The sequence below is a fragment of the Salmo trutta genome, chromosome 2 (assembly GCF_901001165.1).
Source record: "Salmo trutta chromosome 2, fSalTru1.1, whole genome shotgun sequence".
In the NCBI taxonomy this organism is placed as follows: domain Eukaryota; kingdom Metazoa; phylum Chordata; class Actinopteri; order Salmoniformes; family Salmonidae; genus Salmo; species Salmo trutta.
In genome coordinates, this window is record NC_042958.1 from 24558998 (window position 1) to 24703176 (window position 144179).

At 41.8% G+C, this 144179-nt stretch overlaps 5 protein-coding genes across 19 annotated transcripts in view; 2 read left to right on the top strand and 3 right to left on the bottom strand.

Annotated features, from left to right (window-relative positions):
* Positions 1–9689: 9689 nt before the first annotated feature.
* On the bottom strand, positions 9690–11621 carry gjd4 (gap junction protein delta 4). Its single transcript, XM_029691236.1, has 2 exons — positions 11558–11621; positions 9690–10906 (listed from the first exon to the last, which is right to left on the bottom strand). Exons 1-2 carry the CDS (start codon positions 11619–11621, stop codon positions 9690–9692), a joined length of 1281 nt encoding a protein of 426 aa, XP_029547096.1.
* Positions 11622–16150: 4529 nt separating this feature from the next.
* On the bottom strand, positions 16151–88939 carry ccny (cyclin Y). Of its 4 annotated transcripts, XM_029699230.1 has the most exons (12): positions 88276–88939; positions 38382–38456; positions 37500–37520; positions 36080–36114; positions 35776–35799; positions 33250–33350; positions 33051–33086; positions 28993–29050; positions 28680–28799; positions 24513–24679; positions 18646–18808; positions 16151–17786 (listed from the first exon to the last, which is right to left on the bottom strand). In XM_029699230.1, the coding sequence occupies exons 1-12, from the start codon at positions 88427–88429 to the stop codon at positions 17670–17672; spliced, it is 1071 nt and encodes a 356-aa protein (XP_029555090.1). In that variant the 5' UTR covers positions 88430–88939; the 3' UTR covers positions 16151–17669. The 4 variants fall into 4 exon arrangements, with proteins under 4 accessions (XP_029555090.1, XP_029555108.1, XP_029555098.1 ...); XM_029699248.1 differs by lacking the exon at positions 35776–35799 and having other exon boundaries at positions 88276–88938; XM_029699238.1 differs by lacking the exon at positions 37500–37520 and having other exon boundaries at positions 88276–88937.
* Positions 88940–94454: 5515 nt separating this feature from the next.
* Positions 94455–110020, bottom strand: LOC115153640 (cAMP-responsive element modulator-like). 9 transcript variants are annotated; one of them, XR_003867723.1, is made up of 8 exons: positions 109807–110020; positions 107029–107104; positions 106780–106880; positions 106573–106697; positions 102776–102964; positions 97066–97222; positions 95643–95843; positions 95350–95431 (listed from the first exon to the last, which is right to left on the bottom strand). XR_003867723.1 is itself a non-coding variant. In XM_029699277.1 (7 exons), exons 1-7 carry the CDS (start codon positions 109881–109883, stop codon positions 95284–95286), a joined length of 873 nt encoding a protein of 290 aa, XP_029555137.1. In that variant the 5' UTR covers positions 109884–110020; the 3' UTR covers positions 94455–95283. The 9 variants fall into 9 exon arrangements, 8 of the variants coding, with proteins under 8 accessions (XP_029555137.1, XP_029555141.1, XP_029555146.1 ...); XM_029699277.1 differs by lacking the exon at positions 95643–95843 and having other exon boundaries at positions 94455–95431; XM_029699281.1 differs by having other exon boundaries at positions 94455–95843.
* A 131-nt stretch (positions 110021–110151) lies between these two features.
* On the top strand, positions 110152–130353 carry LOC115153626 (cullin-2). Of its 2 annotated transcripts, none has more exons than XM_029699267.1 (22): positions 110152–110243; positions 111460–111598; positions 111870–111972; positions 112175–112269; positions 113330–113435; positions 113569–113651; positions 114025–114121; positions 114402–114512; positions 116005–116191; positions 119848–119972; positions 121340–121447; positions 121717–121776; positions 121976–122104; positions 122317–122403; positions 123293–123445; positions 124119–124196; positions 124341–124407; positions 125774–125868; positions 125962–126138; positions 126241–126342; positions 126459–126575; positions 128871–130353. In XM_029699267.1, the coding sequence occupies exons 2-22, from the start codon at positions 111480–111482 to the stop codon at positions 129000–129002; spliced, it is 2331 nt and encodes a 776-aa protein (XP_029555127.1). In that variant the 5' UTR covers positions 110152–110243; positions 111460–111479; the 3' UTR covers positions 129003–130353. The 2 variants fall into 2 exon arrangements, with proteins under 2 accessions (XP_029555127.1, XP_029555132.1); XM_029699272.1 differs by having other exon boundaries at positions 116005–116167; positions 128871–129214.
* A 2100-nt stretch (positions 130354–132453) lies between these two features.
* The window catches only part of LOC115153707 (partitioning defective 3 homolog), a 555114-nt gene continuing 543388 nt past the window's right edge, over positions 132454–144179 (top strand). For all 3 annotated transcript variants that reach the window (XM_029699308.1, XM_029699315.1, XM_029699317.1), the window contains exon 1: positions 132454–132938. In XM_029699308.1, the coding sequence (XP_029555168.1) occupies positions 132819–132938 (120 nt within the window). In that variant the 5' untranslated portion in view covers positions 132454–132818. The remainder of the gene's footprint in view (positions 132939–144179) is intronic.

Here is a 144179-nt window from a genome sequence, read left to right on the forward strand (position 1 = left end):
TAGCCAGAAATCAAAACTGGTCTCTTGGCTATAATCAGCCTATATGTCACCAACCCCAATCAACACGTTGTGGTGTGCGAAAATCACAAAAGAGTAAAGGGACACAAATGTAATTAGGCATGGGATTAATATTTCCACACAGTGATCTGTGACTATACCACAGCTTTGTTGAATACTTATTTGGATATTTTTTTTCATTATTATATTTTTGGGGTCATTTAGCAAACACTCTTATCCTGAGTGACTTACAGTAGCAATTAAGGTTAAGCGCCTTGCTCAAGGGCACAGACAGATATTTCACGTAGTCGGTTCAGGGATTCGAACCAGCAACCTTTCGGTTACTGGCTCACTGCTCTTAACCGCTAGGCTACCTGCCGCCCTGTCCCTTCCATTTACAGTGAAGACGACAACATTTACAACATAATAAAAAGACCCCACAGCTGTGTATCCGAGTGTATGACTACATCTACTGTATGAGATAGAGCATGCCCTGACCCTAGTGCTCTGTGACTTGCTCATATAGAATGGGAGGGTTCATGACCCCAGACTGGTTTTATGCTCATATTCCCAACAGGCCTGTTTAAAACGCAGATGTTGAGAAATAAAGAGCTCAGCGACATCTGTGTTCTCTCCGATTTTGGAGTTACACCACGAGGGATATAAACGTCACAGAAACTGTTACAGTTGGGCTTGGGATTAAAGTTGCTTTATGATTTTGAAAAAGACTAGAAGACAGGCTTCCCCCACCCCTGACTCTACCACCTGCCACACCCAGTTGTTTTTCCCAAATGGGAAATTCTATCATTGTGACATAATTTCTTCAAAGTATCCTCTGATCCAATTAAGCCATTTAAACTTCAAAGACCACTTGACAAGTGGTCCGACTGTCCGCCAGTCCAATTAAGAAGTTTGTCTTTACAGTACCTCTAACTTAAGGACAGGTGTCAGCAGAGCCAGAACTGTTATTGTGTGTGACAAAGATGTCATGTTAGCATGACAACAATGACCATGCAGAGGAAGAATGGTCTGTACAACATCCTGCCTCTCAAGAGTTCCCATGCAACCCCCTTGTCCCCACACGGCAAGGAGGAACACAGTGCTCCTTTCCCTCGGGCCCCCTGTGGCTGACACACACACAAAAGGAAAAGTTCTCCTTTTATCTAAAGGACTGAGCTATTTCCCAGACATTCTTCCACAATGGACAGTTTATAGTCGGACCACTATGATATTCAGGAGGGGAGACATGCTACATGGAGAATACATCTCATACCATCTTGCAGGGGAATGCCTAACTGTGAACAGACCGTATGGCCAAGTGTTCATATATACAGTACCAATCAAAAGTTTGGACACACCTACTCATTCAAGGGTTTTTCTACATTTTTTACTACTTTCTACATTGTAGAATAATAGTGAAGACATCAGAACTATGAAATAACACATATGGAATCCAATAGTAACCAAAAAAGTAGATAGTCCTATTTGGTAAGATACCAAGTCCATATTATGGCAAGAGCAGCTCAAATAAGCAAAGTACCTACAATATAAAGACTACAGGTTAGGACAATACCTGCAGTATAAAGATTACCGGTTAGGACAGTACCTACAGTATAAAGACTATCGCTAAGCACAGTACCTACAGTATAAAGACTACTGGTTAGGACAGTACCTACAGTATAAAGACTACATGTTAGGACAGTACCTACAGTATAAAGACTATCGCTAAGGGCAGTACCTACAGTATAAAGACTACTGGTTAGGACAGTACCTACAGTATAAAAATACTACATGTTAGGACAGTACCTACAGTATAAAGACTACATGTTAGGACAGTACCTGCAGTATAAAGACTACAGGTTAGGACAGTACCTACAGTATAAAGACTACATGTTAGGACAGTACCTACAGTATAAAGACTACCGCTAAGGACAGTACCTACAGTATAAAGACTACTGGTTAGGACAGTACCTGCAGTATAAAGACTACAGGTTAGGACAGTACCTTCAGTATAAAGACTACAGGTTAGGACAGTACGTACAGTATAAAGACTACAGGTTAGGACAGTACCTTCAGTATTAAGACTACTGCTTAGGACAGTACATACAGTATAAAGACTACCGGTTAGGACAGTACCTACAGTATAAAGACTATCGGTTAGGACAGCACGTACAGTATAAAGACTATCGGTTAGGACAGTACCTACAGTATAAAGACTACAGGTTAGGACAGTACCTTCAGTATAAAGACTACCGGTTAGGACAGTACCTTCAGTATAAAGACTACAGGTTAGGACAGTACCTACAGTATAAAGACTACTGGTTAGGACAGTACGTACAGTATAAAGACTACCGGTTAGGACAGTACCTACAGTATAAAATCCACATGTGGAGACAAGACACTCCTTCGTGGCTGGAGGATGAGCGGTGCTCGATGTAACCTTCCTTTTCTCTCATCCTTTCTCCTAATAGGTTATTCTCTTTTCTCCCACCCCATCCTCCCCTCCTCTCTCCCACCAAAAAAACTACCACATCATTTGTATTTGTATTTATTATGGAACCCCATTAGTTGCTGCCAAAGCAGCAGCTACTCTTCCTGGACAGTTTATACAATTTTAAAAACATTACAATCCATTCACAACACACTGTGTGCCCTCAGGCCCTACTCCACTACTACCACATATCTACAGCACTAAATCCATGTGTATGTATAGTGCGTATGTTATCGTGTGTGTGTGTGTGTGTGTGTGTGTGTGTGTGTGTGTGTGTGTGCATGTGTCAATGTTTGTGTTGCTTCACAGTACCCGCTGTTCCATAAGGTGTTTTTTTAATCTGTTTTTTAAATCTAATTTTACTGCTGGCATTAGTTACTTGATGTGTAATTGTGTTCCATCTAGTCATAGCTCTATGTAGTACTGTGTGCCTCCCATAGTCTGTTCTGGACTTGGGGACTGTGAAGAGACCTATTGTGGCAGCTGTGCTGCCCTATTCTGAGACAATTGCAATTTTCCTAAGTCCTTTTTTTGGCACCTGACCACACGACTGAACAGTAGTCAAGGTGCGACAAAACTAGGGCCTGTGGGACCTGCCTTGTTGATAGTGTTGTTAAGAAGGTAGAACATCGCTTTATTATAGACAGACTTCTCCCCATCTTAGCTACTACTGCATCAATATGTTTTGACCATGACAATTTACAACCTAGGGTTACTCCAAGCAGTTTAGTCATCTCAACTTGCTCAATTTCCACATTATTTATTATAAGATTTAGTTGAGATTTAGGGTTTAGTGAGTGTTTTGTTCCAAATACAATGCTTTTAGTTTTAGAAATATTTAGGGCTAACTTATTCCTTGCCACCCACTCTGAAACTAATTGCAGCTCTTTGTTGAGTGTTGTAGTCATTTCAGTCGCTGTAGTAGCTGACATGTATAGTGTTGAGTCATCCGCATACATAGACACTGGCTTTACTCAAAGTTAGTGGCATGTCATTAGTAAAAATAGAAAAAAACAAGGGGCCTAAACAGCTACCCTGGGGAATTCCTTATTCTAACTGGATTATATTTGAGAGGCTTCCATTAAAGAACACACTCTGTGTTCTGTTAGACAAGTAACACTTTATCCACATTATAGCATGGGGTGTAAAGCCATAACACATGTGTTTTTCCAGCAGCAGACTATGATCGACAGTCAAAAGCTGCACTGAAGTCTAACAAGACACCCCCCACAATTATTTTATCATCAATTTCTCTCAGCCAATCATCAGTCACTTGCATAAGTGCTGTGCTTGTTGAGTGTCCTTCCCTATAAGCATGCTGAAATTCTGTTGTCAATTTGTTTACTGTGAAATAGCATTGTATCTGGTCAAACACCATTTTTTCCAAAAGTTTACAAAGGGTTGGTAAGACATGAAGGTCAGTCAACCCGGATAATTTCAAGAACTTTGAAAGTTTCTTCAAGTGCAGAAGCAAAAAACATCAAGCGCTATGATGAAACTGGCTCTCAAGAGGACCACCACAGGAAAAGAAGACCCAGAGTAACCTCTTCTGAAAAGGATTAGTTCATTAGAATTAACTGCACATCAGATTGCAGCCCAACTGTATACACTACATGAGATACCTCAACTATGGGTTATGCATGAGTCAAGCCTTCATGGTCCAATTGCTGCAAAGAAACCCCTACTAAAGGATACCAATAAGAAGAACAGACTTGCTTGTTCCAAGAAACACAAGCAATGGACATTAGAACAGTGGAAATCTGTCCTTTGAGATTTTTGGTTTCAACCGTCGTGTCTTTGTGAGATGCCGAGTAGGTGAACGGATGATCAACGCATGTGTGGTTCCCACAGTGAAGTATGGAGGAGGTGTGATGGTGCTTTTCTGGTGACAATGTCAGGGATTTATTTAAAATTCAAGGCACAGTTAACTAGCATGGCTACCACAGTAGAAAATAGTAAAAATAAATAAAAACCCTTGAATTAGTAGGTGTGTCCAAACTTTTGACGCGTACTGTATATATATATATATACACTGCTCAAAAAAATAAAGGGAACACTTAAACAACACATTGTAACTCCAAATCAATCACACTTCTGTGAAATCAAACTGTCCACTCAGGAAGCAACACTGATTGACAATAAATTCCACATGCTGTTGTGCAAATGGAATAGACAACAGGTGGAAATTATAGGCAATTAGCAAGACACCCCCAATAAAGGAGTGGTTCTGCAGGTGGTGACCACAGACCACTTCTCAGTTCCTATGCTTCCTGACTGATGTTTTGGTCCCTTTTGAATGCTGGCGGTGCTTTCACTCTAGTGGTAGCATGAGACGGAGTCTACAACCCACACAAGTGGCTCAGGTAGTGCAGCTCATCCAGGATGGCACATCAATGCGAGTTGTGGCAAGAAGGTTTGCTGTGTCTGTCAGCGTAGTGTCCAGAGCATGGAGGCGCTACCAGGAGACAGGCCAGTGCATCAGGAGACGTGGAGGAGGCCGTAGGAGGGCAACAACCCAGCAGCAGGACCGCTACCTCTGCCTTTGTGCAAGGAGGAGCAGGAGGAGCACTGCCAGAGCCCTGCAAAATGACCTCCAGCAGGCCACAAATGTGCATGTGTCTGCTCAAACGGTCAGAAACAGACTCCATGAGGGTGGTATGAGGGCCCGACGTCCACAGGTGGGGGTTGTGCTTACAGCCCAACACCGTGCAGGACGTTTGGAATTTGCCAGAGAACACCAAGATTGGCAAATTCGCCACTGGCGCCCTGTGCTCTTCACAGATGAAAGCAGGTTCACACTGAGCACATGTGACAGACGTGACAGAGTCTGGAGACGCCGTGGAGAACGTTCTGCTGCCTGCAACATCCTCCAGCATGACCGGTTTGGCGGTGGGTCAGTCATGGTGTGGGGTGGCATTTCTTTGGGGGGCTGCACAGCCCTCCATGTGCTCGCCAGAGGTAGCCTGACTGCCATTAGGTACTGAGATGAGATCCTCAGACCCCTTGTGAGACCATATGCTGGTGCGGTTGGCCCTGGGTTCCTCCTAATGCAAGACAATGCTAGACCTCATGTGGCTGGAGTGTGTCAGCAGTTCCTGCAAGAGGAAGGCATTGATGCTATGGACTGGCCCGCCCGTTCCCCAGACCTGAATCCAATTGAGCACATCTGGGACATCATGTCTCGCTCCATCCACCAACGCCACGTTGCACCACAGACTGTCCAGGAGTTGGCGGATGCTTTAGTCCAGGTCTGGGAGGAGATCCCTCAGGAGACCATCCGCCACCTCATCAGGAGCATTCCCAGGCGTTGTAGGGAGGTCATACAGGTACCTGGAGGCCACACACACTACTGAGCCTCATTTTGACTTGTTTGAAGGAAATTACATCAAAGTTGGATCAGCCTGTAGTGTGGTTTTCCACTTTAATTTTGAGTGTGACTCCAAATCCAGACCTCCATGGGTTGATAAATTGGATTTCCATTGATTATTTTTGTGTGATTTTGTTGTCAACACATTAAACTATGTAAAGAAAAAAGTATTTAATAAGATTATTTCATTCATTCAGATCTAGGATGTGTTATTTTAGTGTTTATTTTTTTGAGCAGTGTATATATATATATATATATATACACATTACCAGTCAAAAGTTTGGACACACCTACTCATTCATTCTACTCATATATATATATGAATCTGAATCTGAAAGCTGAGGAAGAAAGGCTTTGATCGTCAATCAACGCGTCTATCTCAATGTCTAACATTCACTCAGACTGAATGAACTGAACACATAGAGTTCATGAAATATACATTTATATAAACATTGATATTTATCATCATAAAGAAAGTATTATGAGGTGGTGCGATACCAAATTGGTATGATTTTAAATGAAAAAAATCATTTTAGGTTCATACCACTGGGGGGCACTGGGGTTTCAAGAAAACATCCAAACAAATTCTATATGTTGTCAAAAAAACAAACATTATTCCATTCTATCACAGACCTTGTTTCAGTAAAGGATACCTCATGATTTGATATTTCTAAGAAACTTTTGTCAGCTGACTTTCAGTGTAAACACTATAAGATACAAATACTAGGCCAGGGCATAGCTCTTCAGTTGACCATGGCAAACAGATAATAAAACAAATATTATGAAATCAATGTGAAAGAATGTGGCTGGACAATAAAGTAGTTATAACACAGTAATAAATAGTCATCTGTAGAGACCCAAAATCACCTGCAGTAGTCACTTCAGTCTCTTTTGATTCCATTGAATGGCCTCGAAACCCATTTCACCCAACCAATCACAACACCAATGAAACAGAGGGGATTGAATGTCTGTTTTCTTGCTAATACAAACAAATAAAACGATTTAAAAAAATCTAGCATCATATTTCAAAGAAGTTGATCAGATACCTGCAATAAGTAGATGAAGACAGAAGGAATTGAATGCCTGTTTCTTATATAATACAAACAAATAAAACACTTTTTAAATTTTGCATCCTATTTCACAGAACTCATTTATCTGCAACAAGTACACTAGATGAAGACAGATCATATGACATCAAGCATCTCACCAGAGAGGAGTTGAGCCTATTGCCCTATGGCACTGAGCTCAGTTCACTCACATTACAGTGTTGTTAGAGACTCCGTGAGGTAGGAGCAAGCTTTGTTGTCACCTTCAAAGGGACCATAGGAGGAGACATAATGGCAAATCAAGATCAAGAGCTATCCCTTTACACAGAGGTTCTCCCCATGGCCAAATCAGATTGTACCCCAATCTATGGGGATGATTTATAACTGGGCGGTGGTATACAGTGCAATCCTTTGTTGGTTAGTCACTGGTTAAATATATGTTTAGAAATGTTTAGAAATACGTATAAAGTGCTTATGACCTGTATCTGACAGTCACAATGATGATGACTGTATTCTTTGCCCTAGAAACGAAATCATTGTATAACAAAACAATGAAATATAACCTTTGAAGAAAAAAATGTATTACATCTCAACAAAAACTATTTTAAACCAAAAGGACATGTCAGCTAAGGTAAAGGCTAATAAAACATTAAACAGTAATGCTCTGACAGGGTTCTACAATGTGTAAAAGGAATCAAATGCTTCTTTCATGACATACTACGATTGACAGTCAGCTACTAGTACTGGCACACTGCACTGTGCACACACCGACTCTCACCAATTCATCTGACCATTGAGGTGAAACAAATGCTACAATGACATACTGAAGAGCAAACAGCTAGGTAGGCCACATCAAGTTTACATCCCAAATGGAACCCTATTCTCTATTTAGTGCACTACTTTTGACCTACCCCATAGTGCACTATATAGGGCTCCCAAGTGGCGCAGCGGTCTAAGGCACTGCATCTCAGTGCTAGAGGTGTCACTACAGACCCTGGTTTGATCCCGGGCCGTATCACAACCGGCCATGATCGGGAGTCCCATAGGGCGGCGCACAATTGGCCCAGCGCCGTCTGGGTTAGGGGAGGGTTTGGCCGAGGTAGGCCATCGTTGAAAATAATATTTTTTTCTTAACTGACTTGCCTAGTTAAATAAAGGTTAAATAAAAACATTCTAAGTATAGGGAGTAGGGTTCCATTTGGGATGCAGCTCTATTAGTGTCCAGTTGAGTTACACCCTGCACCACCTCACTCTATTTCCAGACTCTGTATATGTCTGAAGCCCTCAGAGGCCTTGAAATAGAGTGACAATCTATCTCCATAAATACAGATTCCAATTGTGTCAGATTCCAACTGTGGATGGGCCAAAGCCCATACTTCATATCTGAGGGGAAGTATATCCTCCAGACCTGGGTTCAAATTCTATTCTAAATCAAATTTTGAATAGCCTGCCTGAAATGCCAGAGGGACAAGGTTTGAAGTTTTGGGACTATTCTGTTGGTTCCATTAAGCCAGGCAAGCTCAATAAAGCACAGAAAGTATTTGAAATTATTTTGAATATTATTTGATGCCAGGTCTGGTATATCATTCCCTACTGAAGAACCTGGCCTGGAGGAGTAGCACCTTACAGGGTCATTGTCTTTTAACTCGACCTGACCACCTGACCTTGTGTCCATCCAAATACAACTCCATCCGCAGGCTGTATGCACATGTCCACCTTGACCCCAGAGCTAAGAGCTAGGCTCTACAGTAATCTTTGACCTTTGACCTAGCTGGGGGCAGGGCCAGGACAGGTCAAGGCCTGTCTTTGTTTACTGACAGTGATAGGGGATCTAACGTAGACAGCGAGAACAGGTGGGCAGAACAGTTGTAGCTTTTTACGAAAGGTTTTACTGAAGGACACTCGGCTATAATGATAGGCACTAAGGCAGTGAGTCCCTGGCAGTAAGACAGTATCCACGACTGGATTATCTTGTCTCTGCGTCATCCTTAAAGAATATACATTATACAGTTTATGCCAACGCACTGATGGTATAATAACACCATAACTATGTGCATTTATCACATGGTCAGATAGAAATGACAGATACGTATTTCATGTAATTATCGTGGCGTGAAAGCGTAGTCTGAATGTCAGAATGAACTTCAGTCTTACAGCACACTGTGGGCCTATAGGATTTCATTTCTCCAACAGTTGCTGCTGTATTAGCCACATAAGAATCTGTCACCACATCCCACAGAGGCAGGTGGTTTTGATCCTGACATTCTCACCAGCGTTTGGGAGTAGTGAACTACATCTAGTTCAACTAGTAATGTAACTACCTTTTGCAGTAGCTTGGTGGTAGTTGAACTACATTCACATCTTGGCAGTGTTTTATTGTGTTACATTTTAGCCATGTAGGGGTGTAGCTAACTATTGAAGTAGGCAAACATTTCCTTTCTTTTTGGCATCAGACCTTTCTAGTTCTCACTTGAAACATCGTTTTTGTGTTTAATAGGCAAAAATTAAACATTCTGTTAACATCTGACTTCATATTTAGATATGATTTATCATGAAGTAGTTTGGATGTAGTGAACTACTTTTTCACGGTAACTTTAGTTAAGTTAATTCTATTTTTAAGGGTCGCTTTAGTGTAGCATAATGAAGTTATTTCAGTGTGAAGTAATTGTTAACTTCGTAAACTATATTTTCAGAGTAGCTTCCCCAACACTGGTTCTCAAGTCTCCATCATGGAAATAAATAAAACCACTCTCCTCAGAGCTGCAGCTCTCTCATCATCTCAGTCCAATCAAACCCACTCAGACCTCTTCTCCTGGCCCTCGCTGGTGTTGGACTGCAAGTCCGAGGCTGTCATCTCTACCAGGGTGTACTGACCCACTCTCCTGGTGCACACAGCTGTTCCTGGAGGGACGCCCGCAGCGGTTGCCGTTGGGGGGCACAGGTCCCGTCGTGGGGGCGGGGGCGGTTTGAGGCGGCTGCGTTTGCTAACCCTGATGGACCTGGGTGTCCCGATGGGCTCTACAGGGCACAGAGCCACCTCGCTCCCCTCTGCCTCGGGGCCCTCCTCCTGGGCTGCAGGGTAGAGGTTGTTCCCATTGGTGTTGGCGTCTGGATGCCCCAAGGAGAAACTAGAGCCACAGCGAGGGGCAGAGGCGTCCTCAGCCTCCCCCAGATGGGGATAGGCTCCCTGGTCAGCGGTGCTGGACTTACTGGCCCCTCTCTTCCGGAAGGTTATAGGTTCCACCACCAGGTTCTGGGGAAGTGGAGGGATGTTAGCCTCCACACCTCTGCTCCCCCCGCTGGACGGGAGATAGTACTGCTCCTCCTCGTACATCTTCTCCACCAACATCTTCCTCTTGGTCTTCTGCCTTACCGAGCGCTTGATGGCGCAGATGAGATCAGCCACGTTGAGTAATAACGACAGGGCTCCGGCCCCCTGCATGAAGTTAAGCATGACGGTCTTCTCCGTGGGCCTGGAGATGTAGCAGTCTACCTGAGTGGTGCAGGGAGTCTGCTGGCACAGGAACCTCCTGGGGATATAGAACCCAAACAGGTAGTAGTGGGCCACCCCGAACCCGGCCTCCAGCAGTATCCTGAACAGAAGATGGAGGGTATATGCTCCTGTGAAGCACTGACTCCTGCCATGCTGCGCCTGGAGAGCTGTCTTGGTCAGGGCCGTCTTCCTGAATGACTCCTGCTGGATCCGGTAGAGCGGTTCAGCTCTAACTCTATCTGAGGGGTCAGTAGTGTCGATGGTGAGGCGTGATGTGACTTTATGGATGACGTAGATAACGAAGATGACGTACGGGAGACAGAGAATGAGCAGCTGAACAAGCCAGAAGCGGAACAGAGAGATAGGAGCGAAGATGTCGTAGCAGACGTTAGCACAGCCGGGCTGGATGGTGTTACACACAAAGCGTTCCTGTTCATCTTGGTAGAGGGGGTATCCTGCAAAGAGCAGGACCAGGATTCTCAGTAAAATCATCAGGATCAACCATATCTTCCCTGGAAGACAGTGAAGGTGAAGTAAAGAATGTCAGAGTTTATCACAACCACTCACACTTGCTATTTATTTTGCAATAAATACTACAGATATGTTGAAATCACGTAGTTTAATTTAATTTCATATTGCAGGACTGGTAAAGTCTTAAATTATTTTTTAACTGCTAATAAATGTGTTTATAAGTTTACCAAGAAAATATATCTTGCCTGTACATTTTCATCAAAATTGTTAGGTATTTTGGGGAATATCAATATATTCTAAATGGAAAAAATCCCTAAACATAAAACTTTAAAACTGAATTTTGTCTGACAGGGAGTTGAGTAAGTTGCACTTATTTTACCTATATGGGCCAAACATTTTTCAATCATTCATACCTAACAGATAGGGGAAAGTTCTCCCCTTGTGTTTGAGCTTAGACAGACTGACAGACAAAGGCCTTCCGATGATCTATTCTATGAGCCCTTGTCAGATGTCAAATCAAACCAAACCAATGGAAGGATATAACTTCCAGAACTGACAGAACTGCATTAAACATACATAATCGTATATGCAAAGCAAACTGACGTTCTCTCTGATATTTTCTGACTGACAATCTCTTACAATGAAAAATCCAGTCTGCATTCCGCTCAGTGAAAGATCCTAAAGATACTCACCTACAAGCGTTACGTTGTGGTTTAGACAGATGAAGACCACCTCGGAAGCGCTCTGTCTGCCCATGTTAGCAGATGATGATGAGGAAGGCCCTCTGAAGCCACGCTGTCCCCCTCCAGGCCTGTCTGAGCCTCTTCTCCTCCTAGATCACCAGGACACTGTCCACCCTAACCCGCCTCCAAACCAGGGCAAAAATCGTTCCACAGGGGCCAGTGACCTCCAGGTGAGCAGATTAACTAGACACGAGAGTCCAGTTCTAACAGATGAATCTCTCTTCTAGAATCTACATCAGCCAGACAGCTCCAGGTGATCAGATAGAACTGGTGGATAGTTTCTCCTAACACAACTGATACAAATCTGAACATCTTCCCAAATTCTTGAGTCTCCAGAGTCCGTACACCTCCAGAGTCCGTAGAGTCGACCGTGCCTGACGTCAGACCAACGTCAGTCCTGTCTTACTGCTGGTCTCTTCCCAACGTCTGCCCTGTCCCAGCGACCGCTGTCCTCAGACAACAGAACAGGAGATGGGAGTGAGCCCCATTGTAAGGGTTATTCTTACCCACCCGTTAAGAGAGGCATGTCCACCATCCTGGCATTGCTGAGATATTTTGGTGGCTGGCTGGGTGTCCTTCCAGGAGAATAACAAGCTACAGGATTACTCATTAAATTGCTGTATTAAGTTCTCAAGCACAATGGAAAGCATTTCAAAGCTAGTCTCAATGTATATCCTTGCCAAGGACATAGAGGGTCCATGTGGCATCTTCTTCACATTGTCATGTTGGCTGGATACCATGGTGAATGATGACTTGTGTTGAATAGGGATAATTCATGGCAAGTTTTAAAATGGCTTTTGTGCGAGACTTGTAAAAAAATATATATAATATAATAAACAAAATGATAGACGAAAAGCAAGGATGAAAGCTTTAACTGTTGCCATGGGAAAGAAGGCCCACATTGGTATTCCCCTGTATTGTGGCCTTGCTGTCATAAATCCTTTCATCCTCTCAGAGAAGGACATCTTTACTGGACACATGGCATGGGGTACAGACTAGGCTTGTCCCATTAATGACTGGAGATTTATGCTGATTAGTATTGGCAGATGCCAGGCAATAAGCAGTCATAAAGTGTTCTAGTTATTATCATGTACTTGTGTGGAAAAGTGTTCCATGTTTGGAGGATGCTTTGTGGGGATTAAGTTACGGGCTGTGGTGAACACCCAGGGGTATTTAGGTTGAGCGTGGGGGGCCATTGCATGTGTGTCTGTATGTGTGTTTGAGGACTGCAGTGGATTTGCTGTAAATGTCTATAAAACATGGCTAATTACTTATTTTAAAAGGTTGGGAAACAGGTTAGCACGTTGCTATTTGAATAGTTCCATTCAATCAACAAACATGCACGTTAGGGATACACAATGGTCATACTAAAAGAAATGGACCAAAGGAATAAATTGACTTTGAGGTGGGCATTACCAGTCAGTTGAACAGACTGTATTGCTTTGGTCTTTGTTCAACCTCATTGGCTTGTTATAAATGTAGGATTTCTAACTGATTATCATCTCTCCCTCAGCTTTGTAAACATATTAATATCATACCCACACATCACTTGAACCAATATTTCATCAAATGAAGCTTTTCCCTGTGTAACATATTAGTACTCCTGGCTCGTTGTGCACAGAGATGGTCCTGCAGGTGTGTGTTTATAAGAGATGTGGCAGCATGTTATTCATTAGCCTACAGCTCTCCTTCAGTAAATGTCACGGAAGAGAATCAATTGACTAGCGCAGCAATTACCACTCAGTATTTGACATGTAAATCTGGGCTAATATGGAGGATTATACACGGTCCTTAGTGACAATATGGCTGTGCGAGTGTAAACAGTGAGCTTTTCTGGCTTTTAAATCTTTGTTTCTTAGGGAGAAAAAAAAACCTGCATACTGATCACAACATAGGCTACATTAGCAGAATAATAGAAACAACTTACTTTTCTTTTGAAAAACGACCTTGATTTTGGTCTGAAGTCATGTGTAGAAAAGTGGTGATCTTTAGAAATAGGCCCTGCTTGAAATCCAGATACTTAACGTTGTGAGGGACCATCTTTGAATGGCATAATAGGGCAAAACATTGACGGAGGATTGTCTAGCAGCTAACTAATTCAATTGTACATTCTTATTTCTCATTCAAACAGTCTCTCTTTCACTGACACTGACCCAGTCCTTTACATTGGGACGACATGACAATCGTTGCCTCTCCTCCAGGAGTGCTCAATCAGAGACACCGATAGATGTGCTAAGTAGACCTGACCACTACAGAACCAAAGCAAGGTTCATATTCAAATGAGTGACACTGTAGTATACACTTGACTTGGAGACGCGTACAGCATAAACAGGAGTACACCCATTGAAAATGTAATTGATACCGTTCAGGTACAGCAAAAAACAACGACATAATTTATTTATAAAAGACGATAAACACAGGGACTGACATATGCATATAAAGACTTTATGAATGCTACATTATCACACCCAAGTAAAGTGACACCATGGTATTTTTATTGCAAGGTTTAAACGTTTATTTATTGTGCAGGTTTCTAAACATTGCTTCTGAACTGGGCACATCAGTTAAACTAAAATCATAGTTAGAACAGTCCATACAGGAAGAGAGACCGCGGCTTATTCAGACTCCAGTCCCTTAGGGTTGTTGGTCCTGGGATCACTTCTTAGAATGTAGGCTACAATTAACTAAGAGATTAGTACTCAAAAAGATACAGATTAACCACATTGGGCAAACTGAGAACAGGAACAAACAACATAAACAGCAATAAAATCCTGGAAATAAACTATAAAACAAAACATATAAACAGAGTTCACACAAATACAGCAGTTCCTTTCATTAGCACAGGAAATCATTGACAACTGAGAGTTGCATTGGTAAATCCTAACATTGTCATAGAAGAGATAGAAAGAGAAAAGGTAGAAGAAGTAAAAACTCTATGCAGAGGTAGAGTCTAGTGCACACGACTATCACCCCAGTCACTAGCCTAGGTTATACCACAGGCTCGGGCCCATAGAGCATGATGAGTTCATTTTCATTTCTAGAAATCAACATCAGACTGTATGCACACACACACATACAATAAATAAGATATACAATCTTAAAAATACCTCTGTCTCCTCACGACAACACCTGTTTCTTTTCGCCCCAAGACATTTGCACTTCAGTCGCTCACAGTCACAGCTCCATAGAACGCAACAGTTCCGTTTCAGAGTCCCCACATCATTCCAACAGTTCCGTTTCAGAGTCCCCACATCATTCCAACAGTTCCGTTTCAGAGTCCCCACATCATTCCAACTGTTCCGTTTCAGAGTCCCCACATCATTCCAGCAGTTCCGTTTCAGAGTCCCCACATCATTCCAACAGTTCCGTTTCAGAGTCCCCACATCATTCCAACAGTTCCGTTTCAGAGTCCCCACATCATTCCAACAGTTCCGTTTCAGAGTCCCCACATCATTCCAACAGTTCCGTTTCAGAGTCCCCACATCATTCCAACTGTTCCGTTTCAGAGTCCCCACATCATTCCAACAGTTCCGTTTCAGAGTCCCCACATCATTCCAACAGTTCCGTTTCAGAGTCCCCACATCATTCCAACAGTTCCGTTTCAGAGTCCCCACATCATTCCAACTGTTCCGTTTCAGAGTCCCCACATCATTCCAACAGTTCCGTTTCAGAGTCCCCACATCATTCCAACAGTTCCGTTTCAGAGTCCCCACATCATTCCAACAGTTCTGTTTCAGAGTCCCCACATCATTCCAACTGTTCCGTTTCCAAGGCCATACCATTCCAACAGTTCCACTTCAGAGTCCTTATACCATTCCGATCACGTGCAAAGGGGATCTATTATATCACAGCAATACATATTCAAAGGCTAATCCTTCATTGTCTGATACTTTGGTACAACTCCATCCCTTTTTACATATGAAAGTGAAACATCTGGCAGATAGTTGGTCCTGATGAATGGTTTGAATGAATGCTGATTGATATTCACGGAATGCTATCAAATAAAAGTATGAAAAAACCAACTGTAGAGACCCTTGATAAGGAATTGCTTTTATCTTTTCAATAGTTAAGATTGCTTAAGAGTGGGGAAACACCGTGAACTCAACAACTTTAAAATAAAACAGCATCAAGAACAAGAGGAATGTTTCACTTACATACCTGGTTTTGCAACAGGGATATCATAAAACCATGTAACACTGAAAACATAATTCATATGGTCACAGAAAATGTATGCATGATAAGATGAGAGAGTCTAACAGAACGGTCTCAATTCAATGTTTGAGTGTGAAAAACTCATGAACCCATGAAAAACTAGATCCTGACAAAGATTCAAATTCCTTCCAAAGGTTTTACTATCTAGATTCTAGATGAAATAATACCAGCTTCCATATATCCCATAGTTCTAAACTCTCCTCATATCTGGTATAATAAGACATTGCAATTTTTTTATATGTAAATACTGATCAGATATTTATAAATATTTCACCCCAATTCTCCATGTTTGAAAGTTAATGTGCTCTTTGTTTTTACATTTCCAATATATTGAAGAATCATCATGCAAATTCATTTTCTGAAATTATGTTTAGCTGTTTCTTTAGGAGTTGGAAGATCAGTCATTTAAAAATGAAACATTCAAGAAAAAAACTCTACCCTCGTTGCACTTTAAAAATGAAAAAGGAAGGTCGCCATGTTACACTAGCATGCTTCACTAGCATGTTTCACTAGCATGTTTCACTAGCATGTTTCACTAGCATGTTTCACTAGCATGTTACAGGCACCACAGGTCAGAATCCACTATATGGATTTTCAAACTCACCATCTTGTCTTAGTTATTTCCTGTTCTTGGAAGATGTTTTTCTCATTTCTATTCGAGTGCTTGTCATTCAAACTCATCCCTGTACGTCATTCGAGACCTAGCATGAAACAAAGTAGTACATGAATACTGCTTGGGGTGAGCGGAATGTTCACTGGAATGTTTCACTGTGGTAGTATCCCAAATGGCACCCTATGGGCCCTGGTCAAAAGTAGTGCACTATATAGTGAAAAAGGTGCCATTTGGGGACGCAGCCTGTATCATTTTGGCCATGAGGAAGAGCGAGATAGAACTAATGTGTGAAATAGTTTTAGATAATCATCACTCAGTGGCAAATTGGTATAGCTAGAGATAGAACGGAATGCAATTAAAGATAAAGATAATTTTGTTCACCTTCAACTGAACTTCATTTATCAGTCTTATCGCCCTAATTAAGTTATTCTTCAAATGTCTGTCTTCCTCTACTGTATACCTCTCACTTCACTTTCCCGTTCTTGGTGTCTTTATGTAAATACAAAACAGTTGCCATTTTAAACTCAAACACAGGTTCAGTTTGTTGAACGTTACAGAGAAAGAAACCCTTGAGGTTTTGGCAGTTTGATTTCATTGCAACCAAACACAGTAAGAATAACACTTGATGAGCTCTTGACTGCCTCCGAGGAAAGTAGAGACATTTCTATATTTCAGGAATGTGTACAAATTAGGTTTGCCTGTTACCTGGGAAAAAAACATTGTGCTTTAGAGAGGAATTTGCTGAAATCCTTGAAAATCATAGGAATGTACAGTATACCCGAGCGATTTCTCCTCTATACAAGACAGTCAACCTTTTAAAATGGCTATTGGAATGCTGTTGTTTGCGTTTAAGGGTTATTATTCTAGGATTTTTCAAATCTTTCCACTGTCTCTTGATCTTTCCAATGTTCTTTTAATCTTTTCCCATCTGGCCACTGCTCTTCTGCCATTGGTCACCAAGTCACCTGTAGGACTCAAGTTCAACTTCAGACAACCAGAGGGACATCTTGTATGTACAGTATACAAGTGGACCATCAGAGCAACAATAACACTTATTATCCACAAAAGTGCCAGCAGGTCGTTTCTGTGTGAAACAAACCACACAGACGCAACTGGACAACTGAGTTCTGAGTCTATGTTCTCCTGCCCTAACCCTTGACCTCCCAGGCCAGGCAGCCATGTCATGTCTCCGTCATGGTGGATGCGCTGTCCTCCTCCTGGTGGTGAAGGACGCTGTTAGGATATGATGGCCGGATTCCACCTCACCACCGTCAGATTGTCTGCACTCACAGACCTCTTCTTAGCCGCTTTCCTCAAGTCTTTATACTTGTCATCACACAACCTGGAGATGGCCTGAGACACGGACAAATGCACAATAAGACATAGAATAATATGATACATAATTAACTTTATGTTTATGTACACAGAGCTACATAAACTACACTGGAAGCCTAATAACAAAAATGTAGGGATATTCCAAATTTTGCTCTCAAACAGAGCAATATCATTACCTTCGGTGGCATTTCTTTAACAAGTTAGACCAATAGTGAATACTATCCGAAACTCTGCCTGTTTCCCTGTCCAGTGATCAGTGTACCAGCAGACAAGCAGTACTATTACAGCTCCACTGACAAGAGAACAGAGAACGACACGACGCCTCAACCAGCATCAATACCACAAGGGCTCATTTCAGACCTTAATTGCCCAGCGGAGAGGCAGGGGGACGAGGGGAAGAGGGGACGGGGAGGAAGGAGGTATGAGGAGGAAGAGAAGGGGTCGCTGGTGCCACTGGGGAGATAATTACATGGCAACGAATGCCGCCTCACGTCCTCCGTCACAGACACAAAACGAACGCAGAGAACACACCACCACCTCTGTCAAATGCACACTGTGCTCACTGCCCACTAATTAGCAGGCTATATCTAGCCATTGTGTTTGTGCATCCTCCAGCCATGTTTTACAGAGTTAATATCTTGATGAAAGGGGAAGGAGAAAAGCTCCCTCTGAATGATAAGAAAGAAATTGCGCATGCTGTTTTCAAAGAGGCTACAATTAGTTGGTGATGGCAGTAGTAGCAGTGGTAGTAGTGTCTATAAACAAGTAGCAATGTGTAGGTCCTTTGAATGCTGGATGTCAACGAAAATAAGATCACCATCCTCGCAGCTGATGGGATTGTGGAGAAGCAGCGACTGTAGGCGTCACTGCTACTCACCTCTAGTTTCTGAGCCTTGTCCCTGCTCAGTGGCTCCAGCGGGAAGCTGAGGTTGTTGGCCTCGGCCATGGAGCGCAGGTCAAAGTAGTACTTAGCGTAAACACTCGACGGAACGTTGATGTTGAACTGCAGCAGCTCCAGAAACTGACGCTCCAGCTCATTCCTTCATAGGGAGAGAGAGACAGAGAGAGACAGAGAGAGACAGAGAGAGACAGAGAGAGACAGAGAGAGACAGAGAGAGACAGAGAGAGACAGAGAGAGACAGAGAGAGACAGAGAGAGACAGAAAAAAAAGAGAAAGAGAAATGATCACCAGTCAGTGTCTTGAGCTGATCTTTAAGAAGAACTAAACAACTGAAAAAGAGACGTCACCAACTATCTTATGTGCTAAGCTTTTAGAATTATACAAAATGACAGACTCCATGGTATCCAGCCAATTAACTGTGGTTGCAGCTTAGCTTTGATTCGTTTCAGTTGACTGTTTCCCCTGACCGACTGTTTCTCTGACATTCTTTAGACAGCCTAATTGGTCGGTCTGTGTCTCTGTAGCAAAGCCCCGGTCTTTGATTCACAAGGTTAAAGACGTCTGCTACACCAAGCATCAGACTTTTCTCACCACCTACATAGATATTCTAATTCATGCAGCAACAGACGAGCTAAATTTAGCCAGCCGTAGAGCGGTGGAGGCTCTGCCTAATAAAACTCCTCTCCTCCTCCTACACCTCAGAGAGAGAGAGAGAGACAAAGAGAAAGAATTTCATGCATTGGTTTTTGGTTCAGGGCTATGTTCTATGAGCCCACTGAGAGGGGTCATGACAACAAGCAGTCTTAAAACTAAGTGTGCTCAGGATGGGTCAGGAGGTTTACTGGTGGCTACACATTCAAGGTGTCAGATAACGTCTCTAAATAATCCACATCAATTCTCCTTGTCTCTTTGTGATTCATTTTGGGTAAGGAGGTCGAAGCCCCAGTGGCCTATGGCCTTAGTTAACTATTGTCTAACAGGCTATGAGACTTCAGACTGTACCCATGCCGCAGATACCGCCTGTCTGAAAACACCCCAGCCCCAACCATAGCTCAAGACCCCAGTCCCTGGCCCAGCCCCAGACTCTGCCCCAGCCCTAACCTCAGCTCAAGACCCAGCTCAAGCTCTAGCCTCTACCCTAACCCCAGCCTCAGCTCCAGCCCTAGCCCTAGTCTCAGGTCCAGCCCCTGTCGCAGCCCTATACACAAGCCCCAGCCCTGGGCACCAGACTGGGGGAAGCAGACGTGATTCCAAAACACCGGACTGTCACAACACCGACTAAACCACCACTGACCCCATATCAAGGTTATTCTGAGTTCACAACGCAAAATGTTCCCAACTGTTCCCAGCACTGAGTGGTTGGCAGTAGGGCATGAGATTAGGGATGTGTATTTGCCATTTTTCCTGGTCGCATGATTATTTCGCATGATTATAAAATACATCTGAAAGTATTCATACCCCTTGACTTACTCCACATGTTGTGTGTGTGTGTGTGTGTGTGTGTGTGTGTGTGTGTGTGTGTGTGTGTGTGTGTGTGTGTGTGTGTGTGTGTGTGTGTGTGTGTGTGTGTGTATAGATATATACACACACAGTTGAAGTCGGAAGTTTACATACACTTAGGTTGGAGTCATCAAAACTAATTTTCCAACCACTCCACAAATTTCTTGTTAACAAACTATAGTTTTGGCAAGTCGGTTAGGACATCTACTTTATGCATGACACAAGTAATTTTTCCAACCATTGTTAACAGACAGATTATTTCACTTATAATTCACTGTATCACAATTCCAGTGGGTTAGAAGTTTACATACACTAGTTGACTGTGCCTTTAAACAGATTGGATAATTCCAGAAAATTATGTCATGGCTTTAGAAGCTTTGGATAGGCTAATTGACAAACTTTGAGTCAATTGGTGGTGTACCTGTGGATTAATTTCATGGCCTACCTTCAAACTCAGTGCCTCTTTGCTTGACATCATGGGACAATCAAAAGAAATCAGCCATCAGAAAAAAAATTATAGACCTCAAGTCTGGTTCATCCTTGGGAGCAAATTCCAAAACGCCTGAAGGTACCACGTTCATCTGTACAAACAATAGTACGCAAGTATAAACACCATGGGACCACGCAGCCAGCATACCGCTCAGGAAGGAGACGCATTCTGTCTCCTAGAGATGAACGTACTTTGGTGCGAAAAGTGCAAATCAATCCCAGAACAACAGCAAAGGACCTTGTGAAGAGGGAGAAAACAGGTACAAAAGTATCTATATCCACAGTAAAATGAGTCCTATATCGACATAACCTGCAAATCCGCTCAGCAAGGAAGAAGCCACTGCTCCAAAACCGCCATAGAAAAGCCAGACTACGGTTTGCAACTGCACATGGGGACAAAGATTGTAATTTTTGGAGAAATGTCCTCTGGTCTGATGAAACAAAAATAGAACTGTTTGGTCATAATGACCATCGTTATGTTTGGAGGAAAAAGGGGGAGGCTTGCGAGCCGAAGAATACCATCCCAACCTTGAAGCACGGGGGTGGCAGCATCATGTTGTGGGGGTGCTTTGTTGCAGGAGGGACTGGTGCACTTCACAAAATAGATGGCATCATGAGGAAGGAAAATTATGTGGATATATTGAAGCAACATCTCAAGGCATCAGTCAGGAAGTTAAAGCTTGGTCACAAATGGGTCTTCCAAATGGACAATGACCCCAAGCATACTTCCAAAGTTGTGGCAAAATGGCTTAAGGACAACAAAGTCAAGGTATTGGAGTGGCCATCACAAAGCCCTGACCTCAATCTTATAGAAAATTTGTGGGCAGAACTGAAAAAGCGTGTGCGAGCAAGGAGGCCTACAAACCTGACTCCGTTACACCAGCTCTGTCAGGAGGAATGGGCCAAAATTTACCCAACTTATTGTGGGAAGCTTGTGGAAGGCTACCCAAAACGTTTGACCCAAGTTAAACAATTTAAAGGCAATGCTACCAAATACTAACTGAGTGTATGTAAACTTCTGACCCACTGGGAATGTGATGAAAGAAATAAAAGCTGAACTAAATAATTCTCTCTGCTATTATTCTGACAGTTCACATTCTTAAAATAAAGTGGGGATCCTAACTGACCTAAGACAGGGAATTTTTCCTAGGATTAAATGTCAGGAATTGTGAAAAACTGAGTTTAAATGTATTTGGCTAAAGTGTATGTAAACTTCTGACTTCAACTGTATATATAAGTCAATAAAAAAGCAAGTGCCATTTAAGATTCATTTATTGAAACTGTAATTTCAACTGGTTATATTATATCGTGGAACACAATCTTCAAAAAGGCAGGAACATCAGCAGTGGCGCTTGCTTGTAGAAGCCTACGGCTGTGCAATGGCATAGCCTTGTTTTGTTAATTTAGCAGACAAGATGCCCTTATTTCCTGAGCCTTTATCACAGTCAAAAAGCACATATTTTATAGTAAAAAAACAATATGTAATATGACAGAATAAAATATAACAGAATATTTTTACAAACGAAAAAGGTTGCCAGTGCGAAGTGATGGGCTCCATTTGGTGAGCTCAAAGACAAAAAAAACAAAAAAAAACATTGGTATTATTTTTGATATACAGACATTTGATTTATGCTGAAAAAATAAACACTAGATTTCAAAAGTTTGGAGTCACTTAGAAATGTCCTTGTTTTTGAAAGAAAAGCACATTTTCTGTCCATTAAAATAACATCAAATTGATCAGAAATACAGTGTAGACATTGTTAATGTTGTAAATGACTATTGTAGCTGGAAACGGCAGATTTGTTATGGAATATCTACATAGCCGTACAGAGGCCCATTATCAGCAACCATCCCTCCTGTGTCCCAATGGCACGTTGTGTTAGCTTATCCAAGTTTATCATTTTAAAAGGCTAACTTGATCATTAGAAAACACTTTTTGGAATTTTGTAAATGGATTAACAATTTCACATTGAACACTGTACGGTGAGGAATTACGGCTACAACATCTGTTTGGTGAGTAGGCATATACTTAATGATTCTGATGAAAATACGCTCTGTCTTTACCAAACTAATGTTTTGGCGTATTTTCAGTGTAGAACCAGTCTATGTTTAGGGGGGTTATTGCCTAGGCTAAACAATTCTAAATGGCTCTAGCAGTTCACAAAGTAGCTTAAGTAGAAAATAGACGGACACAATTATTCCAAAACTGCAGCTCGTTGTTGGAACACATATTTTCATACTTCGATCAACCAGTACATTTTGAATTGGTGATAAAACTGTCGTCCTTTGGCAAGGAATTTAGCTTGTGTATCCCATCAGTTAGATGTGTTGTACACATTTATTTCTGTAGGCCTAACGGGAGCTTGTGTATCCCATCAGTTAGATGTGTTGTACACATTTATTTCTGTAGGCCTAACGGGAGCTTGTGTATCCCATCAGTTAGATGTGTTGTTGTACACATTTATTTCTGTAGGCCTAACGGGAGCTTGTGTATCACATAAGTTAGATGTGTTGTTATACACATTTATTTCTGTAGGCCTAATGGGAGCTTGTGTATCACATCAGTTAGATGTGTTGTTGTACACATTTATTTCTGTAGGCCTAACGGGAGCTTGTGTATCACATCAGTTAGATGTGTTGTTGTAGGAATTTATTTCTGTAGGCCTAACGGGAGCTTGTGTATCACATAAGTTAGATGTGTTGTACACATTTATTTCTGTAGGCCTAACGGGAGCTTGTGTATCACATCAGTTAGATGTGTTGTTGTAGGAATTTATTTCTGTAGGCCTAACGGGAGCTTGTGTATCCCATCAGTTAGATGTGTTGTACACATTTATTTCTGTAGGCCTAACGGGAGCTTGTGTATCCCATCAGTTAGATGTGTTGTTGTACACATTTATTTCTGTTTACCTAATGGGAGCTTGTGTATCACATCAGTTAGATGTGTTGTACACATTTATTTCTGTAGGCCTAATGGGAGCTTGTGTATCACATCAGTTAGATGTGTTGTACACATTTATTTCTGTAGGCCAAATGGGAGCTTGTGTATCACATCAGTTAGATGTGTTGTTGTACACATTTATTTCTGTAGGCCTAACGGGAGCTTGTGTATCACATCAGTTAGATGTGTTGTTGTACACATTTATTTCTGTAGGCCTAACGGGAGCTTGTGTATCACATCAGTTAGATGTGTTGTTGTACACATTTATTTCTGTAGGCCTAACGGGAGCTTGTGTATCACATCAGTTAGATGTGTTGTTATACACATTTATTTCTGTAGGCCTAACGGGAGCTTGTGTATCACATCAGTTAGATGTGTTGTTATACACATTTATTTCTGTAGGCCTAACGGGAGCGTGTGTGCTCACTCAGCACACCTGTGTAAGGAGAGGGTGGAACGCAACTGAGTGAATGAGACACGGAGTGGAAAGGGAATTTAGGGAGAAGAACAGTGTGATGCTTGGCTTGGTTTCTTTTTAGTTGTGCCCTGCAAATGCACATGTACAAATGGAAAACTAGAGTCAAGGCAAATGAACGAGCATTCCACCAAATAGTTTTACACTATCTCTGGTTACAGATCGAGCTTTGATGTCCGTTTGAGTACTCGATTACTCATGCCTATCCCTACATGAGATAATGTATAGTGCTATTATGCATGCATGCATGTATCCTACAATAGATGGTCTATACCCTGTCTAATTGCATAAAGACAATTGAAAGTCTGTTGTAAAAAGGAGACACAGTGCAGATTTAACCTGTAGCTTCTGCTGAAAACTGTTAGATGGACAAGCTGGCTGCTGGTTGATCTGGGTTAGTGTGCTTAACGGACTGGGGTCAAACTGTTCCAGACTCACATGTCCTCCACGGTGATGTCTTTGAGGATCTGGCAGTAGTCTACGTTCCACACAGCCTGATCGTCCCACACCTTGGACGCCAGCAGGATGGCTCCCAGGACGATACGCTTCCAGTTGACTGGGCAGATGTCTATCTCTGCATAAGTTAACAGGCGCTCCAGGTACACCTGGGAGAGAAAAAGATAGATGGAAGAAATAAAGAAATAGATGTCAAAGACAGTCCTCCTTTTAAAGATGTCTGACGTCAAAGACATTCCTCAACTATCCTCTGGTCTGGTGTGTGAGAAACTCCAATAGACTCAATTCAATACATAATTGGAGCAAAAACAAGAATCATGTTGAATTGTGAATAATTCAAATAACAAATTGACATTTCCCAGATGATGTATGAACAACAATATACAGTACAGTTCTTCCTCATCTAAGATAATTACTTCAGATCCAGATAATTTCCCTCTTCTCTGTGTGCCTGAATTGATTCTGGAATTAATGTTCCATTCCAAACTCCTGTGGCATTCCGTCTCCACAAAGCCAAAATAACAGACCATGTCAAAACCTGACGTAATGCAGTTTCTCTGGGCTTTCTCATAAAATAGACATGTCAATCAAAAAACCTTTCCGTTATCGCAGCCACAGTCTCTATTCAGTACGTCAGTGAAAAAAAAAAATGCACTGAACTTTTAGGCACAATATATTGGGAGTAGTCTAATTTACAGCAATTTTGTTTATATTCTCTCCATGTATCAAAATGTAATCATTTCCTTGGGGAAATGTGTTTGGTCTGTCTTAAGACAGTCCATGCTATGTGGTAGGTGGGTGGTGAATCTAGAGGCCTGTACTGTATGTGTCTGACTTGTTAATAGAACACACACTTCCATTATTCCATCCAGCAGTCTCCAAGGACTGTGCTCCGTTTCTCTATTGTCCACAGAATTAATTTCTCGCCTACAGCTTCAAATTCAGCATAGCCATGGATGGCATGGCTATTTAACTGTACATCTAGATTCACCTAAGCCTAGATACACAGCTAGACTTCTACACAAAACAACTTGTTGGAAATGTGTGTGTAGAATTACATACAGCGGAGGTGGCAAAGTATGTGACGCCACATTTTTGGAGCGTTTGCCTTGTGATGCACAGCGGCATCACTGTCATGGCTTCACACAGTGAAGACGGAAACTGTCCAACATGGAAACATTGTGTTGTTAACCACTGGCAGTATGTAAAGTAAAACACCAGTCCACCCACCCACCCACACCCCTCCAGTGCCCGTATTCATATAGTGTCTCAGAGAATGAATGCTGATTTAGGATCAGTTTTGCATTTTGAACCGTTATGAATAGACAAGCTGGGCCTGATCCTAGATCAGCACTCAGACACTAAAACACAGGACAACCTCCCCATTTTCTCGAGCTGAAACTGGTCCTGTTCCTCAATCAATTACTGTCGGCATCCATCCCCATTTTCCCTCTAGGGTGTGGGGCCAATGGGAGAGTCAATGGGACAGTCTGTAATCCCAAGTGACAGAGATGACAGGCCGTGAAGTCATAACCAGACAATGGAGTGTCAGAACACCACAGGAAGACCACACATCTCAGGGCCAGAGAGCCCAGCTCCATCAGACTCGGGCTGCATACCAAATGGCAACCTACTCCTTATGTAGTTCACTGCTTTCAACAAGGGCCTCTCAGCAGTAAACTAAAACAACAGCAGGTGTTATTGAGATGGATGGAGGATGTTTCCAAGCAGAGTGGAGAGGTGTTCTGCTCTACAATGGTTTACAGGGAGTACACAAAACATTAATAGCACCTCCATGACATACTGTACAGAGCCTTTGGAAAGAATTCAGACCCTTTGACTTTTTCAAAATGTTATTATGTTACAGCCTTATTATAAAATGGATTAAATAAATAAAAATCCTCAGCAATCTACACACAATACCCATATAACGACAAAGCGAAAACAGATAATTTTTTTCCAAATTTGTTACATATAAAAAAACAGAAATACCTTAGATACATACGTTTTCAGACCCTTTGCTATGAGACTCAACATTTTGCTCAGGTGCATCCGGTTTCCACTGATCATCCTTGAGATGTTTCTACAACTGTGGTAAAATCAATTGATTGGACATGATTTGGAAAGGTCAGAGCAAAAACCAAGTCATGAGGTTGAAGGAATTGTCCGTAGAGCTCTGAGACAGGATCATATCGAGACACAGATCTGGGGAAGGGTACCAAAAGATTTCTGTAGCATTGAAGGTCCCCAAGAACACATTGGCCTCCATCATTCTTAAATGGAAGAAGTTTGGGACCAACAAGACTCTTCCTAGTGCCGGCCGCCCAGCCAAACTGAGCAATCAGGGGAGAAGGGTCTTGGTCATGAAGGTGACCAAGAAGCCGATAGTCACTCTGACAGAGCTCTAGAGTTCCTCTGTAGAAATGGGAGAACCTTCCAGAAGGACAACCATCTCTGCAGCACTCCACCAATCAGGCCTTTATGGTAGAGTGACCAGACGGAAGTCACTCCTCAGTAAAAGGCACATGACAGTCCGCTTGGAGTTTGCCAAAAGGCACCTTAAGACTCTCAGACCATGAGAAACAAGATTCTGGTGTTATGAAACCAAGATTGAACTCTTTGGCCTGAATGCGAAGTGTCATGTCTAGAGGAAACCTGGCACCATCCCTATGGTGAAGCATGGTGGTGGTAGCATCATGCTGTGGGGATGTTTTTCAGCGGCAGGGACTGGGAGACTAGTCAGGATTGAACGGAAGAAATTACAGAGAGATCCTTGATGAAAACCTGCTCCAGAGTGCTCACGACCTCAGACTTGGGCGAAGGTTTACATTCCAACAGGACCAGGACCCTAAGCACACAGCCAAGACAACGCAGGAGTGGCTTCGGAACAATTCTCTGAATGTCTCTGAATCCGTTAAGACACCCAGCCAAAGCCCGGACTTAAACCTGTAAATAGCTGTGCAGTAACGCTCCCCATCCAACCTGACAGAGCTTGAGAGGATCTGCAGAGAAGAATGGGAGAAACTCCCCAAATGCAAGTGTGCCAAGCTTGTAGCGTCATACCCAGAAGACTCGAGGCTGTAATCGCTGCCAAAGGTGCTTCAACAAACTACTGAGTAAAGGGTCTGAATACTTATGTAAATGTAATATTTTTGTATATTTTTTTTTAGAAACTAGCAAAAATACCTAAAAACCAGTTTTTGCTTCATCATTATGGGGCATTGTGTGTAGATTGTTTTCTTCATCAATCTATTTAATCAATTTTAGAATAAGGCATAACCTAACCTATCAAAATGTGGAAAAAGTCAAGCGGTCTGAATACTTTCCGTAGCCACGGACACGTTATTAATGGTTTGTGTACTTCGTGTAAACCATTGTAGAGCAGAACACCTCTCCACTCTGCTCGAAAACATCTTCCATCCATCTCAATTTTTACTTGTAGTTTTTTTTATTTAACTAGGCAAGTCAGTTAAAACAAATTCTTATTATTTTCAATGACGGCCTGGGAACAGTGGGTTAACTGCCTTGTTCAGGGGCAGAACGACAGATTTTTACCTTGTCAGCTCGGGGATTCGATCTAGCAACCTTTCAGTTACTGGCCCAATGTTCTAACCACTAGGCTACCCTCCACCCCAATAACACCTGCTGTTTTCTGGGGGTTTACTGCTGAGAGGCCCTGGTTGAAAGCAGTGAACTACATAAGAAATAGGTTGCCATTTGGTAGATTTTGGACAAATCCGTTAAGACACCAAACATGATAAAGGGTTAAACATAGGTTTTTAATCAACTCGTGAATTTATTGAATATAGCTATGATCCCCCGGCCATATACTGTATCTTGACATTAACATTTTATGCAGATTATTATAAATAAGTTATAACAAGTCGTCCAGTGTAGGAAATCCTCACTGGTACCATAGTGTTTAGAAAGACCCATGTACTTTAACTTCACCTGAACAGGGACAAGTAGGCCCAAAATGACAGTGATGTACCTCAATTTGCACCCTATTCCATATATAGCCATATGGGCCCAGGTCAAAAGTAGTGTACTATATAGGGAATATGGTGCCATTTAGTTAAGATGTCATTAAATGGGAGCAACACTCCCTCCTAGTGTTGTGTGGCAGGGTGTGATGACGAAGTCACTCACTAGTGTGACGATAGCACACTCTGCAGTGAGCTGTGCTGCACTGAACAGCGTCCGGACAAAGCGATAGATCTGTTTCTGCTCTGGGTCGTGCTTTTCATAGTCCGCAGGAATCTCAGATTTCTGTAATCAACAGAGGAGCAAAGAGATGGATAATATACTAATGAAACATGGGAACAGCCCAATTGTGACCCAATTCTGAATTGGTCTAAAGACCATTTAGTGTCAAAATAATCAGAATTGGGCTGCCTGTGTAAATGCAGCCTAATACACACGCATATCCATAATGTATTATATATAACTACAAGAGTCTTACCGTAAGTGGATGAAGCTTTTCATCAAAAATATCTAATACCATTCTCCCATCGATCTCTCTGGAATGACAAAAAAGACCACGCAGGTCAGTTGCTGAATGACAAGTGATGACAGTAACCAGTCACGAGACCCAAGTGTGAAGGCTCGTTCACAAACACACTGTGGCTTTGACTGTTTTGACTGAGGAGAGGAGAGGGACGCTGTTTCGATCCTCTACAAAGTCAGTCAGGCTGTAGACCAATAGGGGAACACAGCCTCAGTGACCTCTCCACTCTGTTTGAAAGGCACATTGATCCATCTTGCCACGGAACACTCAGAATGTGTCCCACATGGCGCCCTATTCCCTACGTAGTGCACTACTTTTGACAACAGCCCTATGGGCCTTGGTCAAATATAGTACGCTATAAAGGGAAAAGGGTGTAATTTCGGACACACACTCATAGTACCTAAAGTGCTGGACATCTAAAGACTGGAATTTTGGAACCATGCCAGGGGGGCTACGGGGGCCTGTTCGTGTTATCAAAGGCTGACTTTTATGTGTGACCCTCCCTCACCCATTATTGATGCTGGATGTCCAAATAGAATGTTCTTTCAACACATAGGACTACAGTATAACATGGGCTGGCTCTGCACTAGTACTAGGAGGAGCTGATGCTATTAGCTGAATGTGACAGAACATTCTTTCTTTTACTTTTCAGGGGGGGGGGGGGGGGGGGGGGGTTCAGCTTTAATATTGCCGAAAGATTGTGGCTTCCAGCTATGGAATTGTCTACATCATTTCCAATCCCCCACATATTATTTTGTAAATACAGTTGAGGACGGAAGTTTACATACACCTTAGCCAAATACATTTAAACTCAGTTTTTTTCACAATTCCTGACATTTAATCCTAGTAAAAATTCCCTGTCTTAGGTCAGTTAGGATCACCACTTTATTTTAAGAATGTGAAATGTCAGAATAATAGTAGAGAGAATGATTTACTTCAGCTTTTATTTCTTTCATCACATTCCCAGTGGGTCAGAAGTTTACATACACTCAATTAGTATTTGGTAGCATTGCCTTTAAATTGTTTAACTTGGGTCAAACATTTTGGGTAGCCTTCCACAAGATTCCCACAATAAGTTGGGTGAATTTTGGCCCATTCCTCCTGACAGAGCTGGTGTAACAGTCAGGTTTGTAGGCCTCCTTGCTCGCACACACCTTTTCAGTTCTGCCCACAAATTTTCTATAGGATTGAGGTCATAGCCACTCCAATACCTTGACTTTGTTGTCCTTAAGCCATTTTGCCACAACTTTGGAAGTATGCCTGGGGTCATTGTCCATTTGGAAGACCCATTTGCGACCAAGCTTTAACTTCCTGACTGATGTCTTGAGATGTTGCTTCAATATATCCACACAATTTTCCTTCCCCAGAATGCCATCTATTTTGTGAAGTGCACCAGTCCCTCCTGCAGCAAAGCACCCCCACAACAGTTGGGATGGTGTTCTTTGGCGTGCAAGCCTCCCCCTTTTTCCTCCTAACATAACAATGGTCATTATAGCCAAACAGTTATATTTTTGTTTCATCAGACCAGAGGACATTTCTCCAAAAAGTACAATCTTTGTCCCCATGTGCAGTTGCAAACCGTAGTCTGGCTTTTTTATGGTGGTTTTGGACCAGTGGCTTCTTCCTTGCTGAGTGGCCTTTCAGGTTATGTCGATATAGGACTCGTTTTACTGTGGATATAGATACATTTGTACCTGTTCCCTTCAGCATCTTCACAAGGTCCTTTGCTGTTGTTCTGGGATTGATTTGCACTTTTAGATTTTCACTTTTCATCTCTAGGAGACAGAACGCGTCTCCTTCCTGAGCAGTATGACGGCTACGTGGTCCCATGTTGTTTATACTTGCGTACTGTTGTTTGTACAGATGAACGTGGTACCTTCAGGCATTTGGAAATTGCTCCCAAGGATGAACCAGACTTCTGGAGGTCTACAATTGTTTTTCTGAGATCTTTTTCTGAGAGCTGATTTCTTTTGATTTTCCCATGATGTCAAGCAAAGAGACACTGAGATTGAAGGTAGGCCATGAAATACATCCACATGTACACCTCCAATTGACTCAAATGATGAATTCAGAAACTTCTAAAGTAGGTGTCCTAACCGACTTGCCAAAACTATAGTTTGTTAACAAGAAATGTGTGGAGTGGTTGAAAAACAAGTTTTAATGACTCCAACCTAAGTGTATGTAAACTTCTGACTTCAACTATATGTATGTATGTATGTATGTATGTATGTATGTATGTATGTATGTATGTATGTATGTATGTATGTATGTATGTATGTATGTATGTATGTATGTATGTATGTATGCATGCATGTATGCACAGTGGGGAGAACAAGTATTTGATACACTGCCGATTCTGCAGGTTTTCCTACTTACAAAGCATGTAGAGGTCTGTAAAATTCCAGAAAATCACATTGTATCATTTTTAAGTAATTGATTTGCATTTTATTGCATGACATAAGTATTTGATCACCTACCAACCAGTAAGAATTCTGGCTCTCACAGACCTGTTAGTTTTTCTTTAAGAAGCCCTCCTGTTCTCCACTCATTAACTGTATTAACTGCACCTGTTTGAACTCGTTACCTTTATAAAAGACACCTGTTCACACACTCAATCAAACAGACTCCAACCTCTCCACAATGGCCAAGACCAGAGAGCTGTGTAAGGACATCAGGGATAAAATTGTAGACCTGCACAAGGCTGGGATGGGCTACAGGACAATAGGCAAGCAGCTTGGTGAGAAGGCAACAACTGTTGGCACAATTATTAGAAAATGGAAGAAGTTCAAGATGACGGTCAATCACCCTCGGTCTGGGGCTCCATGCAAGATCTCACCTTGTGGGGCATCAATGATCATGAGGAAGGTGAGGGATCAGACCAGAACTACACGGCAGGACCTGGTCAATGACCTGAAGAGAGCTGAGACCACAGTCTCAAAGAAAACCATTAGTAACACACTACGCCGTCATGGATTAAAATCCTGCAGCGCACGCAAGGTCCCCCTGCTCAAGCCAGCGCATGTCCAGGCCCGTCTGAAGTTTGCCAATGACCATCTGGATGATCCAGAGGAGGAATGGGAGAATCTTCATGTGGTCTGATGAGACAAAAATATAGAGCTTTTTGGTCTAAACTCCACTCGCCGTGTTTAGAGGAAGAAGAAGGATGAGTACAACCCCAAGAATACCATCCCAACCGTGAAGCATGGTGGTGGAAACATAATTCTTTGGGGATGCTTTTCTGCAAAGGGGACAGGACGACTGCACCGTATTGAGGGGAGGATGGATGGGGCCATGTATCACGAGATCTTGGCCAACAACCTCCTTCCCTCAGTAAGAGCATTGAAGATGGGTCGTGGCTGGGTCTTCCAGCATGACAACGACTCAAAACACACAGCCAGGGCAACTAAGGAGTGGCTCCGTAAGAAGCATCTCAAGGTCCTGGAGTGGCCTAGCCAGTCTCCAGACCTGAACCCAATAGAAAATCTTTGGAGGGAGCTGAAAGTCCGTATTGCCCAGCGACAGCCCCGAAACCTGAAGGATCTGGAGAAGGTCTGTATGGAGGAGTGGGCCAAAATCCCTGCTGTGCAAACCTGGCCAAGAACCACAGGAAACATATGATCTCTGTAATTGCAATCAAAGGTTTGTGTACAAAATATTAAGTTCTGCTTTTCTGATGTATCAAATACTTATGTCATGCAATAAAATGCAAATTAATTACTTAAAAATCATACAATGTGATTTTCTGGATTCTGCAAAATCGGCAGTGTATCAAATACTTGTTCTCCCCACTGTATATATTATTATAAAAAAAATAAAAATACATTTTTCTTTATTATTTTCCCCTACTCCTAACCCTACCATCCCTTCCCTAATTGGAGTAAACTAATGGACAATAACTCTTCGACTTCTACTTCCAGCTTATACATACTATATCCAGCACACTTTACAGACATAGTATATTTTACAATAGTCTTTTGTTTGTTTTTAGCCCCATCCTGACAGGTCATTCTTACCGGTTCTTTATGTGGTAGTATATCGCCAGGGCTACACTGTAAAGACAAATCATTACAATGAAGTTACAATTCAATTTGCAATTTAGTCTTTCACAATGATAACTACATACAGAATTCTTACATACATAACACACATGACAAAGATTAGCATCATAAGTACATTCTGATGGATTCATTGATTGATTGGTGATTAACCTACCACTTGATGGTGTATTTGAGGTTAGGCTGACTGACGGTGCTGTCATCTAGGAAAATGGTGGAACAGGAGCTGTACTTCCGTCTGACTGGAGCAGCATGGTGCTGCAACACACACACACACACATCACACTCTGTTACTGTTATGTCCACAGTCCACACACACACACACACAGGCAGGCTAGAACGCATGCACACATGCATCCACACACAAAACATACAGGCATGCTTACACTCACAGCAGGACCTGTAAAAAGCCTTGAAACTAGAAACAACTGCTGTAGACCAGCTAATACCCCTGCTTTGTGGTTTTATCTGAGAGTGACATACTGTACATACAGACGGAATGGGTTTCACTAAAAACACTAGCTTCTATTTTAATCCATCAGTCTAGTGCACATTGAGATGGTTTATATCGGCCAATCACCAACCCTTGCACTCTATTAATCTCATCAACCTAGTACAGCATGTCATGTACAACCAGCGTGATACAGATAGACAGACATACAGGTAACTGCCAAAGTAAAGGAAACACTTGAGTAAATGAGGGATACAAAGTATATTCAAAGCAGGTGCTTCCACACAGGTGTGGTTCCTGAGTTATTTAAGCAATTAACATTCCATCATTCTTGTATAAAAATGCTGGGCAGGCTATTATTTTGGCTACCATGGCTATGCCCCCATAGGATGACAATTCCCCCATCTACAGGGCGCGAGTGGTCACTGAATGGTTTGACGAGCATGAAAACGATGAAAGCCAAACGCCAAGGCGGTCTCAGTCACCAGATGTCAACCCAATTGAACACTTATGGTAGATTCTGGAGCGGCGCCTGAGACAGGTTTTTTCCACCACCATCAACAAAACACCAAATGATGTAATTTCTCTTGGAACAATGGTGTCACATCCCTTCAATAGAGTTCCAGACACTGTAGAATATAAACTCAAAATAAGAAACATCCGTTTCTCAGGACCCTGTCTTCCAAAGATCATTCGTAAAACTCCAAATAACTTCACAGATCTTCATTGTAAAGGGTTTAAACACTGTTTCCCATGCTTGTTCAATGAACAATAAACAATTAATGAACATGCACCTGTGGAACGGTCGTTAAGACACTAACAGCTTACAGACGGTAGGCAATTAAGGTCACAGTTATGAGAATTTAGGACACTAAAGAGGCCTTCCTACTGACTCTGAAAAACAGCAAAAGAAAGATGCCCAGGGCCCCTGCTCATCTGCGTGAACGTGCCTTAGGCATGCTGCAAGGAGGCATGAGGACTGCAGATGTGGCCAGGGCAATAAATTGCAATGTCCGTACTGTGAGACACCTAAGACAGCGCTACAGGGAGACAGGACGGACTGCTGATCATCCTCGCAGTGGCAGACCACGTGTAAAAACACCTGCACAGGATCGGTACATTCGAACATCACACCTGCAGGACAGGTACAGGATGGCAACAACAACTGTCCGAGTTACACCAGGAACGCCCAATTCCTCCATCAGTGCTCAGACTGTCCGCAATAGGCTGAGAGAGGCTGGACTGAGGGCTTGCAGGCCTGTTGTAAGGCAGGTCCTCACCAGACATCACCAGCAACAACGTCGCCTATGAGCACAAACCAACCGTCACTGGACCAGACAGGACTGGCAAAAAGTGCTCTTCACTGACGAGTCACGGTATTGTCTCACCAGGGGTGATGGTCGGATTCGCGTTTATCGTCAAAGGAATGAGCGTTACACCGAGGCCTGTACTCTGGAGCGGGATCGATTTGGAGGTGGGGGGTCCATCATGGTCTGGGGCGGTGTGTCACAGCATCATCGAACTGAGCTTGTTGTCATTGCTGGCAATCTCAACACTGTGCGTTACAGGGAAGACATCCTCCTCCCTCATGTGGTACCCTTCCTGCAGGCTCATCCTGACATGACCCTCCAGCATGACAATGCCACCAGCCATACTGCTCATTCTGTGTGTGATTTCCTGCAAGACAGGAATGTCAGTGTTCTGCCATGGCCAGCGAAGAGTCCGAATGTCTCAGTTGTTGAATCTTGTTATGTTCACACAAATATTTACACATGTTAAGTTCGCTGAAAATAAACGCAGTTGACAGTGAGAGGACATTTCTCTTTTTGCCGAGTTTATGTCAAGGTGCACAAGGTAGCCTAGTGGTTAGAGCGTTGGGCCAGTAATTGAAAGGTTGCTGGATTGAATCCCGAGCTGACAAGGTAAAAATCTGTCGTTTTGCCCCTGAACAAGGCTGTTCCCCGGTAGGCCGTCATTGTAAATAAGTATTTGTTCTTAACTGACTTGCCTAGTTAAATAAAGGTTACATTAAAAAAAGCTGTTCTGGCTCGTGGTTAAGACACTATGTTGGTGTTTCCTTTATTTTGGCATCTACCTGTACATACATACTGTACATACATACACTTTGCTTCTGTATTCAGATGACAAAAGAGACAGGAGTGGATATAACAGGCACACCTAGATTAAATCTGTATCTAAACACACAAATGCCAGGGATACATAATACTTTACCTTGTTCTCCGAAATGTGTGTTAACTTGCAAAATAATAAAGTTGATTAAAATCTTCATAAACAAAATCACAGGAACAATCATGTGCTCAAAGAAATAATGCAGTCTTACAAATGACAGAGGAACACTGCTAACCAAATATTCTGTATTCAGTAGGGCGTACATCAATGACCTGATTAAATCAATGAAAAAGCATAGCATATTACCATGCAAATGCCAGAAAACACAATTTCATCAGCATCATCATCATCTATGCAAATACAGCATTATATTCAATATGGCGTCCAATCTGAGGTTGATACTCACATGATTGATGTAGATGCTCTTCCGTTTTTCTCTCACTGCAAATTGAGAGCGAGAGAGATGAAATCAGTGACAGCATGGTAACAGTCAATGATTAGGCACACAAGATAGAGCAGAGTTCATCCCCTGGAGTTGAAACACACGCTGATAGGGGTCAAGGCAGGTTGCAGTACACAGCCATTACTGACAGGGGGCAGTCAATCCCAAGGCTGTCCTGCACCATACAGAGCTGGGAGTGCAGTATGGTCAAAGGCACATTAAGGAAGAGTGACTATATGGATTGGCCATTTTTCAATATCAGCTTTGTGGGAACTTAATAAAACATATTGCTCAAAGTGCTGTTCAAGCAAACAATCGCTACAACTTAACATTTCCTTCAAATTACACTTCTACTAATTGCTGACATAGATGAATGGCTGTGGGATAATACAAATGCTTTTCATTCCTCAAAGGCCTTAAATTAACATCATGTTTAGCACTCTGAACTGTGTGAAAGCAGAAAGCAAAGCAATTGAGTTAATTGCTTAATTAATCCTTTCATGCGTTTGCCCCTAAAACAATCTCTTGGGATTACATCAAATCTAAACGCTTCATTCACACAAATATTGTCACGTCTATAACTATAGCTCCACTTCGCTATCTGGCTTTATTTCAATCATGTCATTGTATTCATGTGGTGAATACAGGGCATTCGTACTGTTTATCAGTAGTCTAATGATTCCTCATTGGGCCTTGCTGCGATGGATGGGTTCACTCCAAGTATGGAAGCCGCTCTGATTGGGTGACGGAGATCCAGTGTGTGTGTGCGCGCGTTTGTGTGTGTGAGTGACGTAGCGACATAGAAGGAGCGCTGCATGGCCAAGCAGCAGGGCAGGATGAGATATACAACGCTGACATAGTGAAGCTCTGGCACCTTGCTACACAATCAGCACACACACACACACACACACACACACACACACACACACACCTAAAACCTGTGAGGAATCATGGCTGTGCACATTGTAAAATAAAGCGTGGAAGCGAGCATTTACATCATAAGGCTTCACACATTTTTACATGTTCAAATATTGATCTAGCTGGGAGAAAGAACTCTGACTGTTCTTCTTAAAGGCACAGAGGGCTGGGTGTGTGCATGTGTGCGAGAGTGTCTCATCAGTACATACCAGTTTGAGCAGAAGTGGCTAGGTTTGTACAGATAACACGCATCATGCAGGAGGTAAAGCTTACATCTGAGCACAGCTTACAATAATCCACAAAATATGAACACATATACTGTATATACACACACAGAAATCTGCTGCAAAGACAGATGGCGGTGTTCCGTCAGAAGCACACAGCTTGAGACTACAGAGCAGGGCTATAACCCAAAACACAAGCCAAACACACACCCATCACACCAGCCTATACCAAACCTACTTACCTTTCTTATTGAGAACAGGAACTGAAAAAGACAAAGTTGAAGAGGTCTCTACATATATCTATCTAGGGACAAGTAACAAATACAGTTGGATTCCTGTCTTTTATCTTTCTCATATTGCATCAATGAGCCTGCATCCCAAACTGCACCCCATTTCCTACATAGTGTACAGTTAAAGGAATAGGAACCCATTTGGGACACAGCCATCGATAACTAGGACGGCAGAGCGTTACATAACTAAGAAAGCGCCTCACAAACGGATAATTATCTACAGCGCTTAAAGCAATACTTAATTACAACATCCACCTGCGGTCGGCTACACGTGAGCTGTGTGCTAAATCATCCATGCTGCAAGGCATGAGATTAGAAATGAGAAATTCATTTGATTAAACCATTATTATATAGTTTGAACACTATCTGCATCTGTGGCTTCAATTCATTCCTGCAGACGTTGTCTTCACACACTGTAAAATTGATTCGCTTAGAAAATAAGTGTTTTTATGAAAAAGGCTTCATAGTGCCACAGATGACATCCACGACTCAGCGTAGTGGAGAAGTTAGTGGAGAGAGAGAGAGAGAGAGAGAGAGAGAGAGAGAGAGAGAGAGAGAGAGAGAGAGAGAGACAGAGAGACAGAGAGACAGAGAGACAGAGAGACAGAGAGACAGAGAGACAGAGAGAGAGAGAGAGAGAGAGAGAGAGAGAGAGAGAGAGAGAGAGAAAAGGAGGGCGAGAGAGAGAGAGAAAAGGAGGGCGAGAGAGAAATGAAAAGAGAGCCAGAGATTGAAAAGGAGAGAGCGGTGAGAGAGAGAGAGAGAGAGAGAGTGCAATGTACTAGAGAGAGAGGAGAGATTGAAAATGAAAGAGTGAGAGGAGGGGACACTCACCATCTGTCTGGGATTTGCTGAGGAATATGGTGCTGGCTCTGGGATGGTCTGAAGGGTTGTACTCCATGTTCAGATCTGAAGGAAACAGAAACAGCCATCAGCTCCGGAGCATACTGCTCAATGTACTGTATACTCTGCTGGTTGTATATGGATTCAGAGTTAGAACACAATGAACCCAGCCAGGTATAGACCTGTTTTATAGAGCTGGATGACTGAACAACACACATGCTGATGAGAAAGAGGCGTCGCACACGGATAGCCATTTGTTGAACAGATGAGAAAAATGTGATCACGCGTACAGAAGGACTGCCTTGAATACAAGTATTGAATACTGACTGTCTGGGGATACCAGTACTGTAGGATTTGTCCCAAATGGGACCCTATTCCCTATATAATGTACTACTTTTGACCAGAGCCCTATGGGCCCTGATGAAAGAATAGGGTGCCAAATGGGACGCAAATACATTCTGTCTGAAAGGTCCATTTCAGGGGAGCATGCAGTTAAACATAGCAACCACCAAGTGGCGTAACGCTGAGGAACAGTGGTTTGGCTGGAGATTGAGGCAGACTGGTACGGCAATGAAAACGTCTTATTTGATCAATTGCCTGTTTTTATGTGATGCTTTTTACACACTGGGTGATAACAGGTCCATCAGCATAAATGACGGAATATTGTGGAAGTTACCATGGCGCCAGGCAATAAAAATTAACATATTAGTTAAACTGCAAAAATATGTTGATGTTACCTAGATATCTCTTACCATAAGAATGCATTGATTTGATATCTTACCAAGACACATTATCTTAGTGCACTGGCAGATAATTGTATTACTTTAACTGTCTCGGGCTTGACATCCACTACCCAGCCCCCCTGTCTCTGGCTCTGGGCCAGGATCCCACCCAGGGGACCGCTGTCAGTCCTGACATCCACTACCCAGCCCCCCTGTCTCTGGCCCTAGTCCAGGCCCTGGGTCCTGACCCTGTCAGCAGCCACAGGGATCCAAGCATAATGTCATCCTGGCAGGAAAGGCCAGATAGGGGCTACACCCAGCCATACCACCAGCTGCAGCAGAGAGGAGAGGAGAGCCACTGCCCGAAGAACAGCTCCTCAACAGAGGTGATAGATGAGAGGAGAGAGTGAGTGGGAAAGAGGAGTGGAAGACAGGGTTCAAGCGCCCGCCTACAGACCCAAAGCCTTAGAAATATGAGTCATCGTAGGTTGAGATGTCCTGCTTTCTTTCTTCAGCCCTGGTATAATACTACTGTCTTACCAGAGCACACATACATCAGATGGCGCTCTATGCCGGTCTTAACAGAGTGGGAGTTGTGACTTGATATGGATATGAGCTATTGCTACAAATTAACTGACGGAACACATGATAGTGTTATGAGACCTAGTTTAGCTGGGGAAAATAACGACTCCTATATGAGGTCATCTGAGTGGAGCAGCTACCATTATGCTCCAACTCTTTTGAACTGCAGTCTTTTGTGTGTGAGAGGCACTTAAAGCTCAAAGGAGATACAGCTAGCTCCCTCCACACACTCCAGTGACCTACGTACGGCGCAGGCAGCACTTCAAGGAGGAGGAGAACTAGGTGATGAATAAAAGATGGGTTAGTTTATCAACGGTATGGGAAGGAGCCAGAAGACGCGAGAGACGAAAACAAGGCTTATTAGTCCAATGTGTACTGTAACAGTCTGATCGGTATTTCAGAACTCTACTCAATGAAAAGTTAGTGTTAAATACAGGCACACACGAATGAGCAGGCACACACACACACAATATGGTTGTCTCGGTACCCTTTGATTTAGGGTTTTCTTTGGAGTGGCCCTCTTCCTCTCAGCCTGTACAGTGGTGCACGTGCACACACACACACACACAGTCCACCCTTCTAACTTCCTGTGTTTCAGGAAACTGGTCAGGAAGTCACACCGGGGTCTGCTACACAAAACTAACCAGCTCTATTGTTTTAGAGTTATGACAAAAGGGGGAGTTGTCTTGCACTACCGAAATGAGGTAAATCAATGAGTATGTTTACATGCACACTAATAATTCGATATTAAACTGATTATGGCAGTAGGCCGAGTATGGCATTAGTCATGCAAACACCTTACTCTGCTGATCTTAATTGGTACGGTCATAATCGAAGTAAGCATACGGCGATTAAAAAACTGCATCTTTCAAATGATTAGGACATGTAAAGACCTTAATCGGAGTTCCAGCAGTGTATTTGATCTGTGCATGTACTAACACCAGCCAAGCAAGCCTCCCTCTTTAGCACCAGCGAAGTGAGTTCGGAACAACTGAAAGTATGCATCTTTGAAGATATTTTCACATAAAAACTTTATATACAGTGCATCCGGAAAGCATTCAGACTCCTTAAATTTTTTCACGTTTTGTTACATTACAGCCTTATTCTAAAATGTATAAAATATTTTTTTATCAATCTACACACAATACCCCATAATGATGAAGCAAAAGTTTTTTTAACATTTATTTGCAAATTTTATAAATATTTTTTTAAATCCCATTTATATATTCAGACCCTTTACTCAGTACTTTGTTGAAGCACCTTTGGCAGCGATTACAGCCTCGAGTCTTCTTGGATTTGATGCTACAAGCTTGGCGCACCTGTATTTGGGGAGTTTCTCCCATTCTTCTCTGCAGATCCTCTCAAGCTCTGTCAGGTTGGACGGGGAGTGTCGCTGCACAGCTATATTCAGGTCTCTCTAGAGATGTTCCATCAGGTTCAAGTCCAGGCTCTGACTGGACCACTCAAGGACATTCAGAGACTTGTCCTGAAGCCACTCCTGTGTTGTCTTGGCTGTGTGCTTAAGATTGTTGTTCTGTAGGAAGGTTAACCGTCGCCCCCGTCTAAGATCCTGAGCGCTCTGGAGCAGGTTTTCATCAAAGATCTCTCTGTACTTTGCTCCGTTCATCTTTCCCTCAATCCTGACTAGTCTCCCAGTCCCAGCCCTGAAAAATCCCCACAGCATGATGCTGCCACCACCATACTTCACCGTAGAGATGGTGCCATATTTCCTCCAGATGTGACACTTGGCATTCAGGCCAAAGAGTTAAATCTTTGGTTCATCAGACCAGAGAATTTTTTTCTCATGGTCTGAGCCCTTTAGCTTCCTTTTGGCAAACTCCAAGCGGGCTGTCATGTGCCTTTTACTGAGGAGTGGCATCAGTCTGGCCTCTCTAACACAAAGGCCTGATTGGTGGAGTGCTGTAGAGATGGTTGTCCTTCTGGAAGGTTCTCCCATCTCCACAGTGGAACTGGAGCTCTGTCAGAGTGCCCATTGGGTTCTTGGTCACCTCCGTGACCAAGGCCCTTCTCCCCCGATTGCTCAGTTTGGCCGGGCGGCAAGCTATAGGAAGAGTCTTGGTGGTTCCAAACTTCTTCCTTTTAAGAATAATGGAGGCCACTGTGTTCTTGAGGACCTTCAATGCTGCAGAAATATTTTGCTACCCTTCCCCAGATCTTTGCCTTGACGCAATCCTGTCTCGGAGCTCTACAGACAATTGGTTCAACCTCATGGCTTGGTTTTTCTCTGACATGCACTGTCAACTGTGGGACCTTATATAGACAGGTGTGTGCCTTTCCAAATAATGTCCAATCAATTGAATTTACCACAATCAAGTTGTAGAAACATCAAGGATTATCAATGATAACAAGATGCACCTGAGCTCAATTTCAAGTCTCATAGCAAAGGGTTTGAATACTTATGTAAATAAGATATTTTGGTTTTTAATTTGTTATAAATTTGCAAACATTTCTAAAAACCTGTTTTTGCTTTGTCATTATGGGGTATTGTGTGTAGATTGATGAGGATTTTGTTTTATTTAATCCATTTTAAAATAAGGCAGTAATGTAACAAAATGTGGAAAAAGTCAAGGGGTCGAAATACTTTCCGAATGCACTGTATGTCTGAACTCGGAATCAAATAGGCTTCCCAAAAATAACATGGTCGCAGTGGTAGAACTCTTATTTTGATTTGAGATTTTCTGCATTTATCAAAGTCCCATCGGGTAGCCCGATTTCAGATGTGGACATGTAAACAGGATTATTATAGAAATCGTTCTTCTTTCAAAGCATGAAAGGTCTTAATCAAATTATCATATTAAATCTGTCTATCCACAATAATTGTATTTTGTATGCAAATAATCATACTCAGTGAGACTGTATTGTACACGCACACACCCTGTATTCCCATAATCCTACCGTCAGTCCTACTTCTGTGCAGCTCAACTTCCATCCACTTCCGCTGCCAACAAACGTTTGTTCAAATGAATCAAGCATCCATAAAACACATTGGATTTACGGGCCATTTCTCAGTGAGCCAAGGGTCTTATTGGGCACCGGTGTTGAGAGAATGACAACATCAAAACGCCACTTAATACTCTCTCACAACGATCACAGGGTGCTTGGCCAAGCTGATAAATCAATGAGGTACATCAGTGTCCCTGCTGCTGCTCCTTGTCTGAGCCGTCCTATACATTACGCCCAACAGATGCAGACTTACATGGACAGTGGCCACAGCTCCTGTTCGCTGTCCCTCCATCATCACCGAGGGCAGTGTGGGTTGGCAGGCTACCTGGCAGGCTGCCTGGCAGGCTGCCTGGCAGGCTGGTCCTGTCCTGGCACTGTAGCACATTGGACCAGCTAGGCCCAGGTCTGGCAGTCCGTCATTACAAGTCACCAGACAGACAGTACAAAGAGCAGAGAACCCAATGATTCATCCAGAACTTACTACAGAGACACCAGCCAGGAGAGACCAGATGGCTGCGCCACCTCCATGGCATCTCTGACTGACTGACTGTGTGTCAGAGATCCTGTTATTCACAAATGATAGGATCTCTGTTATCTTGGTAGAGAGCGTAGTCTTCTTTCATGTAACACTTGGTCCTGAGCTTGACTAACCCTATACTCATGCCTCCTTTCCTTAGTTAGCAAATGAAACTAGTCTTTATAATCTGCAATCTGGAAGGAAAGGAGACAAGGAGAGGGCACAAGGAGAGCAGTACACAAATCAAGATAGATGTAATGTGAGCTTGCTTTTGTATGTATGCTACTGCACATGTTGTATATGCTTCTGTGTATGGTGTGTTTTACAGTAAACTTTATGTGACGTGTATGTTTTTATTGATTCCATGGAACGCAGGACTCCCTGGAACACAGTGGTAATTCTTACGGAGTGGACTATCCTATCTAAATAAAGATAATTCAATTACATGAATGTTATCCAGGATTAGCATGACGCCACCTTTCAGTGTGGAGAGACAGGCACAAAGACAAGGACATAGAGTCACAAGGTTGACTCCACTCAACCCGATAATTCGAACGGATCCCTTCAAGCATGTCTTCCTCATAGCTGCAGGACGTGCCTGACAACGTGCCTGACAAGGTGTACCAGAGCATTACAGATGACCAGGGTCACAAATGGCATATGTCCTGTTCAAAAGAAGTGCATTTTAAAGGCCCAGTGCAGTCAAAAACTTGATTTCCCCGTATTTTATATATTCACCATGCCCCTCCACTAAAATCTCATCCGTCTCTTCTCCAAGTTGAAATAGCCACTTTAGAGCAGCTTAGCACTGTGAACTGATGGAGGCTCTCTCACTCTCATCAGGCCCATGGGAGCTTCCTCACTGGAGTGGTGAACTGGTTGATAAAATATGTTCTATTTCTCCTGAGCCTGGTGGTGGTGGTAGCATTGGAAAAGGAGTAAGGGACTTGTGTGATAGAGTCAGAGAGCCTGGGGTTAAGCTGGTATTTCTGAAGATAATTCACCCTAAAGGGGTAGAGCATTTCTGAGGCTAGAACCTAACCCGACACAGCTGGCTAAATGGCCTGGGCAAATAGTCAGGACTGTGTTATCCCCACTGGCTTTTCAAACCCAAAATGTGATTCCTTACTTGTGAATGATCCTATAACAGCAGTAACAGGTTACCTGTGAATGTTACACAAGAAGTCTCCTTTACCCTGAGCATGACACTAGCAATAACAGTATGTGTGATGGTAGTGTATGACCAGTTCAGTGAGACCCAGTAGCTCAGCAGTCAGTGGTAATCCTGGTTGATATACAGCCAGATCACCCGTGATACAAGTCAGTATTCGACGTCCATCTATGTCTGAGGACGTCAGGAGATTACATGGAAACCGGCTACTAGGGGTTACAGTGAGAGCAGTAAGCATCTGCATCGGATTCCCAAGGTTGGAAGTTCAAATACAGCAATAGGAAGTTGTTTTTCAATTTTTGTTTTAAGCCTATCCCAAACCTTAACCATTCCGAGTTAATGCCTAAACTTAACCTTCAAAATGTAGAAATGTGTACAGTGTGTATCACTGTGCTGAAATGTGTCATAAGAAACTGCTGCTGAGTAGAACACACACACACACACCCACACACACAGTTATCCTTCCGAGAGGAAAAGCAAACAAAGAAAGAAAGAACATTTAGTCAAGTGATTTAGACAAAAGGAGATGTCTCCTGACTCTCTTTTCCATGACTTCATCAGTCTGCTGTGACTGTCTCAAATCTCTGGTTGCATCTCTTATACTAATGGCTGAGTGTGTGTGGACCCCTGTGATGGTGATTTAATCTCCAGGACTCTACATTCATGCTTGTCCGGGACAAGAAAAATAATAGTCTGACAAGAAGAATATACACTCACCGGCCACCCTGTTCATGAAAATGGATCACTCCTACAGACAGTGAGTCACGTGGCTTGCTATATAAAGCAGGCAGACAGGCATCGAGGCATTCAGTTACTGTTTGATTCAATTTTAAAAATGGGAAAAACAAGTGACCTAAGCGACTTTGAGCGTGGTATGATCATCGGTGCCAGGCATGCCAGATCCAGTATATCAGAAACGGCTTCCCTCCAGGGCATTTAATGCGCGACAGTGTCTAGTGTTTCCCGAGAATGAGGCGACAAACAAAAATCATCCAGTCAGCGACAGTCCTGTGGGGGAAAACAGCTTGTTGATGAGAGAGGTCGAAAAAGAATGGGTGGCCACAAACAGACAAATAACAGCGCAGTACAACAGTGGTGTACAGAACCGCATCTCGGTGTGCACAACTCATTGATCCTTGTCACGGATGGGCTATTATAGCAGACGACCACACCGGATTCGACTCCTATCAGATAAAGACAAGAAGAAGTGGCCCCAGTGGAAATGCGAACAACACTGGACAATTGAGGAGTGGAAAAACATGGTCCGATGAATCCCAGTTCCTGTTGCGTCATGCTGATGGCAGAGTCAGGATCTGGCGTAAGCGGCATGAGTCCATGGACCCATCCTGCCTGGTGTCAACAGTACAGGCTGGTGGTGGTGGTCTAACGCCGTCCAAATATGCAGCAACTGCTTGATGCTATCGCATCAGCACGGACCAACATCCATGTGGAACATTTGCGTCTTGTAGAATCAATGTCCTGAAGAATTCAGGCTGTTCTGGAGGCAAAGGGGGGTCCGACCCGTACTAGATGGGTGTACCTAATAAACTGAGTGTGAGTGTCGATTTGAGTCGTGTGAATGGACAATAAAGAAAAAAAAGAATATCAAACAATTACTTTGATCAGAATTGGATCAGTGTCCTCTGGATGTGACGTATTGCTGTTTTCCTAATTTCTGCAGAGCATATCAGAGTAGGATTGTATTGCATTGACAGGCAGAGCAGTCTCAATCATCCCCAGTTGTGAAGCACTATTCAAAAAGAGCAGATCCGCGTGTACACATTTGTTGATATTCCTTGCTACTTAGTGCCTTACTTGCAGTTAGAGCATATTGTTTATCAGCACAGGCTTCGTACAGTGATGAAAATCCTGGAAAAGTTATGATGTATGCATCAGCTGCATGTGTTCCAGTGCAAGTGGGCCAGAGGAGAGAGAGACTTTACAGCAGGTAGGCCTATAAAATAATGACAACAGGCTAACTAGATCGCCAATTCAACATATATTGTGTAGCCTAGCTAGCTCTCTCAGTAGTTAACTATTTAGCTATTATCATGTCCTTAAAACTTTCCACCGGCATAACTGCAAAATGGCAACCATCGATGAACAGGTGCATTGATAAACCAATGTTTACTCTGGTTGTAAATCAGTCTCTCCAGCACCCAATATTCTGAGTCTGAGAAATAAATCTGACACCGTTGGAAAGCTGGGATTCCCCTCTTGGTCATGTCATTCTGACAACTTTAAAATATATTCTTAGAATAGCCTAATTGAGGAATATCTCCCATGCTGTCAATAGATCTCCCCTGAAACCTGAATATTTTTGCTTTAAAATGTTATAGATAAACATGTCTTAGTTACCTTGCTTTGAAGTAGCTAAAATAGCCATTTGATACCTGATTCATTGAATGTAATTGTAATTTTGCTATATTTTATAGCATATGAAGGGTGGCCGACAAACCTCATGTAAAACACATTTACTTGTAGAACAGTGCAGATGCAAAGTTTGATACAATAATTACAGTTTGTGCCGTTTGTGCCGTCATTTGTTACCAAACTTTGCATCTGCACTGTTCTTCAAGTAAATGTGTTTTTTTAAATGTTGTATAATTTGTTAAAAGTTGTCCTTGTCCTTGAGATGGCTGGTTTGTTAAACTTTGCGATTTTAGTTTTTTGTTTGACATACATTCTATTGTGAAAAATATGAGTCTCAACATGATTCTGTTATCGTGGAATTGCGCATATGGCAAGGCACCAAGGTACGGTATTATTTACTGCCATGTTTCGCAGAAGAACAATAGTGTTCTGTCATGGAGAATTACATGGTTTATGGCACTGTTCCAGCCAGAGATCAGTGGAGGGGGAGAGAGGGAGGGGGAGGAGAGGAGGGGAGGAGGGAACAACAGAGCGGTACGCAACAAAGTAGGAGGATCAAGGAGTTAGCCAGCTAAATATTCTGAAATAGCTTTATGGTTATGACAGTTGTGGTTGAAATGAGCATTATCTAACTGACTCAACAACCAAAGACACACATGTTAAGCTTTCTTAATGAATGAGAAAATCAACAGTTATGTCATTTCCAACCCTCCATATATTTTTTTATAAATATATACAGTACCAGTCAAAAGTTTGGACACACCTACTCATTCAAGGGTTTTTCCTTTATTTTTTTATATTTTCGACATTGTAGAATAATAGTGAAGACATCACAACTATGAAATAACACATATGGAATCATGCAGTAAGCAAAAGGAATGCTTCATAAGGAATGCTTTTCCAACAGTCTTGAAGGAGTTCCCACATACGCTGAGCACTTGTTGGCTGCTTTTCCTTCACTCTGCGGTCCAACTCATCCCAAACCATCTCAATTGGGTTGAGGTCAGGTGATTGTGGAGGCCAGGTCATCTGGATGTAGCACTCCATCACTCTCCTTCTTGGTCAAATAGCCCTTACACAGCCTGGAGGTGTGTTGGGTCATTGTCCTGTTGAAAAATAAATTATAGTCCCATTAAGCACAAACTAGATGGGATGGCGGATTGCTGCAGAATGCTGTGGTAGCCATGCTGGTTAAGTGTGCCTTGAATTCTAAATGAATCACAGATAGTGTCATCAGCAAAGCAACCCACACCACCTCCTCCATGCTTCACGGTGGGAACCACACATGCGGAGATCATCCATTCACCTACTTTGCGTCTCACAAAGACACAGCGGATGGAACCAAAAATCTCAAATCTGGACTCATCAGACCAAAGGACAGATTTCCACCGGTCTAATGTCCATTGCGCGTGTTTCTTGGCCCAAGGAATTATTTTCTTCTTGTTGGTGTCCTTTAGTAGTGACTTCATCGCAGCAATTCGACTATAAAGGCCTGATTCACGCAATCTCCTCTGAACAGTTCATGTTGAGATGTGTCTGTTACTTGAACTCTGTGAAGCATTTATAACTAATGAACTTATCCTCTGCAGCAGAGGTAACTCTGGGTCTTCCTTTCCTGTGGCGGTCCTCATGAGAGCCAGTTTCATCATAGCTCTTGATGGTTTTTGCGACTGCACTTGAAGAAACTTTCAAAGTTCTTGACATTTTCCAGATTGACTGACCTTGATGTCTTAAAGTAAGGATCGTCATTTCTCTTTGCTTATTTGAACAGTTCTTGCCATAATATGGACTTGGTCTTTTACCAAATAGGGCTATCTTCTGTATACCACCCATACCTTGTCACAACACAACTGATTCGCTCAAAACGCATTGAGAAGGAAAGAAATTCCACAAATTAACTTTTAACAAGGCAACCTGTTAATTGAAATGCATTCCAGGTGACTACCTCATGAAGCTGGTTTAAACACTGAACACAGTGTAACTCCACTCATAAAGAAACATGACCCTCAGTGTTCTTGGCTAGAGAGACAAAGATAACTATGCTTAGTTTATTTCATTCATCTGGCTTTATCTTCTCTTTCATGTGGCTTTAATGTCAAGAGTGATTAAACTGTGCATTAATGTAGGTTTAAACATTTACTTTGTGATATTTGAACTTAATGAAACCTGAACTTGATGAAAGTAAACACTGACACATTGAGATTCATTAAGTCTCAGGTCAGAACAATAAACACCCTCATGAAGAAATTAATGTTTCAGTACCAAGATTTCTGTCTTTGTCTCTGTCTTTGTCTCTGTGTGTGTGTGTGTGTGTGTGAACCAAACCAACAAGGTCATAACTCAGTGTTAAAAGAGAGAGATGCTAAGTGCCCCCTATATGAATGTGCAGTGAGGAGGAAAAGCAGTGTAATGTGAAATAAAGGCCTGATAAATGGAGTCAATAAGAGCTTAACAGCCTGGGAGATGACATGGCTAACTGACCTCACACACCCCTCTGTTCCTTTACCATCTGCCTCCTGATTCAGGGAGTGTGATCACTTCTTTGTCCGGTTATCTCTCTCCGTTCTCCATCATTATCCCCGCATCACTTCAACCAGGCCATGTTTATGCCTACTTCTCTAGGCAGACTGGGGAGAGATAATGGGACTTCCTCCCACACGGTGCAGAGCACTCAGGACAACTAACAATGCCGACAACACTAAATGATCACAGTCAGGCTAAAGCGACATCAACGGTAACACTCCATCCCGCTGCATCGCCACCATGTTCCATCACAGAAACATACTGTAAGACAAATCTGCTCGCCAGCCTAACGGAATGTGTGGGTAATGCAGACAATACAACTGAAAGTAGGAGAGTAAATAGTAGTATCAGTCGATTCATTTGATATCATTCTGAGAACCTAGCATTGACTGAATATCAAATCCCCTCAGTGCATTCACCCTTATCCTGCAGTTAATACCTCCAGTGTCACAAAGATTATATGTAACACTTGTTGCTTGTTAATCTAATTCCCTTTCTATAAAGTTTTTTTTGAGAATGTGAATAGTCAGTCACTATCACCATTTACTGAAAACCAAGCCTAGATAATACAGTACATGACCAGCACAAACTTATGAAAGTGACCGGATACTTTATGTAAAAACTATTTATTCCACAAACTTCTATCTGCATTCACGAAATTCAAAATGAAGGGGTGTCATTTTTATAAAGTCCCAAATGAGATCCCAGAGGAATATGGGGGACATATAGAGAATATTCTATACAGAATATTAGTTATTTATGTAATTATTTTCCAATTTCTAAATAAAAAGGCAACGTCTCATTCTGTGTCCAACCAAAAAGTCCTTGGTATGGGGACAGAGTATCCGTGGGTGTGTTTGCTCTTCTTCAGGGGTGATCTCTCATTAAGTTGGTGCCAAGTGGATGGAGCCCCAGCAGGGGGTCAGGGAGAGGAAGGGAGACTGCTGACCTTCGCTGCAGCACCACACACAAACACAGCCAGACCTGAAGGTCAATACTCAGTGGGTCTCGTCAACAAATGGACCACTAAATCCTTATACAGGAAGCCAGCAGCCCACCTGCCAAACCCTGGTCAGTGTTTACACATGCACCCTGGCCTGGACTCTAGCCCTGATAGTGGTTAATATGGCTGGCAGGATTAACAGTGGTCACAGACAATACAGAGACCAGACAAGTGCATTGACTGTAAAAGTTGTAATATTTTAATGAATAAACATACCCATTAAGCCAACTTCTATCTTGGATTCAAAGAGAGAAAAAATATATATATTTATTTTTTTCCCCCTGCTGTTTAATGTTTCAACCAATTAATCTGAGTGTGATTGTCACGTCCTGACCCTAGTAAGATGTCATTTTCTATAGTAGAGTAGGTCAGGGCGTGACAGTTTTTTTTTGTGTTTTTCTATGTTTGTGTTCTAGGTTTTCTATTTCTATGTTGTTGTTTTTTTGGGTTGATCTCCAATTGGAGGCAGCTGGTCCTCGTTGCCTCTGATTGGAGATCATATTTAAGTAGGGGTTTTTCCTTCCTGGGTTTTTGTGGGTAGTTGTTTTCCGTTTTGTCAAAGTGTACCTTACGGAACTGTTGTCGGTCGTTTTGTTGTTTTGTTCTAGTGTCTTCATTAAAAGTCAAATATGAGCACTATACACGCTGCGCCTTGGTCTCCTTTATACGACCCGTGTTACAGAACTACCCACCATGACTGGATCAAGCGGCGTGCCCGGGCAGAAATGGACACCTGGTCACATACGGAGTGGATGGAGAGGAGGAACTGGACTTGGGGCCAGGTAATCGATAGATACCTGGGAAAAATGAGAGGCACAAGGGTAGTTTGGCTGGGCCAGGGGTGAGGCCTGAGTCAACTACCCGTGCTTTTTGTGGTGAGCATGTGCCTGCTTCTCGCACTCTCTCTCCAGTGCGCCTCCATAGCACAGTACGTCCTGTGCCTGTTCTTCGCACTCTCCCTCCAGTGCGCCTCCAGAATCCAGTACGTCCTGTGCCTGTTCTTCGCACTCTCCCTCCAGTGCGCATCCATAACCCAGTACGGCCGGTGCTTGCTTTGAGCACTCGGTCCTCAGTGCGTCTCCCCAGTCCGGTGAGGCCGGTTCCTGCTCCACGTACAAAGCCTCCAGTGATAATCGATGGTCTGACGCCTGTAGAGATGATCCATGGCACTAAGCCTCTAGTGATGATCCATGGCCCGGAGCCTGTAGGGATATTCCATGGCACGAAGCCTGAAGAGGTAATCCATGGCCCGGAAGCTGAAGAAATAATCCTTGGCAAAAAGCCTGGAGGGATTATAAATGGTCCGGAGCCTGTAGGGATAAACCATGGCACGAAGCCTGTAGGAATAATCCATGGCCCGGCACCTGTAGAGATAATTCATGGTAAGAAGCCTCCAGTGATGATCCTTGGCGCGGAACCTGTAGAGATGATCCATGGCATGGAGCCAGCAGCAACGGTCACTAGTCCGGAACCTATTATGACGCCTCCCAGCCCGGAGCCTCCAGCGACGCTCCCCAGCCCGGAGCCTCCAGCGACGCTCCCCAGCCCGGAGCCTCCAGCGACGCTCCCCAGCCCGGAGCCTCCAGCGGCGGCCTGCAGCCCGGAACCTCCAGCAATGATCTACAGTCCGGTTCCTTCGACGACGATCCACGGTCAGGTGGTAATAAAGCAGAAGGATCAGCGGGTGGAGCGGGGGGTACGCCCAGAACCGGAGCCGCCTCCTATGCTGGAGGTTAAGGTTATGTGGACTGCATTTGAGCCGCCATAGACAACTATCACCAATCACTGTCACATCCTGACCCTAGAAAGATGTCATTTTCCATAGTAGAGTAGGTCAGGGCGTGACAGCGGGGTTTTGGGTTTTTCTATGTTTGTGTTCTAGGTTTTCTATTTTTATGTTGTTGTTTTTTGGGTTGATCTCCAATTGGAGGCAGCTGGTCCTCGTTGCCTCTGATTGGAGATCATATTTAAGTAGGGGTTTTTCTTCCTGGGTTTTTGTGGGTAGTTGTTTTCCGTTTTGCGCCGCCCTATGGCACTCCCAATCACGGCCGGATGGATAAAGCCAGAACTCGAACCAGGTACTATAGTGACGCCTTAAGCACTGAGATGCAGTGCCTTAGAACGCTGTGCCACTCGGGAGCCCACTGCGCCACTGTAGATGCCATTAATGTAAATTTCACATTAATCTCAGGTGAGCTGAAATGGTACAGTAGCACAAAAGGCACTCAATACAGATTGTAAATGGAAAACATACAATAAATTGTTCAACATGATCAATACTAACTATGCATAATATTATAGTATATATGTATAGCCCAAATCATTGGCTTCCACATATTTTATGAGTAGACTTTGCTATTCTGTCTTTTTCCCCATAAATCACAGTTTATCCAATTAATCCCAGTACGCTCCTATTAATCCTGGTTTGCATTGAAACACATGGGGATAGTGTGTTAACATCCCTAATACGATCATGAGCATAAATGTTTTTGTTCAGATTTAAAGTGTAATAAATAAAAAAACACACAAAAAGTAGTTATGCATCTAGCCATGGTGCAGTTACCAAGATTAGTAACAATTAGGAACAATTAGAAACCTCTGTACTGTCTCCAAGACGTTTGGCGTGAACAAATAGTTGATGCAGAGAGAAGAGTAAGACCAGGGTTGAGGGATATCAGCGACAGAAGACCTATAAAGTGGTGGATAAAAATGCTAACAAATGGAGGGAAAAGAAGATGACTATTGGGCGACTGACTACTCATGCACTTTTGGGTGGGGGCATTGTCATATTGTTAATCCTTCATTCATCCAGGTGATTGGGTTTTTTGGTCCACCACCTGTATCTTTGTAATACAACAGTAGAGAGGGAGATTTGAAACAGTCTTCAGGCAGGCTTTATTTAGGAAGACAAGGAAGACACACTTCCTGTGAGCGTGGACAGATGGGGAGGCATTTCCTGTCTAGAGAACGGGCCATATCCTCTCCTCGCCCTGGGAAAACGCTATAGTAGTAGAGGCAACTGATAAGATCATATCACCTTACAACGCTTAATAAGGCATTCAAAAACATTCATAAGGGAAACTAGTAACTAACATACTTTATATAACCACAACATGCATAATACTAGAAGACACCTTGCCATTTATCTATCAAAACCACATCTTAACAAAAGAAACAGATTTATCTTGGAGGTAAAGAGACTGGTATGTTTTTACCCAGCTTTCCAGCTCTACAGTCACCAACTTAAAAAAAACAACAAATGTATCAAAGAGTTTCCTTAGTGTGTGGTTCTGACATGAATCACTGGTATCCCATTGTGTTACAAATACCAGGCAGTCTGGCACAGCAACAGAAAGACGAGGGAGAGAGAGGAAGGTGGAGATAAATTAGCCCAACAGTTGGAGGTCAGTGGGTATACAGCAGGGGATAGGATACAACAGATAATCATCCAGTGAGACAGAACAAGTAGAGAAGTTACCAAGTCACAAAAAAGCACACAAGACCAAACCCATTTTCTAAAAATCGGAATTACTCAATGAAAGCGCATTCAAAACCGGGCCTAAATTTCCCTGGATTCACGTAAATTCTTCCACGCTCCGCATGGCATATATCTTGTCATGCATACCAATGTGGTTAGTTAGCATTGTAGAGCCTGGTACTTTAGTGCTGAGGACGGATCGTTTAGAGGAGATGGATGGCTGCAATTAGCCGGGAGTTGAAGCAGTGCAGCCAGTGGTGACAGTGAGGTATCATGCTCCGCCAGGTTCCAGCCAACCCCAGCTCCAATGGAAGATGAGTAGCTAGAGCCCCACTAAGTACCGCTCACAGTCCCAGGAAACCATGAGGAGGAATCTGGTTAACAGTATTGGAACAGGGACAATGAGAAGACCAGCTTACACAGGCACGCACGCACACAAAATGAGTGGAGCATGTCGTACTAAATGCATGCGAGACAAATCACTTCCTCATTTCAGATAATGTTTGAACCATCGTTTCCACAGCTCGAGTTGAGTCATTCCCTCTAACAGATTTAAATTCCTTGTGGGCCAAGGTTCAAGTCAACATATTTCCACCATTAATTATAAGTCATCATCGAGGCAACAGTACTGAGATGAGCAGATCATAGGACAGGTGGGGATGTGAGTGGGTGGGAGGATGAAGGGGGTTGTAAAGATCCGGCACCCTGCCTGCCTTTGAAGCTCAGGGGACTGGGATTCAAGGACGGGGAGCAGGGGAGAGGGGGTGGTTGGTTCGCCCCCATGCTCTACAACAAGCCCAGCTGAGACCCACAGACACTCCCCTCCCGCTCCGCTCCCTGTAACTAAGCAACGGAGGCTTGAAAAGACTGGGTCTGCAGAGGCTGTCCTCATCAAAGAGAGAGACTGAGAGACAAGCAGGCAGACAGACAGAAACGGAGACAGACAGACACAGACTCTCCCAATGCTCAGCCATTTAACAAGGCCTCTCTGGGTAGCCTAACCACTGTACATCACACCATTATGCTGCCACAGGATTAACGGCTCTCAACAATGAACAGACAATGTTGACTATCACGGGACCTCCATTCACATCCACCATATTCAATTTGCAGCAGAATTGACACAATTGGAAGCTCCACTGGTTGGAGTACATTACATAGTTTATTAGACAGACAGGTCTAATCTGTCAAAGCTCATAGTGGAGGAGAGAAAACCTATCCTACCCGTGACACGGTATCATCTTGGGGTAGAGCTTGCACCACAGAGCCCCCAAAGGGCATGTTTTGCCACAGCTGCACAGGCAGGGGACAGGGATGCCTCTGTGTCAGGTCCCGGCGCACGCAACCACATACACAAACACAGGCAGGCAGGGCACTAGGATGCATCTGTGCTGTGTGAAGTCAACAAGGGTCTTGCAAGCGCTGACACATGTAAGAGAGCTGGCCAATTATCTGCCTGACTCCAGAGGGACAACAGCCTGGGAGGAATGTGTGGGTTGGACCACAGAGCCAGCTAGCAGTGTTGAAATGAACGCTGAAAAGGTCAACACAGGCTGGAGCTCAGACAAAATTAAGGGAGGGATAAGTTATATTGTTTGGCATGGTAACCGATGGTAACATCACAACAAACTATTCACTGAGTGATTTTTATCTCTTTCAAAAACCATGACAAACATTGGGCAGCAGCAGCATTTTTGGCCCTGTCTTTCCCCATCTGCAGTGTGGACTGTGCTACTGCCTATCAGTGAGGGTTGGTTGGTTGCTCTGGCCAATCTACTGCAGCCTTGGATCAGGGAGGCAATCGCCACTGCAGGAAATTATTTACACAGCTGCTCTGATAGCTCCAGCTCATATACAGGGCTGATTTACAGCATGGTCAATTAGCTCTCTAGATTAGCCTAGCTAAGCCCTACTCACCACAAGGGCCAGCATCTTAGAAGTGACTGCGGATGCACTCCTCTTTCAATGCTGCCAGCTATATACCGAGTCAATGTGCAAGGGTACGGGTTAGTTGAGGTAATGAAGGTAACGTGTACATGTAGGGGTAAAGTCATTGAAACTAAATGAGGAGGGGGTGAAAAATGGGATAAATATATATTTTTTAAACACAAGTCAAGAAATTCCCATTTTTCACCCTCTTCTCGTTCAGTTTCAATGACTTTACCCCTACCTACATGTACACGTTACCTCAATTAACTGATATATATATTAAACAGTACCAGTCAAATGTTTGGACACACCTACTCATTCAAGGGTTTTTCTTTATTTGTACTATTTTCTACATTGAAGAATAATAGTGAAGACAAAAAAACTAGGAAATAACACGTATGGAATCATGTAGTAACCAAAAAAAGTGTTAAACAAATCAAAATATATTTTATATTTCGTATTCTTCAAATAGCCAACCTTTGCCTTGATGACAGCATCAAGGCAAAGGTTGATTAACAGATGTGCCTTCTTAAAAGTTCATTTGTGGAATTTATTTCCTTCTTAATGCATTTGAGCCATTCAGTTGTGTTGCGACAAGGTATGGGTGGTATACAGAAGATAGTCCTATTAGGTAAAAGACCAAGTCCATTTATGGCAAGAACAGCTCAAATAGAAATGACAGTCCATCATTACTTAAAGACATGAAGGTCAGTCGCAAAAACCATTATGCGCTATAATGAAACTCTCATGAAGACCGCCACAGGTGGACAACTGGGTAAGATCTCTCTTTTGAAGAACATATCAAGACTGTTTCAAGGGCAGCTTTTTTCCATCTACGTAACATTGCAAAAATCAGAAACTTTCTGTCCACAAATGATGCAGAAAAATTAATCCATGCTTTTGTTACTTCTAGGTTGGACTACTGCAATGCTCTACTTTCCGGCTACCCAGATAAAGCTCTAAAACTTCAGTTAGTGCTAAATACGGCTGACTAGAACCAAAAAAATTGATCATATTACTCCAGTGCTAGCCTCCCTACACTGGCTTCCTGTTAAGGCAAGGGCTGATTACTACTAACCTACAAAGCATTACATGGGCTTGCTCCTACCCATCTTTCCGATATGGTCCTGCCGTACATACCTATACGTACGCTATGGTCACAAGATGCAGGCCTCCTAATTGTCCCTAGAATTTCTAAGCAAACGGCTGGAGGTAGGGCTTTCTCCTATAGAGCTCCATTTTTATGGAATGGTCTGCCTACCCATGTGAGAGACGCAGACTCGGTCTCAACCTTTAAGTCTTTACTGAAGACTCATCTCTTCAGTGGGTCCTATGATTGAGTGTAGTCTGGCCCAGGAGTGTGAAGGTGAACGGAAAGGCTCTGGAGCAACGAACTGCCCTGTCTCTCCAACATTTGCAACATTGTTTCAATGTTCAAATTCGATCTCTAGCTGTCCCATAGTAATGACCGTCTCGAGAGTCGGGACGAGACAGGTAGGCAGGCAATGTTTCTCAGCCAGTCAAAATCATGAATCAGCTGGCAACATTTTTATGGATATATACAAAGTGATGTCATTTAAAAAAAGGTCAAACGAAACGAAGTGAGGCTAGCTTGCAGTCTTTCCAGCTTCAGTTTGAAGTTATTGTGTTAGCTGTGTTGTTGGCTAGCTCCTCTGAACAACAGTGTCCTGACGAGTGAGAACATTTTCTATGCCAGGAGAAATCGTGCACCATTAGCTCATTTTTATGGATGCATCCAAATAAATGTCACTAGAAAACAGCTTAAACAAACGCAAATGCAGCTACTTTGCTGTTATTCTGTCTGCACTGTTTGACGTGACTGTAAATTAGCCGTAGTTGGCTAGCTAGCAAACAAGGGATAAGAACGGTGTCAGCCAGTATGGCAATGGAACATTTAGAATGAATGACTGGAAGTGCATCCATAGATACAGAACAAAAAAAAAACTGAAGGACTGGGTCGCGTCTCTGGCAACCAAACCGATAGAACGAACGACCAGCTGGCTTGGGTAGCAACCCTAGATTTGTGTCGGAACTATCTCTTGTGAACAGATGAAATAGTATGAATAAATTAATCAAAATAACGTTTTTAATGAAAATGTCAATCATTATTTGAATATGTTGGTAACCCGTTGTATAAAAGTTATAATGCCCTCGAAGCCGGCGTTTGGAGGATATATTGGCACAGTTTGCCGGCCCTCGACTTCAACTTCGTGCTAATATATCCTCCAAATACCAGCTTCTCGGGCATTATCACTTAATAAATTATATTAGTCCAGTTTAAAAATAATTATTTTGTAAAAAAAATTGTAAAGCAACAAAAAAAATATATACAAAACAAGAAATGATGCAAACAACATTGTATCTCATGAAAGAAAAGAAATAGAAATATGGTTTTAAAGCTGATCTTGTTTAAAAATAAAAAAGTAAAGTGACTATGGATTGATTTAGATATACTACAGATATTCATTGAGGAAAATATTTTTCCTCCACATTTCCCTATGAGGAATACAGCATTCAGACGAATGTAATTTAGTTAAAATCTTCAGACCGGCAATGTGCAGGGTTAATTGGTGTAATAACTAATTCAAGTACAGTCTGGTTCTCATTTGGCTTAATGAAGAGGACTTTTTACAACCTACACTTCAGAGATAATGGATACTATTCGGTAAATAAAAAGGGAAAATTATAATATTTTCAACCAGGAGCGGATAAATTGGGGCTAGAAAGAGAAAAAGCCAAATGTCTGTGGGAAATAACATAGTTAAGACAAAAGAAGATAGAGAGAGCGAGACGGCTGGATGGAGACCTGGCCAGAAGCTTTTTCATGTGGCCCCTTTCTAGTCGCGACCACATGAAAAGGCTGCTGGGAGATATTTATGCACGGCTCCAGAACACTGCCACAACTCCTACATCCCCAAACAATTGCTGCCGAGACGCACTGACAAAGCGTTTGATGCCGCTGATGGCTATTCATCCAATACTGCATTACGGCAGCTCACTTGAGTAAACAGTAACACCATAGAAGAAGAGTGGAGGACTTTACATGTGCCATCAGGGGTGGAACGCAGAGACAGTAACTGGATAAAAAAATGCAGAGTATTCAGTTTGTTTAGTCTAGCCCTAAGCACTCACTATCTCGACCAAAAAGAGACTAGACATATCATCCATTACATTTCACACTGAAGAGTAGAAAAAGCACTTATCTGAGCGTACAGCCTTACCACGTGAAAATGTACTTGCTTTCATACACAAGTACTACATCTAATTGCTGTTGAGCCAAATATCCAAACACTCACATATGGATGTTATATGCATTACAAATAGTGACGCACCGATATGACATTTTTGGGCCAATACCGATATTTTCCTTGCCCCCCCCAAAAACGATACCCAATATTTAACATTTTTGCGGCCTTTTGAGCATTCTAGTACAGTTAAATAGTTAACACACACACGGACGCAGCGGTCTAAGGCACTGCATCTCAGTGCAAGAGGTGTCACTACAGTCCCTGGTTCGAATCCAGGCTGTATTACATCCGGCCGTGATTCGGTGTCCCATAGGGCGGCGCATAAATTGACGGGGTAGGCTGTCACTGTAAATAAGAATTTGTTCTTAACTGACTTGCCTAGTTAAATAAAGGTTACACACACACACACACAAAAGTTATGGCTTTTACGTATGTCCCCATTACCGGTAAACATAATCAAAACCTATTTCTTTCACTTACTTGCTGTGCTGTTTTGTTGTTCAGTCATTTCATTCTCAACCAGGATTTCTATGGAACGCCGTTTGGGTCTTTGCTTGTCAAAAAACATACTATTTGAAACTATTTGACGTGTCAAATAAACTTGCTGACCAATCAGGACCTGAATATGACTGCACGTCACACTATAATTTTACGCGTTCATACATTTTTTTATGTAGTTATTACACATTGATTACACTATCACTTGTATTTCATATGTCACAATGATTCATCGATACGTATGCTATGATGCTGGTAAAGTAGTCTCGCACACCTACAGTGCTGGTCATTTAAAAAAGCTAGCTAGCTCATGGACGCAAACAATGTCCTTAGATAGCTAACTATATAGCTAGGTGTCATCTAAAATAACCCTCATTTATAAGACAGTTCTTATTTGATTAATTGTCGGACCCATCTATGTGAAGCTAGCCACAATAAGGATTAGCCACAATAGTGGACTTTGCGGTTAGCCTTCAAAAGAAAAATATCACTGTCAATTACATACTTTTATTTTGAAGACAAACCGCAAATTCCACTATTGTGCCTAAACCTTATTGTGTCTAGCTTCACAACACATAACCCGGTCCGGTCGAGCCTCACCAGCCAGATGAAGCTAGCTGTCTGCTTAAAGCGTTAGCTTTGGGAAACAGGGTTAGGTAGCTGGCTAGCCATTTATTTTCATGAACTGAAGAACAATTTCAATAGGTGAACAACAACTGGCAATCTAGCTAATACTTACTCACAAGGATTCCTAAATCATTGCTAAGAATAATGAAAACACTGCAGTTTCTACTGGTCATTGTTTTCAGGCTGGTTGTATTGGTACTAGCTAGGTACCAAGCTAAAGCTAGCTACCCCAGCAGTTGCGGTCGAACAAATGATGCTTTATTACCAACGCGGTATTGTAAACACATTGTTCGTGGCCAGTGTTTGCAGACTTTTTTGTACAGCTTTGACAGTGCTACTGTATTTTTGTGACACGCAAAGACCCAAACGGTGTTCCATAGTATGTATGTCGTGAAGCTAATAGCAGTGACGCTATTACTGTGTAACTCCGGTAGGGCAACATCTGAAAAATAGCGCACTTGGTAGTGTGTACCGGTGCTCAACCAGTCAGTGAAAGCCAACATCACCCACTACAGAGAAAGGTTGATTGTCAAGGTGCTATGAATCCCATTATCTTGGCTTTAATGGATTTCGCCTTTGAGTTGTCTCGCTGAAATTTCCTTACTCTTTCAAATGACTGCTCAACTTGTTGACTGCTCGATCCACACAGCAGACATTGTGGGCTAGTTTAGGATTGCTGTGTTGCACGTATAGCGCTACATTTTACGTGGCGTCATTAGGTCATCTACCTACATTATATAGGCATGCACGTCAGCTTTGACATCGGTTTTGCACATCGGCGTTAAACTTGACATTGGCCGATACCAAAGTTGGCATTTTTACCTAATATCGTCCGATTCCGATATGTTCACCGATATATCGTGCATCCCTAATTACAATGTCTAGTGACTACCAGACAAACTCTGCTTAATAATACACTAAAAGTGGAAATGCCTAACATATCACAGCTCTCTTGAATAAGAAGTTTGGATGTTGTTTTTTTTAAATCACCATATGGACCACAGAAAGACCATCATGGGCCAAGTTATGGTGCCTGTTCCTGCCCTACCCGAGGAGCAGCATCAACTACCGTCTACCTCGAGGGGAACCAAAGCATATACAGGGGAAACAAGGGGGACCCTCTAACGTGGGATACGTTGAGGGCAGACTTCAAACAGGTCTGTAAATGCCTGAGAGTGGTCGGGGTCGGACTTCCGCTGTTTAAAGGCTCCTTACCCTTTTACAGAATCCTTTGCCCTCTTTGAAAACTTAGACACATCCTGTGTAGAGCTTTCTAATATGACCCTGCACCTTCATTAGGTCATTTTCTGTTCACATTTCAGAGGTAATTTATTTACTACGGGGATGGAGGGACATTATCAGATGATCCAGATGTTTTTCATTGGTAGATTCATTACAGCACGGTTGAAGGGTTTCTGCACTTGTGCTGAACAGTCAGCAGCAGCGATCATAAAATGCACTTGTCAGGCTGAATTTACAGCATTAATATAGCAGACAAACAAAGCATCTAGGCCATAGGGACTCATGAATCTGCCATAGCATCAGGTACTAGGAATTGAGACCCCAAAGTGCACCCAGGGACATTTCAAGAAGCGATGGTAAAACAAGGAAATCAAATGAAGCCTTATACAGGCAGTGCAAATCTTTCCATGGCAGTTGCAAGATTCAGACCATATGTTTCAGACAGCATATGTGAGTATTTGGAAGTTCGCCTTGACTAACAGATTGACACGTATAGGATTAAAGTATTATATTTACCCTATTAAATTGGTAAATTACACATCCTTGATCCATGACCAGTCATCCCTACGAGGCTACGCTAAAATTACATTTTGAAAGACACTTCAGTAGACAGCATTTTACAATCATCACCAGCACCAATGGCTTTATAGCAGGGATCATCAACTATATTCAGCCACGGGATAATTCTTTCTAGAGAGGATGGTCAGGGGGACGGAACATAATTACAAATAATATGCAGAAAGCAAATCGACCATAAGAAGCCCAAACAGATATAATATTTGACTAAAACAATCATTTCAAACCTTGCCTCCATTCGTATACGATCACATCTCTCTCGATTCTGCGTGGGAATACTTTGGAACATATTTCCAAAATTAAAATCACTTGGAGCTGATTTGCTGGTGTTTTTATAGTCTTATGTCCAACAAAAATATATGAAAAATGCCAGTTGGGGAACCCTGATTTATAGACTAAGGCAGAGTGGTCCTTTAATTTCAACAGAAGAACTGTGTTTTTTTATTCAGAGAAAATGTGAATTCCCACCATCAACTAAAGATATCTCATTTTATGTAGACTGATTTCTTCTGAAAGGTGAATAGGGGATTTACTGATTGTAGCCTCAGCATCAAAAGAGATCCCACATTGGCCTTCTCCACTGAATGATGTGCAGATAGATGAGGTTGTTACAGTCAATTGCATACTCATTACCGCTTCACAAATCAGTCAATTTGTCTTGAAACGGAATCCTTTCTCTAGGAATAAATGTGCTATGCTATTCCTTGGTGAAATTGGAGGCGATATGAGACCAAAATCATTCTGAGAGATGAATGTTACACATTATATTTCTGCTGTGACTACTCATAATAAAACATTTTTTAAATCCCATAAAATCTTTCCTCCCCATTCCCCAAGAGATACTTCTTAGGTGTTTAATATATTCATAGAACAGTCACTCTGCCTAAGCGTTTTTGTGAGCGGATGTGTTCTAGCCTACATGGAAAACGTTGACAAGGCATGCTATTTCAGGTAACCTTGCTCTAACTGTAAATTACACCCAAGACAGAAACATTACAGTAGGATATGTATAGGTTCAACGTCTATCAAAAAGTCTGAGCCCATTAACTGCATCACTGGATGGACACAAATCATCTCATCTAAGAATAGCAACTCTTACTCTCTACCTCTCACTTCATCATCATCCCTACTGCCTTCATCTCACTCCCTTTCCTTACCTGAACCAAACAGGACTCAAATCAAACCTTCCTCGCAACAACAGCCACCCTCCCCCCTTCCCCTGTAGAGACACACACACAGGAGGACACACAGGAGGAAATGACCCTATGACAAGGATAATTGAGCTGACTGCTTACTATGCCGGGCTCACCGAGACGGGCAGCGTGCCAGGCGATGAGAGAGGAAGGGCCCCCAAGCCAAGCTGAGCCAACCAGGCCAAGAGATGACAGAAGTAGCCAAATCAGACTGGCACCTGAGACAGTGACGGTGTCCCAAATGGCACCCTATCCCCTACTTGGTGCACTACTTGTCAAAAGTAGTGCACAATATGGAATAGGATGCCATTTGGGACACATGTACTCTCAGGAGGAAGGGATGTCCTGGCTGCCATAGCCTGAGACCCCTAGGGAGAGATGGAGTCTGGGACAGGAAGGACACTACAGCCCACTGGTAGAGTCAGGCCCATGGCACTATGCAATTCATCACATCAGGGCTGGAGAGAATCAAGAAATACATTGTCAACAAACAAGAGGTTCATCCAATGAAACAGGATTACGTCATCACTAGGTTAAATGAGTTATTTCCAACGGCAGTCTGAATACTGAGGTTGCCTGACCGGCATCATTAATCAATTCGCAGATATTAATTACTAGAGAGACTCAAGTGTGTCACTGTAACCAGTTTAATAGGGACTGCCTGAGGACACTGCTCATTTACTGATGTCACGGTTAAACAAAATACGTACTAGATGACACCCTTTTAAAATCTTACACATTGGTCCCATAACCTACAAAATAAGTAACCTCATTCTCAGTTTCATGGAGAACATTCTTTACCAGCAGTCTTACAGGGGACTAGTCTGCATACCAGTCTTTTTATCTAACATTCCACACCTTGTCAATCCTGTCATTTGCCAGAGGCCTTTCGGCAATCTCAACGTTCAACATGCAGCTGGATTTTTACGTCGGAGTTGCTCGTTGGTTGTAGGAAATAACATGAATATTTTCCATGATGGGGAAAAAAATTATATTTGCATAACCTTTGTGATTAGAGGATAGCTATGAGGGTTATCGAATCAGGATCAAATCCTCTGATCTTCTTGAGGCCATCAATAATAGAATGTTCATATTTGAAGATTGAAGAAAGGCCAGTCTCTTTGGCAAATGACAGGAGTGCCAAGGAGGGGGATGTTAGCTGAAAAGACTGGTACACAGGCTAAGAGTGGACTGCTTCAACAATTAGAAAAAGCCAATGATTGGTTCTCTCAGTTTGAGCTTAGTGAAATATCCCCCTAATTTTTCTCTTCCTCACTTCTGTCACTCCCAGGGGTCTCTTTCTCACCTGTTCCTTTACCAGTGGGGGAATTATTTTTACACATCTATGTCACACAGTCCAAAAGGTACCTTATTCCCTATACAGCGCACTTCTTTTGACCAGGGCCCAAAAGTAGTGCACTTTGTAGGGAATGGTGTGCAATTTGGGATACAGCCCAAGTCTGTAGATAAGATCAGGATGAAATGTGTCCTGTTCACACACACAGTTCACAACCCATCACTGTACCTCGAGCGCAGTCTTTATGTTCCACCACTGACTGCAGTAGAGACATTAAGGTCTAGTCGTAGTTTCAATGTAATGTGGATTTATCGTTTCAAATAAACTACATCACCTCCACGCCCAGTAGCTATATAAATACCCTCAAAATGTTGTCTTGAAGACAACGTTAATTTGCTTTGACTGTTCCATTTGTACATGTGCATTTGCGGGACACAACTAAAAATAAACCAAGCCATGCATCACAGTTCTGCTCTCTATATTCCATTTTCCCCTATATATGTGTCACTCTCTCAATTGTGTTCCGACCGCTCCCTCTACACACTCGTGCTGTTTGCGCCTACAGAAATACATGCCTATAAAAAAGGTATCTTCGATGGGATACACAAACTAAATGGACTGGTTGACTGAAATAGGGAAATACACTATATAAATACAAAGGTATGTGGACACCCCCTCCAATGAATGGATTCGGCTAATTCTGCCACACCTGTTGCTTACCAGTGTAAAAAATAATAATTTGCTAACCGCCATGCAATCTCCATAGACAAACATCAGCAGTAGAAGGACCTTACTGAAGAGCTCAGAGACTTTCAACGTGGCGCTTTCATAGGATGCCACCTTTCCAACAAGTCAGTTCATAAAATGTCTCTCCTGCTAAAGCTGCCCCGATCAATTATAAGTGCTGTTATTGTGAAGTGTAAACTTCTAGGAGAAACAATGGCTCAGCCACGAAGTGGTAGGCCGCACAAGCTCAGAGAATGGGGCCGCCAAGTGCTGAAGCATGTAAAAAACTACCACTGGAAGCAACGTCAGTACAAGAACTGTTCGTCGGGAGCTTCAGTAAATGGTTTTCCATGGCCGAGCAGCCGCACACAAGCGTAAGATCACCATGCGCAATGCGAAGCATCGTCTGGAGTGGTGTAAAGCTCACCGCCATTGGACTCTGGAGCAGCGGAAATGCGTTCTCTGGAGTGATGAGAGAGAACGCGTCCTACGGACGAATCTGGGTTTGGCGGATGCCAGGAGAACGCTACCTGCCTCAATGCATAGTGCCAACTGTAAAGTTTGGTGGAGGAGGAATAATGGTCTGTGGCTGTTTCTCCTGGTTCTGGTTAGGCCCCTTAGTTCCAGTGAAGGGAAATCTTAACACTACAGAATACAATGACATTCTAGACAATTCTGTGATTCCAACTTTGTGGCAACAGTTTGGAGAAGGTCCGTTCCTGTTTCAGCATGACAATATCCCTATGCACAAAGCGAGGTCCTTACAGAAATAGTTTGTCAAGATCGGTGTGGAAGAACTTGATTGGCCTGCACAAAGCCCTGACCTCAACCCCATTGAACACCCTTGGAATGAATTAAAACGGCAACTGCGAGCCAGGCCTAATCACCCAACATCAGAGCCCGACCTCACTAATTCTCTTGTGACTGAATGGAAGCAATTCCCCGCAGCAATGTTACAACATCTAGTTGAAAGCCTTCCCAGAAGAGTGGAGGCTGTTATAGGAGCAAAGGGGGGACCAACTCCATATTAATGCCCATGACCTTGGAATAAGATGTTCGACGAGCAGGTATCCACATACTTTTGGTCATGTAGGGTATGTGTTCCACTTCCAACAATGAGATGCAGTTTTGGAATAAAAGCGTAATTTTCAGTTGAAATAGGCTACTTGCTGTAGTTACTAGTTACCACAGCCACCAAGTCAAAATTATCTATATAATTCATAAAAACAGGGTCTGGACGGCTTGCTATCGTCGATGGAAAAATTAATTCCCAAGTTTATCAAGTCATTTTGCAGGAGAATGTAAGGCTATCTGTCCTCCAATTTAAGCGCAACATAAGTTGGGTGATGCAACAGGTCAATGACAAAAAACAGTAAATCAACAACAGAACGGCTTCAACAAAAGAAAATGCACCTTCTGGAGTGGCCCAGTCAGAGTCCTGACCTCAACCAGATTGAGATGCTGTGGCATGAGCCCAAGAGAGCAGTTCACACCAGACATCCCAAGAATATTGCTGAACTGAAACAGTTTTGTAAAGAGGAATGGTCCAAAATTCCTCCTGACTGTTGTGCAGGTCTGATCCGTAACTACAGAAAATGTTTGGTTGAGGTTATTGCTGCAAAAAGGAGGGTCAGCCAGCTTTTATATCCAAGGGTTCACATACTTTTCCCACCCTGAAATGTGAATGTTTACACGGTGTGTTCAGTAAAGACATGAAAACGTATAATTGTTTGTGCGTTATTAGTTTAAGCAGACTGTGTATGTCTATTGTTGTGGCTTAGATGAAGATCAGGTCAAAATGTATGACAAATTTATGCAGAAATGCAGGTAATTCCAAAGGGTTCACATACTTTTTCTTGCCACTGATATACCGCTTAGATAACAACAATGTGTGTGTGGGGGGATGGGTGTTATGTATAAAAGTTGTGTCATCATTGCAGTCAGCAGTTCTCATGGCTGATTCCCTTTCAGTCACAGGCTCAGTGCCCAGGTCACACACACTTGCGAAAGTACTCACCCCCCGTGGCATTTTTCCTATTTTGTTTCCTTACAAACCCCCCAAAAATCTATTTTAATTCCAGGTTGTATCATTTGATTTACACAACATGCCTACCACTTTGAAAATGCAAAAAAAATTCTAGTGAAACAAAGAAGAAATAAGAAAAAAAAAAAGAACTTGAGCGTGCATAACTATTCACGTCAATACTTTGTAGAGCCTCCTGCAACTTCAAGTTGGATGTACAGAAATCTTCCACAGATTCTCAATTGGATTGAGGTCTGGGCTTTGACTAGGCCATTCCAAGACATTTAAGTGTTTCCCCATAAACCATTTGAGTGTTGCTTTAGCAATATGCTTAGGGTCATTGTCCTGCTGGATGGTGAACTTATGTCCCAGCCTCAAATCTCTGGAAGGCTGAAAAAGGTTTCCCTCAAGAATTTCCCTGTATTTAATTCTGACCAGTTTCCCAGTCCTTGCCTATGAAAAACATCCCCACAGCATGATGCTGCCACCACCATGCTTCTTCACTGTGGGGATGGTATTCTCGGGGTGATGAGAGGTATTAGGTTTGCGCCAGACATAGCGTTTTCCTTGATGTCCAAAAAAGCTCAATTTTAGTCTCATCTGACCAGAGTACCTTCTTCCACATGTTTGGGGCGTCTCCCACGCCTTTTGGAGAACACCAAACATGTTTGCTTATTTTTTTCTTTAAGCAATGGCTTTTTTCTGGCCACTCTTCACTAAAGCCCAGCTCTGTGGAGTGTACGGCTTAAAGTGGTCCTCAAATCTCTGCTGTGGAGCTTTGCAGCTCCTTCAGGGTTATCTTTGGTCTCTTTGTTGCCTCTCTGATTAATGCCCTCCTTGCCTGGTCCGTGAGTTTTGGTGGGCAGCCCTCTCTTGGCAGGTTTGTTGTGGTGCCATATTCTTTCAATTTTTTAATAATGGATTTAATGGTGCTCCATGGGATGTTCAAAGTTTGATATTTTTTTAAAACCCAACCCTGATCAGTACTTCTCCGCAACTTTGTCCCTAACCTGTTTGGAGAGCTCCTTGGTCTTCATGGTGCCGCTTGCTTGCTGGTGCCCCTTGCTTAGTGGTGTTGCAGATTCTGGGGCCTTTCAGAACAGGTGTATATATACTGAGATCATGTGACACTTAAATAAAGTCCACCTGTGTGCAATCTAACTAATTTATGTGACATCTGAAGGTAACTGGTTGCACCAGATCTTATTTAGGGGCTTCATAGCAAAGGGGGTGAATACATTTGCACACACACCACTTTTCCGTTTATAAAAAAAATAAAAATAATTTAAACAAGTTATTTTTTCTTTTCACTTCATCAATTTGGACTATTTTATGTATGTCCATTACATGAAATCCAAATAAAAATATATTTCAATTACAGGTTGTTATGCAACAAAATAGGAAAATTGCCAAGGGGAATAAATACTTTTGCAAGGCACTGTATACACCTCTGAGACAATGTGTCTACAGAGAGCTCAGAGAGGAGGCTGGAGGCCTAGACTGAGAGGTCTGTAGACAGGTGTAGGTGGGTGGTGATGGGTGCAACACTGTACCAGCAGGTAGACACTTGGATGCCATCTAACTTTGGAACATTGTCGGAAGCAATCAGGTGACAAAATAAGCCAATATGACCATACCCGCAGGTCCACACCCACTCCCCAAGTACAGAACCATAGCAGGAGAAAAGAAAAACATTCTAATGGGGCCTTGAGAATTCCATACCTCTATAACTCACAAACATGGAAAACACAAGTTATACATTATCTACACTGTGCATCTCATATAAAAAGAGCAATCTAAGCAAATGCAACACTGAAGTCCCTTACATGTACTACCCTTCAAAAGTTTGGGGTCACTTAGAATTGTCCTTGTTTTTGAAAAATAAAGCAAATTGTTTGTCCATTAAAATAGCATCAAACTGATCAGAAATACAGTGTAGACATTTTCTATGTTGTAAATGACTATTGGAACCGGAAACGGCTGATTTTTTTATGGAATATCTACATAGGTGTACAGAGGCCCATTATCAGCAACCGTCACTCCTGTGTTCCAATGGCACGCTGTGTTAGCTAATCCAAGTTTATCATTTAAAGGCTAATTGATCATTAGAAAACCCTTTTGCAATTATGTTAGCACAGCTGAAAACTCTTGTGCTGATTAAAGAAGCAATAAAAATGGCCTTCTTTAGACTAGTTGAGTATCTGGAGCATCAGCATTTGTGGGTTCGATTACAGGCTCAAAATGGCCAGAAACAAAGACCTTTCTTCTGAAACTCGTCAGTCTATTATTGTTCTGAGAAATGAAGCCTATTCCATGCGAGAAATTGCCAAGAAACTGAAGATCTTGTACAACTCTGTGTACTACTCCCTTCACAGAACAATGCAAACTGGCTATAACCAGAATAGAAAGAGGAGTGGGAGGCCCCGGTGCACAACTGAGCAAGAGGACAAGTACATTAGAGTGTCTAGTTTCAGAAACAGACACCTCACAAGTCCTCAACTGGCAGCTTCATTAAATAGTACCCGCAGAACACCAGTCTCAATGTCAACAGTGAAGAGGCGACTCCGGGATGATGGCCTCCTAGGCAGAGTTCCTCTGTCCAGTGTCTGTGTTTAAAATATATATATATCATTTTTCTTAAGGGGTGGATTAGCTTTAATATTGCGGATAGAATATTGCTTCCATCAAGGTAATTGTCTGCATCATTTCCAATCCCCCAGATATTTTTTGGGTAAATATATATATCCATATACATACACAAATACATAAACACACACACACACACACACACACACACACACACACACACACACAGTTGAAGTCGGAAGTTTACCTACACTTAGGTTGGAGTCATTAAAACTAGTTTTTCAACCACTCCTCAAATTTCTTGTTAACAAAATATAGTTTTGGCAAGTCGGTAAGGACATCTGCTTTGTGCATGACACAAGTAATTTTTCCAACAATTGTTTACAGGCAGATTATTTCACTTATAATTCACTGTATCACAATTCCAGTGGGTCAGAAGTTTACATACACTAGTTGACTGTGTCTTTAAACAGCTTGGAAAATTCCAGAAAATGATGTCATGGCTTTAGAAGCTTCTGATAGGCTAATTGACATCATTTGACTCAATTGGAGGTGTACCTGTGGATGTATTTCAAGGACTACCTCCAAACTCAGTGTCTCTTTGCTTGACATCATGGGAAAATCAAAAGAAATCAGCCAAGACCTCAGAAAAAAAAGTGTAGACCTCCACAAGTCTGGTTCATCCTTGGGAGCAATTTCCAAACACCTGAAGGTACCACGTTCATCTGTACAAACAATAGTACGCAAGTATAAACACCATGGGACCACGCAGACGTCATACCGCTCAGGAAGGAGATGCGTTCGGTCTCCTAGATGTGAACGTACTTTGGTGCGAAAAGTGCAAATCAATCCCAGAACAACAGCAAAGGACCTTGTGAAGATGCTGGAGGAAACAGGTACAAAAATATCTATATCCACAGTAAAACGAGTCCTATATCGACATAACGAAGAAGCCACTGCTCCAAAACAGCCATGAAAAAGCCAGACTACGGTTTGCAACTGCACATGGGGACAAAGATCCTACTTTTTGGAGAAACGTCCTCTGGTCTGATGAAACAAAAATAGAACTGTTCGGGCATAATGACCATCGTTATGTTTGGAGGAAAGAAAGGGAGGCTTGCAAGCCGAAGAACACCATCCCAACCGTGAAGCACGGTGTTTTGCGGGTACTATTTAATGAAGCTGCCATTTGAGGACTTGTGAGGCGTCTGTTTCTCAAACTAGACACTAATGTACTTGTCCTCTTGCTCAGCTGTGCACCGGGGCCTCCCACTCCTCTTTGTATTCTGGTCAGAGCCAGTTTGCGCTGTTCTGTGAAGGGAGTAGTACACAGTGTTGTACGAGATCTTCAGTTTCTTGGCAATTTCTTGCATGGAATAGCCTTAATTTCTCAGAACAAGAATAGACTGACGAGTTTCATAAGAAAGGTCTTTGTTTCTGGCCATTTTGAGCCTGTAATTGAACCCACAAATGCTGATGCTCCAGATACACAACTAGTCTAAAGGCCAGTTTTATTGCTTCTTTAATTGGAACAACAGTTTTCAGCTGTGCTAACATAATTGCAAAAGGGTTATCTAATGATCAATTAGCCTTTTAAAATGATAAACTTGGATAAACTTAGCTAACACAACGTGCCATTGGAACACAGGAGTGATGCTTGCTGATAAGGGGCCTTTGTATGCCTATGTAGATATTCCATTACAAATCAACTTAGCACTTTCAATCAACATATCAACACGAGCAATGATAACATCCCCCTTGTCTTCTGTTAACAGTATATAAACTATACAGTACAACACACACACACACACACACACACACACACACACATTTAGAGAGAAGTTCATTTAGCTTATGTAATGCGTCACCTGACCTAGGAATGTAATTAGGAGCCAGTTAGAGGGCTGAATGGCTGGTCCCAATGAGCACAGTAAATACTGGTCAAAAACAAACAGCACACTTCAAACAACGGCCTCAAACACAGCAGAGGCTACTAGCTACTACTGGCTCCTGGCCTGGAGCTGACCTGTCCCCCCCCAGCTTCACTGTAGATTTTTTGTTTCACTCACACCACTGTAGTCTTCCTTTTCTTCATAATACAGTATCATACAGAAATTTGCATCCTGCAGCACTAATTCCAAAAAGTTTTGGAACACTGTAAAGTCCATGGAGAAAAAGAGCACTTCCTCCCAGCTGCCCACTGCACTGAGGCTAGGAAACACTGTCACCACTGATAAATCCACGATAAATGAGAATTTCAATAAGCATTTCTCTACAGCTGGCCATTCTTTCCACCTGGCAACCCCAGCCCGGCCAATAGCTCTGCACCCCCCACAGCAACTGGCCCAAGCCCCGCCCCGCTTGTCCTTCACCCAAATCCAGACAGCTGATGTTCTGATAGAACTGAAAAATCTGGACCTCTACGAATCAGCTGGGCTAGACAATCTGGACCCTCTCTTCCTAAAATTATCCGCCGCCATTATTGCATCCCCTAATACTAGTCTGTTCAACCATCTGAGATTCCTAAAGATTGGAAAGTGGCCACGGTCATCCCCCCTCTTCAAAGGGGTAGACACTCTAGACGACAAACTGTTACAGATCAATAACCATCCTGCCCTGCCTCTCTAAAGTCTTCAAAAGCCAGGTGAACAAACAGATCACCGACCATTTCGAATCCCACCGTACATTCTCCGCTATGCAATCCAGTTTCCGAGCTGGTCACGGGTACACCTCAGCCACGCTCAAGGTCCTAAACGATATCATAACAGTACTGTGCAGCCGTCTTCATCAACCTGGCTAAGGCTTTCGACTCTGTCAATTCCCGTATTCTTATCGGCAGACAACAGCCTTGGTTTCTCTAATGACTGCCTCGCCTGGTTCACTAACTACTTCTCAGATAGAGTTCAGTGTGTCAAATCGGAGGACCTGTTGTCCGGACCTCTGGCAGTCTCTATGGGTGTACCACAGGGTTCAATTTTCGGGCCAACTCTTTTCTCTGTATACATCAATGACGTTGCTCTTGCTGCGGGTGATTATTTGATCCACCTCTACGCAGACAACACCATTTTGTATACATCTGGCCCTTCTTTGGACACTGTGTTAACAAACCTCCAAACGAGCTTCAATGCCATACAACACTCCTTCCGTAGCCTCCAACTGCTCTTAACCTGTTAGGGTATAGGGGGCAGTATTTTCACGGCTGGATAAAAAAATGTACCCGATTTAATCTGGTTACTAATCCTACCCAGTAACTACAATATGCATATACTTATTATATATGGATAGAAAACACCCTAAAGTTTCAAAAACTGTTTGAATGGTGTCTGTGAGTATAAGAGAACTCATTTGGCAGGCAAAACCCTGAGACAGATTCTGACAGGAAGTGGATACCTGATGTGTTGAATTGACTTTAAGCCTATACCATTGAAAAACAAAGGGGGTGAGGAATGTTTTGGCACTTCCTATTGCTTCCACAAGATGTCCCCAGCCTTTACAAAGTGTTTTGAGTCTTCTACAGTGAGATCTGACCGAATAAGAGCCTTGGAACTGTGATGGCCCATTAGACACCTTGCGCGCGAGTTGATGGTGGGTACTCTCATTCCGAAACGTTTTAAAAGAGAACCCAATGGTCCGCCTTGAATTTTATTCATGTTCTGGTTAAAAAAGGCCCTAATGATTTATGCGATACAACGTTTGACATGTTTGAACGAACGTAAATATATTTTTTCCGTTCGTGAAGTCCGGCTGGCTTAGATCATGTGCTAACAACACGGAGGTTTTTGGACATAAATGATGAGCTTTTTTGAACAAAACTACATTCGTTATGGACCTGGGATTCTTTGGAAGTTACATCTGATGAAGAGAATCAAAGGTAATGGATTATTTACATAGTATTTTCGATTTTAGATCTCTCCAACATGGCGGTTAGTCTGTATCGCAATGCGTATTTTTCTGGGCGCAGTGCTCAGATTATTGCAAAGTGTGATTTCCCAGTAAGGTTAATTTTAAATCTGGCAAGTCCATTGCGTTCAAGAGATGTAAATCTATAATTCTTTGAATGACAATATAATATTTTACCAATGTTTTCTAATATTAATTAATTATTTTGTTGTCATGACTTGACTGCCGGTATTGGAGGGAAACGATTTCCTGAACATCAACGCCATAGTAAAACGCTGTTTTTAGATATAAATATGAACTTGATAGAACTAAAAATGCATGCATTGTCTAACATAATGTCCTAGGAGTGTCATCTGATGGAGATTGTAAAAGGTTAGTGCATAATTTTAGCTGATTTTATGGTTTTGGTGACGCCTGTCTTTGAATCGACAATACATTACACACAGCTATTGTCAATGTACTCTCCTAACATAACCTAACTTTATGCTTTCCCCGTAAAACCTTTTTGAAATCGGACAACATGGTTAGATTAAGGAGATGTTTATCTTTCAAAGGCTGTAAGTTAGTTGTATGTTTGAGAAATTTGAATTTTGACATTTATTTGGTTTCAAATTTGCCGCTCTTGAAATGCACCTGCTGTTGATAGGGTGCGCCACGGGGGGCACGCTAACGTCCCACATAGCCCCAAGAAGTTAAATGCTAGTAAAACAAAATGTATGCTCTTCAACTGATCGCTGCCCGCACCCGCCCACCCGACTAGCATCACTACTCTGGACGGTTCTGACTTAGAATATGTGGACAACTATAAATACCTACTGTAGGTGTCTGGCTAAACTGTAAGCTCTCCTTCTAGACTCACATTAAGCATCTCCAATCCAAAATTAAATCTAGAATCAGCTTCCTATTTCGCAACAAAGCCTCCTTCACTCATGCTGCCAAACATACCTTCGTAAAACTGACTATCCTACCGATCCTCGCTACATATTCGTCGCCAAACCCACTGGCTCCAGGTCATCTATAAGTCTTTGCTAGGTAAAGCTCCGCCTTATCTCAGCTCACTGGTCACCTTAGCAACACCCACCCGTAGCACACGCTCCAGCAGGTATATTTCACTGGTCATCCCCAAAGCCAACACCACCTTTGGCCGCCTTTCCTTTCAGGTCTCTGCTGCCAATGACTGGAACGAATTGCAAAAATCACTGAAGTTGGAGACTTATATCTCCCTCACTAACTTTAACCTCTTATGGCTAGGGGGCAGTATTTTCACGGCCGGATAAAAAACGTACCCGATTTAATCTGATTATTACTCCTGCCCAGAAACTAGAATATGCATATAATTATTAGCTTTGGATAGAAAACACTCCAAAGTTTCTAAAACTGTTTGAATGGTGTCTATGAGTATAACAGAACTCATTTGGCAGGCCAAAACCTGAGAAGATTCCAAACAGGAAGCGCCCTCTCTGACCATTTCTTGCCCTCCTTGATCATCTCTAACCAAAACAGGGGATCTCTGGCATGACGTGACACTTCCTACGGCTCCCATAGGCTCTCAGAACCCGGGGAAAAGCTGAATGACGTAATTCCAGGCCCAGGCTGAAACACACTAGCGCTTTTGCTAAGTGGTCTATCAGCGGACAATGGGACTCAGGCTCGTGCACGAGACGACCCCATGTTTTTATTATTTAGTCTTTGAACGGATACAACGACTCCCGGTCGGAATATTATCATTTTTTTACGAGAAAATTAGCATAAATTAGCATGATTTTAAGCAGCGGTTGACATGCTTCGAAGTACGGTAATGGAATATTTAGAATTTTTTTGTCACGAAATGCGTCGTGCTCGTAACCCTTCTTTACCATTCGGATAGTGTCTTGAACGCACGAACAAAACGCCGCTATTTGGATATAACTATGGATTATTTTGAACCAAACCAACATTTGTTATTGAAGTAGAGGTCCTGGGAGTGCATTCTGACGAAGACAGCAAAGGTAATAACATTTTTCTTATAGTAAATCTGACTTTGGTCAGGGCTAAACTTGGTGGGTGTCTAAATAGCCCAGCCATCACGGGCTAGCCTATCTAGTCAGAATATTGCAAAATGTGCTTTCACCGAAAAGCTATTTTAAAATCGGACATGGCGATTGCATAAAGCATCAGCTGTCAGAGCAGCTTACCGATCGCTGCAGCTGTACACAACCCATCTGTAAATAACCCATCTAACCAACTACATACCTCATCCCCATATTTGTTTTTGTTTTTCAGCTCTTTTGCACACCAGTATTTCTACTTGCACATCCTCATCTGCACATCTATCACACCAGTGTTAATTGCTAAATTGTAATTACTTCGCCACTATGGCCTATTTATTGCCTTACCTCCTTACTTCATTTGCACACAATGTATACAGATTTTTCTATTGTGTTATTGACTGTACATTTATTTATCTCATGTGTAACTCTGTGTTGTTGTTTTTGTCACACTGCTTTGCTTTATCTTGGCCAGGTTGCAGTTGTAAATGAGAACTTGTTCTTAAACTGGCCAACCTGGTTAAATAAAGGTCAAATAAATAAATAAATAAATAACTAAATATTGGTTACGTGTGTAAATACGAGTGATTCTCCAAAAATATGTTGACTATATCATAAAGAAGTATTGCATTACTACAAATTCAGAGCTACGGTATTGGGGAAAGTCACAATACAGTGGATTTAAAAAGTCTACACACCCCTGTTAAAATGCCAGGTTTTTGGGATGTAAAATAATGAGATAAAGATAAATCATGTCAGAACTTTTTCCACCTTTAACCTGTCTGGGCTAGGGGGCAGTATTTTCACGGCCAGATGAAAAACGTACCCAATTTCAACAGGTTACTACTCTGGCCCAGAAACGAGAACATGCATATTATTAGTAGATTTGGATAGAAAACACTCTGAAGTTTCTAAGACTGTTTGAATGGTGTCTGTGTATAACAGAACTCATATGGCAGGCAAAAACCTGAGAAAAATCCAAGCAGAATTGTAGTTCTTCTTCTTTTGATTCTCTATCGAAACTACAGTGTCTGTGGGGTGACGTTGCACTTCCTAAGGCTTCCATTGGCTCTCAACAGCCTTCAGAAAGTGGTTTGAACATTCTCCTGTCACTGGGCAGAGTATAGGAGCTCAGTTACTGAGTGGTCTGCCTGGAAACAAAGGGATTGGATATGCGCGGTCACACGAGCGTGCCGTTCCTTCTTTTTCTTCTTGAATGAATATGCTATTGTCCGGTTGGAATATTATCGCAATTTTACGTTAAAAATACCATAAAGATTGATTTTAAACAGCGTTTGACATGCTTCTAAGTACGGTAATGGAACATTTTAACTTTTCATCTCTGGTTCCGCGCTCGCACGTTATGCCTTTGGATAAGTGATCTGTACGAACAAAACGGAGGTATTTGGACATAAATATGGATTATTTAGAACAAAAACAACATTTCTTGTGGAAGTAGCAGTCCTGGGAGTGCATTCTGACGAAGATCAGCAAAGGTAAGAGAATATTTCTAATACTAATTCTGAGTTTAGGTTGCCCCGAACTTGGCGGGTGTCTGTATAGCTCTCTGTGATGGCTGAGCTATGTACTCAGAATATTGAAAAATGTGCTTTCTCCGTAAAGCTATTTTAAAATCTGACAAAGCGGTTGCATCCAGGAGTAGTCTATCTATAATTCTTTAAATAATTGTTATATATTTTGTCAACATTTATGATGAGTATTTTTGTAAATTGATGTGCACATTCACCGGGGGTTTTGGTGGGAATACATTTTCAGAACATCACGCGCCAATGGAAAATGCTGTTTTTGGATATAAATATGAACTTTATCGAACAAAACATACATGTATTGTGTAACATAATGTCCTAGGAGTGTCATCTGATGAAGATCGTCAAATGTTAGTGCTTCATTTAGCTGTGTTTTGGGTTTTATTGACACATGTCCTTGCTTGGAAAATGGCTGTGTGATTATTTTTGTCTATGTACTCTCCTAACATAATCTAATGTTTTGCTTTCGCTGTAAAGCCTTTTTGAAAATTGGACAATGTGGTTACATCAAGGAGAAGTGTATCTTTAAAATGGTGTAAAATAGTTGTATGTTTGAGAAAGTTGAATTATGACATTTTGTTGTTTTTGAATTTGCCGCCCTGATATTTCACTGGCTGTGTCCCGCAGGTGAAAAAAAAAACTCACAATAACCTGGTTGCATAAGTGTGCACACCCTTAAACTAATACTTTGTTGAAGCACCTTTTGATTTTATTACAGCACTCAGTCTTTTTGGGTAGGAGTCTATTAGCATGGCACATCTTGATGTGGCAATATTTACCCACTCTTCTTTGCAAAAGCACTCCAAATCTGTCAGATTGCGAGGACATCTCCTGTGCACAGCCCTCTTCAGATCACCCCAGAGATGTTCAATTGGATTCAGGTCTGGGCTCTGGCTGGGCCATTCCAAAACGTTAATCTTCTTCTGGTGAAGCCATGCGTCGCTTCTTTGGATGGCTTCTTTTGGATGTGTACTTTGGGTCGTTGTCGTGCTGAAAGGTGAACTTCCTTTTCATCTTCAGCTTTCTAACGGACGCCTGAAGGTTTTGTGCCAAAATTGCCTGGTATTTGGAACTGTTCATAATTCCCTCCACCCTGACTAAGGCCCCGGTTCCAGCTGAAGAAAAACAGCCCCAAAGCATGATGTGGCCTCCACCATGCTTCACTGTGGGTAAGGTGTTCTTTGGGTGGTGTGCAGTTGTTTTTGCGCCAAACATACCTTTTGGAATTATGGCCAAAAAGTTCAACCTTGGTTTCATCAGACCATAACACATTTTCCCACGTGCTTTTGGGGGAGTTGATGTTTGTTTTTGCAAACTTCAGCCGGGCTTGGATGTTTTTCATTGTAAGAAAAGGCTTCCGTCTTGCCACCCTACCCCATAGCCCATTCATATGAAGAAAACGTGAGATTGTTGTCACATGTAGCACACAGCCAGTACTTGCCAGAAATTCCTGCAGTTCCTTTAATGTTGCTGTAGGCCTCTTGGAAGCCTCCCTGACCAGTTTTCTTCTCGTCTTTTCATACATTTTGGAGGGACGTCCAGTTCTTGGTAATGTCTCTGTGGTGCCATATTTTCTGCACTTGATGATGACTGTCTTCACTGTGTTCCATGGTATATGTAATGCTTTGGAAATTCTTTTGTACCCTTTGTACCCTTTTGTATCCCTCTGATGCTTTGGAAGCTCTCTGCGGACCATGGCTTTTACTCTGAGATGCAACTAAGAAAATGTCAGGAAAGTCCTACTAGAACAGCTGAACTTTATTTGTGATTAATCAGAGTCACTTTAAATGATGGCAGGTGTGTAATGACTTCTACTTAACATGAGTTTGAATGTGATTGGTTAATTCTGAACACGCCCAGCATACACCCCTATACCAGACATGCTTTATCTACTCATTTGCTGGATACAGAGTTCAACAGAGTTCAAGTGAAGGTCAAGCAAATCATTGAGAAAAGACTGTATTGCAATCATCTCTGATGGGTGGTCGAATGTTCGTGGGCAAGGAATAATTAACTACATCATCTCCACCCCTCAACCAGTATTCTACAAGAACACAGACACAATGGACAACAGACACACCAGTCTCTACATTGCAGATGAGCTGAAGGCAGTCATCAATGACCTTGGACCACAGAAGGTATTTGCACTGGTGACAGACAATGCTGCGAACATGAAGGCTGCTTAGTCTAAAGTGGAGGAGTCCTACCCTCACATCACACCCATTGGCTGTGCTGCTCATGCATTGAATCTGCTCCTCAAGGACATGATGGCACTGAAAACAATGGATACACACTACAAGAGAGCCAAATAAACGTTTAGGTATGTGAAGGGTCATCAAGTTATAGCAGTAATCTACCTCACCAAGCAAAGTGAGAAGAATAAGAGCACCACATTGAAGCTGCCCAGCAACACCCATTGGGGTGGTGTTTTCATCATGTTTTACAGTCTCCTGGAGGGGAAGGAGTCTCTCCAAGAAATGGCCATATCACAGTCGATATGGACAGCCCCATCAAGAGGATCCTCCTGGATGATGTATTTTGGGAGAGAGTGGTAAGCAGCCTGAAACTCCTGAAACCTATAGCAGTAGCCATTGCACAGATTGAGGGAGACAATGCCATCCTGTCTGATGTTCAGGCTCTGCTTGCAGATGTAAGAGAAGAAATCCGTACTGCCCTGCCCACTTCACTGTTGCTCCAAGCAGAGGAAACTGCAGTTTTGAAATACATCAAAAAGCGTGAAGACTTCTGCCTGAAGCCCATACACACCGCAGCGTACATGTTGGACCCCAAGTTTGCTGGCAAGAGCATCCTGTCTGGTGCAGAGATCAACAAGACCTATGGTGTCATCACTACCGTGTCTGGGATGGAGATGCAATATGGCAGTCGTGCCAACATATCTCATCAGCCATCTGGTGGAATGGACTTTGTGGATCTGAGGCTCTTTCCCCTGTTGCCTCCATCATCCTCCAAATCCCACCAACACCAGCCGCCTCAGAGCGCAACTGGCCCTTGTTTGGGAACACACACACAAAAGCACGCAACAGGCTGACCAATACAAGGGTTGAAAAATGTGTGGCTATCTGGGCAAATTTGAGGCTTTTTGAGCCTGACAACGAGCCATCCTCAACAAGGTTGGAAAGTGAGAGTGAAGAATAGGCCTCAGAGTTTGATTTTCAAGAGGTGGACATTGAGGAGGTCCAGGGAGAAGACATGGAAGCCTAAGAGGAAGACAACCAAAGCTGTCATTTCTAGACTATCACTTTACAGATGTATGTTGAAAACGTTTTTGGGAGATGCGATGGATCATTTGGAATCATTCAATATTCCCTTTCTTTTGTCGTTCAGTGAAATCATCCATGTGAAGAGTCAACTCATTTAATTAAAGTCCAATTCATTACTAAATTGTTTTTTAAATTTCTATTGGAAGGATTTAATCATTTGCAATTATGTCTACTTATGATAAGGTAAAAGGTTTGTCTCCATATGACATGATAAATATATCCAATGCAAAAAACATCTACATTTAAATTGCAAACTACCTGCCCTCCAGGACACCTACACCACCCGATGTCACAGGAAGACCAAAAAGATCATCAAAGACAACAACCACCCGAGCAACTGCCTGTTCACCCCGCTATCATCCAGAAGGCGAGGTCAGTACAGCTGCATCAAAGCGGGGACCGAGAGACTGAAAAACAGCTTCTATCTCAAGGCCATCAGACTGTTAAACAGCCATCACTAACATTGAGTGGCTGCAGCCAACATACTGACTCATCTCTAGCCACTTTAATAATGAAGAAATGGATGTAATAAATGTATCACTAGCCACTTTAAACAATGCCACTTTATATAATGTTTACATACCCTACATTACTCATCTCATATGTATATACTGTACTCTATACCATCTACTGCATCTTGCCTATGCCGTTCGACCGTCGCTCATTCATATATTTTTATGTACATATTATTATTCATTCTTTTAAACTTGTGTGTATAAGGTAGTTGTTGTGAAATTGTTAGGTTAGATTATTTGTTAGATATTACTGCATGGTCGGAACTAGAAGCACAAGCATTTTGCTACACTCGCATTAACATCTGCTAACCATGTGTATGTGACAAATAACATTTGATATATTTCCGTTAATTCCCATATATTCCCACGGAAAGTTTCCACCTCTGAATATTCCCCAAAATGTTCGACCCTAATCTGCATTGACCTTTATTTGCACTCACTCACTTCTCCCCTACCCATATTTACAGAACGTAGCTACCTCAATTACCTCGTACACCTGCACATTGACTCTGTATTGGTAATCCCTGTATATAGCCATGTTATGTTTACTCATTATTGCTAATCATTATTCACTGTGTATTTATTCTTTGGGTCACTACTTCAATTTTGTATTTGCATCTTTAAAGGGATACTTCGAGATTTTGGCAATGCCCTTTTATCTACTTCCCTAGAGTCAGATGAACTCGCGGATACCATTTTTATGTCTCTGTGTCCAGTATGAAGGCAGTTAGAGGTAGTTTCGCGAGCCATTGCTAATTAGCATTAGCGCAATGACTGGATGCCTATGGGTACCTGCTAGATAAAGGGCCTCATTGCCAAAATCCAGAAGTATCCCTTTAACTCTGCATTGTTGGAAAAAGACCCGTAAGTAAGCATTTCACTGTTAGTCTACACCTGTTGTTTACGAAGCATGTGACTAATTATTTATTTGACATCACCGAATTCATGTGCCCGAAGCCAGGAACTCCGGATACTGAGTTAAAGCACTGGGTAGGTAACAGGGTTAGGAGTTGAGGCTGTAGTGTGTTGTTTTACCCAACATCTGTGCTATGTGAATACCGGTTGGTTTCTCTGATTGTGAATGACAGGCTGCGTCCCAAAATGCTACCCTATTCCCTATGTAGTGCACTACTTTTGACCAGAGTGCTGTGGGCCCTGGTCAAAAGTTGGGCACTAAATAGGGAATAGGATGCCATGTGGGCCGCAGAAAGAGGTCTCATTAACAATGCTGGTGTTAATGACTGGTGACTCATCTCATTAGTAATTTCCTATGCAGCTTCCCAGGGGCTTACGGACTGGACAAACTGTCTGAGACACCACCCAACTCATCACATCACAATGGTCTCTCTCTCACACACACACTGGTCTCACACACGTGCTACTAACACATTGATGATACTATTACTTATAGGTCATTATTCATCATCACTTGTCTGTATTCTCAAATTGTCCTAATAGCCTAGAATCCAAACTGACTATCGCTCCTTTTCACTATTGCTTCACAATGAAACAGAGCAACATTCAGTTTGGATTCCAGGCTACTTGTATACCTGTTCACTGCAATCATCCTACATTCTCCTGGTAAACTGAATCAGCTAGAGCTCGACCGATATATCGGTTCACCGATGTTAACAGACGATATTGGCCTTTCACAGCTATATTGGTAAATAACTCCACAATAACTGATATTGAATAAATAGGATGAGAAAAGGGAATCTCATGCTGATCTGAACACTTCTGACCATTCTCATGATGTGTCATTATTGTCACAATGCATTAAATCAACATTTGAAGCATAGTTATTGGACAGTTGCTCTTTTGGATGGCAATTGATGAGATTTCAGTATGGAAAAATGACATGTTTTCATTTCCCTGTAGTAAAACAGTATATCGGGCCCATATATCGGTATAGGTATTTTTCCCCCCAAAAAAATTGAACTCAAAAAACATATCGGTCGGGCTCTAAAATCTACATCTCATCATTATAGGCTTACACGGAACCCAAACCGGCTGCGCAAGTGCGCCATCGTGCAAAAATGTATTTTGTCCCCCCCACACCAAACGCGATCACAACATGCAGGTTAAAATATCAAAACACACTCTGAACCAATTACATTAATTTGGGGACAGGTCAAAAAGCATTAAACATTTATGGCAATTTAGCTAGCTAGCTTGCTATTGCTAGCTAATTTGTCCTGGGATATAAATATTGAGTTATTTTACCTGAAATGCACAAGGTCCTCTACTCTGACAATTAATCCACACAAACGATCAACCAAATTGTTTCTAGTCATCTCTCCTCCTTCTAGGCTTTTTCTTCTCTTGACTTTATATTGTGATTGGCAACTTTCATAAATTAGGTGCATTACCGCCACTGACCTCGTTCGTCTTTCAGTCCCCCATGTGGGTATAACCAATGAGAAGATGGCATGTGGGTACCTGCTTCTATAAACCAATGAGGAGATGGAAGAGGCAGGACTTGCAGCGCGATCTGCGTCAGAAATAGAACTGATTTCTATTTTAGCCCTTGGCAACCCAGATGCTCGTTGGCGCGCGAGCAGTGTAGTCAGCCTCACCCCCAGACATTTGCATCAACACAATACTATGACAGGGCTATAAATGTCCTAACTATAGGTTATACATTGATCTTTCCACAGAATACCTGTGCCAGCTAAGATCTCCACTCACAGTTCTCCTCTCGCCCCTAAACAGCGTCTGCTCTCACATGATCCTTTTATTCTGTCCGTCTCATTTTAGAGGCATAAATTGCATTAGTGGAGGGAGGCTGCCTGTCTGGAAGGGAGCTCTGCTTGCTTAAAAACATTTAACAGCTGTAGAGCACACTCGCTGCATTAAACTCACACCAGATTAGGGCTGTAGCCTGGACAGCTCCACAAACACACACAGGCTGGTGTGGGATAAACATAAACACAACAGTGATGCGCGGGTTGACTCACAACCGTCAGCCCCCGCGGTTAAATCCACGGGGCGGGCGGGTTTAAAGTCATGACATACTGTGTGGATGAAGGGCGGGGGGCGGGTTGAATAAAGACAAATCAATAGCCTACCTTAAAGTTGCACTATGGAGAAATCGCTCAGCCATTTCCTGATTGCTAAAACTTAATAGTTTGCTTAATTTCAGTTTATGTGACAGAATAAGCTACTATAGTGTAGAGAATCATTGTACCAGCTAAACCACTGTGAAATATACTTTCCATAAGCAAAAATATGGTTGTTTCAGCTGTTTGAAGCTGGTGTACAAAACCGAAAGTAAAAAAACTAAAACTCAAGAACGGGAAGCATAGAAATAGCACACAGAACAGATCTACCGTTTTAGTCTTGCTTTCAAGTAGAATGATAAATGTATAACTCACATTTCGATGTGAATTTGGTCAGGTCGCCCAAAAAGTGACATATTGCCACTTTAAAAAAATCCATAAATGTATAATTATTGTGCAATTTATATCTATAGGCTACATTGAGGTTTTTATTTCATTACTTTAGGCTATTTGGCATTAGTGCATAAGCCTAAGCTTTGGGGCCTAACTATACACACACTAAATAGCCTACACACCAACCACCAAATGCTTTTGGGGAACGGGCAGAAAAAGTGAACGCCGATCCACCGAGGCAAAATAGACAATGTCAGAGTTTCATTCATGAAGAGAAAAGCTGCAAAAAGGAGAGTTGAAAATAAAGAGAAGAGATGGCCATAAAAGTAATGTTTTGAAAAGATTTGATGAAGTGGTAAAAGAGAATGATAGCAGTTTCGGCTATGTTACGTGTGATGATTGTGAGGCGACTGTCACAAGAAGGGGACTTCAAATCAGGGGTGCAACTTTCCCTGGGGACCAAAAAAAAGCATTTTTGTCTCCCCGTTTTATCCTTGGAATGTGATACAAAGGAGGTAATGGTATGCCTTAGGTCCAAGTGGATGCCTCTGAGCGTCGGGTAGGCTGTTTGGAGTGTTTATCCGACTGGATAAAATGTAAAAATAAATTACAAAATATATATATAGAGAGTACCAGTCAAAAGTTTGGACACACTTACTCATTAAAGGGTTTTTCTTGATTTTTACAATTTTCTACATTGTAGAATAATAGTGAAGACATCAAAACTATGAAATAACACATATGGAATTAATGTAATAACCAAAAAAGTGTTAAACAAATCAAAATATATTTTATATTTGAGATTCTTCATAGTAGCCACCCTTTGCCTTGATGACAGCTTTGCACACTCTTGGCATTCTCTCAACCAGCTTCATGAGGTAATCACCTGGAATGCATTTCAATTAACAGATGTGCCTTCTTAAAAGTTAATTTGTGGAATTTCTTTCCTTCTTAATGCGTTCGAGCCAATCACTTTTGTTGTGACAAGGTAAGGATGGTATACAGAAGATAGCCCTATTTGGTAAAAGACCAAGTCCATATTATGGCAAGAACAGCTCAAATAAAGAAAGAGAAACGACAGCCCATCATTACGTTAAGACATGAAGGTCAGTCAATCCAGAAAATTTCAAGAACTTTGAAAGTTTCTTCAAGTGCAGTAACAAAAACCATCAAGCTCTATGATTAAACTGACTCTCATGAGGACCACCACAGGAAAGGAAGACCCAGAGTTACCTCTGCTTTAGATGAGAAGTTAATTAGATTTAACTGCACCTCAGATTGCAGCCAAAATAAATGCTTCACAGAGTTCAAGTAACAGACACATCTCAGCATCAACTGTTCAGAGGAGACCTTCATGGTCAAATTGCTGCAAAGAAACCACTACTAAAGGACACCAATGAGAAGAAGAGACTTGCTTGTGCCAAGAAACATGATCAGTGGAAATCTGACCTTTGGTCTGATGAGTCCAAATTTGAGATTTATGGTTCCAACCACCGTGTCTTTGTGAGACGCAGAATAGGTGAACGGATGATCTCTGCATGTGTGGGTCCCACCGTGAAGCATGGAGGAGGAGGTGTGATGGTGTGGCGGTGCTTTGCTGGTGTCAGTGTGTGATTTATTTAGAATTCTTGGCACACTTAACCAGCATGGCTACCACAGCATTCTGCAGCAATACGCCATCAGATCTTAGTGGGACTATCATTTGTTTTTCAACAGAACAATGACTCAAAACACACCTCCAGGCTGTGTAAGGGCTATTTGACCAAGGAGCGTGATGGAGTGCTGCATCAGATGACCTGGCCTCCACAATCACCCGACCTCAACCTAATTGAGATGGTTTGGGATAAGTTGGACCGCAGAGTGAAGGAAAAGCAGCCAACAAATGCTCAGCATATGTGGGAACTCCTTCAAGACGGTTGGAAAAGCATTCCTCATGAAGCTGGTTGAGAGAATGCCAAGAGTGTGTAAAACTGTCATCAAGGCAAAGGATGGCTACTTTGAAGAATTTCAAATAAAATATATATTTTGATTTGTTTAACACTTTTTTGGTTACTACATGATTCCATATGTGTTATTGCATAGTTGTGATGTCTTCACTATTATTCTACAATGTGGAAAATAGGTAAAATAAAGAAAAACCCTTGAATGAGTAGGTGTGTCCAAAATGTTGACTGCTAATGTATGTATGTATGTATGTATGTATGTATGTATGTATGTATGTATGTATGTATGTATGTATAATGCCCCCCCACTTCTTAAATTAAACTGAAATCTGGACACTGACTGTAGGTCTATGACATCTCACATAACCTTAATATTAACTTCTGCAAAATGTAGCATTTATTGCAGTAAAATTATACACTAAATGTAAGCAACATTTTTACTCAGGAACAGGAGTGAAGAAATATGATGCATTTCTTTTACCATCTTGAGAGAATGCAAATGCACAGTTAGATAAAGGAAATGGAAGGGAAACCTAGTCATTTGCACAACTGAATGCATTTAACCTAAATGTGTCTTCCACATTTAACCCAACCCCTCCTTTCATCCACGGCGCCTGGGGAGCTGTTGTTGTTGGGGTTAACTGCCTTGCTCAAGAACAGAGCAGCAGATTTTTACACCTTGCCGGCTCAGGGATTCAAACCAGCGACGTTTTGGTTACTGTCCTAATGCTCTTAACCGCTAGGCTACCTGCCACAGATACCATCTGTAGAGGTACTGTCATTATCAGCTTCATAAAAGCTGATTGTAGTCTATTTCAACTACATAAAATAAGCATCCAAGCCAAACTGAAATCTTACCAGAAACATGTTGGGTCCCTTTCAAAGCGTTCTACTTCCTTACAACCGGTCAAACTGATGTCACTTGGAAATTTTGCACTGAAAATCTGGCTTTATTTATTTTTTATATTGCATTTTATCCCAGGTCCCTAAATGTCTTTGCTCTGCGAAAGAAGCAGAGATGACAGAGAACTTAGCCAATGTCAACTAGATTGAAGCATTAATTCTATTGATTTATGATATTATTATGGTGAGCAAGGGTTTATTTAGTCTTCTAGGGCAACATATAATGACAGAAGAGAAGCTGAATGTACTTAATTCTAGACAAGTTGACTAACAAATAGCCTACCAAGATGTTGGAAATTATCAGCAGAAACATCTAAATCAGGCAACAAAAAATCTTGCACCCCCTGTCCAATTTTTTTTTTCTGCAATATCTGACTGTAGCCCACAGCGCATTTTCTATATTAGCAGGTTAGGGTCAGGTGCAGGCCTCAGATTTTCACATACAGTCCGGCGGTTGCGGATTGGTTATTAGCAATTGCAAGCTGGTGTGGGTGAACAAACAGCTGACCCGCACACCACTAACACACACACACACACACACACACACACACACACCATAAGTCCTTTGGTCCTCCCATAACACACCCATTGCATGGAAGGGCCCTATGGAGGGGCCCAGAGTAGAGGACTAGATTCTCCCCAGTTCCGACCCACACACACACAAACCCAGGAAGGCAGTCCAGCCCAGCCCCAGTCCCACAGGCACTGACAGACGTCACAGGATGCATTCTCAATGGCACCCTATTTCCTATATAGTGCACTATTGAGCCTTGGGAATAGGGTGCCATTTGGGGGTGGGGGATTCTCATAATGGATAACTGAATGAGCAAGTTAGGGGATTTTTTTCTGGGTATAAGGGAAATGACTGCATTGCAAAAACAGTTTTTGTTTTAGTTGTTTTTTCTGTTTCATGTGCATTGCCCCATCTAAATGGTGTTTTCCATAATCATGACATTAACCATCAATTTCCTTTAGCCTAACATGTTATAGGCCTAACCAAATATAGGCTATTAAAATCACATTCAATAACACTTAAACCTCGCATGAGTGTGGGAAGAACACATGATTTATGTCCTACCGTCCATATTCTCTCTGTCGCTGATGTGTTGTAGGTTGCAGCCCGTATCCTCTCTACTCAGCTCCGCTTCGGGGCGGTAGGGTTCTAGCCTCGAATGGGCATTTCTCCGGATCTTGGGGCTCGACGATACGCAGCAGGAGGTGGTGTTCCCCATCGTTAGGTCCCTGTAGTAGGCTAGAAAGGCTAAAGTATATTTTCCGTCAGCGTCTTCCTAGGTCTCGAAACGGATGGATGAGAGAGATGGGGCGTAAACGCGGATTCTTTGTCAGCGCGCGGGTAGATAGAACTGCAGAAATATTCGTTCGATTACACACCCTTGTCCGGTCCTGACTTGCGGCAGCTGTAACATAGAGCCATTTAAAACTAGAAGGAACAAATACATCAGAATGCTAGGCTACTCCCCCTGAGCCAAATCCCCCCGCGGACCCAGAAATCTGCTCTGCCCACGCAATCTCCAGGTTTACCGTCGGCTGTTGCCTTACAATTTGAACCAAATCTGAAATGTCGTTTTAATAATTTTAGAACTATTCGAATAACATTCTGATCTCGTTCAAGATACAGCGCTACATTGTAACCGACGCATCCGTTTGTCAGTGTAGCAAGCAACACTTACAGCAAGCAACACTGTAGCCGTTTGATGGAAAAGGTTCCGGTTCAAGTGGGTGGTTACAAACTAGCTTGCTGAAATACGTGAGAAAGGACCATACCATACTGTAGCCTAGGTTTACTTTTCCCTCTCTTCAAGTAGTGCGCACATTCTCTAGGTCTAGGAAATGGTGTGTAGCCCTATCTAGGCTACACAGTAATAACTGTTCTTTTTATTATCATGTTTAAATGCGTAGATTAGATTTATTGTATCAAAGAATGTACACAAATTGTGACCCAATTGTAAAATCAATCAATACATGTGCATAGGTCATAAAACATGTACAAACAAAAACATTGTCTCTGCTCATAATTGTGTGCCATTCAAAACATTCTACAATATTCAAAATTATATTTGAATCTCCCATCAATTGATTGAAGACCAGCCATCCGTTAATCTATTGTAGACCTATTGAATGAGGTTGAAAATGGCCTGTTGCTGTTAACAGTAAATGCCGCTGTGAGATTATCTGGGATTAGTGAATGTTAATGTAAACAGAAAGGAATCCTGATGTATAATCCATTATAGTGAATGGCACACTTTCATCTGGCAGAGGTGCAACGTCCTGACATGCCTCTGTAGACTGAACTGTGTTCATGACAATGTATAGAAATGGGACATATGTGAAATACGAGCTATAATGTACTGTAGTAGTTACATTGATATCAGTAGGTCTATATATATTGTCTGCTGAGGTGCTTTAGTGCGTCCTACTGGTGCAGACATCTCATTACAAGTCAGAAACAAAATACAAATGTTGAAAAAGGCTAAATCAAGAGGCTTATTTTGTGATGCTGTTGAACTGAGTGGGGAGCAGTGTAGGTCTACTGCAAGCTGTTTTACATTCACCGTCACTAGGCTCAGTAAACACAAAACCAACTGATGCACATTTTGAAATCTGCAAGGCTTGAAAATCTGGGCTCCTGAGTGGTGCAGCGGTCTAAGGCACTGCGTCTCGGTGCTAGAGGTGTCACTACAGACCCTGGTTCAATTCCAGGCTGTATCACAACCGGCCGTGATTGGGAGTCCCATAGGGCGGTGCACAATTGTCCCAGCGTCATTCGGGTTTGGCCGGGGTAGGCCGTCATTGTAAAAAATTATTTGTTCTTTACTGACTTGCCTAGTTAAATAAATACAAATTAAAAGTGCAAAATGACAGAGGATCTGTGAGAGAGACTTTGCTTACTCTGGGAGAAGTTTTATGGGTAAAGGGTTGTAGGTCTTTATTGCATACCCTTACTTATAGGTCAGTGGTTATAGGCTAAAGAAAGCATTGCACTGTTATGAGGATGAAGATGATGGTCAAGTAGTACTTGTAAATGTATCCACATGGTGGAGAAAGGATCTCAAATCAAAATCATGTGATACGTAACACAGTTTTGTCATTTAGCAGACACTCTAATACAGAGTGATTTACAGGAGCAATTAAGGTTAAGTGCCTTGCTCAAGGGCACATCGACAGAGTTTTCAGCTAGAATGCTCAGGAATTCAAACCAGCAAACTTCCAGTTACTGATCCAACGCTCTTAATCGCTAGGCTACCTGCCGCCCACTGTCCACTAGGGAGAGCAAGCATCTTACATGGAAAATTACACGAGCTTCAAAATAGTAGTCTATACTGCTTCAAGTGAAATATTAAACGAGCAATTCAACCACAGACACATTATTTGTATGTCAAACTGTTCAGCCTCAGATATTGGACACATTACTTTCAGAAATCCTCTCGTCATGCTCTACTGCACTGTCTTTTCTCTCTGAATGGTAGTGAGTTCAGATTGTTGTTTCATAATCAGGGGTTAAATAGGGACATAGCCACAGGAATTAGGGGTGCTGAGGGTGCTGCAGCACCCCCTGAAAAATTTGAAGAAAAAAAAAACAATCCTAAAAAAAAAGATTTTTTCTCTCTCACAAAACCAGTGCACTGGGCCTTTACTAGTCCTGTATCAGCGGACCGATATAGAAAGGAAAGGAAAAGGGGGATACCTAGTCAGTTGTCCAACTGAATGTATTCAACTGAAATGTGTCTTCCACATTTAACCCAACCCCTCTGAATCAGAGAGGTGCGGGGAGCTGCCTTAATCGACATCCACGTCTTCGGCACCCAGGGAACAGTGGGTTAACTGCCTTGCTCAGGGGCAGAACGACAGAGCCGTCTGTAGCACAGCCAAAAAATAAAATCTCGGTCCTCCGTCCTGTTCGGTTTGGCTAGGGTTAGGGTGGAATTGAGATGTGGATATGAAGCTAGGGTTAGGTTTAGTAGTTATAGGTTGTGGTTGAAGCCAGGATTTGGGTTGAACCGGGATGTGGACATGAAGCTAGGGTTAGGTTTAGTAGTTATAGGTTGTGGTTGAAGCCAGGATTTGGGTTGAACCGGGATGTGGACATGAAGCTAGGGTTAGGTTTAGTAGTTATAGGTTGTGGTTGAAGCCAGGATTTGGGTTGAACCGGGATGTGGACATGAAGCCAGGTTTAGGTTTAGTAGTTATAGGTTGTGGTTGAATCCAGGATTTGGGTTGAACCAGGATGTGGACATGAAGCTAGGGTTAGGTTTAGTAGTTATAGGTTGTGGTTGAAGCCAGGATTTGGGTTGAACCGGGATGTGGACATGAAGCTAGGGTTAGGGGACTGGGCTGACTCTTCCTTTGCAGCTGGTTCAATAGCAGTATGTCTGTGGGTTATATGCACATCCCAAACGTAACTACCAGTGCCGGCCAAAAATACTGACAATTTGAAAGAAAAGCCCCCAAATGGTGCTGTATATGTTGGTGCATGAATACAGTAAAGCAAGAATTGGAACAGCATTAGCCACGTGCAGGCTTTTCTCAACAGATAGCCATTGCAGCAACCCTACCTCCACTCTATCAAATCTGATTTATGGTGAAATTGTTTAGAAAGTCAAATATATCTATAGGGCTCAAACACAACTTTTTTGTTCATAGAAGGTGCTAGTGCTCACAACTTTAAAGTTAGGTGCACCAAACGGTATAGGAGCACCAGAAAAATCCTACCTTTGAAGCACATACCTGGACTAGCCTATCCAGCCCCTTTCCTGTCTCCCGGTGCCATTTTACATCATAGGCCACCTGGGCAAGTTACAGGTTGTTAGCCAGCTATGTAAAATGACTGGACAAGGTTGTTTGTTAAACAAATAGTTAGCGGCCCGTGAATGAGCTAATTTAAAATGGCCAGTGACATGGTTTATAAAATTATAACATTTGACCTGTGATTCTGAGATAGAAATAAAAAAATGTAGCTCCACTAATATCATAACTTTTTAACAGTTTTGGATGGAGACAAGCAGTTTTCATTAATCATGGTTCACAGAACAGAAAACTGAAGGAGGCTTTTATATATTTTAAAAATGGTCGCCAATGGGTTCAGGGACCAATAACAATGGGAATACAACACAGGAGGCGATTTTGAAACGTATATAAACCTCCTTAAACCTTAAAATCCGTAAACCCTCAAGAAGGTGGAGTTGAATTTCCTTTTCACACTCACAATCAGAGGTAAAATGAAGGATACAATGTATAGACTTTGCTCATCGCCCAAATATGATAAAAATGTAACAGCCAGAGCTCACCGTAGAAAAAACAAAGTAACAACTTCGCTTTCACCCAGTGGCACAAATATAATTTTGCCATTACATAAACATTTTAGGTGCACTGGTGCCTAGAGATTATCTCAAATTCCTAGAACCTTCAACAGCGTTTGTGATAAGTGCGTCGAGGCATGTATGCTTGTACAGTAAGCTAAATTGTTATCGACAGGAGCAAAAGGGGAGAAAAAAGACTCCCTGCATCAATACCGTGGCAGCCTTGAGGACTGTACAATCATAGTGTCTTACTCAAAGTACAGCACAGCATGTTCTGTAAAGAAAACCAAGCCAAGACTGACAATCAACAGAACAAGGTGATAAATCTCCCACCCAAGTCAACAGAGTGGTACACATACAGTACACAGCTTGGCCCTTGGATAAGCGATTAAGTTGGCAAATGTTAAATAACACGATTGATGGTGATGTGTCTGTGCCAGGCATAATAACAAGTAGTCCATGTTAGTTATCCAATAGCCTCTTATATGATGCTGTGTTTAAATTGTAGCTAATTACCTTAACATAATTGAACTCTTACTTTTCAGGTACACAGTGCCTTCAGAAAGTATTCAGACCCCTTGACTTTTTCCACATTTTATTACGTTAGAGCCTTATCCTAAAATTGATTGTAAAAAATGTTTCTCTCATCAATCTACACACAATACCCCATAATGAGAAAGCAAAACTGTTTAAAAAAATACATAAATAAACTGAAATATCACATTTACATATTCAGACTCCTTAAATCAGTAGTTTGTTGAAGCACCTTTGGCAGCAATTACAGCCTCGAGTCTTCTTGGGTTTGACGCTACAAGCTTGGCACACCTATATTTGGGGAGTTTCTCCCATTCTTCTCTGCAGATCCTCTCAAGGTCTGTCAGGTTGGATGGGGAGCGTTACTGCACAGCTATTTACAGGTCTCTCCAGAGATGTTCCACAGGGCTCTGGCTGGGCCACTCAAGGACATTCAGAGACTTATCCCAAAGCCCCCCCTGCGATGTCTTGGCTGTGTGCTTAGGGTCGTGGTCCTGTTGGAAGGTGAACCGGCCCAGTCTGAGGTCCTGAGCAGGTTTTCATCAAGGATCGCTCTGTTCTTTGCTCCGTTCATCTTTGCCTCGATCCGACTAGCCTCCCAGTCCCTGCCGCTGAAAAACATCCACACAGCATGATGCTGCCACCACCATGCTTCACCGTAGGAATGGTGCCAGGTTTCCTCCAGACATGACACTTGGTATATTTTGGTACCCTTCCCCAGATCTGTGCCTCGACACAATCCTGTCTCGGAGCTCTACGGACAATTCCTTTGACCTCATGGCTTGGTTTTTTGCTGTGATATGCACTGTCAACTGTGGGACCTTTTATAGACAGTTGTGTGCCATTCCAAATCATGTCCAATCAATTGAATTTACCACAGGTGGACTCCAATCAAGTTGTAGAAAAAACTCAAGGATGATCAATGGAAACAGGATGCACCTGAGCTCAATTTCGAGTCTCATAGCAAAGGGTCTGAATACTTATGCAAATAAGGTGTTTGTTTTTTATTTATTTACAAACATTTCTAAAAACCCGTTTTCGCTTTGTCATTATGGGGTAGTGTGTGTAGAATGCCGACAACATTTTATTTAATCAATTTTAGAATAAGGCTGTAACGTAACAACATTTGGAAAAGGTCTAGGGGTCTGAATACTTTCTGTATATGTATCAAATGTAATTAATCAAATGTATATTCACAGCTGGAGATTTGGTACAGGCAGGCATATTATGATGCATCTTTTGAAAGTAAGCAAATGTTTTCATTCATTGTAAAGTACCTGGGACAGGGAGCCCATTATTGCGTTAAAATTGTGTTACTGCAACTAACATTAAAATGTTTACTTTGAGCAATATGAAAACTATATCAAGGTCAGTTAATTAAAATACAGAGAAATCACACCAAAAATTTGATTTTCAATGCTGTGTAAAACATTTTATTTGAGAATCAAATTGATATCAAAGCATTATAAGGAGTTTTTCACTTACAAAACAATATACTTGAATTTGAACAATAGTGCAGATTAGAGAAATACATTCAAGAAGGGTCATGGGTTAACTTAGCTGAATTGTTTTAGACAAACTTTTAACAACATTACAAACACATGAACTATGAACAAAAGCTCGGCAGGTTTGTGCTTTGTGACATCAGGGTATATATTCATTTACATTCAACCAATAAAAAGTCTCTTTACGAAGATTAAATACAGAAATGTAAAACAAAAAAGCACTGTGCATGAAGCATTTAAGATTTCTAACAATAAAAAACAACTAAATAAATAGTAATGAAATAGTACAATAAACTTTTTATTTGTATTTTTTATCCCTCTTATAGAACAGTAATATATGCTGGTTAGTTTCTTTGTAAAATGTAATTTAAGATAGAGCTCTCTATGCAAGCCCTAGTCTCTACAAAATAATGCCTATACATTGCTATATGTGCAGGCCTGAGACTCCACATGTCATTCAAGATAAACCTCTGGGGGCATTTTGTCTGATAAATCTTCAAATAACAGATCTTCAATGAGAGTGTTTAAAACAATTTAAAAGCGAATGCCATACAACCATAAGCATTGTGTTTTGATATGGCATATTTTATTGAAAATAAACATATTAATTACTGTGGAATGTTATGTACAGTAGCTGGTTATAATAGGCATAAATAACATGTCTCTATAGGGCGTGTATGTACAGTATGCTGTACTGTTACTGACGTGTATGTACAGTATGCTGTACTGTTACTGACTCGACTTAATTCCATACATTTCCTTAAAGTAGTTTAGCTCATCCATGAGCTTCTTGTTCTGGGCCTCCAGCATGGTGAGGCGAGTCTCCAGACAGCGAATATACTCTCTCTTCCTCCGCCGGCACTCTTTGGCTGCCTGCCTGCAACAAGGAAAAGCAACAGGGGCTCCTCATAATACTCACTGTACTCGCGCCACAACTGGCCAGATACTGTAAATGTTGTATGACGACAGTACGGAACATGTCTTCTAAACAAGTGGATCGGGAAAAGAGGTGTTGTTCTTTTATATTTTGGTGTGTGAGAGCAGATGCTGGACATCGAGTCAAAGCGGATTCTCCAAGATACCCTTACAGTTATCTGTAAACTGTTACTGCGGCGCACACCCTCAAGCCATTAGCAGTCTGTGGTCATTCAACTTTGTGGCAATAGATGTCTTTAAGCGCTTTTAGTTCCTCAATGAGAGTCCTGTTTTGATTTTCGAGCACAGCCACCCGATTCTCAAGACATTTTACATATTCCTTCTTCTTTCGGCGACACTCGCGGGCAGCCTCCCTGGAAGCAACAACACACAGCCTCTGTGAAAAGACTGGTAGCTACAGACAAAGATACCGAGGCCCTACGTCCATAACAAGAAAGGCTTACATCCAGTATTTTAACAATCACTCACAGTAAGTTTCAGTCAAGACTGATAATGGTAACGAACTTAAGCAATAACACCACCACAAATCAACATGCAGGAGACTACATTTGCCTATGCAGAATTGTGACATAATACTACATGCAACAGCAGAGTTAGTCTTTAGTGACAAACATTCATGTGAAAGCACGACAAAGCACAGAAATGCACAACAAGCATGTCCGTGTGTGTTCTGAGGCAAATGGTGGCACTCGAAAAATGCAGGCCAAGAATGCAGTATGCAGCACATGCATGTTAATAAGTAGCATTTATGAATGAAAAAAATCATGTTATTAGCATTTTTATGATTATCTGTTCCATCATGATTAGCCAACATTCTCATGCAGGACCCGCATCGATCATAAGGCTGTTTAGTACACACATCAAAAATTACTATAGTGTATACCATGGTAAGAATACTATAGTATTCACTGTAGTGTTTTTGCAGACGTCACTGTAGTATTCACTGTAGTGTTTTTGGACTGTAGTATACTATAGTATTTATTGTAGTGTTTTTGTGGACTGTAGTATTTAATGTATTTTTGGGGGACTGTAGTATAGTGTAGTATTTACTGTAGGGTTTTTGCGCACTCCAGCATACTGTAGCATTTACTTTAGTGTTTTTGTTTTATTATCTTTTACATAAAAGTGGGGGACTTTCTCCTTGAGGAAACCTACTGGAGAAATACTAAAAGGGTAAATGCTCCATAACCTGTAGGTATATAGGTATGTAACCATAGGGAACACAATACATGGTCTATATTTGGCACGGGTGGCACAAATTAGAATATGGGGAATTGACAGTGTACATGCAAATTAAATACTGTAGTTTAAAAAAGGTCTTGTTTTTGTGGACTGCAGTGTTTTTGCTGACAATTCTGTATTATTTACTACAGTGTTTTTTTGGTGGATAGTACCGTATTATTTACTATAGTATTCTACAGTATACTACAAAAATCTATACTAAGGACTACACATGATCGAGGGATACTACAGTGTGTGGTATAGTATTCTACAGTATACTACATAATTCTATAGTAAGTACAGTAGTATTCAATAGTAAACTGTAGTATTTCTTTTAATGTGGGTGTAGTCTACCTGTTCTTCATGAGGCGGAGTTGTCTCTTGCGTGTGGTCTCGTCAGCCACGTGTGGGGGGCTGTGCAGGGAGCCTGGGGAGCCAGCCATCACAACGCCCTGGGGCAGGCTGGAGGTGGGAGTGCAGATCTGGTAGCCTGACATGTCACCAGTGGAAGCTGACAGAAACACAGAAATGGGGAACACTTCTTAGAGCACTACCATTTGTATTAGCTGCTAACTTGCTGAACAGAAGGCATCCACCGCCTTAAAAGTACATAAAGGTAAGTTGTCTAATTAATTCAGTGACTAAAAGGTATGGAATAATACGTCGGTGGATTAAGCAATAAGGTTCTGATGTCATCCGATTCCTATGGGTGAGTGGTGACGTGAGAGAGGATAGGATCGCTACACAGACAGGCTCTACAGAGATCTGAACAATATAAAATGCCTAGGAATTTAACTATTTAAATTTAAAATGTTAGTTTCAATTCCATCCAAAATCAGTCAGAGAACAAAGTACATTGTTTTGTAGAAGCAAACCATTTGATGAAGCACTGAGAGAGTGTTATTGCCATCTCTATGTACAGTAGCCTACTTCTCTTTAAATAAACTTTCTCTGTGCCACGGGAGCTGCCTGCATATCATTGCATATGGTGATTCATTTGGTAACGTCTTGCTCTCGCAAAAGGAACTGCTGGTAATCACAACATGACTGGGACTGACGTCAATGTCCATCTTATTTGCCGGTTAGCATTTACATTTCCCTGCTGGGGTCCTGTTCCAGGAAAACAAGTGACGTCAGCCACTGTGTGTGTGCTTTGAGTGGGCAGAGCATCGAAGCATTTCACAGAGAGGGAGAGAAGAGAGGGTGGGATGGACGGACAGAGCGCACAGGGAAACACTGAAAATATTCATATTCGTATTCCAATCGTATTCAGCGTGTTGCAATCTGCTTTTTATTTCACAAGACTGATATTTCCCAGGCTGTTATGCAGTTTTATAAAAGTCAAACCAAGACATTCAAGGATACTTATGTTAAATGACATGTAATTCTAATGTATTTGCTTTGAGAAGAAAATAAATCCTAAGCAATACAACAACTGTGTCATATCTTAAAAACCTCAGCTCTCAGGATATCAACACATTTTCAATACCTTTATTACTTCATGGTGAGTTCAATACCTTTATAGTACATTTTCCTTCTTTTTATTAGCTAATGTCTGTAGACAACTGTGATATTATTATCATACAATAACAATCTTCTACAGTTAAGAGTCAAAATTCATCATTAATCCAAAAAGCAGAGGCTACGCAGGCTGTACAGTATTAGCGTAGCACAAAGGCAGAAGGGTTCCTCTACAGTTACCATTTTCTCTTTAACTTTCTCATGAAGTAAAAGATTAAAGTGAACATACCTGACTCAGTCTCATCCCCAGCAACAGCCATATCTGTTCTTAAGAGGTCCAAAAGAAACCCTTTATCTCAGCTCTCTAACAGAAATGTTTCCAAAACCACCAGCTATGTGTGTAATCACAATTAAGGGCATTGACATCACTATGACATCATTTGCCTCCTGATGTCAATGATGACATGCATTGCTCTATGAGTCCTCCCCCTACACGTTGCTTCTCAAACGTTTTTCAAGATTATTTGTCGCTTTTTGAAACATTGGATGTGAATGATATAATACACTAACATAAACAACTGACAAAAACACATGACAGCACTCTAGTTAATACTACTTAAATACTTAATAGACTGCTGTAAACATAATTTCTGTACAATGTGATTTCTATGTAATGCTCAAATTATGACATTCCAGTTGAATGACTTTTCTCACTTAATTTGAAGTGTCCAAGCTTTAATAATAATAATAAAATACATTTTTAAAGCGCTTTTCATTATACAGAATAATCTCTAAGTGCATAAAATCTATATTTTTTTACCAAATAGAAAAAGAAATTGACACAACTAGACAGGGCAACTGACACAAAGAACCCAGCTGACACTATAAGAGACAAGGACACCAAGGAGCACAGCTATCAACAGAAAGCCTTCCTAAAGAGAAAGGTCTTTAGGCCCGTTTTAAAGGAGCCCAGAGTCTGTTGTGCTTTCAGGTGGTCCGGGAGTGCATTCCGGAGGTTTGGGGCGGTCGAGCTGAATGCCCGATCCCCCAAGTAGCGGAATTTGGTCCTGGGGGGTGTGGAAGAGCAGAATATTGCTTGACCTGAGGGTGCGGGTGGGGTTATGGAGGGAGAGCAGTTCTTTGAGATAAGGAGGGGCATTGCCATGAATACACTGGAAAGACTGCAAGAGGGTTTTGAATTCAATCCGGAATGAGACAGGGAGCCAGTGCAGAGATTCCAGGATGGGGCTGATGTGACGGTGATTCTGCACTTTCATCAAGATCCTGGCAGTGCTGTTCTGGATGTATTGGCGCTTCTGGAGACTCCTGCCAGGGATCCCGATGAAGAGTACTATGCAGTAGTACAGCCTTGATGACTAATTTAAAGGTCCAGTGCAGTCAATAACGTGATTTTCCTGGGTTTTATATATATTTCCACACAATGTGGTTGGAATAATACTGTGAAATTGTGAAAATTATGATAATGTCCTTTTTGGGGCAGCAGGCAGCCTAGTGGTTAGAGCGTTGAGCCAGTAACCGAAAGGTCGCTGGATCGAATCCCTGAGCTGACAAGGAAAAATCTGTCGTTCTGCCCCTGAACAAGGCAGTTAACACACTGTTCCCCGGTAGGCCGTCATTGTAAAATAAGAATTTGTTCTTAACTGACTTGCCTAGTTAAATAAATGTTAAATTTCAAAAATGAAACAGAATTTGTGTAAGGGCTGTTTGAAAAGACTGCCTGAAATTTCTGCCTGTTTTGGTGGGATGGAGTTTTGGCCTTCCATGGTGACATCACCATATGGAAAGTGAGTCATTATGAAAGAGTTCCAAACCACTCTGGCAATAACAGCTAATTTTCAGTTTTCCCCTTAATTGGGGAGGACGGGCTAGTGGTAATGGCTGGAGTGGAATGGTATGAAATACATCAAACCCATGGTTTCCATCTGTTTGATGCCATTCCATTTCATCCGTTCCAGCCATCCTCCCCTCAGCAGCCTCCACTGGACCACTCCCAGACAGTCCTAGCACAATTCTTGCTTGAGAAGCTATTTTAGTTTATTTTTGACCATTTCAATTCTTGCTAAGAAGGTTTATAAAAAGAAAAAAAATGTTGGTAAACATCACAGCAAGGTAATTATATGCTAGAAATGATTTGACATAGAGATAAAAACGTCTGCATTGGACCTTTAACAACAGCTGGTTAGTGTTTTCACTGGAATTTGTTTGCAGTGGTGGCAAGGGTCGTAGAGGCCTACAATTCTTTGGGGTTGTACAACTGTGATTTGGGTTGAACGACTGTGAGAGGGTCAGTTCCGGTGACTTTTTAAAAGGACATTCTACTCCAAAATGAATGAAAATTAAATGATGCTGAGAACAACTAAAATATAATTTCAGAATTAAGGCCAATCACATATTGGTCCATATTATCAGAAAGGTGTGCTATTTAGCAATAAGCACAATCCCCTGTAGCCCAACTGATGCAGCATAGTCAGTGGCTATAAATAAATAGGCTGAAGCAGAGGGTTTTCCATCTGCATTTACCCCATTGGGCAAATCATTACCTAGTCTTAGATCACAAACAGTAAACCCCCCTGGAGGTCGCCCCTATAGAATTAGGCATTAGAATACCAGAATGGACATTAACCTTCTTATGGCGGGAGAAAGGTAAGCCATTTTGGTCAAGGCGTTGGTCAAAAATGGTTTGCCAGTTCTGTGATAAGACACTGCGTAAAATAATTTATTTGAAGATTGTATCTGCACTGTATGTTTGTTAGCTAGCTAGCCATACAGTTTTAGAGGTATGACTCCATGAACTTTTCAATTAACTGCCAATATACCAACATTCCATTCAAACAATTGAACTTTTTTCCGCTTCCATGAAACTCGACCAAAACAATGGAAATGCATAGAAAAGTGTGGGGGAAAGATGCTGTGGGGGTAAGATCCCTAACCTAATCTGCCCCCCAGTAAAATTAGCCTACATTTAGGCCTTGTTATATGTGTATTTTAACACTATGTTGAAATAAAAATTGGAGTATAACGCTTGTATGGATGTCAACCCCAATACATATTGATGTCATCATCAATCAACTGCATTAAGAGTTAAAAATAACTTTGACTACCACCACCAATTTCTGTATGCTAGCTATGCTACCAGCTTATACGAAGCCACTTCTTCTAAACCTGAAAAGGGGACAACTTCTAAATGTTATGCAGCGAAACCAAATACACTGAGTGTACAAAACATTAAGAACACCTGCTCTTTCCATGACAGACTGATCAGGTGAAAGCTATGATCCCTTGATGTCACTTGTTAAATCCACTTCAATCAGTGTAGATGAAGGGGAGACAGGTTAAAGAATAATTTTTAAGCCTTGAGACATGGATTGTGTATGTGTGTTATTCAAAGGATGAATGGGCAAGACAAAATATGTAAGTGCCTTTGAAAAGGGGTATGGTAGTAGGGGCCAGGTGCACCGGTTTGCGTCCAGAAATGCAACACTGCTGGGTTTTTAACACTCAACAGTTTCCCATGTTTATCAAAAGCGGTGCACCACCCAAAGGACATCCAGCCAACTTGACAACTATGGGAAGCATTGGAGTCAACATGGGCCAACATTCCTATGGAACGCTTTTGACACCTTGTAGAGTCTGAGGGCCAAATGGGTGGGGTGCATATCAATATTAGGAAGGTGTTCTTAATGTTTTGTGCACTCAGTGTATATCCAAATCAAACTTTAGTAACCACATTGTGAGCATGTTACAATACATCAACCATGACGAATTTCACAAATATCCACTTTGTTAGATATGTTGAATGTTCACCTATCCAGCGTCCTTCTATCCCCCACGGTCTGCGCTCCACCTCTTTAACGGCATCTACGCAGTCAATCCACAGCCTTAGACAAGTTGTAAATGCAACAAGTACTGATATTGTATTATACAACAGCACGCTCAGCTTACCAAGAAAACAAAAATGTAGACATTTATGGTCTGTTGACATATTTTAGAGGCTATTTATACAGAAAATTCATATAAAACCCCAAGTAAAATGTATTTATGACTATATGACAATATTTTCTATTTTAACAAAAATATTTATATTACACAATTTCTGATAAGTGACACCTTTGTTATATTTTTCTTGCATAAGTAAAATCAAGATTATGCCTCTAGTGCCATTCATTCCAATTATATAGACTGGTTTGGATTTCTCCATGACCAATATGGCTGCCATTTTCACCCCATTCAGGAGGGTTTATGACATAGCCCTTTTAGTAATTTAATAGGATTATATTTATTATTTTTATAAGCTGACCAACTAAATAGGTAAACTATTCTACTATGGGGTTGTCTGATTTTGCTGTTGGTTACTCGTGTTATTGGTTGAGGAAAATAGAACGTGGACAACAATTTATGAGATATCGTTGTAGGCAAAATTCGCATAACCAATGGTACTGGGGCTCATCCCCACCTGGCTCTCGTTTAGATCATAGGTGCCGTACTCAGCCCAGGCGGGCTCTGGCCCAATTTAACCCCTGCTAATAATCCAATCTAATCCAACTGATGGCAGACCTTGATGGTGAGGGACTAGAGCATTTACCTTTTACCATCACCTTGTTGCCTTGCATATAGAACTGCTGAGTGCCATCTCCTGACTGTTGGGAATACTGGACGATGGCTGCAGCAGACTGGGGGTTTCCAGAGTTGGACATGGTCAGAGGCTGCAGGGCCTGTAGACCCCTAGGTAGAGCACTGGTCAGCTGGATGGCACCATCCTGAGTAAAGGCAACTGAGGACAACAAACGAATAGGGGTTAAATTGGGCCAGGGCCTGCATTTACCCCATAGGTAATGATTGGCCCAATGAGGTAAATGCAGATCGGCAACTATCTGCTTCAGCTAATTTATTTATAGCCAGTGACTACGCTGCATCAGTTGGGCTACTAAAGGTGATCATGCTTATTGCTAAATAGCACACCTCCCTGATAATATGGACCAATATGTTATTGTGTATCCTTGTCCACAACAGTTGTTGCGCGATCTCTAATATTAAGGAAGTCTCTAGGTTCTGGTTGCCCGAGTTCTCATGATAAACTGTAGACCACACTATTTACCAAGAGTTTATCTATATTTTTCGTAGCTGTCTATTTACCATCATCTCTACTCTACATACGAGACGCATGCAAAGCTCTCCTTCGCCCTCCATTTGGCAAATCTGACCATAACTCCATCCTCTTAATTCCTGTTTACAAGAAAAACTCAAAACATGAAGTACCAGCGATGCAATCAATACATAAGTCTTCCGATGAAGTTACAGGACTGTTTCACTAGCACAAGTTGGAATTTGTTCCGTGATTCATCCGATGGCATTGAGGAGTTTAACGTATCAGTCACTGGCTTCATTAATAAAGCCCTGTTTCCACTGGCACTTAAAAGGAGGGCCAATTAGGGCCAAATTCGAGCTGGGTCAATGAAAACCCGGGTCAGCGCAGCCCAGTTTCACAACTGGTGCCAGCTCAAATGGAATTCGGGCTGGTAACACCATTTCTATTGAACCACCAAGCTGATCACTGCTGGATGCTGACAACGTTTAGCTAGCTCATCTGGGCTTGTTGCTGTTAGCTAGCACATGGACAAACAGTACTGCAGTAGTCAGACATGACACAAATTACCACCATAGCTGGATCCATTCATTTTTGCACGACACAATATAATTGTATGAGAACAGTCAGCTCTCGAATGCTAGCTACCTAACGTTAGCATGCAAGTCAAAGTTGAAACAAGCTAGTTAGCTAACGTGAGCTAGCAGGAATTTTAGCTGGCCAGGTCGTATGAAAAGCTAGGTAGCTACATCATGCTGTATTAAACCTGTCATCTGGTTTGCTTGGTTAACTAGCTAGCTAATACCCAATGCAATGGCAAGCAAGGTAGAAATTAAGCTAGCTAGCTAGCTAGCCCGTTATGCTAGCGACAACGCTAACCTTTTACCGACTTCAAAGTGCCAATGGAAACGGGGCTTGAGTGCATGGACGACATAGTCCACACAGTGACCGTACAAACATATCCTAACCAGAAGCCATGGATTACAGGCAACATCCACACTGAGCTAAAGACTAGAGCTGCCGCTTTCAAGGAGCAGAACACAAATCCGGACGCTTATAAAAAACAATCCTGCTACGGCGTCCGACGAACCATCAAACAGGCAAAGTGTCAATACAGGACTTAGATCGGATCTTACTACACTGGCTCTGATGCTTGTCGGATATGGCAGGGCTTGCAAACTATCATGGATTACAAAGGGAAACCCAGACACGAGCTGCCAAGTGACGCGAGCCTAACAGACAAGCTAAATCCCTTCTATACTTGCATCGAGGCAAGCAACACCGAAACATGCATGAGAGCACCAGCTGTTCCGGACAACTGTGTGATCACGCTCTCTGTAGCAGATTTGAGTAAGACCTATAAAAACAGGTCAACATTCAGACAGATTACAAGGACACGTACTCGGAGCATGTGATGACCCAACAACAAGTGTCTTCACTGACATTTTCAACCTCTTCCTGACCCATGTTTCAAGCAGACCACCATAGTCCCTGTGCCCAAGAACACCAAGGTAACCTGTCTAAATGACTAGGTTGTGTTATTATTGTGTAGCACTCACATCCGTAGCCATGAAATGCTTTGAAAGGCTGCACATCAAAACCATCATCGCAGACACCCTGGACCCACTCCAATTTGCATACTGCCCCAACAGATCCACAGATGACACAATCTCTATTGCACTCTACACTACCCTTTCCCACCTGGACAAAATGAACACCTACGTGAGAATGCTGTTCATTGACTACAGCTCAGCATTCAACACTATAGTGCACTCCAAGCTCATCACTAAGCTAAGGACCCTGGGATTGAACACCTCCCTCTGCAATTGGATACTGGACTTTGAAGGTCGCCTGCAGGTGGTGATTATAGGCAACAACACATCCACTACGCTGACCCTCAACATGGGGGGCCCTCAGGGGTGTGTGCTTAGCCCCCTCCCTGTACTCCCTGTTCACCCACGACTACATGGCCGCACACAACTCCAACATCATCATTAAGTTGACGACATGACGGTGGTAGGCCTGATCACCGACGACAATGAGACAGCCTACAGGGAGGAGGTCAGAGACCTGCCAGTGTGGTGCCAGGACAACAACCTCTCCTTTAACGTCAGCTGAGTGTAGACTACAGGAAACAGAGGGCCGAGTTTGCCCCCATTCACATCGACGGGGCTATAGTGGAGACGGTCGAGAGCTTCAAGTTCTTTGGTTTCCATATCACTAAGGACCTATTATGGTCCAAACGGTACTGGACCGCAAAGTCTGGGACCAAAAGGCTCCTGAACAGCTTCTACCCCAATGCCATAAGACTGCTGAACAGTTAATTAAACGACTACCCGGATTTTCTGCTTTTCACCCCCTACCTACATGTACTTCAATCAATCACCTAATCAAACCTATATGTACACAGTATTACCTTAATCATTCGGGGTGGCAGGTAGCCTAGTGGTTAGAGCGTTGGACTTGTAACGGAAAGGTTGCAAGATCGGATCCCCGAGCTGACACGGTAAACATCTGTCGTTCTGCCCCTGAACAAGGCAGTTAACCCACTGTTCCTAGGCTGTCATTGAAAATAAGAATTTGTTCTTAACTGAGTTGCCTAGTTAAATAATAGGTTAAAAAAATTAAATGTAACACTCCAACTACCTCGTACACTGTACTGGTACTCCATGTACATAGCCTTTTTATTGTGTTACTATTTTATTTTTATCCATTTGTTAATTTTTTTACTTTTAACTACATTGTTGGGAATTGGCTTGTCATAAGTAAGTAAGCATTTCATGGTAAAGTCTACACTTGTTTTATTTGGTGCATGTGACATTTCATTTGATATGGACCAATATGTTACTGGGCTTAATTATGGAGGGGGAAATTATATTTGTCAGCATACATTTTTTTCCATTCATTTTGGAGTAGAATGTCCTTTTAGAAAGTCACCAGAACCTCTACATTAAATGTTTTTGGGGCCTCATGACCTTTGACATCACTGATAAATAAATCCAGGGGGAAAAAACTCAACAAAGTTATGCCCACATGTTTTAAAATGAAAAGGCACTGGACAGGATTGTCATCATTTGAGCATAACACAGACATCACATGCGATTTGGTTATGCAGAAATGGTGTAAACAGCTGCCAATTACATCAGTTTATTAATTAAGAGCGTGTAGTATGCGGTCTTGTCCTTTCACATAACCAAATCAACTATGGACTATCAGAGACTGAGATGTGTCAAATACATCTGGATTTTTAAATAAACATTTATTTTGAAACACATGTCCCTTCCAGTGAGACTTACTGAACTGGCCATGGTTTGTCTGATAAATAGAGGCTGGCATGCCGGGCCCTGGTGGGACACTGCAAGGCGCTACCTCTTCTTTTATCTCTTCAACTTTTGGACCTGCTGGATCTGAAGACACTTTTCTGAGGAGAAAAACAAATTTGCAAAGATGACTGTGAAATAAATGTATTGCAGCTCTATTATTCTAAACTTTAATTTAAAGACCTGTATGGCTGTCTTCTGGAGGGAAGCTCTCTCCTGTTGTGTGCATTAGAAACATCTTCGTTTGAGTTTCTGTCCTCTGATTTTGCTCTCCTTGTTGCTACCTGGGAAATGAAATCTTCCATTAACAGTTGATATGTCTGACTTATATGCAAGTCTACAGCATCACAGTCATCTGGAGACTATGCTTAGGGATGATGGACATCTGCAGATCATAACACTTTGAGGAACGTCTATCTCAATTTTAAATACCTGCGCTAGTGATGATAGCGAACCACTGCTGCCATGCTCCTGCATTTGACAGGCATTGCTTGCCATGATAATCGTCCTATAAAGAACAAAAAGGTGGGCAAATTAATTGTTGGCTAATTAACGTTAGTTGTCATACTACTACCTCTGCCAATTGCTAACGTTACTGTGTTGGAACAAAACTTTGCACTGTGCGGCTGCACATCCTGGCTTTGGGTCACCAATGCCAGAACACTGTGCCTAAGCGTAACTACATTACAAACTCTTGTCTTGACCGTGACTGTGTGTTAGCAAGGTTCACAATAACCAACCATATTGTTTCCACTTTCAAGCTATCTTCTCCATTGGCATGCTCAAGGTGGTAGTGGTAGCTAAAGCTAGCAACCTAACGTTTCAGTTAGGCCACTGGATGTTACATTATTAGATTGGGTACAGTCGCTAGCTAAGTAACAAGCTGAATAAGCAGTAGTTAGCTATTTGCTAAGTTAGCTAGGTAGCTAGCTGGGTAGTATCGTTTTTTTCCGCTAACTTACCAATAGATAGCGAATGTAGCCACTGATTCGCGTTAAAAATCACTGATTACGCCGCGAATGGATGGTCTGAGAACCAATGCACACGTAACACCACGTCAGCTCTGATGCAGCTGAAATCTGCGAGGAACTCAATGGCGTCCAAACCAAATTCGAAAAGTACTGCGAATATAAATTACTTTAGCTTTTAGGTGCGTTGTTGGCTAATATGTGGCTAACTACCTCAAAATTAATATCAACAAATATCGCAGTCGATTAGAGTTCATGGAAATTTTAACCGTATTTATTTAAAAATCATAATAGATCGTACGCGCGCGATGCATATCATTTCAAGTGTTTTTGATTGGACAGAGCCAACTTTCTTATTGGAACGTTGAACTCCTGCCGCCAAATCCCCATCCCAGTCAAAATGCTCACCCGGTCTACCCTGTAAACACCCATTCAGTGACTGTTGCACAAGCATCCATTCACATGGTCCAGATCTTGAGATTGTCTGATCCGGAAAGCTCATCACCATTCAGGTCTGTGTTGCTTTGTTACCACTTGTCCATAGCTACTGTAGCTAAGCCTACTACTTGTAGCAGAGTATCGATCGACACGTCAATTAATAAGAGTAGCGAGCGACATCTGGTGGTTTTAGGTCAGTAAATCGACCCCTTTGGCTGCAGACAGACTTCTCACCAACACAACACTACCAAATATTTGTATAAGTATATGTGAGAGATTGTTACATGAGATTACAATTTATATCTAACTTTGAAACTAAAGTACATATGTTATTCAGTCTAGTTGTAATTGAATGTTGTTTATGTGCTAAGAGTATGTTATGTTCATTTTCAACATTTTGGGCAGACAGTTCCTAAATTGTAGATGCATCTCTGGATCTCCTAATTTAATAATTATGTGCCTCTAGGCAAATACATTACATTGACACAGTGTAAAAACAAATATATGTGTATTTCGTGTAAATGTAATATGATATGAATAGTATTCGTGACACAGCACTGCCTCGCGTTCCTTATTGCTTTTATAAAACTGTTACCAACATATTAAAATAACATTGAATTACATATTTTCATTAAAAGTTATTTTGATGAGTCAATTCATACAATTTCATTCTTTCACCAGAAAATATAGTCCGGACAAAAATCTGGTTGTTTGTTCTTTTGGTCATGTTGCTACAGACGCGAAGGCAGTAATGAATTATTTTTTGCATCGTTGCTATGCAAAATGATTTGTCACAGATAGAACAATGAGTCAGATATTTCACCGGATGTATACATGTGAAGCATCCGGTTGGCGTTTCCACTCACTACCAAATATGGTGATGAGAGGAAGCCCAGTGGCCGGCAGTAGGAGAAGATGGATTTTGGCCGACATTCTGCAAATTTTCTCATCGATGAAACATTTGATCTCCAATTTTATGTTTCCAAAACTAGAATCTGTACCAAACAGAGTGGACTGCGTTTTGTAGACTTTACCCTTTGAAAAAGTTTCAAAAAAAGGATGCAAATAAATGCTAGAACGAATCAATCTAACTAGCTCTGCCAACCTCCTTGCTTGTTCTGCCCACTATGATGAATTTGCTCCCATTGGAAACGACAGGCTCTGGTCTATCTTGGGTTAGTTATAAAATTATTTGGACTGGTCGTCCGTTCTAAACAAAATGGTTGCTATGCAGGCTGGATAAAGTTATTGTCACTCGCTAGCTAGTCAATCACGTCAAACAATGAACCTGGAATGACAGTACACTAGCTACATTTTCGTTTGTTTTAGCTTTTTTCTATTGACAATTACTTGGATATTTCCATGATATTGACGTGATGGCTCAGAAAAAGTTGTCTTGTCTCCTCTGGGCGCTGTTCACTCTATGTATGGTACTAAGAGATATTAACCCCAGCTGTACCAAACTAAATGTTAGACTGGAAGCAAGGGGAAATTATGTGCGAGTTGAGATCAATTCAAGAGTTGATTCTGACAGCAACATGAAATTGATATTCTCATTGAAGGCGCAGTGATACTTTTTAGATGGAACTGTTAGCAGGCATAGGTGTGTATTTAATGACCAATAGAGCACGGCTTGGAACGCTGCTCGTCCAATCAGCATCCAGGAGCCAAACAACAAGTTTTATACAGTAATACAGTGTGACACAGTCAATATTCAAGACCACTTGAATGACACACAACTTTTTAAGTAGACTGGTTCTTAAACCCTTCCAATCATACTAATAACATACTAGTAATAGCCTACCGTATATATTTTAGTATTCCTACTTCACATCTTGCATTTGTACATTTGAAGAAATGTACATTAGTTTTCATACGCATTTTTGCTCTACCTTACAGCTCCCAAACGGGTACCCGTAGTTTGTGCCGACACCATTAGAAAATAGGGATGTTTTTGCCTTACAATCTTGTTTTTTTTTTACAAGTGTTTGACTCGACACCCTCTGTAATTGTGGCTTTTATTAGATATACATGTTTTCATTGTGCACGATACACATTTACCTTCTCTGATATTATTATATTAAATACAAATAATTACTACTCCATTACAGTACACCCTACAGCTGATACAATGGTATTTTCCATAAGGTAGGGTAATGGAAGAGCTGTAGCTAAGCGAAAGCGATCAAGCCTGTGACAGTGAAGAAACTTGACTTTTATTAACACATATATTGGTTAGAGGTATGTACATATTGGAAATCTTCACGTAACCTTGTTGACATGTTTCTGTAAACCATGATACTGTGATGTCGCGTGTTGTCAGTTCAAATGTATTGAAGTCGCAGCTAGCAAGCTAGCTAGCTAGCGTTAGGAAGCTACCCCAAATCGGTCGCTAGTTAGAAGTGCAAAGCTTTAACTGGATTTCTAAGCTAGCAGCTAGCTGCTATACCTAGCTAGATATTTTGACGCTTCTTCCTAGCTACATGGTTAGTTAGTAAATTTAAGACATTGTTCGAGAAAAATATGACTGTTTGTGACTTTAATGAGTAGCTAACTAAGCGAAATAGCTATGTCTGTAACATGTAGCAACATTCTCCGAAAGTGACAAGCTAGCTTGAATGACGAATGGAGTGGATAGCTGCAAGCGAGCTAGCCAGGCCTAAAAAAGAAAGTATTGCGGGATATCTAACGTGAGCATTAAACTCCTCTTGCTACCTGTGACAGTTCAACTCATGTCATGAATGGCTGAATATTGTTAGCATATATCATTGCTGATGTAGTTAGCTAGCAACGTTGGGTAACATGATTACTGATTATTCTAGCGAAATGCATTGTTTACAGTGTGTCAATTAGTTTCCTAGTAACAGCCCGTGAATTTGGTGAAACAGTCGATTCTATTCCCTTTTTAACGTTAGCTATTAATAAGACATTTCGTTGATTGTTTGAATGTTGAGGTGTAACGTTAATGCTATGTAGGCCTAAATCTACATTTGTGTTATTGAGCTGATGCAGTATAATATTTAAATAATTTCCCTGCAAATTTGTATGACACATTTGTGATATGGCTTTTAGTTTAAGTTGTTACATTAACTGTAATTTGTTCAATTAATGTCATTAACCTTGTTATTACAACACAATGTTTGAGATTAGAAGTTCTGTTTGCAATTACAATCAGAGTTAATATCATTATGCTTCAGGCAGATCAGTAAATGATCTGTATTTCCAAGTATTGTTTAATTATTGATACATAGTATGTAACAGTTTATCCAATCTGAAGAGGAAAAATACCATTCACATTCGCAGTCTGATGTTGGACTGATTAAAATGGGAGTGTATATTAACTGATTCGACAACCATACATCGTTAATCTGCTCTAATAATTCTCAAATAGTTTTCTCCAATATTAAAGTGCTGTGCAATCACACCAATAACTGTTATTTTCCCCTCTTTATCTCAGCCTGAAGAAGAAGCCATACGATGTCCTTGAAGCCGCGGGTGGTGGACTTTGATGAAACATGGAACAAGCTACTGACGACAATCAAGGCTGTGGTGATGCTTGATTATGTGGAGAGGGCCACATGGAACGACAGATTCTCGTATCCTTTCCGTTTCAGCTCTACAGAGGTTTTTTTGATAATGAGTTCCTGAACTGTCTTCTCTTTTTTTGCATTTTAGTTTGCCTATGATTTAGGAGGCTAAAATGCCACTGGTCTGTGCTTACGTATTCGAGCCATTCAATCAAGCCAAAGTTAACTTTGGGACATTTTCAAGTCCACGTGTCCCTTTTTAAATAGAAAATAATGTCTGCATGTTTTTCTTCTTCAGTGTTACATATTAATGTGTTTGACTCCTTTACTCTAAAATCAGTGACATCTATGCCTTGTGTGTCGCTTACCCAGAGCCTCTGGGTGAAAAGTTGTACACAGAGACCAAGGTGTTCCTGGAGAACCATGTCAGACAATTGTACAAGGTAAATACGATTCATCATTTGTGGGAAATATATTTGATCTGTTATCTACTAAATGTTAGTCCATTAAGCTATTGATTTCACTTGATTCAGAGAAATTTCCCATTGCTTAACATTGGATAGCCTAATAGCTGTATTTGTTGATTGTCTGCTTTTCATTGAGGTGCCAAGGTATTAAACTTATATTCTTTGTCTGTAATTTCAGAAAGTTCTGGAGTCGGAGGAGAAGGTTTTAGTTATGTACCACAGATACTGGGAGGAGTATAGCAAGGGAGCAGACTACATGGATTGCTTGTACAGGTAATATCCCATCAGCCTTTTTATGAATGTTTTGATGAACTCCGACGAATAGGAGAGCCAAATACACCAGGTTTGACTAAATCTGAAATAATACAGACCGTCTTATATGAGTTCAGTCTTACTGTAAGCCCTATCTCTCCTATTGTTTAGTGCCAGTAAACTTGACTGTGGCTGTGTTTTGTAGGAGTTTGCCACAGAAATGCGGCATGAGGTGCATGAGCACTGTAGTTACTGTAGAGTTCACAGTCCTTCCTGCTTCTCCCGTAGGCTCCCCACATTATTGGGGATTGTTACCTTGAAACGCTTGTCTTTGAAGTGCCAGCAACCATTGACTGTTTCTGTGTGTGTCCTCTTCATTTGAAAATCAATACCGCATAGAAGTATTGGATCTATTTTTACAAGTGCACTTGGGCCGGTAATGTGTTTGTGTGTGTGGAATCTGATAGTACTGTAGTAGAGTACTGCTATTGTGTAGCTGCCAGCACTTATCACCCAGTCATGTCTATTTCCTGACCTACCCTGCCATTGACACCTTATATAAAGAACACAGCCACTTCTACAATTTAGGCTAAGCTACATTTTCTCAGGTGCAGATATTTTATATTTCACATTGGTAGATGTTTTGGGAAATTTAAGACTTTGGCTACCTCACCACAGTGACAGCTTTAGATATCATAATTTTCTACAACTAGCTCCTCATCAATTTGAGAGGTAATTTAGCATGTTGTCATCCCATCATTTTGTATATATGAATTTGAGTTCATATCGCTTCTCATCACTGTCCTGCTGATGCTAAGTGGACAGCACAGCTGTGAAAACAACTTGTAGATAGTCTGACTGCCATCAGAGCCAGCATTTCTGTCTGCTTTCTCTCTGTAGCCTGAGGCCCTGGGAACTTGGCCATTCACACACTAGTGAATCTGTAGAGAATTATGGGTTGCCCATAGTGAGCTAGTCTTACCAACACTTTGGTAAAACTCTAGATAAGAGTTATTATCAAATGTTATTATTTTAATATGATGTTGTGTAATGCACTTTCTCTCCCCTCTTTCTAATGTAGGTACCTCAACACACAGTTCATCAAGAAGAACAAACTGACAGAGGCAGACTTGCAGTATGGCTATGGAGGGGTTGACATGAACGAACCACTTATGGAGATAGGAGAGGTAAGTCTCAATCATATCTTATTACTTACATTCTCAGTTATTCAGTACAAATGTCACAATATATCAGTTTGCATTTCTGAGTGCTTACATACAATAGTATGTGCTCATACAATTCTCCTTACTGTAATTTCAGCTAGCACTAGACATGTGGAGGAAACTGATGATCGAGCCCCTGCAAGCTGTCCTGATACGGATGCTGCTGAATGAAGTCAAAAAGTTGGTTCTTGGTTTATATGTACAGTAGTTATTGGTTCAAATGTGCACTATGATTATACAAGGCTAGCATTGGAGGAGAAGCTCTTGAGGTGAAATGCACAGTTCTCTTATTTAGTGATTTGTTATTGTCATAATGACTTGGCCTGAAGGTTACTTTCTGTGAAGATAAAGAAAGAACCTTTTGCTCTGTTCTGACATATAGTATTGTTGTAGCAGGCTAATCCAGTTTAGGTTATTACTGTTAGGGTATTTACCGAAATGAAATTGAAAACCACAAGTCACCTTTTACTCTTTTCATTCAATAATTTAATGTAAATTCTGTAAATGCTCAATAGAAATGGAATGACCCCTAATGGAGTGTGTTCTCTTCCAGTGACCGGTGTGGCGAGGACCCTAATCAGAAAGTAATCCATGGGGTTATCAACTCCTTTGTTCATGTTGAACAGTACAAGAAAAAGTTTCCTCTCAAGGTGAGTACGCATCTGTCATATGTTGGTTTCTAGATATTTCTGGACAGTGGTCATTTTATGTTTGCTCTATAGCCTGTTTTCCCACAGTGAATGTTTTTCCTTTTAAGTTGTTAGCTTGAAGTCGATAGTCTTGAAACTCGTTTTCTATATAGCCACTATGCCGTTGAATAATTGATACTGTTCATGCATGTTAATTCATGTACAGTATACTGCATGTCCATGCCAACGTGTGTGTTCTCTAAACTCACTCGTGGTTCACACTCTTTTCCTAATGTTTCAGTTTTATCAGGAAATCTTCGAAGGGCCATTTCTGACGAAAACAGGAGAGTATTACAAACAGGAAGCCTCCAATTTACTGCAAGAGTCCAACTGCTCACAGTATATGGAAAAGGTAAGATGGATGTAGTAAGTCCAGCTAATAGAGATCCACTGTGCTCTATGAATTATAGGATCTCTATGGTCTAACTGTTCACAGTAGCTTTATGGAAAAGGTAAGATGTTTGACGGACAGGTAGTGTAGTTCACTTCCTTGTTACACCCGCTGCTCTCTGTTGTATTCTTTGTACATAGAATCCAAGGGCTCTACTGTTCTCTACTGTGGCCCTAAGAAATACTTTTGTCTCATTGGAAGCATGTAGGCAAACCGTTGATGTTCGGGTATTGTAAATGATGAATTCAGTTAAATAGTGGGACTTGCCATTGCTACAAATGGATATTGTGTATTTTGCTGTGTTCTTGGTGTTAGTTTATCAGAGGCTCGGTGACTCTTGGAGCAGCTGTACACAGGCATTGCTCTGCTGTGAGTCTGCGGAGACCCATGGAGCAACCAGCTGTAGCACCGTCAGAGTTGAATCTGTGTATTACTGTTTGACTGACTGACTCTAGTGCAAAGAGATGACAGACAGTCCCTTACATTAGCTAGCTAACTCACATCATGGCTGCCGCCTGGTGTGTCTGAAATGGCACCCTATTCACTATAAAGTGTAGTCCACTGCTTATGGGATTTGTGGAAAAGTAGTGCACTATATAGGGAGTAGGGTGCCATTTGGGACTTGGTCTCTGTTCACGAGTGGACCTGTAAATAGGTGATCTGATAGCCCTTTAACCAAGATAAACACCATGCTGGCTTTAAAATGCAATGGGGCAGTCGGCAGTGTGTAGGAGTGTCTGGCCATCTGTTGTTGTGCTGAGCGTGACTGAAGTCCCTATAAATGGGATATGTGATATGCCTCGCTCGCTGCCCTGGCCTGCGGTTCTCATGTCCAGACCAGCCTAACACGATCAAACTGAGGTAGCTTTCCTTTTCAGAAAAACCCGCCGGCATTAGCGTTGCTTAAGCTGCTTTTAGCAACGCTAGTATTTGCACACTAGTGTTGCTAGGAATTAGTTTCCAAAAAACGTAATAGTCTGCCGGAAGTTAAAGTTAAATAACATTTAATTTCAACTTACTCTGCTGATTTTCCATAGGTTTGGTCCTCATACAAGTGGAAATTGATACAAAAACATCTAATAGATCATAAATGAAAGACTTTCCAAACGTGCGTCTGTTGTAGACCCACTTCCTCTCTACTTACCTCATGTCAAAGTAAAAGTCTTGAATGTGTGCCATACTGGCACAAAAAAAAACTTGTGGGGGACATTTATTTTTGACATGATGTAAGCAGAGAGGAACTAACCTCACCTAGGAACTGCATGGGTCTACAGCAGACCCACGTTTGGAAATTCTGTTTAATTATACGCTCCATTTGATGTTTTTTGGCAGTCATTCAGCCCTATTGGGCCTGGGCCAGTTAGCAAGTAGCGTCTTTGACATATGCATTATTAACTGTATTTAACAAATTCATCAATCCAATGTGTTCCCTTCCCTCTCTGACTCCACCTAGGTTTTAGGACGGTTGAAAGACGAGGAGGTGCGATGTCGAAAGTACCTGCATCCCAGCTCCTACGCCAAAGTCATCCACGAATGCCAGCAGAGGATGGTGGCGGACCACCTGCAGTTCCTCCATGGGGAGTGTCAGAACATCATCCGCCAGGAGAAGAGAGACGGTCAGTCTGGTTACAGGAGTGACGGTCAGTTTGTTTGATACTAATAGATCCAGGGTCTGGCTTAGACTGTATTACTGTAGTTATATGGTCAGTCTGTAGTTAGATGGTCAGTCTGAGAGTTAGGACAGTCTGTAAATTGAGTTAGGACAGTCTGTAAATTAGATGGTCAGTCTGTAGTTACACTGAACAAAAATATAAACGCAACATGCAACAATTTCAAAGATTGTACTGAGTTACAGTTCATATAAGGAATTCAGTCAGTTTAAACTCATTAGGCCCTAATCTATGGATTTTACATGACTGGGAATAAAGATATGCATCTGTTGGTCACAGATACCTTTAAAAAGAAAAGGTAGGTGCGTGGATCAGAAAACCAGTTAGTATCTGGTGTGACCACTATTTGCCTCATGCACGTGACACATCTTAACATAGAGTTGATCAGGCTGTTGATTGTGGCCTGTGGAATGTTGTCCTACTCTTCAATAGCTGTGTGAATTTACTGGATATTGGCGGGAACTGGAACATGCTGTTGTACATGTCGATCCAGAGCATCCCAAACATGCTCAATGGGTGACATGTCTGGTGAGTATACAGGCCAGAACAGGGACATTTTCGTCATCAAGGAATTGTGCACAGATCCTTGCGACATGGGGTTGTGCGTTATCATGTGGAAACGTGGTGATGGCGGCGGATGAATGGTACAACAATGGGCCTCGGGATCTTGTCATGGTATCTCTGTGCATTCAAATTGCCATCGATTCAATTGTGTTCGCTTTCTGTAGTTTATGCCTGCCCATACCATAACCACACCGCCACCATGGGGCACTCTGTTCACAATGTTGACATCAGCAAATAGCTTGCCACACAAGGCCATACACACTGTCTGCCATCTGCCCGGTACAATTGAAACCGGGATTCATCCGTGAAGAGCACACTTCTCCAGCGTGCCAGTGGCCATCGAAGGTGAGTATTTGCCCACTGAAGTCAGTTACAATGCCAAACTGCAGTCAAGTCAAGACCCTGGTGAGGACGACGAACATGCAGATGAGCATCCCTGAGACGGTTTATGACAGTTTGTGCAGCAATTCCTTCAGTTGTGCAAACCCATAGTTTCATCAGCTGCCCGGGTGGCTGGTCTCAGACGATCCTGCAGGTGAAGAAGCCGAATGTGGAGGTCCTGGGCTGGCCTGGTTACACATGGTCTGCGGTTGTGTGGCCGGTTGGACGTACTGTCAAAATTTCTAACGTCTCGATCACACCGACAGCGTCATTGCATTTCCAATGGAACGCTACGTTTGCCTTGCAGCATTGTGTTACAGAGGCAGTGCGTTCTGTGTGGTGCATACGCTGGATTTATCGAATGTATGCATCAAACTGTATGTGTAGACGGCTTGACAGAAATGGTAGTAGAAGGTGAATGTTGGAACTTTTGTTGCACACACATCCAGATGATGCTGCATATGATTTTGTGCAAAGACGCTATTGGTGTGAACAATGCGGAAAACAATTTGAGGCGGCTTATGGTCGAAGAATTCTCTGCCAACAGCTCTGGTGGACATTCCTGCAGTCAGCAGGCCAATTGCATACTCCCTCAACTTGACATCTGTGGCATTGTGTTCTGTGACAAAACTGCGCATTATAGAGTGGCCTTTTCTTGTCCCCAGCACAAGGTGCGCCTGTGTAATGATTATGCTGTTTAATCAGCTTCTTGATGTGCCAAACCTGTCAGGTGGATGGATTATCTTGGCAAAGGAAAAATGCTCACTAACAGGGTTATAATCAAATTTGTGCACAGACTGAGAGAGAAATAAGCTTTTAGTACGTACAGTTGAAGTCGGACGTTTACATACACCTTAGCCAAATACATTTAAACTCATTTCACAATTCCAGACATTTAATCATAGTAAAAATTCCCTGTCTTAGGTCAGTTAGGATCACCACTTTATTTTAAGAATGTGAAATGTCAGAATAATAGTAGAAAGAATGATTTATTTCAGCTTTTATTTCTTTCATCACATTCCCAGTTGGTCAGAATTTTACATACACTCAATTAGTATTTGGTAGCATTGCCTTTAAATTGTTTAACTTGGGTCAAACATTTTGGGTAGCCTTCCACAAGCTTCCCACAATAAGTTTGGGAATTTTTGCCCATTCCTCCTGACAGAGCTGGTGTAACTGAGTCAGGTTTGTAGGCCTCTTTGCTCACACACACTTTTTCAGTTCTGCCCACAAATGTTCGATAGGATTGAGGTCAGGGCTTTGTGATGGCCACTCCAATACCTTGACTTTGTTGTCCTTAAGCCATTTTGCCACAACTTTGGAAGTATGCTTGGGGTCATTGTCCATTTGGAAGCCCCATTTGCGACCAACCTTTAAATATACCCACATAATTTTCCTTCCTCATGAAGCCATCTATTTTGTGAAGTGCACCAGTCCCTCCTGCAGTAAAGCACCCCCACAACATGATGCTGCCACCCCCGTGCTTCACAGTTGGGATGGTGTTCTTCGGCTTGCAAGCCTCCCCCTTTTTCCTCCAAACATAATGATGGTCATTATGGCCAAACAGTTCTATTTTTGTTTCATCAGACCAGAGGACATTTCTCCAGAAAGTACTCTCTTTGTCCCCATGTGCATTTGCAAACCGTAGTCTGACTTTTTTTATAGAGGTTTTGGAGCAGTGGCTTCTTTCCTGCTGAGCGGCCTTTCAGGTTATGTCGATATAGGACTCGTTTTCCTGTGGATACAGATACATTTGTACCTGTTTTCCCCAGTATCTTCACAAGGTCCTTTGCTGTTGTTCTGGGATTGATTTGCACTTTTCTCACCAAGGTATGTTCATCTCTAGGAGACAGAACTCGTCTCCTTCCTGAGCGGAATGACAGCTGCGTGTTCCCATTGTGTTTATACTTATTGTTTGTACAGATGAACATGGTTTTTTCAGGCATTTGGAAATTGCTCCCAAGGATGAACCAGACTTGGAGGTCTTGGCTGACTTCTTTTGATTTTCCCATGATGTCAAGCACTGAGGCACTGAGTTTGAAGGTAGGCCTTGAAATACATCCACAGGTACACCTCCAATTGACTCAAATGATGTCAATTAGCCTATCAGAAGCTTGACATTTTATGGAATTTTCCAAGCTGTTTAAAGGCACAGTCAACTTAGTGTATGTAAACTTCTGACCCACTGGAATTGTGATGCATTGAATTATAAGTGAAATAATCTGTCTGTAAACAATTGCTGGAAAAATAACTTGTGTCATGCACAAAGTAGATGTCCTAAAAGACTTGCCAAAACTATAGTTTGTTAACAAGAAATGTGTGGAGTGGTTGAAAAATGAGTTTTAATGACTCCAGCCTAAGTGTATGTAAACTTTCAACTTCAACTGTATGGAACATTTCTGCCATCTTATTTCAGCTCATGCAACATGGGACCAACACGTGTTGCGTTTTATAATTTTGTTCAGTGTAGATGGGCAGTCTTGTTAGATGGTCAGTCTGGTAGCTACTAGCCTATAGATCCAGGGGCTGGCTTAAAGCCAGTGTTAAGTAAGCACAGTATTTGACCTGGCTGGCTAAATCCCATATGTTTCTGGCCATTATTGACCAGAGAACATCTCCATCTCCATAACACTCCACACCCTCCCCCCCCATCTCTATCTCTTCCTCTCTCTCCCCTACAGACATGGCTAACATGTACACCCTGCTGCGAGCCGTGTCCAGTGGTTTACCTCACATGATCCAGGAGCTCCAGGTCCATATCCACGACGAGGGCATCCGAGCCACCAGTAACCTCTCTCAGGAAAACGTACGTCACATCTCCATCTCCCCAAGTTATCACTACATTATCAGTATGCAGGATCGGATGATGATGTTTTTATATTTACATTTTTTTTACAATACAAAACATACACTAACAACAGCATACAGACTCACACCAACATCAACGACATCACACCTGCCCAGATCCACCTGCTCACACCCCCATCTCCAGCGCCCGCATCACTCTCCGCCTCATGGCCTCAAACTGCACCATTTTGTTTCTCTCCGTCACCCACACACTTTCAACATTTAAGATAAGAAAGCATTTGACCTTTCCATTGTGTTAACTATGGAGGATTGGTTGATTTCCAGTTTTTAAGTATACATTTTTTCACGATGATTGGCAAGAAAAGTATCGTCCAATCCTTCGGTATCTCACTGCACCCTCATTTGCCATGTCTTATAATATGCAGACAGTCGGATTACATTGTAATACTTCTGACAGTCATCTTTCAAACTCCGTCCGTAACGTAAGTTCCTAGAAGTCATGGATTATTGAGTCATTATTAGTTTTCCACTTAAGACATGACTCTGCCATTGTGCTGTACAATTTGTGAATTTAGTATCTTGAATAATACATTCTATACATTAGTTTTATATTGGATTAAGCATACATTTTTCTTAACTTACGAAATCACAGTTATGTTCTAACGTCAGTTATTTTTACTTCTTGGTTCCTATACTTAATCTTTTTTTTTTTTTTTTTCTAAGACTGTCAGGCTCTTTTCTGACTCCAATATTTGACTGAGATGATCATTATCATAAACCTGATATGACAAGAATAAGTCACCAGTAACCCGTCTCAGGAAAACGACAGTCATATATGGGCTGTTTTGGGGGCTTAAAACACTAGCTATACGCGATCAGATGATCAATAACTCACAGCTAACACACACACACACACAACCCTTTAAACCCCCTATGCTCCTTTAAATCCCTGACTCTTTCAAAGTCACTGAGGTCTCTTCTAGCCATGGTAGTCAAAATAATGGCCAACTTGGCATTTTTATACATGATCCTAAGCATGATGGAATGCTAATTGCCACACCTGCGTTACCATATTTCTACAATTTATCTTCTTAAAATTTGATTTTACCCTTAACCACACTGTTATGCCTAACCCTAAATGTAAATTAAGACCAAAAAGCAAATGTTTTTGTTTGATATTAAAAAAAATTATATAGGCAATTTTGACTAATGGAAACAAAGCACCTGCTTTCAATATACTTTATATCCCTGATTTACTTGGGTGTTTCCTTTATTTTGGCAGTTACCGGTATCTGATTATATCGCTAACATAATATAACAGGCCACCGCTAAACCTCCTGTTGATTCATTTGGTTCCCTCCCCAGATGCCAACCCTGTTTGTGGAGTCCGTGTTGGAGGTTCACAGTAAATTCGTTCAGCTCATTAACACAGTGCTGAATGGGGATCAGCACTTCATGAGCGCACTTGATAAGGTATTAACATTATGACTCCCTGGCAAAATCACAATGTGGACACTAGACAGTTAATACCAGTAGGTGGCGGCAGTGAGATGTTTGTCTTCACTATAGGATGTGCTTCCAGATTGTTCCTCACTCCCTGCGGGAAAGAATCAAGTTTGTATATATGAAGCCTCCTCGTTGGTTAAATCATAACTGTTAACTCTTGGTATAAACTGATGTCTAAGCTGTAGATGTACTGAAATTGATTATGTAAAATGACTGCTTTGTTTGATCCTCCCCAGGCTTTGACGTCAGTGGTTAACCACAGGGAGCCCAAATCCATCTGCAAAGCACCTGAACTGGTGAGGCTCATTCATGACACCTGAGGTTTGGAAGTGTGTGGTGTTATAAGATCATACCCTGGTAATAGACAAAGTAAAGGCCCTGTGCACAGCAGTGGGTCTAGAGCTCTACTACTTTACCTGTGTGCCTTCATTTTTTAACATTTTGTAGACCATAGTAATGTCTGACCGTGTGGTGTTTTGCCCTTTATCCATATAGCTTGCCAAGTATTGTGACAATCTGCTGAAGAAGTCTGCAAAGGGAATGACCGAGAACGAGGTGGAAGACAAGCTGACCAGCTTCATTACCGTGTTCAAGTACATAGATGACAAGGACGTTTTTCAAAAGGTAGCTGGCAGACGGGCATTAGCGTCATTATCTTAAATGACCAGGGATATTGACTGCTAGTACGGCTGCTTTTTATTCCTTCCAGACTGAATTTGTGATTCACTAAAGAGCATTAAACAAACAGATGTTTTTTTATTTATTTGGAAGCTGAGATAATGAATTGATGTTTTGTTTTTCACTCTCTCTTTCTCTCCCTCCTTTCTTTCGCACAGTTTTATGCAAGAATGTTAGCAAAGCGGTTAATACACGGGCTGTCTTTGTCCATGGACTCAGAAGAAGCCATGATCAACAAACTAAAGGTGAAATAAGACTCTTTTAAACTTCAGCAGGCACCAGTTAAGGTCTTTCTTGCATAAAGTAAGCCTTTTCCAAGACAGAAAGACTTCTGACGTGTGGGCTAATCTCCTGTTTCTGTAGCGTGAAAAACCTTGACGTACAAGTCCCCTGGACAAGACGCTAACGGAATGCCAATAATTCATGCCATAATTAAGCATCACTCTCTAAACTGTCAGTTTTTCACTTTAAAATACTTTCCCACATAACTCTCAAACCAACCCTTAAAGCAGTGGTATTTAAAGTCAGAGTTGCAACCCCTAGTGCGATCATGGGGGAACTGCAGAGGGGTAGACAAAATAAACAAGTTTTAAAATGTTTTTCTTCTATGGAACAATATACAAACGTTTTTGAGAAATTATTGTTTGGGAAAAAAAAAGCTATTTTGAGTAAATGTATTTTTGGTATATTTTAATTTTAATAAGAGTTCAAGATGTAATGAATAGAAGGTCGTTTGTTGATGTAAAAATTTACATTTTATGATTTTAAGATTGTCATGGGTCGTGAGAAATTCTTGCGGGAAAAATGTGTTCCTCACTGAAAGAGTATGAATACCACTGCCTCCAAGACGTCTCCAGTGATTTTTGAACTTTTACTGTTGAAAAGCGATATCTCAAGTATAAATACAGTAAACACACTAAATGGTAACAATAGTTTTTTTTGACACAACTGCAAACTTCAAGGAGTAGACATTCAATGAGTTGGTCTTATGGGAATCTGTGATGTCATCGACCTCCCCTTGCTTGAGGAACAATAGAGGAGCATTAGAGAACAAAAGAGGAAGGCCCCTCCCCCCACACACACACTTCTCCCTCTACGCTGTATCACCCTGTGAACTCTCTCTCCCCCCTGCAGCAAGCCTGTGGCTACGAGTTCACGAGCAAGCTCCACAGAATGTACACAGACATGAGCGTCAGCGCAGACCTGAACAACAAATTCAACAACTTCATCAAGACCCAGGAATCACCGGTCGAACTGGGCATCAGCTTCCAGATCTACGTATTACAGGTGAGCGGTGGTTGTTACTAGGGCTGGGAATTGCCAGGGACCTCGCGATACGATAGTATCACCATACTTACAGTAGGTGCTGGTACAATTATTGTGATCATCACGGTTCTATATGTATTTCTATATGCTGCAGAGAGACGAGAGAGCATGATAAAATTGAGTTTTGATCAGTCAGGGAAATTAAAAGTGCTGAAAACATTTTGGCTCACTATTTAAAAAGATTGAGAACAAGCTATAGAATGAAAAATACAGGTGTTTTAAAATGTATCCACCCCCCCAAATCAGTAGTTGTTACTGTCACATCAAATAATATAATAGAATCAAGTCTGGAGTGGTGGGGATTTTTTAAAATAAACATAGGCTAGGCATATTTGAGGTTACACATATAACACAAAACAGAGGACAGAGAGTGGACAAATGTCATCATCATAGCCATTACCAATAGAAGAACCGGACTCCCTGCTAGGAAAGAAAACACCAATGTGTTTTTTCCCCAATAAATTGGTTGTTGTGTCAGTACAGTGAAACAGGGTAATTGGTGAATTATCTGTGGTTTTTAAAGTAGTTTTTAAAGGTTAGGCAACTTCAGGCACGTTTGCTGTGAGAAGCAATGACTATGGTGGTGGAGATGTCTTACCGTGTCTGCACGTGTGTGTGTGTCGTCTCGTTGCAGGCAGGAGCCTGGCCCCTCACGCACGTCCCCTCCTCTACCTTTGCCATCCCACAAGAGCTGGAGAAGAGTGTTCAGATGGTGAGTAGTGGTTGTTTAGAGAGGGCCGTGCCCATAGAGATATAACAGTATCTTTCTGTGGTTCCCAAAGATTACACATGGCTGTTCAACAAAACTGCAGATGTTAATCTTATGTCATTCTGACATGATTGTTTTTCTCTGCAGTTTGAGTTGTTCTATAATCAGCACTTCAGCGGGAGGAAGTTGACCTGGCTGCACTATCTCTGCACAGGTAGACACACACACACACACACAAACACACACATATATACAGCAGATGATGATCGTACAGAAACCCAGTGCAAATGATGTGGAATGTTTAGTTGGCAGAAGTAGGGAAGAGTTTGGTCATTTGAGCCAAAGGTCAGAGTTGTTACTAGGAAACCATACACAAAATGTATAATTTTACCAAATATTTAGGAAAAGGTCATAATTTCATTGAGTATGATGGTAAGCAAGTTAGGTCCAAAAAACAGATTTTCACCAAGTCAAATTAATTTGTGTTAATAGGTTTCAAGATGCTTGAATCTAAGTAGATTGTTTTAAGATTGTTCTATACATCAGTTGTGGTCTCTATAAGCTACAATATGAGGTACTTAACCTAGCATAAAAGTGCATCCTTCTAGCTGTGTGGGCTAATATAGTCAATGTTTGCCTTGGTAAGTTGATCCAATGGCAAGTTGAGCAAATTGAAGTGTTTTCTTCCCAGGCGTAATGGCACATTGTCGCTGGGATATGAGGTAACAAGGCCTGGCCTATGTTAAAAGTGTAAAAAAAGAAAAAGTACAGTGTTTGTTAGGCATTAAAAGAAACAAAAAAGTGATTGCATTGTGTTTGGGAAATATAATATTTAATTCAGTACAGACATTTGTAGGGGGCTTAATTTACCCTGTCCCACGGCTCGACGTACCCCATACCCGAGTAAGTTGTGCCATGAGACCACTTTTTTTTTTTAGACAATCTATGTTTTCAAAACTGTAATGCTTACATGAATTCTGATATTTCCAGGGATGCACAACATCCTAAAACATATGTAGATATCTTTGTTAGAAAGAATGCTATATTTCCATTGACAGAGTGATACTGAATATAAACTGGCTCAATTTACCCCCACTCCCCTACCTTATGTTTCACTGAAACTGAAATCGCATCCATAGCTCAACAAGAGTAACAGGGTGATACTTCTATAGTCCGAAATGGATTGTCTGTATGCACTGCAGGGTGTTTTATCCCAAATCAGTGTGACACTACTACAGGTCCATGTTAGAGAGGCTCTGATTCTACCTAACACTGAGCTGCACCTGGCACTACTACTACATAATCCATGAAATCACACAGCGCTAAGACCGTGATGACTCCTTCAAACATTACAACAGCATACATTCCCCACACAAACACTGCAATTAATGGATTGGAACTAAATCCCTCTTTGCGTTTACAAGAATACCTAGCGAACACAGGATTGGGGATTACTTTTGTCTGATTTCTCCTTGGTTTTTCTTACAAGTTGTTATCAGTAGGTGTGGCGAATAAGATGGTGGTATTGATATGCAGCATTGGTGGCGATGATGATAATGATTGGCTCCCCTCTTCTTCAGGTGAGGTGAAGATGAACTATCTCTCCAAGCCCTATGTTGCCATGGTGACCACCTACCAGATGGCAGTGCTGCTGGCGTTCAACAACAGTGAGACGGTGTGTTACCAAACCAACGTGTTTAGTGGACATGGGCTGTCTTAACTGTGCCTTAACTAAGTAGTCACTTAGCTCACTATCATATCCTAACAGGTAGGCTACAAGGAGCTCCAGGACTCTACCCAGATGAATGAGAAAGAGCTTCAGAAGACCATCAAGTCCCTGCTGGACGTCAAGATGCTCAACCACGACTCCCAAAAGGTCAGGGGTCAGGTGTCAGCAGCCACAGAGTCACCCGGAGATCTGGAGTCAGCAGGGTCTTCTTTATTGGTTAGGAGGATTTAAAAGTAGCTCATCTTGGCATTTGTGTTAATCCTCAGTCCTTTTGGATACTCTCATCAGTCAGCGGGTAACTATTTTTCTCGTCTTCAGGAGGAAATCGAGGCCGAGTCCACATTTTCACTAAATATGAGTTTCACCAGTAAAAGAACAAAGTTCAAGATCACAACGTCAATGCAGAAAGACACACCACAGGTACAGCACCCTATACCCTTGATAGCTCATCCTACAATGCAAACACATCTGCCGTTGTCTGTGTCAATATATCTGCCTCTGTGTAAAGCCCGATTTCTGTGTTTCCAACCCTGCAGGAGATGGAGCAGACGAGGAGTGCAGTGGACGAGGACCGCAAAATGTATTTACAAGCTGCTATAGTGAGAATCATGAAGGCACGCAAAGTGCTCAGACACAATGCCCTCATACAGGAGGTGAGTTTTAATGTCGCACACGTCCAACCATGTACAGGGGATCGACACACCCTCGTAAAACTGACTATCCTACCGATCCTTGACTTCGGTGATGTAATTTACAAAATAGCCTCCAACACTCAGCAAATTGGATGCAGTCTCTCACAGTGCCATCCGTTTTGTCACCAAAGCCCCATATACTACCCACCACTGCGACTTGTACTCTCTCGTTGGCTGGCCCTCGCTTCATACTCGTCGCCAAATCCACTGGCTCCAGGTCATCTACAAGTCTTTGCTAGGTAAAGCCCCACCTTATCTCAGTTCACTGGTCACCATAGCAGCACCCACCCGCAGCACGCGCTCCAGCAGGTATATTTCACTGGTCAGCCCCAAAGCCGACACCTACTTTGGCCACCTTTCCTTCCAGTTCTCTGCTGCCAAATCTTTTATTTTTTTTATTTTACTAGGCAAGTCAGTTAAGAACAAATTCTTATTTTCAATGACGGCCTAGGAACAGTGAGTTAACTGCCTTGTTCAGGGGCAGAACGACAGATTTGTACCTTGTCAGCTCGGGGATTCGATCTTGCAACCTTTCGGTTACTAGTCCAACGCTCTAACCACTAGGCTATGCTGCCGCCCCAATGACTGGAATGAACTGCAAAAATCTCTGAAGCTGGAGACTCACATCTCCCTCACTAACTTCAAGAACCAGCTGTCAGAGCAGCTCACAGATCATTGCACCTGTACATAGCCCATCTGTAAATAGCCCATCCAACTACCACATCCCATACTGTATTTATTTATTTATTTTGCTCCTATGCACCACTGTATCTCTACTTGCACATTCATCTTCTGCACATCTCACTCCAGTGTTTAATTCCTATATAGTAATTACCTCGCCAATATGGCCTATTTTATTGCTTTACCTCCCTTACCTCATTTGCACACACTGTATATAGACTTTTTCTACTGTATTATTGACTGTATGTTTGTTTATTCCATGTGTAACTCTGTGTTGTTGTATGTGTCGAACTGCTTTGCTTTATCTTGGCCAGGTCACAGTTGTAAATGAGGACTTGTTCTCAACTAGCCTACCTGGTTAAATAAAGGTGAAATAAAAAATAATAATAAATAAAAACACACAAGTTACTATACAGACGCCTGAGATAGAGGGAGACACTAGCCTGGTCCCAGATCTGTTTGTGCTGTCTTGTCAATGGCCATAGGAGTTTTCTACACCGCACCAGCAGATTTGGGAACAGGCAAGGGAGATACAGGTTGAGACATGGGAATGGAGAGATCCAATGGTTTCCCCGAGGGCACAGCTCTGTCTTTCCCCTGCCAGAGGGAGTACTGTGTCCTCCCTGGTGTGCCTCTCTAGCCTATGTCTCTTCCTGCTGTCTTCCTGTGTTGATGTTCTACTTTGTTGTCAGGTGGGTTCTTTCCCTGATGGTTAGATACTGTTATGCCATCTGTGAGTCAAGAACACAGAACAGAGAGATGTGTCAGGATGGAATAAGTGTCTCTCCTTAGGGATGATGTCAGAACACGCCTGCGGACTGAAGAGAGGGCCCCTTGCTCTCAGCTGTCACCTTTTTCTCTCTCTGTCTTTCTCCCTAACAACACACCACCTCCAACCGCTGTTTTCTTTTCTGTTTGTACTTTAATGGTTCAATATTTGTTATTTCAGTCAAAGCACATAATGAGGGCATACGTGACTGCTTTAGTGGCTTACCTTTTCCACCACATATGTACCCCTTCTCTTGAGCAATCACATACTGTTCCATGTTTGGAACACCTCTCCATGGAGAGACTGGTACATACCCGAGACGCTGGTTGCCCGGGGCCAACCTGTGATGTGGTCTCTAACTCCTGCATGTGTTCTCACTGGTCCTTGGGCAGTACGTGATTGCGCAAGAGAAGAGCTGTATTATCACTAGGTGCGTGAGATAGATAACTGAGCGCCGCTCCAAGGGAGATTCTGTAGCAAATTGAATGGAAGACGAGTGTATCAGAATGGCCATTCAGTACAGACTGGATTTCTTTACACATCCAGTAAACCTCTCATAGCTCACTCTATGGCTTTACAGACAATTCCATTGGGCACAGCTGTACTATCGCAAGCAAAGGCAGCTGAGGTTTATTGTTTTTGTTAATATCCAGCTGGAGAAATAAACATTATGCTGCAACAGGAAAAATAACAACAAAATCGAATACGGAGGGAATGTTCACTGCATTGACGATGGATCTATTAACCAACGACAGAGTAACGCAGCTTGTTAATTTCTCTCTCTGTCTGTTTATTTCTCCACTCAGGTCATCAACCAGTCCAAAGCCAGATTTAACCCCAGTATCAGCATGATCAAGAAGTGCATTGAGGTACTCATCGACAAGCAGTACATCGAGAGGAGCCAGAGCTCTGCAGACGAGTATAGCTACGTGGCATAATGGTGTATAAGGCCCCTACCCCAACCAACTGCTGGCTAAGCAAAGAACGACAGAGGCCATTCTTCATTTATTTTTGGGCTGTCGCTGTCTCGCATGCTCCTATAAGGAGGGAGGGATGAAGCAGGTCTGTGGGCCTCCATCTTGGAAACAAACAAAACTGTTCAACCCAGACAGCCACCGAGTCATGACACCCTCTGGCCCCCATCCCCCCCCTCATCTGATTTTATGCTGTTTACAACATCACCAGTGCCACGCACCCATTGCGTCAATGGAAAATGCCTGTAGGTATCTGAGCGCAAAGCTGATAATACATTTTTGGTCGACTTAACCGAAAACAAAAAAAAGAATGGGGGGAAAAAAGCGAGTGAGCTGTGACATTGACAAAAATGTTAGAGACTAGACGCGGAAAACCATGCTTTCTTTTCTCACGTTTGCAGTTGTTTTTAAATGTATCGAAGTAAAAAAAAAATATTGTAATAAAACCGGTAAACTGATAATTGTATCTACTTTCAAATGTAAAGAAAAAACAAATTGAGGTGACAAACATGATCCTGCTGCTTGTCAAATAAATAAATAAAATACTGAGGGTTTTTGGTAAATATTTCAAAGGAGTGTGTATGGGTCAGTGTGATGAAAAATGAACAGGATGGATGTATTGTCTCTTTATTACCAAAGCCTACCTCCAGGGGGAGTACAAGGGGACTTATTATTATTATTATTATTACTTATGGATTTACAAATTATGTCATTTACAATCCTGTATTCTTGTATTCCAATGCTGTTGATTGCTTTATTTGTTAATGCATAAGACTAGAAAACCAGGGTCCACTGGTCACAACACCTGACCAACCAGTAGCTTTGCCCAAGGACCAGTGAGAAGATCTACGGCCGTATGTATCGAGCACCTCAAGAGTAGGAGTGCTGATCGAGCGTTAGGTAACTCCTGTCCATATAATCCCATTTTATGATTTAAAAGACTAAACTGATCCTAGATCTGTACTCCTACTGTGAGGGGCTTGATACATGCATCCCCAGGGCAGAGAGGCTGAGATTTGCTGATCACTGTTTCAGGCATCCTGAGCTGGGCGACAGCAGTCTCATACTGTGGGTACCCTGAAGACCTCCTGGAAGAGAGGACCAACCAGCTGTCATGATTAACAGAGAGCTATGGCATGCCATTATCTTGGGCATTTGGCCTCCATATGCATTGAAGCACATAACTTAGTATAAGGTTTATTTAAATACCACCCATTTGGAAGGATCCATTACGAATATATAGGTTTGTTTCTTAGCCTCAAATCTGATTAATCTAACAATGGATGTATTACAGAATAAAATATGTATTACCATTTGAATTAATGTGATCGTTTATTTGGAAGGTGGGACTGCATTCCAGCTGACTTGGACGTGCTCCCTCGTCACTAGCATGCAGCGTGGTCATCTATCCAGATGTTCTCCTGCCTCCTGTCTGTCTCTCCACAGATCTCTCCCACGTCTGTCGTCCGCTGCTCATCAGGTCCATTAGAACTTTCATTTGGACAATGGAACTTGGCTGGATTATAGCATATATTTGTATTCACGATTCACATGAGGCATGCGGCTATTGCATACTGGTTTAGAGGCATATTTGAAGACCTTTTCGTCCTCAGTCACAAACAGTCTGCATAACGTGACAAACCGTTCTAGTGGAGGCATGCAGCATGGTCATCTATCCAGATGTGCTCTGTCCCTCTCCAAAAATCTATGTCCATCATCTGCCGTCTTCTGCTGATCAGGACCATTAGCGCTGCAATTTAGACAACTGAATACTTAGCTGGATTCTATTCAGAATATCTATTCATAAAAGCAGAGCTGACAGAGAGCGGCCAACGTCCTGATAAAACTTGTCCTAAACTGAGTGAGAGGGAGGATATTTGTCAATGGCCTGTGTTCCTTATAGGAGCCATGGGCTGAAGCCAAGAAGTAATTCACGATTCCCAATATATGCTATTGCATAGCCCTACTACCGGAGAGGAGGAATATTTACATGTGCTTACAAAAATGTGCATAACATGAGAAACTGTTCAAGTTGAGACCATTAAACACCTTTTTAGGCAAGCATAGACAGAAACTTTAGAGATGTATTTATTTTTGACCCTAAAATAGATTGTCTATGGTGTTAAGGTCATTGGTGTATTATTATAATGAAGTACAGGTAAACTTGGAAGCGCTGACCCGAGCAAAAAATAAAACATCTAGAACTTCAACAGTCTTGCCTGGTGTGATGTTTTTCTTGCACATTAAGAGACTGTTTAAGGACCTGATCATTTCCCCAAAAATGTATTCATGAAAATAGAATAGAGTAGAACATAACAGAATAATGTAGAAAATAACAGAATAGGCTAAAATATAATAAAATATACCGAACAAAAATATAAACACAACATGCAACAATTTCAGCGATTTTAGTGTGTTACAGTTCATATAAGGAAATCAGTCAATTGAAATATTGAAATTTGGGCTCCCGAGTGGTGCATCTCAGTGCTAGAGGCATCACTACAGACCCTAGTTCGATTCCAGGCTGTATAACAACCAGCCGTGATTCGGAGTCCCATAGGGCGGCACACAATTGGCCCAGCGTCACCCGGGTTAGGGTTTTCGTTGGGGTAGTCATTGTAAATAAGAATTTGTTCTTAACTGACTTGCCTAGTTAAGTAAAGGTTCAAGTAAAAATAAATCAATTAAGACCTAATCTATGGATTTCACATGGATGGGCTTGGGGGACATAGGCCCACCCACTTGGGAGCCAGGCCACACCAATCAGAATGAGTTGTTCCACGCAAAAGGGCTTTATTACAGACATAAATACCCCTCAGTTTCATCAGCTGGCTGGTCTCCGATGATCCCACAGGTGAAGAAGCTGGGCCGGCATGGTTACATGTGGTCTGCGGTTGTGAGGCCGGTTGGTAGTACTGCCAAATTCTCTAAAATGACATTGTAGGTGGCTTTTGGTAGAGAAATTAACATTCAATTCTCTGGCAACAGCTCTGGTGGACATTCCTGCAGTCAGCATGCCAATTGCATGCTCCCTCAAAACTTGAGACATCTGTGGCATTGTGTTATGTGACAAAACTACACATTATAGTGGCACTTTATTGTCCCCAGCATAAGGTGTACCTGTGTAATGATCATGCTGTTTAATCACCTTCTTGAAATGCCACACCTGTCAGGTGGATGGATTATTTTGGCAAAGGAGAACTGCTCCCAACATGGATGTAAACAAGTTTGTGCCCAACATTTTTGAGAAATAATCTTTTTGTGAGTATGGAACATTTTTGGGACCTTTTACTTCAGCTCAAGAAGCATGGGACCAACCCTTTACATGTTGCGTTTAGATTTTTGTTCAGAATACATGACGTGTCCATAATAAAATGCCCAGCGATGACACACGGCTCCAACTACTACTAACTATCACATGGAATTCTGAAAGAGACTTGGGAAGTTTCGGTTCATGGTGAGTCACCACAGTACTCGTGGTCACCAGCGCGGGGATAGAGACGCCAGTCACGCCACCCTCCCAGCACTGTGCTGTGAATGATTGCCGCGATGCAGGCAGGCTATTCGTCCAAGGAATAGGATCGTAGTAGGAACACTTTAGAGAACAGGTGGTCGGTAAAACGTTAACGTTTAGACGGTATGAAGAGACGATGAAGATTATTGCTGTCTGCTTGTTTGGAATACAATCTTTTTGACACCAAAGGAAATTCATAATTGGAACATCTACAAAGTATTGAGGAATACACCTCAACGGAAGTACATCGGGATTCGGGAACTAATATGAAAGTGACAGTGTGTTTTGGGAGGACCAGGGTGGTGGTTCCTTGTGGCAATGGAACTATTAAAGTCCACAGTCTTATCGAGCAAGCCGCCATGAGATATAAAAAGGCTATTGCGAAGGTAGGAAGTGTTTTATGAATTTTGCAATGGGTGTTTTTGCGCTTCTGCGGTAACATTGTAGCAAGGCTGGTGCAGTTTACTCAATATGGCGATTTTCTTAGAGAAAGATGGGGAAGGGGAATACAGAAAATCATTATTGGTTGAATGATTGATTGATCGACATGATTGACGTGGAGTGGCGCTAAAAACAGAGCGATGCACAAAGTTGCCCTAGCCTATCCCATAGATGGCAAATCCTAACATGTGAACATTGTATCAACTGTGCCAACAATGTTACAACAACATTAGGTGCAAATAATAAATATGTTGTCAAACTTATATAAGCGAGTCCTCACGCCTAAACTGGCCGTAGCCTAAATAGTGTAGGCTATATCAATGCTGTTGCATTCGTCCACAGATGTTATGGCAACGATGCTAGAGCAGTGTTGTAGTACAATCACAAGAAGCTCGAGTGTGTGTGTGCGCTTTGGACTGATGAACTGTATCGGACGGTGAATGTGATTGACAACTATCAATCAAGGTGTCATTTCGCGCCACAACGCAAAGTTCTCACCGGTCTCGAATCCTGAATTCGGGCTTCCTGGATTGCGCAGGCAGGGCCTGGAGCGGAGGTGGGAGGTGTTTGTACGGTACGATTATTCTGGATTCCTCTGGAACTGGTCGAATTAAACGCACTCATATTGCAATATTTATTCATAACCTACCCTACTATTGACGTGCTTATTTATCAAAGGCCTATCAATTATAGTCTAGCATGTAATGTTATCATAATCATGAATAGCCCTAGTCTACCAAATGTTAATCAACTGCACTCTAGCTTACATTTACTCAAGAGTTTGCCACATTATTTACTAATGTTTAAAACATGAATCACTTACGTTTATGTTCATACATACATGGTCTAGACTAGTTTATACTTTTTGATCTTCATAGTCCATTGTGCACAGATTGCCCAGACTGATCCATCTTCCCACATGTTATTTAGCAAGAACACTTCCATTAGTAATGTAATCAGAAAGGGATCCTTCACATTTTCGACATTTGTTTCCATTATTTCCTTAATTTAAGTAGCCTATCAACACTAAGCATCTGTTAGTAATACTATTAAAAGGCTTCTTGTTTTAAGTGTTATTGTGCCAGGCTTTTAGCCCAGGGCTGAATAGGGCCTGATTGCATTTCCTTTTGTGGCACTTTAATGGTCAGGTTTAGGCTCATTAAATTACTACTGAATTAATTCAAATTTGTTACTGTTGCTATGGCTGGTGCCAACATTGACTGGCCCCTGAACAATGTGTGACAACTTTACTATTGGAGTCACATCACTGGGACCTTTTTATTTAACAGAGCTCTGTCTAAATACTTTGGTGAACCAAAGCTGGTATTGCAAAGATATTTCTTTACAGGGAGCTGTTTTTGCATGGAAAATTGTTCAACATTTTCCCTCTACCAGAGAAAGAGAGGACTTGACGTGCCTGGAAAGGCTAGGAGAAGGGTTGGTTTTACGGTGAAGACAGGAATGTGGTTGGGGAGTGCTTAAGATTGAATTATGTTTTAAAATGTTTTAGTTTTGTTATTGAATTGCTTGTCAAAGAGAGAAAGGAAAACTGTCTCAAAATGGTCCCTCAGCCAAATTTCCTGGCTTATTACTGAGAGGTTAACTCTAGATTGAACCAGTTTGTCCTCACTATTCAATTTTATGAAGCCCATGTCTCTTAAATTACAACTTTTTACACAAATATACATTTTCACATTCAAGTGACACCATACACTCTTGGTAAGCTACCTACCTCACATCTTGACACCTCATACACAGGAGGGAACTTTCTTTTCAGCACATGCTGTGCAGTGCGAAGTCAAACAATGACTTTGGTCATATAAATATGAACTTCTCCCTCCCTTCTCCACTGACTTGTAACACAAACGCTAACACACTCCCCTGGTCGGACATGGTTGCTCCTTTTCCATGGTTCAGCAGAATGAAGGCGACTGCTCCATTGATCCAGCAAGTGTAGGTTTTCCCTTTGGAGTTCCACTTTGCCCTCTATCAACGCTAGACTATTTTAAGGCAGCCTGGTCTGCCGGTAGCCTTGGGTACCAGTGTTTTTTAGCTAACGTTCCACTCCTGTCATTTACCAAAGATCTGTATACAGGTTTTTGGCAAATGACAGGAGTTGCAAGGAGTGGACTGTTAGCTAAAAAGACTTATCCAAGTGAGTCTGCCAGGGCTTAACATAATAGAACCTGAGCTTTGGTACAATGCCCATTGAAGCTGTGAAGAGACACACTTCACACAAACTGTGAAGAGACACAGGCACACACACACACACACATTTATTGTTATTTTCCTGTCTTTTTTGTACCGTTCAAAAGTTTGGAGTCACCTCTTCACTGTTGACGTTGAGACTGGTGTTTTGTGGGTACTATTTAATGAAGCTGCCATTTGAGGACTTGTGAGGCATCTGTTTCTCAAACTAGACACTCTATTGTACTTGTCCTCTTGCTCAGTTGTACACCGGGGCCTCCCACTCTTTCTATTCTGGTTAGAGACAGTTTGCGCTGTTCTGTGCAGGAAGTAGTACACAGCTTTGTACGAGATCTTCAGTTTCTTGGCAATTTCTCTCATGGAATAGCCTTCATTTCTCAGAACAAGAATAGACTGATGCTCCAGATACTCAACTAGTCTGAAGGCCAGTTTTATTGCTTCTTCAATCAGAACAACAGTTTTCAGCTGTGCTAATGTAACGGCTGTCGGGAGAGAGAGTAGACCAAGGCGCAGCGGAGTTAGTGTTCATCATGATATTAATTTAATAAAGAACACTACACAAAACAAAACTAGAAAACTGACAGCCAAACAGTCCTGTCAGTTGCAAAACACTCAACAGAAACAATTACCCACAAAATCCAAAGGAAAAACATGCTCCTTATGTGTGACTCCCAATCAGCAACAACGAACTTCAGCTGTGCCTGATTGGGAGCCACACACGGCCCAAAACAAAGAAATACAAAAACCTAGAAAACGAACATAGAACGCCCACCCAATGTAACACCCTGGCCTAACCAAAATAAATAACAAAAAAACCCTCTCTATGGCCAGGGCGTTACAGCTAACATAATTGCAAAAGGGTTTTCTAATGATCAATTAGCCTTTTAAAATGATAAACTTAGATTAGCTAACACAATGTGCCATTGGAACACAGGAGTGATGGTTGCTGATAACGGGCCTCTGTACGCCTATGTAGATATTCCATTAAAAATCATCAATTTCCAGCTACAATAGTCATTTACAACATTAACAATGTCTACACTGTATTTCTGATCAATTTTATGTTATTTTAATTTTAATCAAAAACAAGAACATTTCTAAGTGACCCCAAACTTTTGAAAGGTAGTATATGTTATGGTAGAGTGGTAATAATGTGTTTTATTGTATGTAAATGTGATTGGACCCCAGGAAGGGTAGCTGCTGCTTTGGCAACAGCTAATGGGGATCCGGAATAAATACAAAACTGAAGAGGCCCCACAGGTCTTCTGAGCAAAATTATTATAAAAAACGTAATAATAATTGGACATAAGACTAAAAACACCAGCAAACCAGCTCCAAGTGATTTTAATTTAGGGAATCTGTTCCAAAGTATTCCCATGCAGAATAGATATATAACATAGGTTTACAATTATGTTTTAGTCCAATTTTATATCTGTTTGGGCTTCTTGCGGTCAATTTGCAGTCTACAAATGATTTGTAAGTATGTTCCGGCACCCAGGCCATCCGCTCAAGAAAAAATTGGCCCGTGGCTGAACTATTTGATGATCCCTGCTCTACCTCTCATATTGGTTATGGGAAATTCAACTTTATCAGTTTCTTATGAATGTTTTTTGTTTTTTTGTTATTAAAATCACATTCTCTGAACCTGTCTTGGTTGTGCTGATTAACAGTCTGATGAGTGTGAAGGAAGCTGCTGCTCTGTGCATGTGTGGTGTATCGGCTTGGATACTGTGTTACAGACATTTCTGTGCAAAAGTATACATGTTTTATTCTATGCTGCCCATTCTGAATAATATTAAGAGTCAGACTGACTGATGGGTATCTGGCATGCAGATGCTCTCTCCTGAGCCCCAGCCTGATTGCGCCTATCAGTGGTGAACCCAATCAAACCGAGTCAGTCTCTTGCTGTGTGTTATCGTCACAGCAGGAGGAGAAGAGCCAGACAGGCTGCTTTAGTAGGAACCAACCTCTTGGCTTCCCTATTCTCAGTGGTACAGTACCACTTGGCTGTGTGAATTACCTACTCAAGGACTCTTAACCTCAGCCAATGAATGCAGAGTCATGAAGCATTGGCTTTTAATTGATGCTGTTCTTGGCTTTCAAGAAGCACTTGGCTTCAGTGTAGGAGTTGAGATATATCACTTTTTACTGTTGTGGTGGATGGAGTCTGCTCAGTGAGTAAGTCATGAATCTATTGATTCTCAGGAAATGCTTTTTTTGTTGGATAATATTTTATTGAATGTGTCGTAACAAATGTTAAAATGTGAGTTTAAAAAAAAAATGTTTTGAAAATGCTGTGGCGAGGAAACATCACATGTGGTGGGCCTATTTTATAAATGCTGTATGTCGTGAACTGTGGAGATTCACCAACCTGTTTGACTCGTTTGCAATGTTGCCATACAATTCATGCCCTTTTTCATGAAATGACATAATTACCCTTATGATATGATGTGGAGTCAGGACTTGTTAGGACAGGAGTAGCTGAAATGTTGAGGTGAGAACATTTTGTAAGGTGGACAACACTGATGCTACGTATTCACCCAGGTCTTCAGTGCTGTCGTGTGAAGTGACATGTGGCTCAGTGCCTGGCCCGAAGACAGTAGAGAAGAGCCAAATTACAAGGCGCTCTGTTTGCCTTTCATCTTCAAATCAACTTGTGTGTGTGACAGACACCCATGCATCATCCTTTTATGTTTTTACACTTCATGATAATGGTGACTAAGCTTTCTGTGGTAAGCATGGATACAGCCACGTAAATAACTAGGTGACCATTATAACACATGTGGTGGAATCATCTGGGGGAGATCACAGGTTTTAGGTTAACAAAGGTCAGGAGTTCATATTCGATGCGGTCATTTAGATAGTGGTTGGAATCTTTTGTACCCCTAATTCCCTGTGTCTTTACATTTTGTTATTACAGTGCAGCGTTAAGGAATCAAGGACAGTGTTTCTGTGTGGCAATGGATGGTGTTTTAATTCTGTGGGGCTACACTTGGTCTATTCCACCTGCCCCTCATAACACTGTCGCCGTACGTGTCCTTACGACCCTACTCAGAATTCTCCCTTTGTCTCCTAGACCAACATGTCTCACATCCTATTCTGGATGAATGAGCTCTGTCATCTCTGCCTCCTCACCCCTCCCAGAGGCAGCCAATGACCCTTTACCTCTAGAGCCCAGCCAGACTGGCTCCTGGAAGTCCTTATCCCCGATGCAACTTGAGTGGACTGAAATATCTAGGCTTTCCATGACTGAAAACATCAGGGAGGCAAAGGGAAGCATTCATGATCTGAGTACTGTAGCAATTCTGTGGATCAGCAGCAATCCTGTGGACAACAGAGTTGGGGTTTCAATTCAGGAAGTAAATTGTACAGGGTTGAGGTCTATTCCATTTCAATTCAGGACATAAAAGGAATGACCCATGAGGGACATTTGAATTGGAATTTAAGTTTACTTCCTGAATTGAAATGGAATTGATCCCATCCCTGTACTGTATTGTACTTCCCATTTGATATTCCAGTCAGGATGTAAATGTAGGAATGCTGTGCTGTAATCCTTGGCTATTCTCAGTCAGTGAATGGAATTAGGAGAGAGTCAGCTGCCTGTGAAACACAACTAGGGAAACTGGGATGAGCCAGTGGAAGGTATGTCAGTGCTCTACTCATTGGCTCTGGTTCATCACCTCATTACATAAGACCAAAGCACTTGAGTTATGTCAGAGCTGTTACAACTGACAAATGGGGACATTATGGTAATGTTATAGCTAATTAATTAGCTGTTATGTCCTTATATCACTGGAACCACCATGAATATGCCCCCGTAGTATGATGACATGTTTCCTCACTGATACAACAGTGGTCAAGAAGAAATAATCTGAGTCCCAAATTGCACCCTATTCCCTATCTAATGCGCTACTTTTAAACAGGGCCCATAGTGTAATGCACTATGTAGGGGACGTTATACTGTCGGTGTGCGATTTGGGACACTTTCATAGGCCTTGTTCATTTTCACTACATGATCAGGGACAGGGGGCTAGTTAAAGGATGAACCTAACAACCTCTTGTCCCCTTCAGCTTTCACACATTTAGACACTATGGAGGTGCTCTTTCCACCTGGTTAAGTAAGCTCTTCACTCTCCTGTCCTTCCATGCTAGTTCCTTTCAGGGGAATAGCATCGTGTCTTAGTCTCCAACACAGTCCTCGCTGCTGCAGAAATCATGAGCTGAGCTACCCAGCTAGAAAGGATGTGCAGTGCAGACCCGTGGTGAGACGTGAGCTAAAACTTTAATGCGATCCAATTTGCTTAGTAGTCAGTGTTTTAGTTTGGGTCAAACATCATTCAAGGTAATTTTCCTCTCTGAGAACTAGTGCTGGAACATGGAAAGGCTACAGGCAGCATCTACTTTGTGAAATGATAGGCGTGTGTGAAATAATAGGAGGGAAACAGAACGTCGTGTTCAAACAAGACCATTTTGAAACCGATTGAGCAGTAGAGTGTGTAAAAAATCAAATGTTATTTGTCACATGCATAAAATATAACAGGTGTAGACTGTGAAATGCTTACTTACAAGCCCTTAACCAACAATGCAGTTTTAAGAAAGTATTTACTAAAATAAACTGAAGTATAAAATATATATAAAAAAATTAGAAAAGTAATAAATAATTAAAGAGCATCAATAAAATAACAGTAGCGAGGCTATATACAGGGGGTACCGGTACAGAGTCAATGTGCGGGGGCACCGGTTAGTCGAGGTAATTGAGGTAATATGTACATGTAGGTAAAGTGACTATGCGTGGATAATAAACAGAGTAGCAGCAGCGTAAAAATGGGGGGTGGGGTGTAGAAAATGCAAATAGTCCGGGTAGCCATTTGATTAGCTGTTCAGATGTCTTATGGCTTGGGGGTAGAGGCTGTTAAGAAGCCTTTTGGACCTAAACTTGGCGCTCTGGTGCCGCTTGCTTTGCGGTTGCAGAGAGAACAGTCTATGACTAGGGTGGCTGGTCTTTGGCATTATTTTGGGCCTTCCTCTGACACCGCCTGGTATAGAGGTCCTGGATGGCGGGAAGCTTGGCCCCAGTGAAGTACTGGGCCATACGCACTACCCTCTGTAGTGCCTTGCGGTCGGAAGCCGAGCAGTTGCCATACCAGGTGGTGATCAACCAGTCCGGATGCTCTCGATGGTGTAGCTGTAAAACTTTTTGAGGATCTGAGGACCCATGCCAAATCTTTTCAGTCTCCTGAGGTCGAATAGGCTTTGTTGTGCCCTCTTCACGACTGCCTTGGTGTGTTTGGACCATGATAGTTTGGTGATGTGGACACCAAGGAACTTGAAGCTCTCAACCTGGTCCACCCTACAATTATACTCCAGTACAGAAAAAGGAGACACCGTACTGTGCTGTACAGTGCACATCCAGAATGCTCCATAATGTGAATTCATAAAGCAGTGAATTCTAAGTAAATACAGTTCAAGTAGATTTCCCATTCAAACAGAATACAGAATGATGTTTGTGTCCTTCCTGGGTCTGTAAGTGACACATGGTGGAAGTTATTCATCTGTGGGTCTATATGGTTCAGTATGGGGATCAGAGAGTCATGTATGCATTATAAAGGAATTATAAAGGCACCAGCTGTGCTCTGGCCTTATCTAGTCCCTAACACTTGGCTCTACAGCCTGGGGTCATGCTAGGGTCTGATGACTTTTTAGCCCTATTCTTTGGTTCACACACACATTTTGACCACCACGTAGTATGATCAATAGCATAGTATGGTCAGTTAATACTCCGTCACACCAATAGCGTTTGCCAGCCGAGAGTACTTGGCAATTTGCAAACCAAGTGTGAAACTATTTTTTTTTTACATCCACCAGTGGGTGGTCCCTAAAACACAGCGTGCTGGATGATCATCAGACCAACAGCAGATCAACGTTTGGTGCGATGTGAGTGGTCTTTTAGGTCATGCAAAGTTTGAATATTTCTGAAGATGAACTTTGTTTCTCTATTCATTTACATGCCCTCATTAATCATGGATTTTCTCTTGAGTGGTCAGTCAGTCAGCAAGACTATAGAACGGCTAAGTTTCGATTGTAATGGTGTGTATGGTAATACATACTAACGCTGAATACTATACATGATACTTAGCCTTAAAGGTCCAATGCAGCTGTTTTTATCTCAATATCAAATAATTTCTGGGTAAGAATTAAGTACCTTACTGTGGTAAATTAAAACTAAAATAGCTTCTTAGAAAATAGAAATTTCTCAAGTAAGAATTTAGCTCGGACTCTCTGGGTGTGGTCTGAGTGGGGAGGGGAAACCTAAAACTTGCTGTTATTGGCAGAGAGGTTTGGAACTATCTTAGTTCTTATTGGTCTACTAACTAATTTGATGTCACCAGACAGGCCAAAACTCCATCCCACCAAAACAGGCTGAAATTTTATGCAGTCTTTTCAAACAGCTCTTAGACTAAAAGGGAATTTCACAGTATTATTCCAACCTCCATAGTGTCTAAATATATATAAAACACAGAAAAATCAAATTTTTGACTGTACAGGGCCTTTAAAGATTGCCCTTTAAACATATAACAGACCAGCTCAGAAAGGCCTACACTGGGCTTATTTCATTTTGGGATCTCAATGTTATCTTGTTTGTCACATAATCAAACAGTCCTATTAAAAGGATTGGTATTGATTTGCTATAATTTCTCTCTATTTCCTGGACCCAGAATGACAAAAACAATCCCTGATGCATTGAGCCATTCAGAAACCAAGGTGGCCTTGACAGAGAGTGAGGTTCAATCTATCGTTCCTCTGTTTGAGCCAGTCTCTAAATGAGTTGTATTAAGGATAGTGTGGCTCCAGGAAAGCCTACACAGAGTGACATGCCAAACAGGAACTCTGGAAAGCAGTGTTTTCTATCCCACCCATGGCCTTGCATGAAGGAATCCTGATTCTTGTTGTTGTGTTAGCTGATGGGCTGAGACAGGCACGGGTAATCATTACCTTGGACTGTTGAGGATCGCAGTAGCTATGAATGCAGCACACACACACACAGCTAAAGGAAAGGTTACACTTTCCTTACGGTTTTGCATATGTAAATGTTTTTAAAAATGTCATGATATTTCACATGAAATCATGTGTTTTTGGAACACTTCACGTCATATTTCACATGAAGTTTCACATGATCACAACCTTTCACACATGATTCAAATGTTCAAATAGTAATCTTTTTTTAATTCAGTTTCACAGGTGATACACTGCAAACATAAATTAGTCGTTATGATACACACAACAACAGTGCTTTTAACAGTCTTTTGTACATACATATTTGACACACATGATTACATTGTGTATGTTTATTTTAACCTTTATTTAACTAGACAAGTCAGTTAAGAACAAATTCGTATTTACAATGACGGCCTACCCCATCCCTAACGATACTGGGCCAATTGTGCACTGCCCTATGGGACTCCCAATCACAGCTGGTTGTGATACAGCCTGGAATCATACCAGGGTCTGTAGTGACACCTCTAGCACTGAGATGCAGTGCCTCAAACCACTGCACCACTCGGGAGCCCCTAAATACAGTAATTCCTATTCAACATGTCGTCACCTGCGATTTGAACTCTCAACTTCTTGGTTCACGGCATTCTGATCTTCCTGCTACGCCACTACAGTATGTCTGTCAAAGACTGATTTCACATGTATTCCTAGTCTACACGTTGTACTTAAGTAAAGTAAATATGCTTTGTTAAAAATACACAAGAAAAATGATTTTATATATATCATAGTGATACCTCCAATTGCTGAAATAAGTAAATGAAATCAATAGTGAGATTAACGGATAACTAAAATAGCAATGCAGATGTGAGTTCAATTTGAAAAAGTGAGTTCAAACGAATTGGCCCAAAAGAAAAAAGAACGTAAATGTTTTTTTATTGTAAGTGAAAGTGAAGTAATGCAAGTTGAAACTGAAAATGTTAAGTAACGTACATTTCAAAATATTGAATTGCATGAAAATATTTATAATTCAAACGTATTGAAAATTGCATTCAGTTGATTTTTGCATCCAATCTTAAAATGTATTTGGTCAAACAACGTATTTTCACTCTTGGTTCTTGTCTTTGCGATGACCATTTTTTTCCACCTTCCTTTAAGAAATCTTTTCTCCTCGCCAAGTTTTAGGTACTCTTTTGACGTGGAAGCCGGTTTAGGGGGGGATGAGCATGTTTTTCCTGGCTTCCGGCTAACTACTTCCTGTTTTTAGCCATTGGTTGCCTGTATTTAGCAGCTATTAGCTTGACGTTTCTCTCTGGTCCTTCTCCTATCCTTATTGTGTGTCTATATACAGTGCCTTCAGAAAGTATTCATACCCCCTTGGCTTATTCCACATTTTGTTGTGTTACAGCCTGAATTCAAAATGGATTCAATATAATTTTTTCCTCACCCATCTACACACAATACCCCATAATGACAAAGCGAAAACATTTTTGCAAATGTATTGAAAATGAAATACGGAAATATCTAATTTACATAAGTATTCACACCCCTTTGCTATGACACTCGAAATTGAGCTCCGGTGCATCAATTTCCTTTGATCATCCTTGAGATGTCACTACAACTTGATTGGAGTCAATTGTTTGGACATTATTTAGAAAGAAACACACCTGTCTACTGTATACGTATACAGTGCATTCAGAAAGTATTCACACCCCTTGACTTCTAAACATAAACATACCCAAGACGACTCGAAGCTGTAATCGCCAATGGTGCTTCTACAAAGTATTGACTCGGGTGTGAATACTGATGTAAATGAGATATTTATGTATTTCATTTTCAATAAATTTGCAAACATTTCTAAAAACATGTTTCACTTTGTCATTATTGGGTATCAAATCAAATCAAAATCAAATCAAATGTATTTATATAGCCCTTCTTACATCAGCTGATATCTCAAAATGCTGTACAGAAACCCAGCCTAAAACCCC

Excerpts from the sequence above, each read along its gene's own strand:
- gjd4 (XM_029691236.1), bottom strand. The coding sequence starts at position 11,621 with ATGGGCAGACAGAGCGCTTCCGAGGTGGTCTTCATCTGTCTAAACCAC. Across the intron at positions 10,907-11,557 it reads CCACAACGTAACGCTTGTAG|GGAAGATATGGTTGATCCTG; the intron begins GTGAGTATCTTT and ends ACTGTCTTCCAG.
- ccny (XM_029699230.1), bottom strand. The coding sequence starts at position 88,429 with ATGGGGAACACCACCTCCTGCTGCGTATCGTCGAGCCCCAAGATCCGG. Across the intron at positions 36,115-37,499 it reads TCCTGTTCTCAATAAGAAAG|TGAGAGAAAAACGGAAGAGC; the intron begins GTAAGTAGGTTT and ends CTCAATTTGCAG. Across the intron at positions 28,800-28,992 it reads AAAAGCTTCATCCACTTACG|AAATCTGAGATTCCTGCGGA; the intron begins GTAAGACTCTTG and ends TGTTGATTACAG.
- LOC115153640 (XM_029699277.1), bottom strand. The coding sequence starts at position 109,883 with ATGCGTATGAAAACTAATGTACATTTCTTCAAATGTACAAATGCAAGA. Across the intron at positions 102,965-106,572 it reads GACAAACCATGGCCAGTTCA|TTGCCTTTACTCAGGATGGT; the intron begins GTAAGTCTCACT and ends TGTTGTCCTCAG. Across the intron at positions 97,223-102,775 it reads CAACAAGGTGATGGTAAAAG|CTTCCACTGGTGACATGTCA; the intron begins GTAAATGCTCTA and ends TGTTTCTGTCAG.
- LOC115153626 (XM_029699267.1), top strand. The coding sequence starts at position 111,480 with ATGTCCTTGAAGCCGCGGGTGGTGGACTTTGATGAAACATGGAACAAG. Across the intron at positions 122,105-122,316 it reads ACAAGGACGTTTTTCAAAAG|TTTTATGCAAGAATGTTAGC; the intron begins GTAGCTGGCAGA and ends TCTTTCGCACAG. Across the intron at positions 126,343-126,458 it reads TGCAGAAAGACACACCACAG|GAGATGGAGCAGACGAGGAG; the intron begins GTACAGCACCCT and ends CCAACCCTGCAG.